This window comes from Impatiens glandulifera, chromosome 1 (genome assembly GCF_907164915.1).
Source record: "Impatiens glandulifera chromosome 1, dImpGla2.1, whole genome shotgun sequence".
Lineage (NCBI taxonomy): Eukaryota > Viridiplantae > Streptophyta > Magnoliopsida > Ericales > Balsaminaceae > Impatiens > Impatiens glandulifera.
Window position 1 is genome coordinate 104,657,174 of NC_061862.1, and position 144,179 is coordinate 104,801,352.

Below are 144,179 nucleotides of genomic sequence, written 5' to 3' on the forward strand. Positions count from 1 at the left end.
CAGCATTAACCTCTACCAGAGCCCTGGTGACCTCTTTGGAACCGGTAGCCCCTGTACCTTTCAAATCGGATGAACAGTTCAGTGAAGATGCTATGGCCAAGCTAGCTAGGAAATTCGGAAAGTTCATTAAGAAGAACCAACCGACCAACTCATACAACTACAACTACCTAACGGTAATAAGGCTAATGTTCGTTGTTATAATTGTAATGCTTTAGGTCATTATAGGTCGGAGTTCCGAAAGCCACTAAGAGACAACAGAAAATCGAATGATTAGAATCAAAGGGAAGGACACTAGTCAAACGTTCAAGGCAAAGAGACCCAAAAGGCCTTGGTAGCCGATGACGATGGAAGTTAGTGGGCACATACCGATTCGGACAACGATGATGAAGGAATCAACTGTCTTATGGCAAATGAAGAAGACGTATTTGACTTTGCCTCTGAGGAATTCACTAGAGAAGATCTGGTCACTGCACTCAATGAGATGGTCATTGAGTATAAGAACCTGTCAAATCTCGTACCAACCTGGTTAAATTTCCAGATCGGTGAATCGAGTGAAATTCAGACCGGTGGACCGATTGCACTATCCTTTGAGAATGAGAAGCTCAAGAGACAGTCCAATCGTTGACAGAAGAGAATGAACGAACTAAATACGTGATGGCTGCTTGGAAGAGATCAGGAGATGTTGTGAGTAAGATGACTAATCATCAAAGACCATATAAATGTAAATTCGGTCTAGACTATGACAACAACAATCCAGATAAGTATAAGTCTTCCAACCTCCAAGAGTTGAAAGTCATTAAAGAAAAGTTGCCCTTTGTAAACTTTGTCAAGAGTACATCAACCGATAGCGAAGTAATTCACGATTCAAAACTGGAAAAAGAAATAACGTTTGTAGGACCAACTGATGCATCAAGATGGCTTCATCTTTAGAGAAGGAAAGTCATTCGGCCGGTTAGACAGGAATATGATAGACAGTCAAATATGATTCATCAAAGATCACCACCACGACATAATGAGGTAGTCAAAGGACGATAGAGAGATGTCAAGCCTGACACAAGTAGATCTATTAGGACTATCACAGGGAAATTCATTCGATTAATTCGAGTATGAATTCTCAAGGGACTAATTAACCGTGAACCCAATTAAATGTGGGTACCAAAAAGGTGTAAATAGCTATACTTTTTCAGTTTAAACAGATTAAGCGGCTGAAAAACTCAGAATGGTACTTGGACAGCGGTTTCTCTAGGCACATGATAGGAAATAGAAAGTTGTTCACTGAAATTGTGCAGGAATCCGGCTCAATGATAATATTCGGTGATAATCCAAAGGTAAAGCTATGGGAAAGGGTAAGATTGTCCATGGCAACCTAACTATAAACAACATATTACTTGTTGAAAACCTTCATTTCAATTTGCTAAGTATTAGTCAAATGTGTGATATAGGATATATGGTCGAATTTCATAAACAAGCATGCTTAGTTAAGAATCAACAAGACAATATTTTACTAACCGGAAATAGGTTAGGAAACATTTACAAGGTAGACGGGAAAACTAAATGTGATAACCATGTTTGCATGATAGCTAAAAATGATCAAAATTGGTTGTGGCACAAAAGACTAAATCACTTGAACTTTAAAACAATTAATTATATTTGCACTAAGGAACTAGTTTAGGGAATTCCTAGCATGATGTTTTCAAAAGATAAAGTATGTTTTGCTTTCCAAATGGGAAAACAAATTAAATCAACTTTTAAAAGTAAAGGGAATACCCAATCTAACCGATGCTTAGAATTACTTCACATGGATCTTTTTGGACCAATTAGAGTGACAAGTCTAGGAGGAATGCATTATACTATTGTAATTATTGATGACTACTCTAGATATACTTGGGTTATATTTTTGGTTTCTAAAAATCAAGCTACTCCAAATTTGATCAAAATGCTTAGAATAGTACAAAATGAGAAATTTGCACGTGTTAATAAAATTAGAAGTGATAGAGGTACCGAATTTACTAATAGCACTTTAACTGCATTTCTTGAGGAATTCGGTATTAGACACGAGTTGTCTAATACTACAACCCCTTAATAAAATAGACTGGTTGAGAGAAGAAACCGAACCCTCAAGGAAGCTGCAAGATCCATGATAGTCGATTCGGGTGCTGCTCAAAAGTTTTGGGCAGAGGCTATCAACACTACATGTTACACTCAAAATAGGTCTATAATTAATAAACGTCTTAACAAAACACCTTTTGAAGTATATCATGACAAAGTTTCTAATATCCGGTATTTTAGGATCTTTGGCTGTAAGTGTTACATCCATAACAATGACAAAAATTATTTGAATGCTTTTGACGCTAAATCCGATGTTGGTATCATGTTAGGATATTCTGAAGTTAGTAAAGCATATAGGGTGTACAATAATAGAACTCTTACTGTTGAAGAATCATTACACGTTATTTTTGATGAATCTGTTGAAAGTAATACTACTTCATCCATTGATCTACACAACATATTGGAAAATTTAAATATTCAATATGATGGTGAAGATAAGATTCAAGTCTACAAAAGATTTGTTAATGACCAAACGGTTAACGCTGAGACTCAGCAGGATCAAGCTGCTTTACAGCAAGAAGTTGACACCTCAAAAATTGTTGAGGAAATCGGTTGGCCTGACACTGTTCAGCCTACGGGTCTGTTTAACCTTGATCAAATAACCGGTCATATAGAAGACATCTTTGGACCGATTCTTAAATAGAACAAAGATCATCCTCATGAACTTATTATAGGTAACCCCTCCTTACCCATTCGAACTAGGCATCAACTGTTAAAAGAATATATGAAAATTCAGCATTCATATCACAGATTGAACCGAAAAAAGAGGATGAGGCATTGTTGGATCCCGATTGGATTTTAGCAATGCAAGAAGAATTGAACCAGTTTAAGAGGAATAAAGTCTGGCACCTAGTCCCAAGACCGAAAAATTAATCAGTCATTGGAACAAGATGGTGTTTAGAAATAAACTCAATGAGAATGGTTTGGTTACGGGGAACAAGGCTAGACTAGTGACCCAAGGATACAAACAGGAAGAAGGCATTGATTTTGAAGAATCATTTACTCCTATTGCTAGACTATAGGACATTGGAATCTTTCTTGCATTTACTGCTTTCAAAAATTTTAAAGTGTTTCAAATGGATGTTAAAAGTGTTTTTCTCAATGGTGAATTAAGTGAAGAAGTATATGTTGAGCAGCCGCCCGGTTTCAAAAATCCTGATTTAATTAGTCATGTGTATAGACTAGATAAAGAACTCTATGGTTTAAAACAAGCTCCTAGAGCATGGTATGATACACTGACAAAGTTTTTGTTCAATCATTATTTCACCATAGGATCGGCAGATAAGACCCTATTCAAATTTGAGAAAAATGAACACATTTTACTTGTTCAGATCTATGTGGATAACATCATTTTCGATTCAACAAATCCAAAATTATGTGATAAATTTTCTTAAATGATGACTGACAAGTTCAAAATGAGCATGATGGGAGAATTAGTTTCTTCTTAGGTCTTCAGGTTCGGCGGATCGAAGGATGAACGTTCATAAATCCCCTTCCAAGTAAACAAAAGAGCTATTAAAGAAATTTGGGATGGAAAGTTGTTCTGCTGCCTCTACTTAATGAGATCCTCAATAAAATTAGACAATGATGAAGACGGTCAGACTGTTGATATTACAGCTTACCGTGGAATAATCGGCTCACTCCTATACCTAACAACAAGTCGACCAGACATTCTATTTGTAGTCGGAGTTTGAGGGAGATTCCAAGCCAATCCGAAACAATCTCATTATATTGCTTCTAAACGAATATTGAAATATCTTAAAGAAACTCAAGATGTGGGACTGTAGTATCTAAAAGATTCCAGTTTCAATTTAACAAGTTACTCTTATGAAGATTATGTAGGATGTAAGATAGACCGAAACAGTACCAGCGGAACATGCCAGTTCCTAAGTGATTGGCTTGTCTCCTGGTATAGCAAGAAACATACATCAGTTGCAACCTCAATTGCAGAGTCGGAGTATCTTGTGGCTGGAAGTTGTTGTGCTCAATTCCTCTAGATTCAATAGCATGTAAGGGATTTCGGTATTATAGCTGAGAAATCACCGATCTTCTTTGACAACACAAGTACTATTGCTATCACATATAATATGGTATTGCATTCAAGAACAAAGTACATTGATATAAGACACCACTTCATTAGAGAACACGTGCAGTAGAAACATATCCGGCTAGAATATGTTTCCACCGAGCAACAAGTGGCCGACATTTTCACTAAGCCACTACAGGAAGCTAAGTTTTATTACTTCAGAACTATTTTGGGTCTTTCTGATAGTAGTCAAGTTATTCCTTAGAATACCGGCACGCATTTAGGGATAAATCCACTCACAAAGACTACTAACCTTTGCATTCATAAAAATTGGGCATGGTCTTAGGGAGAATCCTTCGCTTCTCAAACATAACATATTTTCGACATTGCATTTAAAACTGGTCGACTTCTTCAAATTTAAGTATTTTCCGAAAACGAATCGAATGCGTATTTTTATATCGTATGTGCATAAGTCTATAAGGAACAAGGCATCAGACAGAAAAAACTAGATGGTTGGTCCATCATGAAATCGGTAAATCATTCTACCGGAAAGAAATGTGCAAAACCAACCTACTTAAATAAATTGGTAAAACCGATCAGTTGTTTCTGAATGAATAACTACCGCCCAACAAAATTTCCGGCTATATGCGGAAGCGGTTTTTCTTCGGAAATAAATAATCGATCTCACTAAAACCGATATTATGGACAGTCGATCGGTTCACTACATAGAAATTTTGGTAGTCTCATTTCTCTTTCAAAATGGAACAGCTGGTCAATGTTTAATTAGTATTTGTCTAAACATTTTCCTTATGAAAAGCAAAAAGTCATTTCTCAAACAACGTGAAGACCTATGTCTATCATTGTTTAAAGAGGGGGACTGACATTTCACTAAAATATCATATTCTTGGAAATGAAACAGATACTTAACTTCTTTGACTATCCTAAATCTTACTCTTATTTACTTAAACGTTTCCCAAGACACCTCAATGGGACAAACCCTTATCTTTTCTATATAATACCGACAATGTTAGAACCAAACCACTAAGAATACTTTCATTTCAAACAAAAGATGTATCCCACTGTCTCAAACAATACTCTTCTGGTGGACTTCGAATCTGCTCTAGTGATCCGTGAGGATCTTATCCTTATCACTCTTCGAGGTCAGAAGTTTATCTTCAGTCAGATAGATCTAGCACGAAACTGCGAGCTTCCCACTGAAGGGTTCTCTGACCTCTCCTTCTCTAATGAAATCATAAATGAAATGCGTCATCATTTTTTCAAACTCTCTAAGTCCGGTAAAAACTTATGGAGCAAAAGAATTCCCTTCAGACTGAATTTCAAATATTGAGTGAAATCCTCGGCAAAAATGTCCTTGGGAAGTAGTCCACTCAATATTATTCCAAGAGAACCTTCTAATTGATGGTTTCCATCATTGAAGGAACTCCGGTAAACTGGTCGAGGATCATCTTTGACATTCTGAAGAAGATGATCTCTTCGGAAAAATTGATGACCGAATACGCTCCCCAGCTATGCGGTCTATTCTTTGATATCGACATCTTCCTTGGTCAAGGGGCTACTCTTCTTCCAACCCAACTCCTCATAAGGGAACACCTACATGCGTATATCGACTGGGTGGAGAAAGCTAGAGTAAAAAAAGATTCAACTTCTAGATCCTCAAACTAGTAGGTTTAGGATCAATTTTTTTTTTATTTTTTTTTATTTTTTTTTAAAACAAACGATCATTTTGCATCATGTATCGGTTATGTAATGTTCTAATCTTCGTAATGAAATATCGGATTTAGTAAAACTTCGGTTTTTAAAATAATCAACTTCATAAATTTCAAAGTATCACATAAATCGGGCACACTCTCAGGGAGAAGAAGCCGCTTCTCACATCGGTCATCTCAAATTTCGGTTCAATTTAAAAAGAGTTAATAAATGAATAACTTGGCGTTTCGAATCTAGTCAATTAGTTTTGACTAGTCAGTTACGCTTGATCGGTGAGTTACATCAACTTTATCTTGATATTCTCTGCAAAAGTTAAGCACATTTCAAATGCTTAAAAGCACCCTTTCGGGAAATGTAAAAAGGCATATCATAACGGATAGTTGTATTCATTCAATGTGATCTTAAATGCTCTTCAACCAGATCCCTATATAATAAGTAACTCATCCAAGAGCAAACCATAAAAAACTCAAATCTTATCTCTATCTCAATATTTGAAGTTCTTTTTCTTAGTAATCCACTTCACAAAAATGAGTCTATCATCCACTCGCACATCCTTCATCGTCGACTTCGATTCTGTCCTAACCAGTTTTTACAATGAAGCTAGGGAGCTTGTTTTTAAAAATCTTGAAAGCTCATGTTTGCACAAATTTCTTGAAGGATCCAGAGTGATTCTTAAATAAGAGATTATAGAGTTCTTCTCTAATGTTGAAAACATAAACGACTCAATCGTGACTCGGGTGAAAGGTGAATCCATCACGATTAACATAGAACTATTCTCTTAGTTCTTCGAGTTGCACTTTGAAGGTTTTACCGATTTCCCTCCATCATCAAATAATTTCAATCAAGAGATGGTTTTCTTCTTCTCTAACTCAATGACTCCGGTCGAAACTCACGGGGTCAAGTCCAGGCTAGTCTGTCACATCCAAATTCTTAACGACATAGTTGGCAGTTTCATTCTGGCTAAGGAATCGACTCACTTCTACACTAGGAAAATTTTCGACATGTTGACCGCTATAAGTTGTGGACATTCAATCAACTGGTCTTCGATCGTTTTTGATAACCTGAAACACATGATTTCTCATGGGAGGATCGATTATGCTCCCCAAATCAACAACTTCCTTCGTTCTCTCAATCTCAATTTTGGACTGGGACACCCTATAAGCCAATCCAACATTCTGAACAAGGAAAAGGTGGAAAGGTGGATGAATATGGTAGATGCTGGGAATTAAATTCTCTTTTCTATGTACTAATCATCGGTGATGAAAAACCGGTTATTTTGTTCCACAATCGGTTCTTGCATCTTTATATGTTTGCAATAATATTATTATAACTTAGTCGTATTTATTAAATTTCTCTTCATACCTAATTTAATTCGGCTTTATTAAAAACTGTCACATTAATCATCACACACATTAATTATCGACTTTATTTATTTTTACCACCAAGTTTTACCTCGAAATGCAATTTTTACCGCCAAATCTATTTTTGAGGGAAAACTCTTGAAAATAGTGCCTTTTTAGAAACGTGGGACCATGCGGTTACTTGTGACAATTCGGTGATCTAACTGTCACATCTACCCTATATAAATGCACACTTGTAGAAATCTAAAATCACAAACCATCATTCCTTCCAAATATAATCTGATTGCACTCTCTCTAAAAGTTCTTTTCATCTTCAAACTATCATCATGGGAAGAGATAACGCATTATTTACTCACATTGTCCAGGTTGATTTCGACTGCATCAAGAATGCTGGTTTAATCGAAATACAGAGCATTATGGAAGCTATCAAGGAATCTGGTCTGCAACATTTTCTCGATGGGCCGATGATATACTATCAAGAGGCGGTTCGGGAGTTCTTCAACACTTCCATAATAAAGAAGAAGGTTATTCATGTAGAGGTAAACAGGTTGAAATTCTCTATCTCTGAAAAGGTGTTTGCCGATGCTCTACAACTTCCAACAGAGTGGAGAGACTTTTCCACTGACCTCTCAGAAACTACAACTCTCAACCTTCAAATGATTCTCTCGAATATCGGTGAGCCGGTGCAGTTCACTGGAAAGAAGAACTCTATGGGTTTCGAATATCGGATTTTATGTGATATCGTTTCAAAGGCGCTTCAAGCAAGAGTAGGTCATTTTGACAGTATTATTCGGTCGAAATTCGATATGATGGGCGGTATTCTATAATGTGACCGAATCAACCGGGGAAGCGTGTTATTCGTTATTGTGTGTGAGATGGTATCTCCTAAGTCCAACTGGTGTTTGGGCTATGCTATGTAGATCGACAAGATTCTAGGCCATCTAAATATTCCCACCAATCCATGTATTCTTCTTTCAAGCAGCAAAATTTTAAACTCTAGCAATATTGAAAAATGTTGTGCTAGAGCTAGCAAGGTCAAAGAACCCAAGGGGAAACAACCCAAGGGTAAAGAACCCAAGGATAAAGAACCGGTGCCCGAGGTACCTATGATAACACCGGTTATTGAAGAAACCAATAGTGAAGAAACTAAATTCGGCCCCAATCTTCACTCTCCAGAAAAACGCGTGGCATCGCTGATCAACCTACAGGCTCATGTCGAGTCTACTATCAGCGTTGTAAGTCAATCTAAAAAAAGGAGACTACCCTTCCTGAACAAACCGATTCTCCTAAGGTAAATATACCAAATCCATCTCTTATTTCTGCTCTCAAGGATACCTCATTACTATTGGTTGCGCTTGCGGTTTTAGAAGCTCAACCGATAGTATCTGATATTATAAACAATGTTGTGATTGGAGTCAATCGGATGGCTAAAACCGATTTGACAAATGATGATGGTGAGACCGGTCAAATTCATGAAACCGACCGGACTGATCTTGTGAATGATGAAGATCGGTTGACCGACAATGATCAAGAAAATGCCAAGACTAGGGAGCCAACTAAATTTGACACCGGTCATCCGGAGTTAATGTTCTTCTTCAATCTAATGAAGAAGATCAGGAAAAGGTCCAGACCGAAACTGGTGCCATTCCAAGTCCTCGTGAGGAGGAAATCAATGCAATTATTCAAGATTCTGACGAATCACGGGATCTCAACAGAGAGGAAAACAAGTAAAGATTATTGTGACCGACATTCTCAAAGATGTTGATGTAAAGGCATTGGAGACCTCCAACATATTCTATGCATGGGTGAATGCAAGAATGGAAATAAGTTTTAAAGATGTTCATCTTGTAGTGTCGGAGGAAGAGAAATGGTCAGCTTATTGTCTCTAGAAGAGGTGACTCTCGGTTTAGCAAGAACTACCTCTATTCATGAAGCTATAACAAGATATCACATTTCTGAAGCAAATGTTAAGGGGAGAGCATTGATGACGATTATTGCAAAGAGGGAAGAGGATATTCTCTCAAATGGTATTACCACAGGAGTAGATGTAATTGTGCTCACAACACTCAAAACCGTTATGACAGATCTTATGACGACTGTATACAAGGATGAGGAAAAACCGGTTGAAGAAGAGCATATCCACCGACATGAAAGACAACAAGATGAGAAGTCCTGCTTTGAAATCGATCAATCTTCCAAACCGACTTGGACCCCATCGGTAGAGAAAGAGATATTGGACGGAATCGAAACCAATGAAAAACGTCAAGTTGAGTCAGAAGAAAAGCACTTTTCCAGTCAACCGAACTCTCCCATCAAAATGTCAAAAAAAGAAGAAGAGAATGACAAGGAAAATCCAACCCATTTCTCGCTGTAACGGCCAAATCTCCCTCGGGTTAGTCTTCTGACCGAAATAAATCAAGAGAAAATAGTGTTGATAGACTGGATGGAACAGTGATATCTCTTCATGCGAACTCTTATGGGGCGCCTCCTGTGCACACCACTCTATCGGTTCACCGTTACCCTTTTCTGAAGAACTTCTAAGAGTGCTCATTAAGCAATTGATCCAAAAATCTATGGCCCCATGGCAGGCATCCATGGAGTCTCAAGTGACCGAAGTTCTCAAAGAACGTGCATCATCATCATCTCAATCCCACGATATTAAATTGGTGCAAGTACAGAAAGAAGTCAGCTGGATACAACCGATAGTCTCTCATACTCTAACTTCGGTTTAGCTTATGTCACTACTGCTCCTTGAGCTGGTAAAGAATCAAGGTGTTGCCGACGCTGAAAAACTAAGGGTGCGTGAAGAGGTTGCACAGCGGTTCCAAGAATAAAAAGATGATAAGGCTAAGACAGTTGAGCTAGCCAATGAGAAAGCGGCACGACAGATTCAGGAGGAAATTAATAAGGAAAAAGATTATTCTCCTCCGATTGCCAAGAAAACTAGAGCGGCTAAAAAGAAAAGAACTCAATAGTCTGAAGTAGTGAATGTGGGACCGAAAACAGCAACACTAGAGAACACTACTTTAGGCATTGATCGACCGAACTGTGAAGAAGATGAAGAGGATGATCAACCCTTAACTTGCAGACCAAGAACACTATCTCAGCCCATCCCGGCAGTACCGCTTAGAGTCGTTCCCCATAGTGCCTGGTCAAACTGGAGAATCCATAGAGGTAGTGGAAGCTTTGCTGATAATATCATTCAAAATGAAAGAAATCCTGAGTTCGATGTTCTTGTACAATCGGCAAGGAGTTCTGAGCACAACATTCCTAGACAACCAGCCGTCGGTTTCATGCGCGGTTTCTTTATCGAAATACTAAACAAACCAAATGAAGGGAGACACTAATTCCTACCTATATGCTTATCTTTATGTTACAATGTTTCTCTTACAATTATTATTTTGGGAATTTATGACTATTTTGGGAACTTAAAGATCCGGTTTTATTTTCGAAATGCTGATTTTGATGATTTTTAATTAAAAATATCAAAAGGGAGAAATTGCTAAAAATATTAACATACAATTTTTTTCTCAAAATTTTTAATCAAATCTCAAATAAAATCAAATTTAAGCGACCAACTATTACAAGTTTTGAATATTTAACTTAAATAATCAAAAAAGGATAAATTGTTAGATAAAATAGATAATTTATTATTAGGTAATTAACTATCTAAAGAACCTAACCAAATCCACCGTTTGTGCAGGAGATGCATGGATCAATCATATCCTCAAAACAACTTTATCACTCTAGTCCGGTCGACCGATATCACAGAAGCAGCGCAAACCGGGATTCTCTAATCAAACTATCTATTCGGCTATCTTTATAACGGAATCAATAGAGGATCGGCTCGACAATGAAAAACGGTTTTACCGTTGAGCTGTAGGATCGGTAAACCTATCATCTACACCTCGTAGAGAAATCGACTCTTATTCTTCCTTAGTGTGACCGGTCGATCGATATTCAAAAGACGGCGCAACCGGTAATCTGTTCGGTAAAATACTTGAAACAATCTTAAGCTACTATACAAGACATAAACTGACCGGCAGATCAAAGATGTAGAACCAGTCCTATGCTAAGACAGATTTAAACTGAGAACGGCTGGAAGTTTCCATTTTGGTGCAATCAGAATACTTTGGGAATATGTAGAAGGAAGCTTTAAATATATAGACTGTATTATTGTCATTTTGATACAAGTCTGATGATAGATTTTTGGAAGTAAAACACTGCCAAAACTGATTAGATATCTATTTTGGTATAAGTCCAACAATAGTCCACGAGGAGCAGATAATTGTCAAACCGCTCCAGATGATCAAATCAATAGAAGACAAAATGCATGCTGACCTGTCCCTTGGAAAGAAGTAAATGCATTAAATTCCCTGCAGTTCTATATTGACCAACCAAACAGAATCAATGATCAAAGGATTACCATACAAATATCCGTTGAAGGTGTGAAATATGACCGTTGTCATATTTCACTATTTAAAGGAGCTTGAAGAACAGCAGCACATATATATGAATATAGACATACAGACACATATATACAACACAGTAAGAGAATAGAATCTAACAAGCTTCATACTTACTGTCAAAAGCATTGTAAGAGTTTGTTGAGTGTATTACAAGTTCATTTATTCTGTGTGAGTAGTGAGCGTTGTTAGTCGATAACGAGCAGTAAATAAGCCTCGGTTATTCGACGTATTGTAAAGTGTGTTGAATATTCTAAGTGAATATCCTTCTCAAAGTTTGAGAAGAAGGGGTGACGTATGAGATTTATCTCCGAACATTCATAAATCTTGAGTTCTGTTCATCTTCTACTTCATTCCTCCTTATTGTTTTCCAAAACCGTGTGTGTATTGCTTCAAGTTGAAACGAACTATTTCACACTTGAACTCGGTTCAAGAGTTTGTGACAACTTGTGTAGTATTGAGACCGATATTAACCTCTAACAGTGTTAGTATTAACCGGCGTTTTGTGTAAGTGTTTGTCCTAGCGAGACCCTAGTCTCCTTCAACGATCCCAATCCTAACAACTTATAAGTTCAGTACTTTTTTATTTAAGAGATCAAGATTTTTTTAAGAATCTTACTAATACGTCGTTCACTCTAATGACTTCAGTAAGTTTTACGATATTCGGATGTTTCATTTTTGTAGTGACTACAAATATTAAGAGAACATTAGATTCAAACATCAATATAAATCAGAAGTAGGAAAAATCGGTGAATTACATACCTTAACTTCCCTCAAATAAAGACATTCTTCTTAGGAGTAATAATTTTTCATCATATTATTGATAGAAACCTACACAAACATACACAATGTAAATAAGAATAAAAATAAATTTATGCGTCTAAAGAGATTTATGTTTCAACACTAGAATTTCACACCAATTTTACTTATAGCTCATAAGACATTACAAAATGTTCAATCACCAAATACTTTTATTAAATTGTATATGTACACCGAAAATAAGCGTACTAAAAAATTGAAAGTGAACTAAGATCCGGAGAAAATAGATAAAACAATCTCACCTCTTCATTATTTAGCTCACGTAGAATATATGTTAAAAGAGCATATGTACCTCCACTTATAGAATGTTCTACAATATGTGAGAAACCATGAGAAGAAAAAAAAGCTTTAATATCCATAAAAAACAAGCCTAAAACTTTAGCATAACAAATTTTTAATGATGACTAAAAGAAAGTCATTGCCTGATTCTGCATCAACATTAGGCCCCATTTGGAAACACTTTTTTGTTATATGTTCTGTATTTGAATTAGATATATAAATGTTTGAAAATATAATTTATTTTTGTTTCCGTGTCAGATTCAGTTCCCAAATGGAGGCAAGGAAGAAAAGGATCATTATTCTTTGAAGGGTAAGGCAAAATAAATAAATAACAACTAATTTACTACCTTAAACTTATAGTTTTTTTTTTGGAAAAACTTTAAACTTATAGTTGGGATATTCGTAAAGTGCTTTGATAGGAAGAGGAATTGCAAGCTTTGTATTCTATCGTGCAGCTGCAACCATTCAACAATGTGCACACAACGGAGTTGACTCCTCCATGTACAACACTGTCATGGAATGGAAAAACTGCCCCCAGTTGCAGCAAAGGTTTCAGAATTAGCAACCTATAGAACATATGTAATAAGTCCAAAATAACATAGATTTGGAAGTAAGTCCAAATTAATAAAAAAAAATAGGGAAAGGATAAAAAACATTTAGAATTGACAAAAACTACTTACACCAGCTTTTGGTTCCTCAAGAACAACATTTTCCCTAGAATAGTTAGTCATCTCCAAAAATACAGCTTCTTTGAGAAATGCCAATAAAGCGTCAAAAATTCAAGAAACATTTAAGCTCTGAAATTATTTCATTTCTCATGCACGAGTCAGCCCATCCCATCATTAGCAACCTCATTTAGGGCAATGACAGATATAACAATGGATAATACAAACAGAACAAAATATAATTTCTTGTTTGGATCACATAACAACAACAATTCATTTTTTTAATTCTAAAGTTTGTATTAATGGAATTGCAACTGATGTTGGACTGAATGTTGACGACAGTTCAGTTGTTTCAGAGAGTGAAAAGAAAGAATGGATAGACTGGATGCTTAAGGAATATAAGATCCTGCCTAAGAGAGATATGTTTAAGGAGATCCTTAACTACACATGTAATGACGATGTAGCTCTTAATCGAATCGAGAAATCTCTTGACATTAAATCGAAACAGTAGAGAGAAACTCAAAAACTCGACAAAAGAGTCAAAGATGGATCTTAGCAGCAAGAGGGTTAAGATTAACATCAACATCAACTCTTACAACTTTTATTGACCTCTTTACTGTTGTTTTTTTCTTTGTATATTCATCTTGTCTTAACTTGTGACTAATTTGGTCACAACTTGGATTGTTTTGGTTCTGGATTTTGCCCAAGGTATTAGTGATCTTTCATGTATAAATGAAAAAGAGTCATTTTTCAAAAAATGTTAAAGTTTGTATTACAAAAATGAGCTTGATTTCATTAACTTATTTGCTGAGTAAAGCCCAAACATCTTATTTACTACTTCAATAGAAACTTTCTTAAACATAAACTTCAACCTAAATTATGAGTAAAATCGGAGAGCGATAAGTAAATTAGGAAGAATGTAAGCTGCCTTGAATATATTCAAAGCCACTTACCTACTTTTTGAGAAGGAATTAATCCCAAATTCCAAATCTCCAATGGACCACTTCCCTAATGTTTAAGAGTAAGTAAATCTAAGAATCTTTGACAAAGTTGAGATAGTCTCAATCCATATAGCGGTGCTTGAATAAGTCATTTTGAAATTCAATCAAATCCGAGATGAGCATAATTTAGTTCTATGTCTCTTCCATCTTTATCTTCAGAATCTCTATTCGTTAGCAATTTTCGGTTTAAAGTATAATGCAAAAGAGCAGTTGCACCAGCTGTAGTGGCCATTGTTGCAGTTGCCATGAGTTTGTTATTCCAAAACCTGTAAATTAATAAGAAGCTATTATAATAGAATATAATAGAATTTCAAACCAACCATACAATGTATAGATGAAAGAATCCAATTTGTTCTTCAGTATAGATGAATGCTTTTAAGAAACATAAGTAACACGCAATAACAATCATCCAGCTTTGATTGCTGCGGACAAACAGAAATGGGATCGAACATATGCTTAGTTCAAATTCAGGATATCCAAATAATCATCACGAGAAAAAAAATAAAAAACACAAATCATCATCATTGTTTCTTGACAAAATGGTTGAATCCAATCATAAGATTGAGCATGAATGAAATTAGTAGAAGGAAATTGGAATAAAGTGGCGGGAATTTAGCCACATTGATAGATGAAAAATGAAAATGACCTTAACATGATGAATTATAATGAAGCCAAAATCCTAAGATACAAAAGAGGAAACGTCGAATACGCGAAACATTCAGCACGAAACCATAAAAATAGAGTATCTGAATAGAGAATAGAGAATACGTAGTAAAAACTCCAAAAGGGAATATGCCAAACCTACACCCGATTTTCGCAAACAGCCGATAATTACTTGGAGTTTTTTGGTAAAGAATTTAACTAATACAATCCAAGTGAAGAAAACATTATGTATCAAATCATAATTTAATGTTTTTGATACTTTTATCTTTCTTCTTCTTCGTTTATTTTTTACACCACCGTCCTCTCTCTCGTCTAATGCCCCTATTGCGTAACGCAGCTGGGTGAATGGTGAAAAGTCCACAATGCTCTTGCTATATAATTAAAAAAGTTTTATTTCTTCCCATTTTCTTTTGATTTCTTTTTTCCCTCTTCTCTCTCTTCACGTCCCCTTCTCCTTCTTCTCTCTAAAAAGAAGATGGACCTCCGACGACGTCGGAATCACAACGAAGGACGTCGGAATCCCAGCGAAGGCAGGCAACCATGATGTCTGCTGCTATTGGTATGCCTCCTTTATCCTTCACTTGTTATTTATTTCTTTGAACGCATTGTTTATTAGGTTTATGGTTTAAGGATTGATTAGTATAAATGCCTCTGTTGCAGCGGATTCTGGGTGCGTCTCGCGGATGCATCTCGCAAATGCGGTTGCATCTCGCAGGTGCGTCTTGCAAAAATGCGGTAATTGCATTTCATTGTTTAATCAATTATTTAAGTGAAATGCAGCACCTCATTCTGCAACTATGCATCTGCACAGAAAGCTACCAAAGAAGGCAAAAATCCAGTCTGATAATGCCTGAGACGTGTTAATCAATCCTAAGTGATTGCTACCTCTATAAAGGTGGACATACTTGGTGTGAATATTGATAAGTTTGATGATAAGTACTTTGCAAAGAAAACTGTGAAGAGGAAGAAAAAGGTTGAAGGAGAATTCTTTGAGGAAGAGAAAAATGTTTTATTTTTATCAATCATTTGTTTCTAACACTTGTTGCCAAATGCAGGAGAATAATGTCTTCCTACAGGAAATGAAGGATGATCAGAAAACTATGGATGCAGTTTTTCTACAATCTATCGAAGGTGTTTCAGATTTGAAGGCTTATCTTGGTGCCAGATTCTCGCTTAAGGCTGGCATGAAACCTCATGAGCTCGTATTTTAGAGTGGAAATGATATGCTTTGGTCATTTATCCTTTGTTTTTCTTTCTTATCTTGTTAGCTTTTATTTGATTGATAATGGATTTCATGTGAAATTTTGTGGTCTGAGATTATAACATGGAAATAAGTTTCCTTCAGGATCTTAAGCTTATTTCTAAGGTATAATATTGAGAGGATTTTGTTAGTTGATGATTTATTGAATGGATTTTAGTTTCTTGAATGTAGCTTGCCATCTTTTTAGAGAGTTTTGTTTGCATTTCAAAAGTTAGCTACTAAAATCATAAATTTTGTGTTTTATGGGCTAATTATAGAATTTAAATTTTGGTTTCTGATTTTATTAGTGGTAACTATTATTTTCAAAGTTAAATTTAAGGTATTTTGAAGCAAAAGTTTGTTAATCTCTCCTTGTAAGCAGTTATTTCAATAAATATGCAGCAAGCAAATTTCAAATATGTATGTATATAAGTCAAAGTTGTAAACAAAATACCCTAATGAATGTAGTATTTATTGAATCAGATACTAAATGGGTGAGCATTCCAATCTAAGTTTGTCCCATGAGAGTCATATTATTTCTTTGATCTATAACACCTTTAAATTTGTTATTTTGTGATTACTTTTCACTGTCATAATAATATTTTGGAATACTTTTGTCTAAACACTTATTTTTTTTAAAATGTTTAACCTTGAACATCCCTAAGTTTATAAAATTTTACATAATCCTATTTTGAGTGACTTGTCGTCAATTACATCAATTTAGTGCTAGGGTTAAACCTGATCTTTGCTCAGCTTTAGAAGACACCATTCTTCCTGACCTACGTACCTTGTTCAGCTTGGTTTAAAAATATAATTTCAAATAAACTTACCATCTTTTCATCCATTTGTAAATTTTGACAAGAAATAATGTTTATCAGCATATGGGATAACAAAGATAAATAAGTTTTCTTGTGCTTATGTAAAGCCTTCCTTTCTTAATACAAATGAGGGAAGAAATAAAGTATAAGTCATTTGATTAATAAACATCTCTTGGTATTTAGTCTTAAGAGTAATCATTCCTAACGAAAAAAAAAACAAAATTTTTGTTTTCTAACAAACAATAAAGCACAAGAAATGCCATTATAGTGAATGGTATCTCTCCTTCCTCTATTTCATCACCTTGGCTTGGTCTTGTAACTCCAGAATCAATGACATAGTTGTGGTTCATAACGACTCTATCAATCTGCACACTATAAAACTTAACAGTATCAATCGGATCATCTAAACCAACAAGGTAAGGATACAAATCTATCAACCCTTGGTCCAAACCGAAATCCAAGTCAGTTAGAACCAGCTCATCCAATGTATCATTATCTAGTGTTTGAATAGGAACAACTGGAGATTCTTCCTCTTGTATTTCTTCCTCCTTAAATGTTACACCTTTTGGGCTTCTAGGCATATCACTACTTTTTTCAACAGGGACCTCCGATTTTGGCTTACTATAAGGCTTGTCCTTTATAACCTCGAATTCGAAGGTGGTGATAGAAGGGAGATAAACCTGTATCATGGGGTACTTCAGAATTACTAAATCTTCAAATTGGTTTAGTAAGAAACCATTAAGGAAACATCCAGAAAGTTTAACATGCATTGAAAATCAGTTGGTAAAACTCACCTGTGGTCAATCAGTACAACATCTGTTGATTGAAACCTCCATTTTATTGTCCATTTTATTAGTTTTAACCTGATATTAATCAAAATTCAGAACATTAACAGTTGATAGAATAGATACACAATGACATTTTGTAAGTTAAATGAGTATCTGAGCTTACTTGTAATTAAAGGAAGACCTATTTTCTTTCCTTCTTGACATTCCATTTGGAAGAAAGAGGAGTTTAGTTCACCGACTTAGAGTAGCTTTCTGAATATCTCCATGTAAAAATGTGCGTTCAAGGTGGGAATTACCCCACAACTTCAACCTCAAACTTCGAGAATCAACCGAATGACGCAACCACGTGACGCAACCGCGTGACTCAACCATCAACACCTGCATTCAACGAATCAAGGCGAATCAAAAAATCAATGTAGTTCTATAAACGAAATAAATACAAGCATTCATCTATAAACGAAATAAACACAAAACATGGATCTATAAACGAAAATAGTGGAAATTTTATCTTTTGCCGTCGTTGTTCGTCGTTGGAGCTTCGCAGTTCGCCGTTGGAAGTTCTTCGTCGTTCTTCACCGTTGAATATAGTGGAATGGTGTTCTTCGACGTTGTGTTCTTCGCTGATGAAAAGAAGAGAAAGTCTTCTCCGCCATTAGGGTTTAGAGCGGAGAAGACCGAGAAGAGAGAGAAAATGAAGCAACAAATGGAATAAAGGATTTTATAGGGTTTCGGTTGCGAGACGTAATTAGAGTTGCGTCTCGCGGAAGGATAAAATTGTCCAAAAAATTAAAAGGTGTCACCAGCGCTTTTTATTTTAAGCGCTGGTCAAAAAGTCAAATAATCCAATCTTTAGGGTCATTTCATCAAATTGGGTGGGCAAAACCTTTCTCTCATAATACTTTTACCAATGCTTAAGATACGTTGCCAATTATAGGTAAATAAAGGTATGTTTTGTTGTAGTGATCACTAACTTTCCTGTTACATGGAACGAAATAATAGAGCTTTTAAAGAAAAAGGTTAAGGGCGATATATTCTACGCGAATATTTTTAAATACATTTTTGAAGCCCTGTTCTGTAATATCTAGAGAAAGAAATATAAGAATTCATAGCACGAATAAGAAAACATAAGGAAAAGTTTGAATGATATTGTTTCAGATTGCAACGTTCTCATACATACATTCAGGGGAAATCTGATTAATGAAGACAACTAGAAGCTCAGTCAAAGGTGGAATATCTCCTATAAAATCATTACAAGGAAATGAAGGTTCAAATACTTATTGTTTGATACCTGGATTGTAATTCAATTATTTGGTGTTTTGTATTCAGTTGTTTGAAACTTAGTTGTTGTTTTTAACAAAGATAAAGTCTATCTAGTTTTGTTTCTTGAAACTCATTTTCCTTTTTGAGTGTTAGAACGGAACGCGTGAGAATGACGTAAACAATAAAAGGGACAGAGATTTAACGTGGTTCACCAAGATAGAACTTGGCTACGTCCACCCAGAAGAGAGAGATTATTATTGAGAAGATTGTTTACAGAGATGATATGACAAACTAGGGTTATAACACGAGTTTATATAACACTTGGTCCCTTGAAACCCTAATATAGAAACCCTAACCGGTTTCGGATGGCCCTAGATGCACTCGTCTGTGCCAGATTGCCCAGATTTATTAGTCAATACTAGATGGCCCAGATACATACGTCAATACCAGATGGCCTAGATGCATTAGTCATTGCTCAGATATATTAGTCAATGCCTAGATGACCCAGATGCATTAGTCAATGCCCAGATGGCCTAAATGCATTAGTTAATGCCCAGATGTTCAATCTTCTTTATCTCTCTCTTCTAAAGTTTCCCCTAGGGCAACTAACAGTTTCTGACATTAAGCAAGTCCAAACAATGTTGGAACTTGCTATGAGGAACTAGCTTGGTGAACATATCAACAGGATTGTCAGCAGTTCCTACCTTTTTAACCTTTATCCTCTTCTCGGTCCTTAGGAAATGATATCACACGTCAATATGCTTAGTCCGTTCATGATGAACTTGATCTTTGGCTAAACATATAGCACTAAGACTGTCACAGAAGACAATTGTTTGATCCTGATGTAGGCCTAGATCACTAATTAGTCCTTTTAGCCATATTCCCTCTTTAAAAGCTTCTGTTAATGTCATGTACTCTGTTTTTCTTGTAGACAGAGTCATAGTAGGTTGTAGAGTCGCTTTCCAACTAACAACTGAGCCCCCAAGAGTAAATACATAACCAGTCATAGATATTCTACTATCAACGTCTCTAGCATAATCAAAATATGAATACATAGTAATTAGACATTGTGTATCACCTACATATATGAGACCAACATCAAAAGTTCCCCGTAGATACCTGAATATCCTCTTCATAGCTTGTCAATGCTCATTCCCTAGTTGTACTATAAATCTGCTCACAACACTCACTGCCTGTGCCAGATCTGGTCTTGTACAAACCATAACATACATCAAATTCCCTACTGTACTAGAATAAGGAACTCGAGTCATGTACTTTTTTTCTTCATCTATCTAAGGAGCAAACAATGTAGTAAGATGAATATTAATAGCACAAGGTGTATCTATAGGTTTAGCTGATGACATCCCAAACCTTGATAGCACCTTCTCAATGTAACCTTTTTGTGATAAGAAAAGTTTCTTCTAGCCTCTATCTCTAAGAATCTCCATTCCTAGAATTTTCCGAGCTGCTCTTAGATCTTTCATCTCAAACTCAGCATTTAGAAGATCTTTTAACTTCTGAACATCTGTTTTTCTCTTTACTGCTACCAACATGTCATCTACATACAAGACTAGGTAGATGAATGAGTCATCCTTCAACTTGTTATAGTACACACAATACTCATATGCACTCCTCTTGTAGTTAAGATACATCATAAAGTTGTCAAACCTCTTATACCACTGCCTTGGAGACTATTTAAGTCCGTATAAAGACTTTTTCAACTTGCAAACATATTTTTCCTTTCCTGGAACTTGGAAACCTTCTGGTTGATTCATGTATATTTCTTCCTCTAGCTCTCCATGTAGAAAAGTTGTTTTCACATCAAGTTGTTTGAGCTCTAAATCATGATGTGTCACTATTTCTAGTAACACCCTGATAGAAGTATGTTTGACTACTGGTGAGAAAATGTCGTTATAGTCTACTCCCTCCTTCTAATTGAAACCCCTGGCAACAACTCGAGCCTTAAACTTGACTCCTTTAACAACTGTTATACCTTCCTTTTTTTCTTGAAAATCCATTTTCATGTAATAACCTTTCTCCATGTAGGCAAATAGACTAACTCCCAAGTATGATTTTTGTGAAGTGATTCCATCTCATCTCCCATTTCTGTGAACCACTGCGCAACTTCAAACCCGGATACATCTTCTTTTTAAGTGGATGGTACAAACGTATTCACTTCATCCTCAGTAACCTGTAGTGCATAACCAACCATATCTTCATAATTGTATCTCTAAGGTGGTCTAACTCTAATCCTCCTTAACCGACCTTCAGCTACACTCTCATGAATAACTTCAGACGGTTTAGAATCTAATTATTCAGACTCTGACAGCTGACCCGAAACGTGGGGTTCTTTTTCCTTTTGTAAAGTAGTTTCTAATTCCACCTGTTTGTTAGCACTACTATTTTCTGCTACAGATTACTCAATAGAGTTAAGTATAAAGTTCTCATCAAAGATGACGTTTCTACTCAGAATAACTCTTTTTTCAGATGGAGACCATATTTTGTATCCTTTTACACCATCTCCATAGCCCACAAATACTCCTTTCTTCGCTCTTGGCTCTAGTTTACCGTCACTGCCATGATAATAAATTGTGTAACCAAAGACTTTTAGACCCGAGTAATTAGTAGATTTTCCAGACCATACCTCGTAAGGTGTTTTGCATTTAATCCCGGTGTGAGACCCACGATTTATGAAATAACATGATGTAGTCACCGTCGCTGCCCAAAAACTTTTATCAAGCTTTGCATTAGAGAGCATGCACCTTGCTCTCTCCAGTAATGTTTGATTCATTCTTTCAGCTATACCATTCTATTGTGGCGTATGCCTTACCGTGTGATGTCGAGCAATCCTTCCATCCTTGTAGAACTGATTGAAATCAAATGAACAAAACTCCAGACCATTATCAGTTCGCAACCTTTTGATTTTCTTTCTAGTTTGATTTTCCACCAACGTTTTCCATTCTTTGAAGTATCTAAAGGCTTCTCCTTTATTTCTCATGACAAACAACCAAGTCATCCTTGAGAAATCATCAATAATTGTCAAGAAGTATCTCTGACCTCCAATAGATTCAACGCTAGCTGGACCCAACAATCTGAATGGATATAATCAAGTGTGTCTTTTTTCGTGTGAATAGCCTTTGGAAACTTGTTGCGATGTAGTTTCCCAAAAACACAATGCTCACAGAAGTCAAGACTCGTGATCTTGTGACCTCCAAGAAGATCCTCCTTTCCTAGAATCTGCATCCCCCTTTCACTCATATGACCAAGCCTCATATGCCAAAGTTTAGTCATATCATCCTTGTAAATCTCTGAGGATGCAACAGAAACATAACCTGAGACAGTAGAACCTTGCAAAAAAATATAAACTGTCATTCTTGACACCTTTCAGAATAACATCAGAACCCTTGCACACATTCAGAACTCCACTTTCACCGTTGAACCAAAATCCTTTACTATCTAACATACTTAGAGATATCAAGTTCTTAGTGATAAGTGGAACATGTCTAACCTCATTTAGTGTACAAAATCAACCATTGTGTGTCCTGATCTTGATTGAGCCAATCTCAACTGCCTTACAAACAGAACTATTAGCCATAGAAACACTGTCACCATCTACCTGTTTGTAGGATTCAAACCACTCCCTTCGAGGGCAAATATGATACGAAGCTCCAGAATCAAGAACTCATTCATCAGTTTGATGGGTATGACCATCTACCACTAGAGCAATGTCATCGTTAGATAATATATTATCTTCTGCCACAGCTGCATAACCAAAATCAAATTTCTGTGAATTTTTCTTCAAAAGTCATTCATTCTTTCAATGTCCTTTCTCTTTGCAGTAATTGCAGATATCAGTCGGCTTAGGACCCTTTGAAAAGTTAACGACTTGTCCCGTTTCTTCTCTTTCCCTCGCCCATTACTTCCGTTGGTAAACATCCCTGAAGCTTGACTATCTATAATTGTACCAGACGCCATATGACGTAGATCCCTTGAATGAAGGGCACACCTGACATCTTCCAGACTTATTGTATCTTTCCCAACAATGAAAGACTGGACAAAATTTTCATATGATAAAGGCAAAGATACTAACAAGATTAATGCAGCATCTTCATCATCAACCTTAACATCAATATTTCTTAATTCTAACATAATAGAATTTAATTGATCTAGGTGTTCTCTGATTTGCATACCTTCCTGCATTCGTAGAGTGAACAAACGTTGCATCAGAAGCAACTTGTTGGTGATTGACTTCGTCATATAGAGACTCTCCAATTTCAACCATAACACAGTGGTCTTCTCCTCCTCTAAGACCTCGATGATAACATCGTATGCAAGACACAACATTATTGTTGAATGCGCCTTCTCCTCTAGAATGGCCATCTCAGCGGTTATATCTGCTCCTGATGACACTTTTAGTGCCCCCCATAGGCCTAGTTGTTTTAGCAAAGCCCGCATCTTGATCTGCCACATGCTAAAACTGTTTCTCCCCGTGAACTTGTCGATTTTAATGTTCACTGATGCCATCTCAGTTGAAGAACAAACAATCGAATAGCCTGAAGCTCGGATACCAATTTGTTAGAACGAAACGCGTGAGAATGACGTAAACAAGAAAAGGGACAGAGATTTAACGTGGTTCACCAAGATAGAACTTGGCTACGTCCATCCAGAAGAGACAGATTATTATTTAGAAGATTTTTTACAAAGATGATATGACAAACTAGGTTATAACACGAGTTTATATAATATTTGGTTCCCTGAAACCTTAATACAAAAATCCTAACAAATAGAGAATTTGGTCGACCCATTAAGAAGGCCCAACTATTCAAGTCTATTCAATATTGAGGTTTTATTAATGAAATGATAATAAATCGTTTTAAAAAAATGTTTTAAAATTTTTTTTAATTTTAAATATTTTTTAAATATGAAGTAAAGTCTAATATTTCCTCAATTTCACTTTATTTATCATATTATTTATTTTATCTATGAAATAATAAATATTCTTTATTTAATATTTTCTCTAATCTTTCTATCTCATATATTTAAATAGTGAAATGATTAATAATCTTTAAAAATAATTTAGCTAAAAATAAAAATATTTTTCTTCTTAAATTTCACCCATTTATTTAATCATGAAAGTAGAAAGCTCTTTTTCTCTCTCTCAAATCCAGAAGCTTAAGCCCCACAGCCCATACAACAGCCATAAGTCGGTCCGGTTCGGTCTCTGGGTGGTAAATATTTGTGGCTTAAATTTATATAATAAATGTGATGTTAAAACATAAATAAAAGCGGTAGGGACGTGAATAAATCATTTAAAAGAATAGACTTCCCTTTTTTCACAAACAAACCGACACTTTTCAAAATATTTAAATTAAATTGGGGTATTTTTTATTTAAGCATATTTATTCAATTTTGTTTTGACAAAAATTTGGAAATAATTTAGGATAAATTCAAATTATCAAATCTGGCGTTCAACTGTCTCTAGACGCACTATGGGTGATAACATGCTTTGGCGGTCTACATGGGTGCGTTTGGTGATCCGGTTCGGCGCTTGGGCCTGGGCCTACCAAGGTTCGTGCTTGGGTCTAGGCCATGCTTATTTGACTTAGACTTTTTGGAAATTGATGGGCCCTTTCATTGATGGCGGTGGTCTAGTGGTCTGGTGGTCGTACACCACAATCGTCGACCAACTTATGAGTATCTAAATTTATATTAGTTGTTTTAGTCGGTAGTGTGATAAAATATTTAAATCACACCATAGTTCGATGGGAAATTTGATAATATGACCCTAAAAAGAAGGGTATTTTGATTTTTAACCTCACTAATAAAGTTTTTGTTTTTTAACCTTTTTTTTTAAAAATTTCCAATTTTACCCTTAATAACCTTTTTATTTTATTTTTATTTTTTTTTCTTCCTTTTCCTTTCCCCTTCTCCTTCCCGTTTTCCCTTTTCTCCCCGTCTCTTCCTCTTCCTCTTCCTCTTCCTGGCGACACGGCGACACAGCCCCACACTCTTCCCCGGCGACACAGCCCCGCGCCACCGTCCCTCTCTCTTTCTCGGCGACACAGCCCCACGCTCAACCCCTCTTTTTCCTTTGCTCAACCCTTCTCTCACTATGACCGCATTCTTCAAAACATGGTACTTTTTGCGTTTTTCTAGTTGATAGTTTGTTTAAAGTGAAAGTTGTTGATATACTTTGGTTGTTCCTCTAATTCTTGTTTTTCATAAGTTATTAAGTAGTATTTAGTTAGAGTTGAAATGCTTAGTTTAGGGTTTGGGCTTTGGGCGTGGCCCTTGAGCGTGGGGCGTGGCCCTTGGGCGTGGGTCGTGGCCCTTGGGCGTGGGGCGTGGCCCTTGGGCGTGGGTCGTGGCCCTTGGGCGTGGGGCGTGGCCCTTGGGCCTTACTTCCCTACCCTGTTTCTGTTTTCATTATCTTCCTTCACTACTAGCTAGCTACCAGTGCTAATATCTGATTTATTCTGTAAAAATAGGGAAATACCCAGAAAGTTATCGGGAAAGATGTCACCTTTTTCTTCTGTAAAGACTCTCCTCCTCCCTGGTTCGATGTCATGTATCCACATTTACTCTTTAATCTCTATTAATCTTGATCATAATACTGTCTGATATTCTCAATAATAAAAAAAACTTGTATTTATTCTTCTACACATACTGCATCACTAAATTCTTGTCATTTTTTGTTCTCGTAGTATTCTAGGAGATTTTGGATTCGACCCACTTGGATTAGGTAAGCGTGCATTTTTTGATAGATTGAAGAAAACCAATGATATGTTAAATGGATGGTTTGATCTCAGGATCTGATCCGGAACTACTGAAATGGTTTGCACAAGCTGAGCTAATACACAGCAGATGGGCAATGCTTGCTGTGTCTGGAATTCTGATTCCAGAATGGCTAGAAAGTCTGGGGTTTATTGAGAAGTTCTCTTGGTACGATGCAGGAGCACAAGAATACTTCGCAGATTCCACACCTTTATATATATTCTGAAAATGGAAAACCCCATATCATTTCATGTGTGAAAGATATGCGTGTGAAACGATAGGGAGGATGATCAAATTAAGTCCACCTTTCTCTCTACACTAATAATCTATTATGCTATAATTACTGTCAGTCATTCAGATTTTGTCAATTCTTTATGTAGATTCAATGTTGTGTGATATTTTGTACTTGCAATGCCTTAGTTCAGGGGTTACATAATACATAGTATCTTTTTATTTATTATAATTTTGTCTCATCTTTGATTTAGTGGTTTGAATTCTGTCAAATAGAAATCCTTTTTTTGAGGAACCTAACTCATGTCAAGTTTCTATGCAGTTGCATCTAATTCACTTGACTTAGGTAGGAATTTCAGGCATGTTATTTGAGCTCAATTCTGAAGTTGGATCATGGTTTTCACTTTCACCATGTTTAAGCTTAACTTTCACCATGTTTAAACTTATAGAAATATAGCATGAATTTCGTATCTTTTCATTAAGAGCACATCGAGATTTGACCAACAAATAATCTGAATGGTCATTTTCAAATAATATTTACATTTGCAAATGGACAAAATCAAGAAGACAAGAAGAAACACAGCATCGTTGGCATGTAAATTCTTGGCGCTCCTTCCTTACTGCAGAACAAGCACTAGTGCGATGTGAAAGCCTGTAAACCAAATGTTTTCAAAATTAGTACAAAATTTGATGTTTCAATCTGGAAAATTAAGAATATGATCGAAGCATGAAAGTTGCAGTACCGAGAAGACATTATAGTGTCCTGGATCAACAATATGAGCTGAAAGGTTCTCTAAAGGGCCTTGTCTTGTATAAATTGCCTGAAAAACAAACCCAATGAATACAAGCATGGCAAGCCGACCATTCTTGATCTCTTTAGTCCTAAGAACCATCACTGGCTCCGGTGATCCTCTACCCCACATCAAAGGGTCGAACCAAAGCCCGCCTGGATAGCCAACATCGATCTCTGGCTTCTTCTTATGTGGAAAACTCGGTTCTATATCCACGCACCCTGGTTTTATTATGTCTGCCCAACTCCGTCCTTCAACCCAACCCATTAGCCCCAATTGCACCACAAACAGAGTTGTGGAATCTGCGAAGTATTCTTGTGCTCCTGCATCGTACCAAGAGAACTTCTCAATAAACCCTAGACTTTCTAGCCATTCTGGAATCAGAATTCCAGACACAGCAAGCATTGCCCATCTGCTGTGTATTAGCTTAGCTTGTGCAAACCATTTCAGCAGTTCCGGATCAGATCTTGAGATCAAACCATCCATTTAACATATCATTGGTTTTCTTCAATCTATCAAACAAATGCACGCTTACCAAATCCAAGTGGGTTGAAACAAAATCACCTAGAATACTAGGAGAACAAAAAATGACAAGGAATTTAGTGATGCAGTATGTGTAGAAGAATAAATACAAGTTTTTTTATTATTGAGAATATCAGACAGTATTATGATCAAGATTAATAGAGATTAAAGAGTGAATGTGGATACCTGCCATCGAACTAGGGAGGAGGAGAGTCTTTACAAAAGAAAAAGGTGACATCTTTCCTGATAACTTTCTGGGTATTTCCCTATTTTTACAGACCAAATCAGATATTAGCAATGGTAGCTAGCTAGTAGTGAAGGAAGATAATGAAAACAGAAACAGGATAGGGAAGTAAGGCTCAAGGGCCACGCCCCACGCCCAAGGGCCACGCCCCACGCCCAAGGGCCACGACCCACGCCCAAGGGCCACGCCCCACGCCCAAGGGCCACGCCCCACGCCCAAGGGCCACGACCCACGCCCAAGGGCCACGACCCACGCCCAAGGGCCACGCCCAAAGCCCAAACCCTAAACTAAGCATTTCAACTCTAACTAAATACTACTTAATAACTTATGAAAAGCAAGAATTAGAGAAACAACCAAAGTATATCAAGAACTTTCACTTTAAACAAACTATCAATTAGAAAAACGCAAAAAATACCATGTTTCGAAGAATGCGGTCATAGTGATAGAAGGGTTGAGCAAAGGAAAGAGAGGGGTTGAGCGCGGGGCTGTGTCGTCGGGGAAGAGTGTGGGGCTGTGTCGTCGGGGAAGAGTGTGGGGCTGTGTCGCCGTGTCGCCAAGAAGAGGAAGAGGAAGAGACGGGGAGAAAAGGGAAAACGGGAAGGAGAAGGGGAAAGGAAAAGGAAGAAAAAAAAAGAAAAAAAAGAAAAAAGAAAAAAAAGTAAAAAGGTTATTAAGGGTAAAATTGGAAATTTTTTTAAAAAAAGGTTAAAAAACAAAAACTTTATTAGTGAGGTTAAAAATCAAAATACCCTTCTTTTTAGGGTTATATTATCAAATTCCCCTAGTTCGATTCGCTACGTATTATTTTTTCATTCATTTTCGTCAACCTCACTTCAATTTCTTTTGCAAATCCACTCTAGATTTCATTTCTTGAACCGTTCCTACTTTTGATTATTACTGATTTTCATTGTGTTATGTCTGGAATCATTGTAATTGCGTGTTGGAAAATAAAGATTGCGAATTTAAAACAATTTGACTATATCATTATTATTTTAAGTGAATAATTTGATTAGGGAAAAAATATAGAACATTTAGTAACCTCAATCTCCCTTTGAGAATTCTTGAAATTGTTATCACATTGACATTAAACGAGGTCTATATATGAAACTCATCAATTTGGTCTAGGATTTCATTATCATTTTTGAAAATCTTAACATAAATTAATTTTTATTTACTTATTTAATTTCTATCTACCGATGTTATATTTTATTGTCGTGTTTAAATGATTAATTTTTATAATATTATTAATTATTATTATTATTATTAGTTGATGGTAAATATTACTATCAAATTAATAGTAAATTTTTTTTAAAAGATTAATAATTATAACTTTAAAATATAAACTAATTTTTGTAATATTAATTTTAGGAATATTTGATTGATAGTTTGTGGTGATAAAATATAACAATTTATGGTTAAAATTATCCTAATTAGATCATAATTTAAATTGTGAAAAATGGAAATCTGATTGTGGCAGAAGCATATCTTAATTAGAATAATGAATCTTTTGTTTCTTTACAATGAAAATGGTCTTTAATCTCCTCTTTCATTAGACTTTCTTTAGATGGAATGATTCTTTCAATTTGATGAGTACGTAAATAATTTTTTCTATATGTTAATAGGACGTAAAGGAGAATTGTCCGTACGTCCATTGGAGATCATTACTGTCATAAAATAACCAACATTAAGTTAGTTATTATAGGTCGGTCATTTCTAGTTTAGCCCTTTATAAAATTATAAATGTCACTTAAGTATCCCCATTTATATTCATGACAAATACACCAATAAGCCATAAACTTAATTTTACATTAGATCACATTATTTTGTCTTATATTAAATATGACATTTGCACAATTATTTATTATACTAGTGACCTTATAAATTCCAACAATCTCCCACTAGAGCATGCATTTACTAAAATAAGTGTATCAACCATAATGCACCGGGAGTTTTATGTCATTTCAGTCATATGTTGTATAAATTTTTATCAATTAATAATATCAATATAGGACCAAAGTGCTCGTCGTTGTATTTGAGCACAACTAGTCCCAACAATGATCACATAAATCAAAATAATTAATTGACAAATCATATCATAAATGTGAAGAATGAAAATTTCATGCAAGGTGATCTTTGATGTCAATTTTCACTGGCTCTACTTGACTTTATTGAGATCATACTTTAAACAGAATTATCCAAAGTGTAATGTAGTGAATAATACTTAATTTCTGATCAGAATAAAACCACATAATTATTTATAAAATAATTAAACTGAAAGACAACCAAACTACAAAATCCAACTAAAGTTAGAAATTGTCAATCTCTATGACACTCATACGAGCAATATTCTCATGAAAGACACTAGATGATAAACCCGATTGTCAAGGGGTTCATAACCATTGAGTTTGTACATAAATATTTTATAGAAATCTATCAACTTTGTATTATTTCTTTCGCAACAAGAAACTTGATGTCAATATCACCTAATTTGATGCCAATAACATGTGATAAATTTCGCTGTAATAGTGGATGACCTCGTAAGTGTTTGTTTGACACTTATTCAACAAACAACAAAACCAACTAGAAAAAAATATAACTTGAATTAGATTTCATATTTTTTTGGCATACCGTAAAATTGGAGTCAGAATACTCAATGATCTCAAGACTATCCGACTTCATATATATTATCATTTAATTCATAATTCTTTTTAAATATTTCATAACTTTTGGGCTAATTAATGTCAAATTAAATTTATGACAAACAAAATATCATCCATACATAAAACCATAAATAAATGTTTACTATCATTGAACTTGTGATACACAAATAATTAATTAAATTCACCTCAACACCAAAATAGAGAATGGTTATATTGTGAGATTTATGGTACCACTAACGAGATGTTTCTTTAAGTCTATAGATGAATTTCTTTAATTTGCAAACCATATTAATTTGGTCTCTCGACACAAGGTTTTCTCGTTGCACCAAATTATTTTTCAATGCCTCTATTGAAAAACTCATTAATATCTATTTTGGTGAAGCTTCATATCAAAATATGCAACGAGTACCATTATTTTTTCTTAATGAGTAATTTAATTAAACTGGATTGTCACAAAGACACTTAATTTTGAGGTTGTTGAGTTTGTACTTAATGAACTTGATCAATACTTTCTTGTTACTCTTGATTTTTGAACATTATCATTAATAGGAATAAAATTCTTATCAACGTCAAAAAAAATTGAGATATAAATCAAATCTTTCTTAATATATATTATTGATAAATTATTTTCAAAGACAAAATCATTTCTCCCCTCAAACTCAATATCCTCAAAAAAACAATATTCCAGTCTCTTCTACAAATATTATCTTTAACTTGACATAATAAAAATTATAGCCCTTAAACACTTAGAATATTAAATAAAATAGTTTCTCACATTTATAAACTTAAGTAATAACTAAATTCAAATAATAACTTGTCTCATCTCAAAATACTTAATGCAACATTAATATTAAGTCTTTGGACATTAATATTAGTTGATAATAGTATTTTGGTGTAATGATCAAGCATTAATAATAAGACATGTCAAGTAGGAAAATTTGATGAAATGACCCTAATAATTTACTTAAATGCGTAGATGACCAGCACCTAATAAAAATTGCGCATATGACCAATTTCAATTTTTCGGACAAAATACCCCGTCGCGTTATGCGACGGAACCCTAATTCGTTGAGTGTGCCTTCTTGTGACTAGCGTGCCTTCGCAAGACTTGTCTGTACCGTCGCGTCATGCGACGCTGCATTGCGTTACGCGGTGAAAATCTAATTCGTCGAGTGTGCCATCGCGTGACGAACGTGCCGTCGTGAGACGCGACGAGGGCATTTTTTTGCAACAAATAGGAAGTGGTCATTGGCGCAATTTTTATTAGGCGTAGGTCATCTCCGTATTTAAGTCAATTATTAGGGTCATTTCATCAAATTTCCCGTCAAATAATCAATCTATCTTTGAATGGATTAATTATTCACATAAATAAGACATTATAATTATTACATATGTACCGTCACAAGTATTTATACAATTCTTCCAATTAATTATCAGCTTCTGAATTAAATAATATAATCACATGAATTACACAATACTACCATTCAAAATTTTCATGAATAAATTTCAACAAACATTGTCACTTTAGTGATTTTTTGTATAAATTAATACAATTTAAATAATGAACAATAATATCATTAATTTGAATTTAAATATCATATTATTATATACAACCCAAATAAATAATATATAATTTATCAAAGCAATATGTAATTTATTTTATTATAAAAAATAAAATTATACTATAGACCAAATCTTAATTCTTGGATTTTAAATTTATAATATCCCACATTAATAAATAGTTAAATTTCAAGATTTATTTGACCAACTTTCAAAAAATCCTTATAACCCAATACAATAGAGAATCTAAATATCCATAATTATCTTAATAATTACTTAATCACGGAAATAATTTATTTATCAATTAACATCATAAATCTGTGTATTATCATACTCAATTATTTGATAATATGATTTAAAATAATCTATATGTATATATATATATATATGAAATTAATGATATTATTTATTCACATCTTCTTTTTGTTTGTTTTTATTGTTGATTTATCACTCACTTCAATTTTTTGCCTACAAAGTGTTCGAGAGAATGTCCACAAGGAATTTGATCTAACACCATTAGATATTAGGTAACAATACCATACATAATACCATACATAGGTTCTTCTTCCTTTTTCATATATTTATTCTACTATCATAGATCTCTCTTGTTCACAGCTTGTAGTCTATATAATTTGTTTACTGGATTCTACCACAAAGCACCAACTTGTTTTTTCTACCTAATGAACATTCATTTCATATTAAATATTTAAGTTTGTGTATCAAGTGTTTGATGAAATTTTATCTGACTAAAGAGATTAGGTTTATAATTACCATGAAATTCTATTTATTATTATATGATATCTATTATACATATGAAATTCTTTAATTTTAGTTAATGTTAATATGATGGACAATATTACTAGTAGTATAGGTGATGATATATATTATATATATATAAATATATATATATATATATATATATATATATATATATATATATATATATATGATATATATATATATATTTATATATATATATATATATTACTTTAATTTAATTATATGTATTTCATTGCTTTCTTGTTCTTTCGATCAATTCAAAATTTTATATATTTGATTTAAATGAACAACCCTTCATAATTTTGGATAGAAAATTAATTGATGGAGACTATACCATTGGAGATACTCATGGTGTAAGTCTTATATTTGCATCTTTTATTATTATTATTATTATTATTTCTCATTACAAATAACTCCAAACGAGATCAATTCAATAATCTGAATCTGATAGAGAAATCAAGTTGTTCATTAAGTTATTTAAGGATATATATTCTTGTTTATTAATTTTCTTGATCCCATGAACAATTGACATGTATTAATACTAAAAAACTTTGAAACTTTTCAAATGTTTATACTAATAATTTTTAATTTCCCAGTCATGGTTGTGGATGTCAATGTATACTTATATGACTTAAATGATTCTCATAAGGCCGAGATAGAAATTATGATTGCTGAACCTAAAATGTGACTTTTGCTTATTTTTTTAAAAATCTAATGTTTAATTAACTTTTTTAAGAATATGATTGTGCTTGATTTTCAAAAAAAGTTGATGTTTATATTTGATTGGCATAAAATAGGTGTGGCAAGAGGCTAGGAAAGGAAGTTGTTGTCATGATGACGAATATGGAGATACATGTCTTTAGCACTAAAATTGAGGATTTAAATTAAATTTCTCTTCATATGTTTCAAAACTGGTATGAAATAATTTCAAATTGTATATCATTTCATTTAATTAGGTTAAGTTATATAACTTATTGGGTTGCTTTCAATATAGGGATTCAAAAAAGTTTCCCACGGTCATGTCTTTAAAGAGGTAAGCTCCTCTTTTTGATATATTTGAAGACTAATATTACTTGAATATAGTATTCCTATAAATATGAATTGAATGGTGAGATAGTGTGCACTATATTCTTATAGATTGTATACCAATATTAATTTTAATATTTTGTACTGTCATAGCTTCACTAACTACAAGTAAATATTCGGTTTATTTTATTGGTAGTATATACTTTGTTAAATTTTACACATTCTTTTTTAAAACTTTTTTCTACATTGATTCCGAAAATAATATTATTATGTTTTTTCACGACTTCTAATTTTCCAGTTCAATGATTAGCATATAATTTGTACATAGACTATGAAGTTATGTTGCTTGTAATACATCTTTTCATTTATTTCAAACTAAAATCCAAGTATTACATCTACAATAGATTTGGTAATTTTACTTTCTAATAGAATGTGATAACATTCAGCAATGACACTTTCAACTGAATGTGTATAACATTCAACAAGGAAAGTAGGTTGGACCATGTCTCAAAATATACCCTGTCATATAAGAAAATAAATTAGATCATGTCTCAAACAATTATTAGTTTATTATTCATAATTACATGCATATTTCCTAATTTTTAAATAATAATTTTGAATCATGTCTTGGAAGCCTAAGAACTGATGTATTCATAAATGTTAAAATGGAGGTTGAAGCCTTAAGCTCACTTCAATCGGATATGGCTTAGTATAGGAGGAAGATGAGAAATCCATATTGTAAGCTTTGTCTAAATAATACAACTTATTTATTAATCTTTCTGTAATTTGTGTAGACAACAAGATCTTTTTGGTTTTACATATATGATTATAATGGAAAGATATCAATTTCTGTTTCAGTATATGTTTAAATATGTTTTTTTAGGAATCTCTACTGTCATCAAATCATATTACGTCGACAAAAGGATTTTTGGATGCCCTGTGGTGAAGATGGTGAGTTTAGGCTGTAGGAAAAATAAACTTGGTTTAGTAATGATAGCATTTTTGCTGTAAACAAAGACGAGCATGATGTTGTTTGAATTTGGCTAGAGAAAGAAAAGACACACAAATGTCCTGACTTCTCACAATATATTGAGGTGAGTCTTTTATTATTCTCCAAATCATTATTTACTGTATAAAGTAATGATCATAGTGATGAATATGATGGGGTAATCTTTTCCCAACTTATATTCTAAAAGTCTTTTCTGGTCTTGGTATATAATTCATGTGAACACAAAATTAGATTTCAATATGCATTAATTAGACTCGAGGGTGTTTTCACTTCATTTTATTTGTGTTTTAAATGAGATTGAATTGTTTTGAATTTGACTTAGTTGTGATTCAAATGTGATTTAATTGTGATTCAAATGATTGAACATTATTATGATTATATTAAGTAAAGTGCAGTATTCTTCGATGATAGGTTGATGATGATATCTTCTTATTCATTGCTTAATATTTGACAGGGCAAATCTTTGGAAATCTAACTATTTTGAAGACTATGCATTAAGATTGTTGAGAAACAAATGGAGAATAACGGATCAAACTTATATTTGATATATTTTATTTTATTTTATTTCTATTTAATATAATATGTAAATTTGTTTTAGTAAGTAATATGATGAATGTTCTAATTTTATTAATAAGAAATTTTATTTTTAGATATTTGAATATTTTTTATTAATGTTAAATTTAATAAACTGTAAAAATAATAAATTAGTAATGGTTTTTAATTAGTTTAGCTCTCCTTTTAGTGACGGTAATTTATTACTGTAGCAACGAAATAGTGACGGCAATTGCTCCTGCAACAACATTTTAGTTACGAAACCAATAGAAAAGGTTGGCGGTAGGCACAATTACCGTGGCTATTAATATTTAGCGAAGGTATATTGATTAATGGCGACAACATTTACTGTCGCTATTGCACTGTTTTTTACTAGTGATTGTTGTAACTCATAAGATTGTGGATTATCTTAACAAATTTATCTTCATGTTGATTTAGTATGTTCGAGAAGTTTTATGTTTGTGTTGTTGAATAAAAAACTTGATTAATTCTGAAAAAAGTCCCGAACATGTTCATTTTTGGGGCACATGAGTCCCGAATATGTCCATTTTTGGGACACATTGGTCCCGAATATGTCCATTTTTGGGACATTTTAGTCCTAACCATTGTAATATTCGGAACATATTGGTCGTGAACATGGTCATGTTCAAAACATTTTATGATTAAATTATCCATTTACAATGTAATTTCAATATAAACAAATGGTATTAATATCCAATTCATTTCATATATAATGTAGCAACCAAACAATGTAATTTCCAATTCATTTCATATATAATGTTACAATTTGTGTTCATCTATTTATATTTTCTCTAAATTTTAGGTGTATAAAATGTAAATTTTCAAGCACTTTATTTCCAACAGTGTTGACCTCTAACATTAGTATCGTCGCACCGTATTTTAATCTAAATACCACAATTACTCCCTTGAACTTCAAAAAAACAAGTTTCAGTATGTTTGAACAGAGAATTCTCAAACAATCAAAATGTTAAACAATCAACATGTTAAACTGTATAATTTATAATTTCTTTGTTTAGAGAATAATTCAATCTTATTTCATCTCTTGTATATGTCTCAAGTTGCCATATATAGCAAATTCCATAATCGGTTTACTTATTCAAGTCTTGTCAAGGGAATTTGAAAACGTTGAACGTGAATTCATCTATTGAAGCATTGATATCTTAGTCAACACTTTTAATGAACTCCATAAAAGCACGTTTCTATTTTACCAAGGTAAGAAAAAATATAAACATAAATGTGAAATATAAACACTTTTAGATAGAGAAGTTCAACAAAATACAAAGACCTTAGATGTGCTATATTTTTCCTCCCACTATAAATCTTCTAGCAATGAAAGGCTATAAATTATTTAGATTTCTTTTTTAGCCATGTTGATGCAGAAAAACGAAAATGCGAATGTTCTAAAATGGGAATGTAGATTTGTAAAAATGACCATTTTATTTAAGATGTCATATGGTTAGGTAGCCGAAAATGAGAATGTTCTAAAATATTAGAGAGGTTAATTATAAGGTCAGTCATATTTAAGTCTTCAGATTATGCAATATATTCATTTCGTCTTTAATTGAAATGGGAAAAAAATCTTCAAAATGATCTATAAATGAACATCACATTAAAAACAAAGATAATAATTAGATTAAAAAAAACTTACATATGTTAATTTAGATAACAAGTTTTCTTGATACTGATGGGATGTCTCATACTCATGAAATTGATCATTTCGGCCTAGACATCAATTATTCCACAGTCCACATAGCTTTCACTTTTCATTGAAAGCATATGTCCTTTGGTCAACGTGACATGGTCGCTTTGGAATAAACTTCACTACAAAGACAAATGAAAAAAATACATTCTAATAAGAGTTAAGAAAGCATTATAATGCCATTAGACTAGAAGAAGCATTATAATGATTATAAAGGGTTCTAAAGATGTTACCTTAAGTCATAATCTGCAAAAATTAACTCCACTCAGTAACTTTGACATATTGGAAGAATTTGGCATATTTATTCTAAATTGTTGCCATGTATGGAGAGCAAAAAGATGACGCAAGTTTTTTTAATCCTATTAGACTGTCTTCTGATTTAGGCTTCTTTTTCTATTCCAACCTCTACTAGTTAAGGTTCTATGGCAACAATCGCCACTAATTAGGGTGGTATTTCAACTCCAACCTCTACGGGTTGAGGATCAAACCGTCACCCAATTTCTGATCTTCAACTTTCTCTTAGGCTGTGTTTTAAGCGAGAGTGGTGCTTCTTTTTCTACTCCAACCTCTACGGGGTGAGGTTTTATGGAAACGGCTGCCACCACTTCGGTTGGTGTTTCAACTATAAACTTCCTCTTAGACTTTATTCAGACTGAGGCATATTTTACAACCCAACCACCACTTCATCTTCAACTCAAATTTTTGTGGGTTGAGAACGTATGACAACCACCATGTTAAGATCAGGATCGCCAAAGGAGACTGGGGTTTCGTTAGGGTGAACGCTTACAGACACGCTAGTTGATACTAACCCTATTAGAGGTTAATATCGGTCTTTATACTTCGCAATTTGTCACAAACTCTTGAACCGAGTTCAAGTGCTGAAATGTTCGTTTGAACTTGAAGCAACGAATGCACTGTTTAAACAGCAATGAAAGGACACAAAGTAATAAGAAGACACAACACAATATTTATGGATGTTCGGAGATAAAACTGCTACGTCAACCCTTCTTCTCAAACTTTTAAGAAGGATATTCACTAGAATATTCAGATCATTTACAATGCTTACGTCGAACACCCGAGGCTTATTTACTACTCGTTTTCGACCTCTCAATAAGCTCACTCTATTGAACAGAAACAGATTCTGTCAACTTACAATACTCACCACTCACATAGAATAGTTGAAATTGTAATACACTTGAGTTCTTAACACACACACTGGTTTGAAAGCTTGAGCAACACGTTATCACAGGTTTTCAAGGTACTTAGTTCAAAGTAGGTTGGGTGAGCTCAAGTAAGATTGGTAGAAAAACTTTCGTGCTTACAATGGTTGAGATTTGTTCTATTAAATATAAATATGACAGCGGCCATATTCTTCTTCTTGAACGGATATATTTGTTCGATAGTACTTCGTTTCTTGAATTTGATTGGCCGAGGATCGGGGTAGTACAACTTTTGGGATATCCTTTGATCTTGTTTAATAATAAGTCAACATGGAATTAAGTTGATTAATAATTTCCAAGAAGAAGATCAGCATGCAGATTTGTATTCTATTGATTTGGCTCTTTTGGGATAATGTGATAGACAACTACTCCAAATGGACTATATGGACTTATACTAAAATGGTAGTCTGAGTTAATTTGGCAGACTTCTACTCCCAAGAAGGTTTCATCAGATTTGTATTAAAATAGAAATATTATAGTCTAGACATGTGAAGACTCCCCTCTGTAATTACCGAAATTGTTCTACATAACACTAAATAGGAAACTGCTGATTGCGCTTAGTATAAAGTTGTCTTACCATAAAACTTATTCCACTTCTTGGATTTAACTAGACAAACTACTGAGCAGTCTACCGATTTCGCCTTTTGTGAGTAACTGGTCAAATTACCGTTGAGTGGATACTACCGATTCTGCATATAATAATACCAAAGTGAAGATACTACCAATTCTGTTTCATGGAGTGAAAGTTGGTCATTCTACCGGTTGCGTTTCATGAATAAAAGTCGAAGATACTACCAGTCAGACTACCGGTTGCACCGTTTTTTATAAACCGAAGATACTACCAGTCATATTATCGGTCGGTCTACAGGTTCCGCTTCATAACATATAAACGATAAGTCTACATATAAACGATAAGTCTACCGGTTCCTCTTCATAACATATTATCTGATTTCCACTACCGAACCGATCCACTACCGGTTCCGCTTCTTATGAAGGACCGAACATATAAACCGATTTCCGACTAAAGGTTGTGCCTCTTTAATAGATATCCGAAAAGATAATTTGTTGCACCGTGTTTATAAAGCCGAAGAGATAATACTAGTTGTGGTTATTTAAGTAAATAACCGAACATAAAGCCGATCATACTACCAATTTGCGTCGTCTTATAAATTAAAGGGATAATACTGGTTGCGGTTTTGCTGAATTTTGCATTTATCTTTTAAGGAAAAAACTGAACTGTTTTAGTTATCGATTTTCTTTATACTACATAAAAATTAACTTAGTTAAGTTCTTTTAGATAATTAATTACTTACTAATTAATTATCTAATTTATCTAACAATTTCTCCCTTTTTGATTATTTAATCTAAATATTCAAAACCTTGTAATCGTTTGTCACTCAAGTTAATTTAGATTCTAAAAATTTCTCCCTCTTTGATGGTTTAGAATAAATTATCAAAGCCAGTTTGTTTTTATGAAAAACGGTGATCAGATTTCTTGCAATTTCTCCCTTTTTGATTGTTTTAACTTTTAAAATTATCAAAACCATCATTTTAAAAATAGAGTTATTATGAGGCATTCATGTTTAATAAACATAATAAATAGAGTTAGTAAACGTAAACTAGATGTTTCAATCCATAAAATACAGAAAGTAAAGACATAGTAAAAAATAGATAGGAGGGTAGGATTTAGTGTCTCCCTCTTTTTATTTTTGAAATCGGTTGTGAGAGATCTTCTTCTATCCATTTGTTCATGAAGTCCTGATTTGTTTGACCGGCAGTGTTGGTTTCATTAACGGAACTCCGGCCACCTCTTCGTAATCTTTAGTTTAACCGAACACTGCGTGGAACTTCTAGTGGAGATACTTCTGATTGAGGCTGATGGATTGCAATTCTACGTCTTTGAATCAACGATATTTCATCATCATCTTCCGGTATTTCATCATCTTCTAGATTTTAATCATTCGGTTTTTCATTCTCCGTTGCTTCAAACTTCTTGGACTTATTCCGTTTAACCGCTTTAGACTTTTTGGCGGTAGGAGTTGGCACAGATATATAATTTTCATTGAGTTCCTCCTGATGACGACGTGCAGTCTCTTCATCAGCCTTTTCAGCGGCCATAGTTTTAGCGTCTTTTTCTTCTTCAATACGAAGGACATCCTCTTCATGCTCCCTTAGTTTCTCAGTATCGGCAGCACTTTGAGATTTAACCAGTTCATAGAGTTGTGATAATACGACTTCGACGGCTGAGAGTATTTTGGTTATGATGGAAGTTATTTGCCCAATTCCTGCCTTACCTTTACCAATTCCTGGTTGTGAGACATTGACGCGGATGCTCGCTCTCTGTCTGATTCAGCCAATTTGGCTTCAATAGAAGCTTTCCATGGAGCTAGGATGTTTCATAGCATCTGCTTAGTGTTCAACTTCGGTATTTCTTTAGAAGTGGATCGAGTTGAACCAAAGGCGCGGGATTGAATAGGTAGTACCCTATGAGAACTAATTTGAAGAGACCGTTCTATATTGGCAGGTCTTTTAACAATATCATCCCTCATTTTATTATTATGATTAGAAGACTTACCCGATAAAGATTTGACAAGATTTTCAGTGTCTTTTCCGGTAAGTAGTGGGTTGGAGTTGGCGATATCTTGCCCATCCTCATTTTCTTCTTCATTAGAAGTTAACTTCAGCAAACGGAGTTTAACTTGTCAGTTGAAGTGACTTTCTATTTTTCGGTAACCTCCTCTTAAGCCTGTTTAGAGAAGCCATGGTATTGTTCTTTGACACATCGTCCTTTGACATCATACCCATCAAACAGCTCTCGTTCCTTGGATGGAGTCCAGGTAGGCTTAGACGTTTGACCCTTTTAAATTAACGGCTGCTCGGTTCCTCGGATGGAGTCTATATTAAAATCTTCTTCCCGGTTTTCAATGATCAGAAACAACTCCTTTCTTCTAGCATCTGCCTCAACAAGTTTGCTTCTTAGTAAGGCCTCGGACATTGATGAGGTGTTTGTTATGGAAAAGATTACTTGTTCCAAGGATATGAGTGCATACCACTTCTTCTCTTCTGGAACATCAGGAAATACCTCACTGAAACTTGTTTTCAGCCTTGCGTTTGCCATGCATAGAAGAGATCGATAGTTTCACTTGCTTTCTCATCAACCTCCTTGAGGATAAGTTTAAAATTTTCTCAGCCTCTTCATCATCTTGGTAAAGAGCCGAAATATGTACTTCGAGCGGTTTGGCAGTAGTAGGAGTGGATTTTGTAATGATTGGAGTATTTGGAATTGGTATCTTCGCAATGTCGGTTGGTATTTCCTCTCGATTCACTTGATTTGCATTTGTTTGACCGATAGTAGCCTTCTATAGCTGACTGGTTTCTAGCATGGGGGACCGATCGGTTTTAGGTGGAGATGACCGACCCATTTTATCAACGTTTTCTTGATCGATTTCAACCATCTGACCAACTTTATCAATAATATATGCCCGGTCGGTTTCAGTTATCCGACCAGTTTCATAAACAACATTTATCCGATCGGTTTCAGTCATCCGATCAGTTTCATTAACAACTTAATTTATAATATCGGATACTACCGGTTGAGCCTCTAAAACCGCAAGCTCAATCGGAGTATTAGAAAGTACCGAAGTATCCTTCTGAACAATAGTTGTGGCATCAAAAAGAGGTAGAGTTGGAATATTTACCTCAGGTTAATGTATTTGTTGATCTGAGGAGATTTCATCAGTTTTCTTCTGTCTTGTCTTAGATAGGCTACCAGCGGTAGACTCAGCGGTAGTTTGAAGTCTTTGCATAGATTCCGATCAGTTTTCCGGGTTGGGAAGCTTAGAATTGGTATTGGTCTTTTTACTAGCGGCTTCTTCGTCAACTGGATGTTTTCTAGGTCCTTCGGACATGAATCCTTTAACCTTGCATTCTCGAATGAAATATCTCCCTGTGCTAATAGAGGTTAGGATTATGTTGGGGGGAAGAGGAGTACCTGGACAGGTGGGGACATTCAGATTATTTAGAATCTAGCCGATCTGCATTGCATAGCCAAGACTTTTGGTGGACTTAGGAGTGATCATTTTTCATAGAATATCAAAGAGAATACGCTCCTAGTTTATTCGGTCGCCTCTTACAATAGCGCCCATCATGTCAAACTTGGATCGAGTTAGACTATCAAAATTTCCCCATTTTTCTTGAAGCGCTTTAGAAGTTATATCGCATAAGACCAGGTATTCGCACTTTAGGGACTTTTTCTTCTCGTTGAACTGTACTAGCATGTCAGTATCGGAAAATATCATTTGAAGTTTGGATGTCGAGGTGTGAGAAAGTTCTTTCGAGAAATCCCGACCCCTTGTTGGAAGTTTTAGAACTTCGACGAATAGGCTTTCGGAGATAGTGAACTCTACCTCGTTAACTTTGGCCTTGATAGAACCGTCCACTAACTTTGTTGTGTTGAAGAACTCGCGAACCGCCTACGGATAATAGAACGTCGGTCCGTCTAGAATGTTTCTCAAACTGGATTCCTCGATATATTGGATTAGCTTCTGCATCTTAACCGATCCTACATGATTGATGAATTCGAAGTTTACCTGAACAATGTGATTAAACAAGGCATTATCTCTTCCCATTTTGCAGTTGAATGAAGAAGATGAAGGAGTATAGTTCAAGAGAGAAGTTAGAGTTTTAGAGATTTTCTAGGGTTTAGCAAATAAGATATGATCCTAAAATCTGGCATGTCTTCCTTATATATGATATATTGTGTCGGTTGAATAATTTATTTCCAAAATAGGTAATGAACCGTCACTTTTTGACGTGTGACCCCACGCCCTTCTAAAATCGGAAAAAATGACGCCTTATTTGAAAATGGGTCTTTTCCCGAGGTAAAAATAAAAAATAACCGTTTAAACATTAATCAATGTTCTTAGAGACAAGTATTATCTGCATCTTAATAAATAATTATTTCAAGCATGCCGATTCAAGGACATTTAATGATTTAACCTTTAATTAATATTTTTCTTCTAAACACGTATTAAATGCAACTTATTAAATAATTTTATTAATAGCATGCCGATTCAAAGAAGATAACTGGTTTTTAGGGAAAAATGACCGGTTTACATTCACTTAGGCTAAAATAACTTTAAAACTTGAAAATCCTAGATTCCATCCCTTCTAATTTATATTGCTTCTATCGTATGAATTCAACTTTCGACCTTTTGCTTGGTCATAATATTGGATGGTCTCACGTATGTTTCCGGTCCGAGATTGATATTGAGGGTGAGGAGGATGCTGCTAATTTGAGAAATATAACCGATCATTGTTCATGGTGAAGAAACCATTTTCTTTAGATTTTCGAAAATTTCATGAGACTAGTTGATTAGAATGCCACAAACTATGGCAATCATTATCTCGAATATTTTCTTTGTGTAGAAGTGAGTGGATTCCTTTGCTAGGATGGATTTACCAACTATGTCACTAAGGATCTGGATGTGAGGGCATAACATGGATTTGACTCCATGAGTTTGTACCAGAATTATAGAGTTCGAGAAGAGGAAGGACATCTCTTGGATGACGTTATCGAGGATGGAGGGAATTCGGAGAATCCTTCAGTGGGGAGATCAAAAAATAGATTAAGGTCTTCCTCTCCAACCATGATGGATTCTCCTCTCACTCTTGATACGATATAACAGTTTTAACACGATTTTGCACAATTTACATAATTTTGACATGTTTAACATGTTTTTGCTAAATTTACATATTTTTGTTATGTTTAACATGTTTTTTTATACATTAACACGTTTTGACAAGTTTTAACACGTTTTTAGCACATTCAACATGTTTTTGGCATGTTTAACACGTTTTTCATATTACAGCATGTTAAACGTGTGAAAACACATTAAATGTGTTAAAAATGTGAGAAACGTATCAAAAACGTGTTATACGTGTCAAAAACATATTAAACGTGTCAAAACGTGCCAAAAACATGAAAAACATGTTAAACATGTCAAAACGTGTTAAACATGTTAAATGTGTCAAAATGTGAAAAACGTGTTTTAATCGTGAAAACGTGTTAAATGTGTTAAAAACATGAAAAAATGTGTTCAACGTGTTAAACATACCAAAAACGTAAAAATGTGTTAAAAATGTATTAAACGTGTCAAAAACATTAGAAACGTGTTAAACGGATAAAAATGTGTTAAATGAGTCAAATACATATTAAATGAAAAAAATGGGTATGGGTTGGGTAAATTTAATTTGGGTTGGATATGGGTTGGGTAATACAGGTTGGGTTTACCTGTTTGCTCACCCGTACAAATCATAACAGTCCATCTAAACATTCACTATCTCTAAGACTAGAATTTACTCAAGAAGGATGAATATGAAGCGATAGTAAAATGGTCTATTGCAACAATGAGAGAGTTAATGAAGACTCCTAAATTGAAGACCTATACTATCAGAAGTAATTCTACATGTAAAATCAATGAAATCTAGAAAAACAAATCGGGAAAAATGTTGAAGATCATGCATACAAAGGAAAAATCTATTTGGGTAATGTACAGACAAAAGTGGAGGTACTTAATTCTCCTTTTGAATCCAACTGCATTAAATTGGATAGTTGGTATAAAGATATAAACCTATTAAAAAAACCTAAAGAAACAACTCAGATATGGATCAAATATTAGAATATCCCTACACAAATGTATAATGTAGAAGTTCTTAGTCATTTTGCAGATTTATTGGGGAGACCATTATATATAGACTCAATTACTAAAGGAGGAGAACATCTTTCCTTTTCTAGAATTAGCATTGAGGTGCATCCTCGAAGCACATTGCAAGATAAAATGATAGTGGTTAACATGAAAGGAAAATCTACTATCATGGGAATCACTTATGAGTGGAGGCCATACAGGTGTTCATTCTATAATACTTTCCAATACGTTAGTATAAAATGTTCTAAAGCTGATGAAGAAAAGTAGGGAATACTGAAAGACCAGGAAGGAAAATACAGGAAAATAAAACAAAGGAGTCTAACAACAAAGAGAAAAATATGGAGGAGTAGGAAGTTGAAGTCAATGAGGACTTTGAAAAAGAAGAAAGCAATGTGATTGAAGAAAAGAGGGTAAAAGGGACTTTGATTAAGAAAAGGATAAATGTTGTAATGAAACATAGGTTGAGGAAGAAGAATGAAGTTGATTCTCAAATAAGTCAAGTTGTAGTGGAGGAACCTTAAGAGGAAGATATTCAGACTAATCAAGTTGAAGTCGAGGATACCAAGGCTGATGCTTAGGATACCGAAGTTGATGCTAATGAAAACAAATGCATGAATCCTGAAATTCAAGTAGATGGCAACAAAGATAAGAACTTGAAGTCCTGCAAAAGAACTCTTTCTATTAGATTAGCACAGGTTTGTTCAAAGAAATATCACACAATGGGAATAAGCAAGCCTCATCATCTTCTTCAATTCAATCTCCTTGCATCGCAAGAGGAAAGGGAAGGGGAAGAAGGTCTTATGATGCAATAGGTTTATATGAAAATAAACATCCTGATTGGGGTAGTTAGGATCTGTTTTTGATTGTATTCTTTTCATTTGTAATCTCTTCTGTTTATTTTTGTGAAATCTATTAATCAGTTTCTTTAGGGTCTTTTGATTGTCATCCTTTAATCATATATAGGGTTTGTCTAGCTTTGATTTTTGACCTTCCCATTTTTGATATTTTTAATAAACTAGTATTAAACGTTTTCCCAAAAAAAGATTAGTTTCAGTAGTCCATCGACTATGGTTTTTTTAATGAATACAAATCCAGAAACATAAATAATAATAAAAAGTTTCCAAACAGTAAATCAAGTTCCCAAACATGGAAATATTCGGGATAAACCTAACTACAGGAAGATCATGTTCGAAACTTACCTTCTTAGTATTTTTGACAAACTTGATTGTAGTTGAAGGAAATTAATTCTCCTGAAAAATAGAAGTAAAACGATGTTACTCAAATCATCATTATAGGGTTAATACAATATTGTTTTTTCCATTTAATACCATTTTTGAATTTGCTGAAGAAGTTACGCGAAAAAGGAAGAATGAAGATTTCGCCGAAGTCCGAAGTCGCGGAAAAAGGATGAAGAAAGTCGAAGTCGCCAAAGAGGGAAACGTCGAAATCGAAAATGAAGATAATGAAGAAGAAACTGAAAAGAGTGGGAAGAAACTTAAGAGACGGGGAGAAAAAAATTAAAAATACAATATGGATTAAAAATAATTAAATATTATTATTTTTTATTTATTTTTTAAAATTTTCTCTCCAGCATATGTGGTAGGACACATTGGATTCGTGATTTGTTTTTGTTATAAATTCGTTGCACAAATCATTTTCTTTTAAAAAATTATCACACTAGCTGGTAGAAAAATATTCGTATTATTATTATTTTAAAATGTTAGAATATGTCTCGCGTTACCATGATAATTATAATTTTAAAAAATCGTTATTTTGAAAATGTTGTTTGAGCATAAAATAAATAAACACACAATTTAAGACATAAAAAATGCTCCTAAATTATATAAACACTTAAAAATAAATATATCAAATAAATTCTAAAAAATAACTATGAATCAAATAATCATAATTGTGAACACATTAGGAGCTTTTTTGATATTAGTTTTTTTTTTTTTTTGTGTGTATGAAAAACCTAATATATTTTTTTTCATTTCTTTTCATCTACCACCTAATTAATTTTATAAATAAAATAACAAATTATCATTTATATAATATCTACATTCTCATCTTTCTATCTCATATATTTTAGATTTAAACGTGGTGTTAAAAACGGGTATAAAAGTAGTAGGTATGTGAATAAATCACTGGATTAACCAGACTTCCCTTTGAGCACAAACAGAGAAAGAGAGATGGAAGGAGCTGAAGAACATGACATTGTGATCGTTGGCGGCGGGATTTCTGGCCTTGCCACCGCCCTAGCCCTGCACCGGTTCTCTCTCTCTCTCTCTCTATCTCTCTCTTCTGTAAATTCATCCTTTTAAAATTGGGTATATGTAATTAAATAAACAGGAAAGGTATAAAAAGTGTGGTTCTTGAAAGAGCAGATAGTTTAAGAATTGAAGGTGGAGCTATTGGAATCTTAGCCAATGGTTGGAGAGCTCTTGATCAACTTGGCCTTTCTGTCTCCAACCACCTTCGACAAAAAGCAGCTCTTAATCAAAGGTAACATTGATCACATTCAAATCTCTTAATAATTAATCGAAGATTTCTACATCTGGTCACTTTGATCTTATCTACAGGTCTTTTGTGATATCCCTAGACAATGGTACCCAAAAAGAAGTCCCACTCGGGTAATCTCTTCTATATTAAAGGCAATTATTTTTTAAACAGTGGATGTAATTAGCGACAGTAGTTTTATCGTAGCTAGTCACTATTAGAAAAATAAATGTAATTAAGATACAATAGTATTTTTATTATTAAACTTAACCATAATTAATTAATTAAATTTAAATATTATATATTAAAATAAAATTTATAATTTTGTATATATATCTTTGTATTAAAAATGAAAAACACAAAGGAATTAAAATATTAGAATCTATATATATATATACATATATTTAGTTTTTTTTATATCATTTATGGTATATATATAAATTTATTAAGATAATTTTTTTTCTATAATTGAGGTAATAGATATAATTTGATATTTAACTTTTCTAACTTTTTAAAATAATTTATTCATTTTCCCAATTGAAAGGGAAACCTTCCAACCAAGCATCTCGTCAACCAAGTCTTTGGTTGTTGTCATCGTTAATTTATTTTTCTGTAAATTCCTTCGCTCAATAATTCTCCAGCCCTAGGGCTAGGGCAGCCCACTCTACAGGGCAATCCATTTGTTAAAAATATTAAAATATTTAGATATATTTATTAAAATTTTAAACATAATTGGTAGTAGCCTTTTTCTACCGAGGCTAGGGCAGTCCAAATCTCGTGGCCGGCTCTGTTTATACATGATTAAAAGAAAAAGAAAAACCTTTTTAGGGTTGGTGAAGGTCGATGCGTGAAGCGTGGTGATCTGATCAATGCACTTGCGGATGCTTTGCCGTTTGGAACTATACACTTTGGTTGTAGTGTTATCTCTGTTGAATTGGATTCCTCCGTTAATTCTTTCCCTATTCTTCATCTTCTTGGCGGAAAAACCATCATAGCCAAGATAGTAATAGGTTGCGATGGAGGTCGTTCAGAGATTGGAAAGTTTGTGGGTTTGAAGCCTACTAGACAATTTTCACATTCTGCTGTAAGAGGTTTGACAAGTTATCCGAAAGGTCATACCTTTAAGCATGAATTCATAAGATGGAAGAAAAATGATTCTTCCGTTCTTACTGGAAGAATACCAATTGATGAAAAATATGTTTATTGGTTTGTAGCTTTCAAATCATCCTCTTCTCAAGGTACTTAAAAGAATCCTTACTTCACCTTCATTTTTTTTAAGACTAAAATTTAAAATCACTAAGACAGCACAAGTTAAAAAAAATTATTGCCTAACAGAAAATTTCATTTTATAATTGAAGCTGAAGAAACATGGAAAGACGATCAAGAACTTGTAAGAGAGAAAACTACTGAATTATTATCGGTTAACAAATTCCCTAAAGAGGTGATAGAAATGATCAATAAGAGTGAAGTTGAGTCCATTTCATTCACTCATCGCCTCAAATACAGGGCGCCGTGGGATTTGGTTTTCGGAAGCTTTCGAAAAGGAACCATTACCGTTGCGGGTGATGCTTTGCATGTGATGGGTCCTTTTCTTGGACAAGGAGGATCAGCCGGTTTGGAAGATGCAATCGTATTGGCTAGGCGATTGAGTAAGGCAGGTTTAGGAGGTGAAATGGATGATGAGATGATGAAGAAGAGAGTAGGAGAAGCGATGGATGATTATATTAAAGAAAGAAGGATACGGTTGGTGGGATTGTCTACTCAGACCTATCTTACCGGTATGTTGATTCAAGGTCCACAATTATTTGTTAAGATATTCATCATACTTGTTATGAATGTCCTTTTCCGCGATGCAAGGGGTCACTCTAAATATGATTGTGGTCAATTGTAAGCTTTTATTTTCAATTTATCTTGTTTATTAAAGAAAACTATCATAATTAAGCTTGTATAATCATATAATAACCTAATTGATTTGCTTCCTTTAAGTATTTGTTGTTAGAAGAATCTGCGAATCAAATTTGGATATTATGGATCTTATAAATCCAGGAGTTTGTTCATGAAAAATATGTAAATAGAGTTTACATCTAATTTAAAAATACTCCAATTATAAATATTTTTTTATACGAAAAAAATAACGCTTTAATATATATATATAATATATTTAAAATTAAAATTTCAACCCATTTACTTTATTATTAATGTAATAATAATAATTAATTTTTCTTTTTTTATTATTATTTTTTCTCTAATTATATATATATATATATATATATATATATATATATATATAATACTAATTTTGTATCCGTCTTAAATATTTTTATTTATTTTATCTCTCGTCATATATATTATATATTTATTTCATTATTAAATTTTTTTATATAAATATATATATTTTATCTCTTCTTTTATTTATATATATATATATATATATATATATATATATATATATATATATATATATATATAATCTTTGATAATGAATTGTATATTGTTCGTACCTTCAATCGTGTTCGTGATTATTTCTCAAATTCGTATTCATATATTTCTTTGTAGTAAAAGAGATTATGATGTCAGATCTAGTGTTCATTTTCTTTTTTCTTATACGGAGTTTTTGAAATTTATCTTTTACAAAAATTTCCTTTTATAAGTATTTTTTAATTGTGACTGAGCTTATGACAACTACCTATGTATTCTCATAAAAAGATAAATAAAGTCTGAACTTAGTTCCGAAATTATATCACGGATAGATTGTGATTTCGCATTTCATTTTTAAGTTTCTACTGGAATGGCAATTGACTTCAGCTGTGGGGATTTCTTAAATGTCTTTGGAGTGACAATTGACTTAAGCTGTATACATTTCTTAAGTGTATGCTAAAGTGGCAATTGACTTAAGGCCAGGGATGTGATGATTTATTTTCATCTTTTCAAAAATGCCCATAATATTAAGATAATGTTTCCGTTATTTTAGATTTATTAGAGTCAAGATCATGATAAGCTGCCTAAGTATTCTCATAAAAGGAGAAATCAGATTCGAACAGAGTTCCGAAATTGTATTACGGATGGATCGTAATTTTGCATTTTGTTGGGGATCAACAAGTGTATTTGTTGGGGGATTACTAGATGTTAAGTCTTTTGTGTGAATCGATGTGATTGTTTTTATCACTCAAGTCCGTTGAGGATTTGTTTTTTATTTTATTTTACTTTATACGGACCGAACCCATGTCAGACTGTCTACGTATTGTCATAAAATAAGAAATCAGGTTCGAACGTAGTTTATTTCTTATGAAGTTAAGAACTACTTGGGGATGATAATTAGTTTTTGTTTTTGATCATTTTTATTTTAATAAAAATGCCTCTAGTATTGACATAAGGTTTTTGGTTTTTTTAGAAATTATTGGGATCGCACACATGACATGCTACATACGTACTCTCATAACAAGGAAATATTAGGTCCGAACGTAGTTCACAACTTGTGAAGTTATGAACCTTGGTTGTATGGATTGAGTTTTTTTTTGGATTTTTCAAATTTTAATTGTAATCGCTATTGTGACCGCACTCATGATAAGTTGTCTTGAGTTCTCTCATAACAATGAGAGATAGGTCCGAATGTAGTTCGTAATTTGTGAATTTACGATGTTTAGGTTTTTGTGAATGAATTCCTTTAGATATGCTTTAGATGAATTATCTTTTGAGCATGTTGACATTGAAGGGTGTTAAAAGTTCTTCTCCGTTTAAGGTGGTCAATCGCGTGGTGCCACGTGAAAATACCTTCTTGACAAGGTAGGGTTCTTCCCATGGTGTTTGGAAGTTCCCTCTAGGGTCTTGTATCCTTAAGTTATTCTTTAGGATTAGATCCCCTTCTTGAATGTTCATAGGTTTCACCGTCTTGTTGAAATCTTTCGTCATTCGTCTCTAATACAAAAGGGTTTTCTAATTGTACTGTTACATACACCAATCTATTTCCATTACTTGTGTCTCTAGTAGAACTCTTGAAGTAAGGACTTCGATTTTGCACTACAGCCCTTCTATAGACATTTGTGAACTACATTTATCTTGTTGACGTTTGAATGGTTATTTTATATCCCTAGAGGGCGTATGACAGGTTCTCGAGTCAATCCTTGCAAATTTGAGTCATCTTCTTAATGACTGTGATGAATTTCTTGTTTTCTTCTTCAACTGCACCTTCGTCTCGCTTGAGGGTGGTACCTAACATAGTTAAAAAAACCAAGTCTCAAAGATGCCCGTACTGTGGGATGCCCAGTCTTAAGGGATTTTTTTTTAATTAAAAATGAACAAGTCCTTCCATAACAGTTAATTCTTAGACGTTCCTGAAAATCTTAAAGTACACAAGCTTTTCCCTCTTTTGCCCCCAACGGTTTTTCCAAAATCCTACAAAACCATTGAAAAACAAAAACAAAGTATTACTAAACTTAATCAATTAACTAATAAAAGATAATACAAAGGAAAACAAGAGGAGTATTATTTTTTAAAGAAAATAATCATATTTAATCATAACCTAAAGTATTAAAAAAAACTAGTTTACTTAATTAAATTAATCTAACTTAATCTAATTAAATAAAAACAAACAACTAAATTAATTATTTAAATCAACTAATCTAATTAATAAAAACAAAATAATAAATATATATATATATATATATATATTTTTTTTTTTAAACTTTATAAAAATGTTAATATATATATTTTATATATGTTGTATTTTTTTATTTTATAAATATCTAGGTAATTAATTAAATAAAACCTTGAATATTCTATGTATAATAGTTTTTTTAAGTGTTATAACTTAGCTAAATTATTAGCTTAACATATTAAAATCTAAAATCAAATTTTCTTGAAAATTCAATTCTTTTAGAGATAGTTTTTTATAATCTATAAAAATTGAGGGAGAAAATAAGTGTCTGGTCAAATCATGAGAAACCCTATGGCCCAAGGTTCCTCATGCCTTTGTCAATTTTTTTTTTTGTTTATTTTAATTAAAAGACCAAGACTTAAGTATGATTCCCAAGTCTTTTGTTATCATCCTTTTCTCGCAGTTGGAAGGGCCCTTCTAAGTCCTTCCACCAACTTTTAGGCCTTATTTTTGAAATTTAAAATGATCAAGTCATAGATTCCACCGCCTAGACCTTTCTTGCTTATTATTGAGAATGGTCTAGATCAAGGCTGTCAAAATCTCGAGTTGACTCTTAAAATCTTACGATTTTACGATTTCACGTTAGGCTAACGAGTCTGATTTTAAGTAAACTCTTAAATAGGTAAACTCTTACGATTTTAAATTTACGATAATAAGATTTTACAATTTTACGAGTTTATAAATAATTTCGATTTTACGATTCTATACGATTTTACTATAAAAAAAATAAATTTATATTTAAAAATTTAAAAATAAAATTATTATTTATTTAAATAAATTAATTAATATAATTATTTTGTAAGTATAAATATTTATAGTGTTATTTATTTATTATTAATTTTTAATTAATCTTATATTAAAATATATAATTTTTTAAAATTGGTTAAGTATAAAATACTTAATTATAAATATAAATAATAATAATATATAACTATTATTTTTTTAAATGAAACTCTTACGATTGAATGTAAACTCTAGATTTTACGAGTTTATAATTAGATAACGATTCTACGTAAACTCTCGATTTTGACAACCTTGGTCTAGATCCTTCCACCATCTCCTTGGGTTGGATCCTTCCACCATCTATTGAGAATTGTCTAGATTCACCCATTTGCCACAAAATTGTTCAAAAAATATAAAAAGGGAAAATATTTTATTTATTTATATTATAAAGGAATGAATCTTATTAACCATTAAAATAAACATTTTATTAAAGGGAAAGGACTAAATTAAAAAGCGATAGACTAAGTTGGGGGTATAGACTTAATCTTATACCTAAATAGATTCTATTAATTGGAAAATAAAAAAACTAATTAGTTTAAATTAGAAAACTAATCTAACTTAATTAATAAACTAAATAAAAATTTAACAAAAATAAATTGAAAATTTTGTTAATATGAATAAAAACTTTATTAATTTTATTTTATTCTATGACTAAGGTGATTCAATTAATTAAAATATTTTTACATAATAACTTATTTAATCAAAAGTTAATTAAAACAAAAGTAATTAATCAAAATTTTCCAAAATCTCATTATTACCACAAGTAAATATGGGGGTTTTACCGAAAGATTTTCCCGACAGATATATAAATCTTTTGGTATAAATACCGAAAAGAAGAAACTTGTCATCAATAAGAAAATACACCGATAGGCTCTATAAATCTTTCGGTATTCCGTGAAAATACCGAAAGATACAGTATATTTATGTCGAATTTGAATCCTTCTAGAAAATGACAATTTTTAAAGGGTAAATACCGAAAGATTTTAATATATCTTTTTGTTGGGATCGGTGTTACCAATAGAGACTAAGGTATGACTATTGTTAACATCTTACAATAAACTCTTCAATAATAATAACAATATCGCAAATCCTCCAAACTCTTGAAACATATTCAAGTGCGGAAGTGTTCGTCGGATTTGAAGCTTTTGACAAATGAATGTAGAATGGCAGAAAGTAAAGAACACCATGATTTTATGGATGTTCGGAGATAAAACTTCTACGTCACCCCTTTTTCCACAACCGAAAAGATATCCACTAAATACTTTGAAATAAATACATCTCACTAATCTAGCTAACTTTATGTTGAATAGAATAACCTCTTTTCAACTTACAATGCCGAAGTTTCTCATAGAATGGACAATATGTAATTACAGTGTGATCACAACTAGATAGTAGGGGAGATGTTTTATTTCATAAACTTTCTTGAATTTAATAATATAGGCCATTCGACCGTTGTCCTTGAGCCTCCATATATAGTTGAAGTATACCAATGATCGAATATTCTTTGAGGACACGTCGCCCGTGTCCGTTGGACGGCCGCATATAGTACAAGAGTATAGTAGGCTTTGAATAATTGGATCGTGGTCGTACTAAATGAGTAGTGCGACGAATTTCCTTTGATTTTGTCTCGTACTAGAAATGTCTAATTGAGAGATATCCATGTACATGGCATTAATTCATTGAATATAATTAGATGGCTTGTCAGACTACACAGAAGAAAGTGGAGCAGACAGTAGAGAGATTGTTATTAGACAAGTGCTTTCTTAAGACGGCTGCTAAAGCAAGCCATTAAACATTCTTCTTTAGACCACATCCAAATGAGTTAAACATCCTCGTCTAACTACGCATTACTTTAGACCGCGTTTAAAGGAGTTAGAAGTCCTCGTCTAACTACGCATCCCTTTAGACCGTTTCTAAAGGAGTTAGACGTCTTCGTCTAACTACACATCCCTTTAGACTGCATCTCATGGCGTTAGACGTCTTCGTCTAACTACGCTTCACTTTAGACCGCGTCTAAAGGAGTTAGACAACCTCATCTAACTATGTTTCCCTTTATACAACGTCTAAAGGAGTTAGACGTCCTCGTCTAACTACCTTTCCCTTTAGACAATGTCTAAAGGAGTTAAATATCCTCGTCTAACTACGTTTCCCTTTAGACCACGTCTAAAGGAGTTAGATGTCCTTGTCTAACTACACTTCCCTTTAGACCACGTCTAAAGGAGTTAGATGTCATTGTCTAACTACACTTCCCTTTAGACCACGTCTAAAGAAGTTAGACGACCTCGTCTAACTACGTTTCCCTTTAGACCGCGTCTAAAGGAGTTAGACATTCTCGTCTAACTACGTTTCCCTTTAGACAGCGTCTAAAGGAGTTGGATGTCCTCGTCTAACTACGTTTCTCTTTAGACTGCGTCTAAAGGAGTTAGATATCCTCGTCTAACTATGTTTCCCTTTAGACAACGTCTAAAGGAGTTAGATATTCTCCTTGAACTTCGTTTCCATTTAGACCGCGTCTAAAGAAGTTAGATGTCCTTGTCTAACTACGTTTCCCTTTAAACCGCGTCTAAAGAAGTTAGACGACCTTGTCTTACTACGTATCCCTTTAAACCGCGTCTAAAGGAGTTAGACATCCTCGTCTAACTATGTTAGGCGTCTAAGACAACCTACTTTAGACAACATCTAAGTTAGCACTGTCTTTAGATTTGTTCCTACACAAAACAAATAGACCACTCAGCTTTATTCACAACTAAGTTTAACATATATTATCAAATAATGTTAGCATTAAATAAACTTATTCTCTAGTTTATTTTAGTCAAAATAATTTGACCCAACAATTTCCCCCTTTTTGATGATGTTAGAACTTAGTTAAAAGATTAGAAAAAGGAATATAATCAATAAACATCAAAAGTTTATATATATATTATCAAAATCTCAGAGGAAGATAAACAATTTAAAAGAGATTGCCCATGAACTATAAAAGTTGGGTCTTTTCCTATCCCTTTCTACCCTTGATTCCCCTTGGGCCTCAGGCCACTTCTTTCCCTCTTTTCAACATCATCGGAAAGGACGGATTTCTAATTAGCTCCTTAAAGCGCCCAATTTCTTCTCTTTAGCTTCAGTCTTTCTACCTAAGAACATTGTCAAGGACTCTTTCGTAATCCAAGACTCCGGAAGACTTAATGAGGACACCATGTCCAACATTAGTGAGGAGAGAAAAGAGTGGCATACTGAGCGGGGCAGCATACCCAAATGGCCTCCTCTAATAAGAGATCATCTCTACTATGTTTTTAAAATGATTTTCGACCAGTTGATAGTTGTTCCCTTGGTGATAGCAATCATTATCTCGAAAATCTTTTTCGAGTAAAAGTTGGAGCCCCCTTAGCCAAGAGGGACTTGAAGATGATATCGTTGAGGATGGAAAACTCAATTTTTAGAATAGATTTCGGTCCGTGAGAACCGACAGGAACGATCTGCCCTTCAACAGATGTATCTAAGAAGACAAGCTTCATCTGAGATAATACTTCATTAGACGAAGTGAGAAACTAAGATAATCTCTCTGAAGGGATATTGAAGAATTGAGCAAAAGATTCTTCATAGAAGCAAGTATGTTCTTAAAAATGTTTTGCTACTACAAGCCTATTGTCATAAAACGTTCCGAAATTAAAGAATTCAAGAACTTTAGGTTCGTGCATTATGACAGGAGCTCTAAGGAATTTCTTCAAGACCGAAGCTTTTAGAGATTCAAACATTGTGATCATTTCAGGGAAGATCGAGGTGGAGACATAATCGAAGTTTACTTGAAGAGTGGATGGAGCAAGGGAACCCATTTCTTGAGTATTACGATTTTTAAGGGTTTAGACGCCTAAGATTCACAAGATATTTTCTTAGTTAGAGAAATCAGGAATAAAAAATCACGAAGAGGATAGATGGTTTGTTCGGATGACCTAGTTGCTTTTTATAACGTATGAATAACACACACCACAGAAAGTCATCATTAGAAGTGTACCGTCATTTAATTTGAAAATTGTGTTCCCAATAAAATCATAATTGAAAGACGTCAATTAAAAACCTTCATAAAATTAGGATTTAGACGCATAAGATTCACAAGAGATTTTCTTAGTTAGAGAAATCTGAAATTCAAAATCATGAAGAGGATAGATGGTCTATTCGGATGAGATAGTTGTTTTTTATAACGTATGAATGACACACACCACATAAAGTCATCATTATAATTGAACCGTCATTTAATTTAAAAAACGTGTTCCTAATAAAATCATAATTGAAAGACATCAATTAAAAACATTCTTAAAATCTATCGTAAATTTAGAAGGTGAAGAGAGGCAACTCTTCAGATTTATTAATCATATTTTTAACATTGAAAGACACGTGTCTTCAAGTTATTTGAGATATGACTTTTCACTTACTAGGCAGGAAAAGTACATAGACAACCAATGAAATGATGGACAACTGATCTACTTGGTTGATGATGAATCATCCGAGGACACACGTAATTAAACGTCTAACAAGCTATCCACATTTCTTGCATCTAAGTTAGGTAGACGTATGTTCAGAGGGCGTCTAACTACGCGCGTCTATATATAGGCGCTATAGACGTATAACCAGACTTAATTTGTAAGTTGCTTAAGAAGTTAATCGTCCAAGTACATAGCTTCTTTAGATGAGCGATCTAATCAGACCAGTTAGGACCTCCATCCATTCATGTCTTTCCAGTTGCTTAACAAAAAATTCCCCCTCAATTTATACATGATCATTTCAAACAATTTAATTAAGATCTACAAGCCCTAGAATATTTATAAAGTGAGAAAACATAGTCTCGGGGAGTGGTTCGTCTTCCACTTGTTGTTTGGTTGGGACATATTCAAGGAGAATATGCTTCTGATTGACATGTTCCTGGATGAAATGATGTATGATTTCGATATGCTTAGTTCGAGAGTGCAAAACCAGGTTGTATATTATCGCAATAACATTGGTGTTGTCGCAGAAAATGGGAGATTCTTCTGCCTCAATGTCGTAGTCCCTTAGCTATTGTTGAACCCACAAAAGCTAAGAGCATCAGATTTCTGCAACAAGATATTCGGCTTCAGCTGTAGACGTTGCGATAGACGTATGTTTCTTGTTGAACCAAGAAATTAGACGATCACCACATAACTGGCAAGTTCTACTGGTGATTTTCCGATTAATCTTGCACCCTGCATAATCTGCATCTGAATAACTAGTTAGATTGAAACTAAAATCCTTCAGATACCACAGTCCCACATTTTTAGTTCCCTTTAAATGCTTCAAAATTCGCTTAGCAGCAACATAATGAGATTGTATAGGATTTACCTAGATTCTTTCGTAGACACCGACAACAAACATGATGTCTGATCGACGGGTAGTAAGATATAGCAAATAACTGATTATCCATCTATATGCAGTGATGTCCACGCTTTGGCCATCTTCATCATTGTCAAGCTTAATGGAGGAGCTCATTGGAGTAGCTGTAGACGAGCAGATTCCATTCCAAACTTCATTAACAGTTCCCTGGTATATTTGGCTTGGTTGATGAAAGTTCTTTCTTCAGGTTGACGAACTTGAAGTCCATGCATAATCTTACATTTACCATGGTCTTACCCTTGATGTTGTCCCCAAATGTGATCTTAGGCCCTGCGCAATCCGTAATTTCAGTTAGAAGCCGTCTATAACTAGTCATGTGTCTGGAACATCCATTTTCCATATACCATACATATTCCTCCAAGTAGTTTATCTATTGTACAAACACAAATACATATTTACAATCTTTTAGTACCCACATTCACTTGGGTACTCGATCAATTAGTCCCTTAGGAATCCATATTTGAGTTATCTTGATGGATTTTACATGTTTTGTTATGATTAATGCGTATGATTTAGGCTTAGCAGACGTCTTCCTGCAAGCAGTTGAACTATTAACCTTAGAAGATGATTTTTGTCTAAAACTTCTTGACTTCCTGTTAGGTTTTGATTTGCCATACTTGTTGGCTACTTCCTTTCTAGATTTTCAGCCAGCTTACAGTTGGCGGAACATAAGTAATCTCATCCTTTAAGGTTAAGTCCTTACATCTTGGATTAGTCCATTTATTAGTTAAAATCCCTCTAAAAAAGTTTATTTGCTTAAACTTATCTGTTACTGAATTTAACTTTTCACAAGACTTTTCTGGACTGACATTATCAAATCCTAAACGGATTTGTATCCAGCAGGCCTTATCACACTTATTTGTTGTCTGACTACACCTCTAGACCTTGTCCAAGAACTGACCACATATGTCAACCGTTGGTTTTTAGAAAACAATGTTTGAACCATTCCCTTGAGCTTCTAATTCTCAGATGAGAACTTGAACACATTGTTTTCATGATCTTTTGATTCAGAAGTTTGAGATGAAAAAAGTTTATCAGTTTCATATTTCGATCTCATTTCATTACAAGAGTCTGACAACTTCTTGTACTCACTGACCATGTCATTTAGTGCAATAGTTAGTTCATCTCTTGTAAATTTTTCAAAGGAGAAGTCAAATACCTCAGAGTCTTCTTCTTCTTTTGCTATGAAGCAAGTGACGTCTTCATCATCACTATCACTGGATGATAAGTTATTTGAATCGCTTTGGTCCCTCTTGGCTTTTTTGTTAGTCGTCATTAGAGCCTTCGATTCTTTTTTGTCCTTCTTATTCTTATCTAGATTTGGCTTCTTGCACTCTGACTTGAAGTGTCCTAGTTTGTCACGGTTAAAACACTTTAAGTTAGCCTTATAGTTGTTCTTATCATTACTGTTATTGTTTAAAGATCATGAGTTATAATTGCTCTTCTTCATGAATTGCCGAATTTCTTCACAAGAAGAACCATGGTGTTGCTACTAATCTTCTCGGCAGCAGACTTCACATTGGTGGCAACATGTGACTCATGAGCAGTCATCAGCGCTTTGGTTGCAATAGCAGAGGTGGAAAGAACCTATTCATTCCTAGAGTTTATATCAAACTCATAGGCCTTTAGATCGGCTAGCAAGTCAAAGATCTCCATCTTGTTGAAATATTTAGACTCCCTCGACTCCATTGTCTTGATATCCCACTCTCTGGGCAGAGCACGCATGAATTTAATTGCAACCTCTCTATTACTGTAAGTCTTGCCCAAGGTGGAGAGAGTGGTGAAAATCTTGTTGAACCTCCCATCGAATTCAGTCATCGTCTCTCCATGACGCATCTTGATGTTATCAAATTGTTGTGTTGCCTTCACAGAGTTGAGTCAACCTCACCCAGATCTCCTTGGCAGAGTTGCATAATATGATGTAGTTAAACATGTTGTCATATAGAGTTTTGTACAGAATATCCATGGCCAGGTTATTGAGGTTGTTCTTCCTCTTGTCTTCACTACACTACTTAGATCTGTCTTTCTCAATTTTTATCAGCCCTTCAGTAATGACAAGCCACATGTCATCATCAATTGTAGATAGATGAGCATGGACTCTCTTCTTGCACACGACATAGTTCTCTTTCGAGAACATGGGAACCTTGGTTGTAGCGGCCATAGACATGATTCATATTATGTTGTTGCTTGAGAATAGAAAACGAGGCTTTCATACCACTTGTTGGGATCGGTGTTACCGATAGACACTAGGGTTTGACAATTGTTAATAGCTTACGATAAACTCTTCGATAATAATCTTGTGAGGGATTAGTATTTGTTTCTATTCTTCGCAAATCCTTCAAAATCTTTTAACAGATTCAAGTGCGGAAGTGTACGTCGGATTTAAAGTTATAGACAATTGTATGTAGAATGGCAGAAAGTAAAGAACACTAGGAGTTTTATGGATGTTTAGAGATTAAAATCCTACGTCATCCCTTCTTGCACAACCGGAAGGATATCCACTAAATAATTTGAAATAAATACAGCTCACTGATCTAGCTAACTCTTTGTTGAATAGAACAACCTCTATTCAACTTACAATACTGAAGTTTCTCATAAAATGGACAGTATGCAATTACAGTGTGATCACATCTAGACAGTAGGAGAGATGTTTTATTTCAGAAACTTTCTTGAATTCAATAACAGAGGTCGTTCGACCGTTATCCTTGAGACTCCATATATAGTTGAAGTATACCAACGGTCGAATATTTTTTGAGGACACGTGGCCCATGCCCGTTGGACGGCCGCCTATAGTACGAGAGTACGGTAGGCTCTGAATAATTGGATTGTGGTCGTACTGAATGAGTAGTGCTCCGAATATCCTCTAATCTTGTCTTGTACTGGAAATGTATATTTGTGAGATATCCGCGTACATGGCATTAATTAATTAGATAGAATTAGATGGCTTGTGAGACTGCATAAAAGAAAGTGGAGCAGACAGCAAAGAGATCGTGGTTAGACAAATACTTTCTTCAGACAGCTACTAAAGCAAAGCATTAGACATTCTTCTTTAGACCGTGTCTAAAGGAGTTAGACGTCTTCGTCTAACTATGCATTCCTTTAGACCGCGTCTAAAGGATTTAAACGTCCTCGTGTAACTACGCATCCCTTTAAACCGCATCTAAAGGAGTTAGACGTCCTCATTTAACTACGCATCTGTTTCGACCACGTCTAAGAGAGTTAGATGTCCTCGTCTAAGGGAGTTAGACATCCTCGTCTAACTACGCTTCCCTTTAGACCACGTCTAAAGTAGTTAACGACCTCATCTAACTACGTTTCCCTTTAGACATTGACTAAAGGAGTTAGACATCCTTGTCTAACTACGTTTCCCTTTAGACCGCGTCTAATGGAGTTAGAAATCCTCATTTAACTACGCTTCCTTTTAGAACATGTCTAAAGGAGTTAGAAAACATCGTCTAACTACGTTTTCCTTTAGACTGTGTCTAAAGAAGTTAGTCGCCCTCGTCTTAGTACGTTTCCCTTTAGACAACATCTAAAGGAGTTAGACATCCTCGTCGAACTACGTTTCCCTTTAGACCGCGTTTAAAGGAGTTAGACATTCTCGTCTAACTATGTTTCCCTTTAGACCGCGTCTAAAGTTGTTAGACGACCTTGTCTAACTACATTTCCCTTTAGACCGCATCTAAAGGAGTTGACGTCCTCGTCTAACTACGTTAGACGTCCTCGTCTAACTACGTTAGACGTTTAAGACATCCTGCTTTAGACAACATCTAAGTTAGCACTATCTTTAGATTTGTTCCCGCACAAAACAAATAGACCATTTAGCTTTATTCACAACACTTTCGACTTTGACCATAGATCATCAAAATAATGTCACCATTAAATAAAATTATTCCCTTGTTTATTTTAGTCAAGATAATTTGACCCAACACTTTCGACTTTGACCCCTTAAAAAACAAAAAATTCTAATTGTTGAGGTTTTTATGGAGGGGATATACCGAAAGATTGAGACTATATCTTTTGACTTTGAACTTTCCAAAAAACAAGGAAAAAATTTCAAAGTTTTTGGATTTTCTAAAGGGGAGATGCCGAAAGATTTAGTCTATATCTTTCGGCTTTGGTCCCTTCCAAGAAACATGCAATATTTCTAAGTATTGGTGTTTCCTGGAGTGGATATGCCGAAAGATTTAGTATATATCTGTCGGTTTTCCCCCAAAATACTGAAAGATTTTATTCAAATCTTTCGGTAATGGCATTATTTACTAACTTCTTTTCCTTTTCCTTTTCCTTTTCCAAATGGTGTTTTGGTTTCTAAATATATGGCTCTCGTTTAATTATCTAAGCATTTCAACTGTGTGTCAATTTTCAAGTATAAGAATTGTGATTGAATTTAAAAAATATAGGTTTGTGTTTGATTATAATAGGATGTATAAAAGTTTTGTGTTTAATTATATTAATTAGAATATGAGTGTATGAATTGTGTTTGTATGTGTGCGTAGGTGTTGTGTTTCATTTTTAAGTGTAGGATTGTGTAATTAATTTTTTAAGGATAAAATATATTAATGCTTAAATCTGTTTAATTATTAAATTTAAAGGGGTCAAATACTAGAAGATTTAGATCATATCTGTCAGTATTTAAGTGTAAAGAGAAAATATGATCAAATCTTTTGGTATTGGACACTTTCTAGAACTTTGAGAATTTTTGGGTAATTAAGATCAAAGCCGAAAGACATGGGAAAATCTTTCGGTTTTACTTGTAAATACCGAAAGATTTGATAAAAATCATTCGATAATGACCTTATTCTCTAATTTATTTCTCCTTTTTAAAGTGATGTTTTAGTTTCTAAGTATATAGATTTTGTTTAATTATCCAAGCATATAAGTGGTGTGTCAATATTCCAAGTAGAGGGATTGTAATTGAATTTACAAGTATATGTATGTGTTTAATTATTTAACTATACATAAAGGGTTGTGTTTAATTATAATTAGAATGTGTGTGTATTGTTTTTGTTTGTGTAGGTGTTGTTTTTCAGTTCTAAATATAGTATTGTGTTTAGTTTCTTTAAGGATAAAATATAATCATGCTTAAATTTTCTTAATTATTTAATTTGAAGGGGTCAAATACCAAAAAATTTAAATCATATCTTTCGGTATTTAAGGGTAAAGACGAAAGATATGATCAAATCTTTCGGTATTGGCCATTTTCCAGCACTTTGAGATTTTTTGGGTAATTAAGACCAAACCCGAAAGAAATGGGTAAATCTTTCGGCTTTACTAGTAAATACTGAAAGATTTGATAAAAATCTTTCGGTAGTGGACCATATTCTCTAATTTCTCATTTTCTAAGTGGTGTTTTAGTTTCTAAGTTTATGGATCTTATTTAATTATTCAAGCATATCAATGGTGTGTCAATACTCCAAGTATAGGGATTGTAATTGAATTATAAGTATATGTTTGTGTTTGATTATATAAAGATGTATAAAGGTTTGTGTTTGATTATAATTAGAATGTGTGTGTATTGTATTTGTATGTGTAGGTGTTGTATTTTTCATTTTTAATTATAGGATTGTGTTTAGTTTCTTAAGAATAAATATAATTAGGATTGAATCTTATTAATTATTAAATTTGAAATGGTCAAATACCTAAAGATTTAGATCATATCTTTCAGTATTTAAGGGTAAAGCCGAAAGATATGATCAGATCTTTCGGTATTGGCCATTTTCCAATACTTTGAGAATTTTTGGGTAATTAAGATCAAAGCCGAAATAAATGGGTAAATATTTCATCTTTAATAGTACCAAAAGATTTGTATCAAATCTTTCGGTAATGATCTTATTCTATAATTTATTTCTACTCCTCTAAGTGGTGTTTTGGTTTCTAAGTATATGTATCTTGTTTAATTTAAGCATATTAATGGTGTGTCAATATTCCAAGTATAAGGATTATAATTGAATTTACAAATATAAGTTTGTGTTTTATTATATATAGATGTATAAAATTTTGTGTTTGATTATAATTAGAATATGTGTATGTATTGATTTTGTATGTGTAGGTGTTGTGTTTCATTTCTAATTATAGGATTGTGTTAAATTTTTAATGATAAAATATAATCATGCTTATATATGATTGATTATTAAATTTTAATGTGTTAAATATCAAAAGATTTAGATCATATCTTTCGGTACTTATGGGTAAAACCGAAAGATAGGATCAAATCTTTCGGTATTGGTCACTTTTCAGCACTTTAAGAATTTCTAGGTAATTAAGACCAAGGATGAAAGAAATGGGCATTTTTTTTGGCTATACTAGTAAATTCTGAAAGATTTGATACAAATCTTTCGCTAATGACCCTATTCTCTAATTTATTTATCCTTTTCTAAGTGGTGTTTTGGTTTATAAGTATATGGATCTTGTTTAATTATTCAAACATATTAATGGTTTGTCAATATTCCAAGTATAGGGATTGTAATTGAATTTATAAGTATATGTTTTTATTTGATTATATAAAGATGTATAAATGTTTATGTTTGATAATAATTAGAATGTTTGTGCATGGTTTGTGTTTAATTTATAAGTATAGGATTGTGTTTAGTTTCTTAAGAATAAAATATAATCAGACAATAATCTGATTAATTATTAAATTTGAAGGGTTAAATACTGAAAGATTTAAATAATATCTTTCGGTATTTAGAGGTAAAGCTGAAAGATTTAGTTAAAATATTTTGGTGTTGGACCATTCCAAGCAGTTTGAGAATATCTGGGTAATTAGGGTCAAAGCCAAAAAATATGGATAAAACTATCAGCCATTAATTAAGAGGTAATACCGAAAGATTTATCATATCTTTCGGTATTGAAATCTTATATCGTGATTTTAGAAGAAACCCCTCCCTGTGCTCTCTCTCTCCCGGTAGAAAATCAAAACAGGTTTTACCAAAAGATTTCAATAAATCTCTCTGTACATGTATGCCGATATATTTCACCAAATCTTTCAGTATTTACCCTAAATAAAGATTAAATATCATATTCAGTTGTTACATATCCATACTGTTATCAGCCAAATTATAAATAATACATTCGATTCTAAAATGTCATTTAATAGTTTATGCCAAAAGATCTAATTATATCTTTTGGAGAAGTCTTTACCGAAAGAATTAAACATATCTTTTGGTAAAGCCCTATACCGAAAGTTTATGAATTTGTCTGTTAAGGCTCCAACATCTTTACCGACAAGACCTATACCGAGAGATGCCGACATATTTATATATGCCGATAAAGGTTCATTACCAACAGATTTATGACATTTACCGATACAATAAACTTTTGGTAAAAGCCCCATTTTTACTAGTGTACATAAGGTGATATTAAATGTTAAAACATCTTAAATATATCAAGTATGATAAAGTCCTTGTGTTTACATAACTTATGTAAATTATCACCTTAACTTTATTGAAATCCAAAATTAAGTTTTTTTAAATTCAATTATTTCAAAAATAGTTGTTCATAAACTCTAAACATTAAGGGGTGTAAAATGAGTGTCTATAGAATGCATTTTAGACAAAATTTTGTAGAAAATACAAGGTTTAGAAAAATGCATGTCCAAGCTTGAATATAGGCACTACGTTTTAAAATTTCCAAATTTTAATATCTGGGTAATTAGGGTCAAAGCCAAAAATATGGATAAAACTATCAGCCATTAATTAAGAGGTAAAACCTTTCGGTATTGAAATCTTATATCGTGATTTTGGAAGAAACCCCTCACCTGTGCTCTCTCTCTCCCGGTAGAAAATCAAAACAGGTTTTACCAAAAGATTTCAATAAATCTCTCAGTACATGTATGCCGATATATTTCACCAAATCTTTCAGTATTTACCCTAAATAAAGATTAAATATCATATTCAGTTGTTACATATCCATACTGTTATCAGCCAAATTATAAATAATACATTCGATTCTAAAATGTCATTTAATAGTTTATGCCAAAAGATCTAATTATATCTTTTGGAGAAGTCTTTACCGAAAGAATTAAACATATCTTTTGGTAAAGCCCTATACCGAAATTTTATGAATTTGTCTCCTAAGGCTCCAACATCTTTACCGACAAGACGTATACCGACAGATGCCGACATATTTATATATGCCGATAAAGGTTCATTACCGACAGATTTATGACATTTACCGATACAATAAACTTTTGGTAAAAGCCCCATTTTTACTAGTGTACATAAGGTGATATTAAATGTTAAAACATCTTAAATATATCAAGTATGATAAAGTCCTTGTGTTTCCATAACTTATGTAAATTATCACCTTAACTTTATTGAAATCCAAAATTAAGTTTTTTTAAATTCAATTATTTCAAAAATAGTTGTTCATAAACTCTAAACATTAAGGGGTGTAAAATGAGTGTCTATAGAATGCATTTTAGACAAAATTTTGTAGAAAACACACGGTTTAGAAAAATGCATGTCCAAGCTTGAATATAGGCACTACGTTTTAAAAATTCCAAATTTTATACTTTATTTTGGATTCTTTGAATGAAAATAGTACAAACCTGATGAGTCTATTGGGAGACTCGTGTAATTACTCGCTATTCTTTAAAGTCGGTGTATCATCTACTCATTGCCGATTTATCTATATTTGGAATATACATCGCTCCTGGTTTATCGACTTTATAGATCGAGCCAGGGTTATTTCGACTATATTTATAGACACCATGCCTGACATTTAGATTGTACGTGAGTACACATCTTGACTTAATTTTTTATTGTGTTTACTTGGTTTTGATACATCGCTCCTAATCTTAGTGTGTTGATTGTATACATCACTCTATAATCTTAGTGTGTTGATTGTATACATCACTCCATAATCTCATTGTGTTGATTGTATATATCTCTCTTGATCTCATTGTGTTGATGGTATATATCGCTCCTGATCTTAGTGTGTTGAGTTATATACACTACTCCATAATCTTAGTGTGTTGAGTTATATACACTACTCCATAATCTTAGTGTGCTGACTATTTTCGTTTGGAATTGATAGATCACTTATAATCTTTGTGTGCTGATTGTATATGTCACTCCTCATCTCAGTGTGCCAACTGTTTACATCGCTCTTAATCCCACTATGTTGATGATGCTTATTTAGAATATACATCGCTCTTAGTTTATCGATCGTTTGGATTGAGCCTGGTTTTTTTGACTATATTTTTACACGCCACTCATAATCTTAGTGTACTAATTGTATATATTTGTTTGATCACAGTGTGTTGATTGCATACATTGCTCCTAAGATATTAAGACCAAAAGTTTTAAGACACAAAAAAGAGATAGAGAGACACAAAATGAAATATGTGTAGCTAAAAAATTACATTATGGAAAGTAGTTAAGATGAAATAAGAAATATAACTTTAGAAATTATTGAAAGAAATACACCATCAATATTTTCAACAAAGCAATAGAGAGTTCTTCCTTCTTAGTCCTTTCGTCCTAAACGTCGAAAGCAATGAGATTTAACCGGGAACATGTGGACTAACTAGAGGAGAAACACGTGAGAGTCTCATCTCTAACAATACCTTCAGGCCTACCTTAGTTCACGCGTAAACTTGTATTTTTCTACGAACCAAGTAGTTTCAATCTTATCATCCTATGCATTGAAATCCTAAGACTAAGTGTTAGATTTAGATCTAAAATTCGCTTAAACACCTTTTAATTCCAACACTAATTAAAGTAGCAAAACGTTCGAATCTCATGTTCATCGATACCATCAACTCTGATTCAGTTCATGCGTAAAGAGGTATTTCTCTATGAACCAAGTAGTTTCAATCTTACCAACTTATGAATAGAACTCATGGGACTAGGTGTTTAAATTTGATCTGAAATTCCTCTTAAAAAAACCTTATATTTCCAACAATTAGTAACAAAGCCATTTTGCATAAATTAATTAGATCGACAAATTAATTGTTAATTTAAAGGGGATCTTTATTTATAATTTATAATATTTATATGTATGATCCTCACTTTTGAATGCACAGCCGAAAATTAAAAAATTTAAATCTACCAACATATAAATACTTCACTGAAGTGTAAAAGAAACATGAGGTTCCTTCATTGTTTTTAAATATTTTATTCTACTATTCTTAAAGATATTTAAGGTACAGATTGCATAAACAAATAAGATGTACCACTAGACGTTTTAAGTTATGTTGTTCATGAATTGGTAAATAATTTATTCTATACTTTTCTTTCTTGGACAGATTTATAGAAGAGCATGAATTGCTTACTTCTCTATCTCTCAAATAGATTAGGAGACCAATTTTTTTTCTGTGAAAACATGTAACTAAACTTGCCACAGGGAGTGCACATTTAAGTTTATTTGAATTGTTTATTGAATTGATAAGGATTTTTTCGGGAAGATCTCGATTAAATTTATGCATGAGAAATGATGTATGAACTTTTGTTATAATGCCAATGGGTTAGAAACCATTCTAACATTTAGATATTGTGATTTGTGATTTCAAAGCAAATCGTAATGTCCGCATTTGTAACCAGAAAGTTATATCATAATGGGAAATGATATATGAACTTCTTTTATTAGCCAAAGAACTTGGTGCAATCTTCATTGGTTCTTCATGTTTTATCTGTGGGATTTTGCTCTAACCTATAATCTGGCTCTTAATTTTGGTAAGATTATTTAACTAAGAGGATTTTTTTACTTAAAGTTATATTTGATGGATCTTAGATGTCTATCCTCAATGGAGTTATTGGATCCTTGTTTATCAATGTTGGTGATGAATTTACAACATGTTATCAATAATATCTAAAATGTTGAAAAATAGGGGTAGTCTAGTTTTGATTATTGAACTCTCACTTTTGAGCGTCTTCATTAAATGGTGTTAAACCGTTTTTTCAAAATAAGTAAAAAAAATCGTTGAAAAATCATCTTTAACAATTATTTTTCTATGCAAAATTTTCAAATTATTTTAGTAAAATAATTCGTCAAACTATCTTATCCAAATTGTTGGAAATCATGTGGTCAATAATATGTTTATATAATTGGTGGGTCTATGTTGTTTGTCCTTCAATAAATTGAAGACGACCCACATCTTCATTTCATTGTATGGTAGTTGCCGACATTTGAAGTGCTTTTAGAGGAAGGATAGATCTATCATTCAATAATAGCTATATTAGCTGTTAGTTCCCTTATGCACTACAACAAATGAGACATTCGCTGACGCTTAAAAAGACTTTTGCCGACGTTTAAAAGCGTCGCAAAAGATTTTACCGACGCTTAAACTTGTGTCGCCAAAAGCAGGGTCGTTGTAGGTTCCAGCGACGCTTAAATAAGCGTTGGTAAAATTAAAATAAGCGTCGCCAATACCATATATTTTGAATTAATTTTTAGCCCATTATTTTTTCCGTTTTTTTTTTTGATTTTTTTTATTCGGTTTATAGTTTTTTGTCCAGATTTTCTTTACTGCTTTCATGCAATTATATTATATTTTTTTACAGTAATTATTTATATATTTTAATAATTATTTTTAAATTTAAACAAAAATTCTAAATAAATAAAAAATACTAATACAAAGTTTTTAATCAAAAATATAAAAACCATTAAATACATTCTAAAGTTGTGTCTATTCATTCATTGCATATACACAATCTATAATTTAATAGATTAAGCTTTAGACCTTTTCAATATCCCACAAGTTCAAAATATTGTCTTCTAATGAACTGCCAAAAACAGATGACATGTCTGAAGACCACTGAAAAAAACAATAATAATAAATCATTGAAACAATTGTCAGAAGCTATTGTAAAAATCAACCTACAATTAATTTATTATCAGAAGCTATTGTTCAACCGATAAATCAAAAAAAAATAATAACTGATCATATATTGCAAACCTGTACACAAAGAACAACAGCATCATGACCTTCAAATACATGAACAGGTGATCCAACCCCTCCAAACTTAAGATTTCGACGGTCAAACATGCGTATAGAATAATCAACCGATCTGTTGAATACCATGCAAATTAAATAAAACTCGGAATCAAAAACTATAGAAAATACCCAGCAACACATCAATGAAGTTACACCCTCATGTACAGAAAGTAGAAATGTGTATATGAATTCGCGTTAACTTAACTTCTAATAAATTCACTGAAAAATCACATAATGGCAAGGAAATTACATACCTGTCCGAATAAAATTAACATTGTGTGGATTCCAACCAACACAATGAAGGTCAGTATCGTGAGCTTTCTCAACCTGCAGAAGAGACAAGTGAATGCCATTGATAGATCAGGACTGTAGGCAAAAGTTGAACTGGTAATAATGTTGCATGTAAGGATTTAGGGATCTTAAACCCGCATCTTCCTTTTTAGCAAGGCAAGAAACAAAATGAAATTACTGTAGACTATAAAATAGGGTTCCAAATAAGTCATCCTCTTTGAGCAAAGAGGGGATTTTTTCCAACAAAAATGGTACGCGGTCACATTAAGTAGAAAACAGGAATTCGGATGGTTATTTTTAACTTGAATAGCTTTATAGGGGGTCATTCTTTTTTCCTCAGTGATTCGTATAATTGACTAGCAGCATCCATGACAATTCATTTAATACAAACATGAACTCTTATATATTATTTATAATCTAACATGTTATTACACTTATATATTAGATGTTATCAATAGTTATAATCATCAAAATAAATATTGTATATATCATGTATTGATGGATAATTTTGCAAAAGGTTGGGTAATCTTTGTGTTTGCACCTTGCAAGATGATAAGAATAAAATATCATTTATATTTTGTTCTTTTCATATTTGAGTATATGCGTATTTTATAATAAATGCTTATGGTTTTGCTCCTTTATTACCATAATATGAAATGAGTAAATAATGTGATGAAGAAAAAGATAAACTTTTGATATCTTCGCTTTCAACTGAAATCTACAATTAGATTTAATTCACAAAAGAAGATCCTAAAAAATAGTTGCCTCAGTTTTCAGAAGTACTAAGTCTGGATCCAAAGCATAATATACTTTATTGAGGCAGTACCTAGTAGATTTTATTGTCCCAATCATGTAGTAATAATCATAATCACTTCTAAGAAAAACTTGAAATTATTAAGTTCGTGAAGTGAATTACAACAAAATATACCTTTATAGAAGGACTAGAACCAGACCTTGCATCCCATAATATCAGACAGGAATCTTCACCAACGCTACAGAATTCCTGCCCACTTTAGTACAAAAGAGAGTCAGACAAAACAATATTAATAGCTATATATACGACAGAAGAAAAAGGCAAACAACCAGGATGATAAAATTTACTCAGTGCTACACGGGAATATCCTGACAAATATATAATAATATAGATGATCCATAATAACAATTTTATGACTAGAAACAAAAAAAATGCATAACAATAGTGCTCTACATTTGCTAAATTTCTAGATTTCACTAGGCTAGACTTTCATTATGAACTGGAGTTTGGGAAGGCAGTTCCTATTGCAGAAAGCGTGATCTATACTTTTGTGAGAGTAATGATCTTGATAACAAGTGTAGGAACTATAAAACAAGATTTTGATAATTCTCCAGTTCACAACCTTTTTCTGCTGACATTTTTAAAGTAGTGGACTTAATGTTCATAGATATTGTAACACAAGTTCACATGTAAAGTTACTGATCTCTATAAAACGAGCAAGAATATTTAGAGAGAAATGTAAAAAATCAGAAAGAATAAACATGTATAGTCCTTGTATGTTCAAGAACAACAAAAAAACCCTAGATCAATGGTCTTGATAGTAGATACTACTCTTCCTACCTTGATGGGCAAAACTGCACATCTTCCACAGTATCATCATGCCCTTGGTATGTACCTCGAGGACCAAGATTAGGGCCATCGACAAATCTCTCAGCAACCTTTGAGTTGCTTTTGGAGCTAGCACCAACAGATCCTTGAAACTTAGAAGATGCCCTTGGTAAATAGAGAATACACATGCCCCATAACTAAACGACATTTATCTGAATTTAAAAGAACAAAACAGAGTACTATTGGAGCATGGATGGGTGAGAACAAATTCTCCTCTAAACATAAGCCCCATAACTTTCCAATCCAAGAACAAATTATCTTATGATTAAAAGGGTCTGTCATCATAAAATTTGGATTCATTTCTTGTCGCAAATATTCACTTGGGGGTTCGCTACAACTAAAAAGGGATAACTGAATGATATTTATCTGCATTTAAAAGAACAAAACAGAGTACTATTAGAGCATGGATGGGTGAGAACAAATTCTACATAAGCCCCATAACTTTCCAATCCAAGAACAAATTATCTTATGATTAAAAGGGTTAGTCATCATAAAATTTGGATTCATTTTTTGTCGCAAATATTCACTTGGGGGTTCGCTACAACTAAAAAGGTATAAAGCCTAAAGGAAAAAGGCCTCTTATTCCTTGTAAAAATTCAAAAAAGTTAAAGAAAAAAGTATCAACATTTCTAGCTGATATACCAAAAACTGTTTAATGAATAAACAATTGCATAACCACATCTCCTCACATTTAACTTCCACCAAATTTTGTTTCATTTATAAGGGTAGACAATAAATTCTTAAAAGAAAAGCACAATTCATGATTCTGAAGAATGTAAGAAAAAATAAATACCTCATAATAATGAAATCCCTCTTGACAAGAACTGTGTGGTTGTTCTCCCATAAACAGTGCATATATGCAACAAATGTTGACTTAGAGCAAGAATAAATTAGACATGGGATTAAGAAGATGATAAAAAAATGCATTTGACAGACCAAATAAATACTTGAAGGTAATGGAAAGACTCGGAGAGTGATCAACACTTCATCCATCAGCAACAATTCACACTAAATTCCTACCAACTTCAACTAAACTTAGTCAGAAACCACTTTCAACTCCCTGTCCCATCACCTGGATTGTTTAAAAATAAATAACGGTGAAATCGTGCATTAGGATGAATGTATAGGCGATTTTATTAAAATCTCTAAACCAGCTGAGCAAGGAAAGTTCAAACACGAAATCTCATTGATTGAAGTATTTTATCAAACATGTGGATGGAACAACAGAAAGTAACAACTAATCAAACTGATAGTCGTCCAAATTGAAAGAAACATAAATCAATCTCGACTTAAAACCAAAACGTTAAAGCTAGATCGAATTGCTCTAAAACAACAGTTATAATCGACCAACCAAATTTCTCAATAAACTCGCTATGATTCATTACACGTTTATAGCTATTTTTTACAACTTAACAAGAAATATGACGAAATGCAGGGTAAACCCCTTATGCCTCTCTTCAAATCGATCTTCAACCAGTAGCGGAGAAGAGGACTAGTAGCATACGAAGAGTCAGCTTCGGTCTGTCCTTTTCCGCCCATCGCCAAATTAGGAGTCAACTATTTCTCTTGTTCTTGGTGTTGGATTTCGTCGCTGCTCAAGATATTCATCTTCTTCGCAAGAGCCTCCGCCAAGCATCTTCTTCGCAAGAGCCTCCGCCAAGCATCTTCTTCGCAAACCTCCGCCGCCAAGCATTTCTAAAGAGAGAGAAACAAACCAAAATAGTTGAATTAGGTTATATTCAAGTATCTATATATTTAGTTTCATAAAAAATCTAAAATATTAATTTAATATAAAATATAATATAATATCTTATTTATATTTAGTTATATATATTTTTTATTTTAATTAAATTTAAATTATAATTAATTAAAAGACATAAAATTGGCTATATTATAAAATATTAATAATTAAATTTTAATATTAATAAAGTTTAAAATAAAATTTATTTATAAAAAAATAAAATAATAAAATAAAATATTTATAAAGTTAAAAATATTAAAATTTTAAGTGACTAAATTATAAGGTTGTCAACCAATATATATAAAAAAAACAAAATAAAATAAAATAAAATAATTGAATTAGGTTAATTCAAATATCTATATATTTAGTTTCATAAAAAATCTAAAATATTAATTTAATATAATATAATATAATATCTAATTTATATTTAGTTTATATGTTTTTTTATTTAATTTAATTAAATTTAAATAATAATTAATTAAAAGACATAAGGTTAGTTATGTTATAAAAAATTAATAATTAAATTTTAATATAAATAAAGTTTTAAATAAAATTTATTTATAAAAAATTAAAATAATGAAATAAAATATTTATAAAGTTAAAAATATTAAGATTTTAAGTGAATAAATTATAAGGTCGTAATATATAAAAAAATAATAATAATAATAAAGGTTGTTAGTATATATTTTAAAGGTTAGCAAAACCTTTTTATTCTCTTGACTTTTACCCACGCTTAATATGATGGGCATATAAGCGTTGCGTTGTCGAAACTATATTTTGTTGTAATGATGGACTAGTGTGACAAATTTGATAAAGTACACCCTAGTTTAATTTGTCATATATTTTTTCTTTTATTTTTTTCAAGTTTTTTCCATTTTTATCAAGCTTATTCTAACTATAATTTTTAGATCTGTTCCTACTTTAGAGTATTAATCATATCCATTATGTTATGTTGAGAACCATTGGTACATGTTGGGAAATATAGATTGAGACGGGTTAGATTGACAGATTTAAGACAATGAGACTATATCTCTATTATTTTTTTGTGAATAATTTGGTTGTAGAGAAATTATTAAATTGTCAACAATCTCAATCCCATCTCAATCCCGCTACAGATCTTTCAGAAGTCTGGATATTGACATTAAATCAGATTCAATTTATAAACTAACATATTGGGTCGTAATCTAATTATTTTAAAAATCTTCGCAGACATTAATTTTTATTTATTCATTTGATTTCTCTCTGCCTTATATTTTAAAAAAAAAATTATGAAGTAAAAATAATTTTGATCAAAATAGTTAAAAAGTTAATTTTTTTTATCAAACATTCTTTTTTTTATTATATTATTATTATTTTGACTAAAAACAAATGTAAAAATATGTTTCCAAACTAGTCCACTTATCCAAATTGTTGCAAATGTGGACAATAATTTCTTAATATATTATTATTAGTTGATAATAAATATTAGTATCCAATTAATTATCAAATTTTATACTTTTTACTATTACTAATAAACCCAACAAGACAATTCATCGGTAAATAGTCTTACTTTAAAAAAATTATGATTAATTCTCATAATGGTTGGAGAGCCCTTAATCAACTAATTAGCCTTTATTTTTTCTCCAATCACCTTTGAAAAACAGCTGTTCTTATTCAAAGGTAAAAACGATCAAATCAGGTTTTCTAATTCTCAGTCACTTTGATCTTAACTACAGGTCTCTTATGATATCCCTGGACAACGGTACCCAAAAAGAAGTTCCACTAAGCAGTGTAGTGTTTGGTATGGGTTAATTGAAAATTTAACACTATTAGTATATTATAACAATAATGTTTTAATATGGTGTTTGTTAAGATTTTACTATTGGTATACATTTATACGAGTGCATAAGTCTTGAGAGGCGAGTACTACACGAGTTCGTAAGTCAAGAACGGAACGAGCGAGCCTGGTCGGAGAAGTAGAGCGCCCTCGTCTTGCTTATACTGGAAAGCTTCTAGCACTAGCTAATTTTTTTTTGGCAGGAATACCATTTTTTAGTCGACTAATAATTCTATATAATTTGTATCTAATATTTGGTATAAAATTGTAAATAGTGCCCTAATTTTAATTTTTAATTTATATTATACCCTTTATTAATATTATATATAACTTATTATTATATAAATATTTTAACTACATTTTATTTTATTTAATATTATTATTATATATAATTACTTTTAATATATATTTTTTTAAATAATTCAACATTTTAATTAAAAAAATATTTATTTAATTTAAAACGATAACTTTATAACTATTATTGTATATATTTACTTATTATAAATAATATTGTTTATTTTATACATTAATTTTATTTTAAGATTATTTTATTACAATTATTAATAATATTTAAATTAAATAAATATAATTTACAGTTTATATTATAATTTTTTTATAATTTAATTATAATTATATTAATTATTAAATAATAAAAGTACACTAATTTATAATAATAAACAATGTTATTTCTTATACAAGTAAATATCGAAAATAATAATAATAATAATTATAAATTTATATTTATACAACTTATACTAAATTCTTATATTATTTATATACCAAACATAAAATTATAAACCATATACAACTTATATTACTAAATTCTTATATTATTTATATACCAAACATAAAATTATAAACCATATACAACTTATATTATTTATTATAATTCATATCAAACATCAATAACATATTCAACTTATACTACCCTATACAATTTATATACTATTACAATTTATACTTATATACAATTTATACCTTATATAATTTGTACCACGTACAAAATGTTATTCTAAGATAATCTCTATATATTAAGCCAACAATTATTTTATTTTTTAAAAAGTGACATAATTAGAGACGGTTTAATTAACGTTGCGTTGATATTGACCCAAAATATATTATATTAATGGCTAAATAGCGACAGAGTAAAGCGTCACTATACCTCATATAATCGCCGCTAAATATCAATAACGACAGTAATCAGACCTGTTGTCATTGCTTAATTTATTATTTAGAAACTAATATTTTGACCGAATCAGTTTTGAAAATCGTAAAAAATAGTTAAAGTTATTTTTTTTTCTGATATAAAATATGTGATTGAAATAAAAAAAAAATGTGAAAAGTGGATAAATTGTAATATAATAATAAAAAAACTAATGTGGATAACAATTAGGTCTTTTTATTTTCTCTATTTTTTTTTCGTCGTCAAATGTTATCATTTTCAATTTTCTTCTATGTAAATTCATTCGCTCTCATTTTTCAATTTTTCGTTTATACATACGGTTGGTGAAGCTCGATGCTTGAAGCGTGCACTAGTAAAAAAACACCAATGATATGTACTTACCACCTCACCAATCGGTATAGACCAATAACAATTGGATGTAGACCAATTTCTTTTAATCGGCATAAGCTCTCTTGGTGGTACCTTATTAGGTTACGCCGATTTGTTGATGACCAATTAGTGAAGGGAAGTAGCGATTGGTTTATTAACCAATCGTTAAAGCCTTGTGGGGGAAGTAGTGATTGGTTTATTAACCAATTATTAAATGTTTTGGGGAAATAGCGATTGATTTATTAAGCAATCGTTAAAGCCTTGTGGGGGAAGTAGCGATTGGTGAATAAACCAATCACTAAAGGCTTGTGACAAAGATTGGTTAATAAACCAATTAGTAATACCTATATAAAAAATATTTAATTTAGTAATATTAAAATACCTAATAAAAAATCAAAAATTAAACCATAACCATAATTAAACCATAAACCAAACCCTGAATTGAACCAAAATCCTAACCAATGTTATTAAACAAACACACAATCAAAGTATTACACCAACTTGAACTAAAATTATAACAAAAGAAGTTCTTAACACAAACACATAATCAAAGTACTACACCAACATTTGAAATTGAACCAAAATCATAAGAAAGTTCTTAATTCACGTCTTCCTTAGAATCATCGTCGCCTTGTTGTTGGGGCTGCACAGGTGGAATTGCTGTGGATGACCCTTGACCCGATGATTGACCGCAAATATTAGTAAATTGTGCAAAGAATCTAGGATCTATTGATCCACCGCTAACATAAACTATGTCATAAGATGTATCATCTCGACTCTCTCCATCCTTATCCTCCCTTCCATTTCAGCCTTCTACATCCTTATCCTCTCTTCCATTTCAGTCTTCAACCTATTTTCCATATCGGCCATCTCTACGTCCTTATGGGCCCTCATCATCTCTTTGCATTGTCATAGTGTCTCGACATAGTTTTTTTGGACAATGTTGGTTCTCGAACTTTTAAGTTTATTTGAATTGTTTATTGAATTGATAAGGATTTTTTCGGGAAGATCTCGATTAAATTTATGCATGAGAAATGATGTATGAACTTTTGTTATAATGCCAATGGGTTAGAAACCATTCTAACATTTAGATATTGTGATTTGTGATTTCAAAGCAAATCGTAATGTCCGCATTTGTAACCAGAAAGTTATATCATAATGGGAAATGATATATGAACTTCTTTTATTATCCAAAGAACTTGGTGCAATCTTCATTGGTTCTTCATGTTTTATCTGTGGGATTTTGCTCTAACCTATAATCTGGCTCTTAATTTTGGTAAGATTATTTAACTAAGAGGATTTTTTTACTTAAAGTTATATTTGATGGATCTTAGATGTCTATCCTCAATGGAGTTATTGGATCCTTGTTTATCAATGTTGGTGATGAATTTACAACATGTTATCAATAATATCTAAAATGTTGAAAAATAGGGGTAGTCTAGTTTTGATTATTGAACTCTCACTTTTGAGCGTCTTCATTAAATGGTGTTAAACCGTTTTTTTCAAAATAAGTAAAAAAAAATCGTTGAAAAATCATCTTTAACAATTATTTTTCTATGCAAAATTTTCAAATTATTTTAGTAAAATAATTCGTCAAACTATCTTATCCAAATTGTTGGAAATCATGTGGTCAATAATATGTTTATATAATTGGTGGGTCTATGTTGTTTGTCCTTCAATAAATTGAAGACGACCCACATCTTCATTTCATTGTATGGTAGTTGCCGACATTTGAAGTGCTTTTAGGGGAAGGATAGATCTATCATTCAATAATAGCTATATTAGCTGTTAGTTCCCTTATGCACTACAACAAATGAGACATTCGCTGACGCTTAAAAAGACTTTTGCCGACGTTTAAAAGCGTCGCAAAAGATTTTACCGACGCTTAAACTTGTGTCGCCAAAAGCAGGGTCGTTGTAGGTTCCAGCGACGCTTAAATAAGCGTTGGTAAAATTAAAATAAGCGTCGCCAATACCATATATTTTGAATTAATTTTTAGCCCATTATTTTTTCCGTTTTTTTTTTGATTTTTTTTATTCGGTTTATAGTTTTTTGTCCAGATTTTCTTTACTGCTTTCATGCAATTATATTATATTTTTTTACAGTAATTATTTATATATTTTAATAATTATTTTTAAATTTAAACAAAAATTCTAAATAAATAAAAAATACTAATACAAAGTTTTTAATCAAAAATATAAAAACCATTAAATACATTCTAAAGTTGTGTCTATTCATTCATTGCATATACACAATCTATAATTTGATAGATTAAGCTTTAGACCTTTTCAATATCCCACAAGTTCAGAATATTGTCTTCTAATGAACTGCCAAAAACAGATGACATGTCTGAAGACCACTGAAAAAAACAATAATAATAAATCATTGAAACAATTGTCAGAAGCTATTGTAAAAATCAACCTACAATTAATTTATTATCAGAAGCTATTGTTCAACCGATAAATCAAAAAAAAATAATAACTGATCATATATTGCAAACCTGTACACAAAGAACAACAGCATCATGACCTTCAAATACATGAACAGGTGATCCAACCCCTCCAAACTTAAGATTTCGACGGTCAAACATGCGTATAGAATAATCAACCGATCTGTTGAATACCATGCAAATTAAATAAAACTCGGAATCAAAAACTATAGAAAATACCCAGCAACACATCAATGAAGTTACACCCTCATGTACAGAAAGTAGAAATGTGTATATGAATTCGCGTTAACTTAACTTCTAATAGATTCACTGAAAAATCACATAATGGCAAGGAAATTACATACCTGTCAGAATAAAATTAACATTGTGTGGATTCCAACCAACACAATGAAGGTCAGTATCGTGAGCTTTCTCAACCTGCAGAAGGGACAAGTGAATGCCATTGATAGATCAGGACTGTAGGCAAAAGTTGAACTGGTAATAATGTTGCATGTAAGGATTTAGGGATCTTAAACCCGCATCTTCCTTTTTAGCAAGGCAAGAAACAAAATGAAATTACTGTAGACTATAAAATAGGGTTCCAAATAAGTCATCCTCTTTGAGCAAAGAGGGGATTTTTTCCAACAAAAATGGTACGCGGTCACATTAAGTAGAAAACAGGAATTCGGATGGTTATTTTTAACTTGAATAGCTTTATAGGGGGTCATTCTTTTTTCCTCAGTGATTCGTATAATTGACTAGCAGCATCCATGACAATTCATTTAATACAAACATGAACTCTTATATATTATTTATAATCTAACATGTTATTACACTTATATATTAGATGTTATCAATAGTTATAATCATCAAAATAAATATTGTATATATCATGTATTGATGGATAATTTTGCAAAAGGTTGGGTAATCTTTGTGTTTGCACCTTGCAAGATGATAAGAATAAAATATCATTTATATTTTTTTCTTTTCATATTTGAGTATATGCGTATTTTATAATAAATGCTTATGGTTTTGCTCCTTTATTACCATAATATGAAATGAGTAAATAATGTGATGAAGAAAAAGATAAACTTTTGATATCTTCGCTTTCAACTGAAATCTACAATTAGATTTAATTCACAAAAGAAGATCCTAAAAAATAGTTGCCTCAGTTTTCAGAAGTACTAAGTCTGGATCCAAAGCATAATATACTTTATTGAGGCAGTACCTAGTAGATTTTATTGTCCCAATCATGTAGTAATAATCATAATCACTTCTAAGAAAAACTTGAAATTATTAAGTTCGTGAAGTGAATTACAACAAAATATACCTTTATAGAAGGACTAGAACCAGACCTTGCATCCCATAATATCAGACAGGAATCTTCACCAACGCTACAGAATTCCTGCCCACTTTAGTACAAAAGAGAGTCAGACAAAACAATATTAATAGCTATATATACGACAGAAGAAAAAGGCAAGCAACCAGGATGATAAAATTTACTCAGTGCTACACGGGAATATCCTGACAAATATATAATAATATAGATGATCCATAATAACAATTTTATGACTAGAAACAAAAAAAAAAATGCATAACAATAGTGCTCTACATTTGCTAAATTTCTAGATTTCACTAGGCTAGACTTTCATTATGAACTGGAGTTTGGGAAGGCAGTTCCTATTGCAGAAAGCGTGATCTATACTTTTGTGAGAGTAATGATCTTGATAACAAGTGTAGGAACTATAAAACAAGATTTTGATAATTCTCCAGTTCACAACCTTTTTCTGCTGACATTTTTAAAGTAGTGGACTTAATGTTCATAGATATTGTAACACAAGTTCACATGTAAAGTTACTGATCTCTATAAAACGAGCAAGAATATTTAGAGAGAAATGTAAAAAATCAGAAAGAATAAACATGTATAGTCCTTGTATGTTCAAGAACAACAAAAAAACCCTAGATCAATGGTCTTGATAGTAGATACTACTCTTCCTACCTTGATGGGCAAAACTGCACATCTTCCACAGTATCATCATGCCCTTGGTATGTACCTCGAGGACCAAGATTAGGGCCATCGACAAATCTCTCAGCAACCTTTGAGTTGCTTTTGGAGCTAGAACCAACAGATCCTTGAAACTTAGAAGATGCCCTTGGTAAATAGAGAATACACATGCCCCATAACTAAACGACATTTATCTGAATTTAAAAGAACAAAACAGAGTACTATTGGAGCATGGATGGGTGAGAACAAATTCTCCTCTAAACATAAGCCCCATAACTTTCCAATCCAAGAACAAATTATCTTATGATTAAAAGGGTCTGTCATCATAAAATTTGGATTCATTTCTTGTCGCAAATATTCACTTGGGGGTTCGCTACAACTAAAAAGGGATAACTGAATGATATTTATCTGCATTTAAAAGAACAAAACAGAGTACTATTAGAGCATGGATGGGTGAGAACAAATTCTACATAAGTCCCATAACTTTCCAATCCAAGAACAAATTATCTTATGATTAAAAGGGTTAGTCATCATAAAATTTGGATTCATTTTTTGTCGCAAATATTCACTTGGGGGTTCGCTACAACTAAAAAGGTATAAAGCCTAAAGGAAAAAGGCCTCTTATTCCTTGTAAAAAATTCAAAAAAGTTAAAGAAAAAAGTATCAACATTTCTAGCTGATATACCAAAAACTGTTTAATGAATAAACAATTGCATAACCACATCTCCTCACATTTAACTTCCACCAAATTTTGTTTCATTTATAAGGGTAGACAATAAATTCTTAAAAGAAAAGCACAATTCATGATTCTGAAGATTGTAAGAAAAAATAAATACCTCATAATAATGAAATCCCTCTTGACAAGAACTGTGTGGTTGTTCTCCCATAAACAGTGCATATATGCAACAAATGTTGACTTAGAGCAAGAATAAATTAGACATGGGATTAAGAAGATGATAAAAAAATGCATTTTACAGACCAAATAAATACTTGAAGGTAATGGAAAGACTCGGAGAGTGATCAACACTTCATCCATCAGCAACAATTCACACTAAATTCCTACCAACTTCAACTAAACTTAGTCAGAAACCACTTTCAACTCCCTGTCCCATCACCTGGATTGTTTAAAAATAAATAACGGTGAAATCGTGCATTAGGATGAATGTATAGGCGATTTTATTAAAATCTCTAAACCAGCTGAGCAAGGAAAGTTCAAACACGAAATCTCATTGATTGAAGTATTTTATCAAACATGTGGATGGAACAACAGAAAGTAACAACTAATCAAACTGATAGTCGTCCAAATTGAAAGAAACATAAATCAATCTCGACTTAAAACCAAAACGTTAAAGCTAGATCGAATTGCTCTAAAACAACAGTTATAATCGACCCACCAAATTTCTCAATAAACTCGCTATGATTCATTACACGTTTATAGCTATTTTTTACAACTTAACAAGAAATATGACGAAATGCAGGGTAAACCCCTTATGCCTCTCTTCAAATCGATCTTCAACCAGTAGCGGAGAAGAGGACTAGTAGCATACGAAGAGTCAGCTTCGGTCTGTCCTTTTCCGCCCATCGCCAAATTAGGAGTCAACTATTTCTCTTGTTCTTGGTGTTGGATTTCGTCGCTGCTCAAGATATTCATCTTCTTCGCAAGAGCCTCCGCCAAGCATCTTCTTCGCAAGAGCCTCCGCCAAGCATCTTCTTCGCAAACCTCCGCCGCCAAGCATTTCTAAAGAGAGAGAAACAAACCAAAATAGTTGAATTAGGTTATATTCAAGTATCTATATATTTAGTTTCATAAAAAATCTAAAATATTAATTTAATATAAAATATAATATAATATCTTATTTATATTTAGTTATATATATTTTTTATTTTAATTAAATTTAAATTATAATTAATTAAAAGACATAAAATTGGCTATATTATAAAATATTAATAATTAAATTTTAATATTAATAAAGTTTAAAATAAAATTTATTTATAAAAAAATAAAATAATAAAATAAAATATTTATAAAGTTAAAAATATTAAAATTTTAAGTGACTAAATTATAAGGTTGTCAACCAATATATATAAAAAAAAACAAAATTAAATAAAATAAAATAATTGAATTAGGTTAATTCAAATATCTATATATTTAGTTTCATAAAAAATCTAAAATATTAATTTAATATAATATAATATAATATCTAATTTATATTTAGTTTATATGTTTTTTATTTAATTTAATTAAATTTAAATAATAATTAATTAAAAGACATAAGGTTAGTTATGTTATAAAAAATTAATAATTAAATTTTAATATAAATAAAGTTTTAAATAAAATTTATTTATAAAAAATTAAAATAATGAAATAAAATATTTATAAAGTTAAAAATATTAAGATTTTAAGTGAATAAATTATAAGGTCGTAATATATAAAAAAATAATAATAATAATAAAGGTTGTTAGTATATATTTTAAAGGTTAGCAAAACCTTTTTATTCTCTTGACTTTTACCCACGCTTAATATGCTGGGCATATAAGCGTTGCGTTGTCGAAACTATATTTTGTTGTAATGATGGACTAGTGTGACAAATTTGATAAAGTACACCCTAGTTTAATTTGTCATATATTTTTTCTTTTATTTTTTTCAAGTTTTTTCCATTTTTATCAAGCTTATTCTAACTATAATTTTTAGATCTGTTCCTACTTTAGAGTATTAATCATATCCATTATGTTATGTTGAGAACCATTGTTACATGTTGGGAAATATAGATTGAGACGGGTTAGATTGACAGATTTAAGACAATGAGACTATATCTCTATTATTTTTTTGTGAATAATTTGGTTGTAGAGAAATTATTAAATTGTCAACAATCTCAATCCCATCTCAATCCCGCTACAGATCTTTCAGAAGTCTGGATATTGACATTAAATCAGATTCAATTTATAAACTAACATATTGGGTCGTAATCTAATTATTTTAAAAATCTTCGCAGACATTAATTTTTATTTATTCATTTGATTTCTCTCTGCCTTATATTTAAAAAAAAAAATTATGAAGTAAAAATAATTTTGATCAAAATAGTTAAAAAGTTAATTTTTTTTATCAAACATTCTTTTTTTTATTATATTATTATTATTTTGACTAAAAACAAATGTAAAAATATGTTTCCAAACTAGTCCACTTATCCAAATTGTTGCAAATGTGGACAATAATTTCTTAATATATTATTATTAGTTGATAATAAATATTAGTATCCAATTAATTATCAAATTTTATACTTTTTACTATTACTAATAAACCCAACAAGACAATTCATCGGTAAATAGTCTTACTTTAAAAAAATTATGATTAATTCTCGTAATGGTTGGAGAGCCCTTAATCAACTAATTAGCCTTTATTTTTTCTCCAATCACCTTTGAAAAACAGCTGTTCTTATTCAAAGGTAAAAACGATCAAATCAGGTTTTCTAATTCTCAGTCACTTTGATCTTAACTACAGGTCTCTTATGATATCCCTGGACAACGGTACCCAAAAAGAAGTTCCACTAAGCAGTGTAGTGTTTGGTATGGGTTAATTGAAAATTTAACACTATTAGTATATTATAACAATAATGTTTTAATATGGTGTTTGTTAAGATTTTACTATTGGTATACATTTATACGAGTGCATAAGTCTTGAGAGGCGAGTACTACACGAGTTCGTAAGTCAAGAACGGAACGAGCGAGCCTGGTCGGAGAAGTAGAGCGCCCTCGTCTTGCTTATACTGGAAAGCTTCTAGCACTAGCTAATTTTTTTTTGGCAGGAATACCATTTTTTAGTCGACTAATAATTCTATATAATTTGTATCTAATATTTGGTATAAAATTGTAAATAGTGCCCTAATTTTAATTTTTAATTTATATTATACCCTTTATTAATATTATATATAACTTATTATTATATAAATATTTTAACTACATTTTATTTTATTTAATATTATTATTATATATAATTACTTTTAATATATATTTTTTTAAATAATTCAACATTTTAATTAAAAAAATATTTATTTAATTTAAAACGATAACTTTATAACTATTATTGTATATATTTACTTATTATAAATAATATTGTTTATTTTATACATTAATTTTATTTTAAGATTATTTTATTACAATTATTAATAATATTTAAATTAAATAAATATAATTTACAGTTTATATTATAATTTTTTTATAATTTAATTATAATTATATTAATTATTAAATAATAAAAGTACACTAATTTATAATAATAAACAATGTTATTTCTTATATAAGTAAATATAAAAAATAATAATAATAATAATTATAAATTTATATTTATACAACTTATACTAAATTCTTATATTATTTATATACCAAACATAAAATTATAAACCATATACAACTTATATTACTAAATTCTTATATTATTTATATACCAAACATAAAATTATAAACCATATACAACTTATATTATTTATTATAATTCATATCAAACATCAATAACATATTCAACTTATACTACCCTATACAATTTATATACTATTACAATTTATACTTATATACAATTTATACCTTATATATTTGTACCACGTACAAAATGTTATTCTAAGATAATCTCTATATATTAAGCCAACAATTATTTTTTTTTTTAAAAAGTGACATAATTAGAGACGGTTTAATTAACGTTGCGTTGATATTGACTCAAAATATATTATATTAATGGCTAAATAGCGACAGAGTAAAGCGTCACTATACCTCATATAATCGCCGCTAAATATCAATAACGACAGTAATCAGACCTGTTGTCATTGCTTAATTTATTATTTAGAAACTAATATTTTGACCGAATCAGTTTTGAAAATCGTAAAAAATAGTTAAAGTTATTTTTTTTTCTGATATAAAATATGTGATTGAAATAAAAAAAAAATGTGAAAAGTGGATAAATTGTAATATAATAATAAAAAAACTAATGTGGATAACAATTAGGTCTTTTTATTTTCTCTATTTTTTTTTCGTCGTCAAATGTTATCATTTTCAATTTTCTTCTATGTAAATTCATTCGCTCTCATTTTTCAATTCTTCGTTTATACATACGGTTGGTGAAGCTCGATGCTTGAAGCGTGCACTAGTAAAAAAACACCAATGATATGTACTTACCACCTCACCAATCGGTATAGACCAATAACAATTGGATGTAGACCAATTTCTTTTAATCGGCATAAGCTCTCTTGGTGGTACCTTATTAGGTTACGCCGATTTGTTGATGACCAATTAGTGAAGGGAAGTAGCGATTGGTTTATTAACCAATCGTTAAAGCCTTGTGGGGGAAGTAGTGATTGGTTTATTAACCAATTATTAAATGTTTTGGGGAAATAGCGATTGATTTATTAAGCAATCGTTAAAGCCTTGTGGGGGAAGTAGCGATTGGTGAATAAACCAATCACTAAAGGCTTGTGACAAAGATTGGTTAATAAACCAATTAGTAATACCTATATAAAAAATATTTAATTTAGTAATATTAAAATACCTAATAAAAAATCAAAAATTAAACCATAACCATAATTAAACCATAAACCAAACCCTGAATTGAACCAAAATCCTAACCAATGTTATTAAACAAACACACAATCAAAGTATTACACCAACTTGAACTAAAATTATAACAAAAGAAGTTCTTAACACAAACACATAATCAAAGTACTACACCAACATTTGAAATTGAACCAAAATCATAAGAAAGTTCTTAATTCACGTCTTCCCTAGAATCATCGTCGCCTTGTTGTTGGGGCTGCACAAGTGGAATTGCTGTGGATGACCCTTGACCCGATGATTGACCGCAAATATTAGTAAATTGTGCAAAGAATCTAGGATCTATTAATCCACCGCTAACATAAACTATGTCATAAGATGTATCATCTCGACTCTCTCCATCCTTATCCTCCCTTCCATTTCAGCCTTCTACATCCTTATCCTCTCTTCCATTTCAGTCTTCAACCTATTTTCCATATCGGCCATCTCTACGTCCTTATGGGCCCTCATCATCTCTTTGCATTGTCATAGTGTCTCGACATAGTTTTTTTGGACAATGTTGGTTCTCGAACTTGGGAAGCTAAAAGATGATTCATATTGACCTCGTCTATCACTTTTTAACACCTTGATCTTTTTATCAAGATTGTTTTCAACTTTATTTTTTATAGAGAGTGAATTACTCTATAGCTTCATATTTACTTTTAAGAATATACACATAACAATATTTTGTGTTATCATCAATAAAATTAATGAAATATTTGCCTCCACTACATGTTGTTGTTCCATTTAAATCACACATATCAGTATGAATTAAATCAATTGGTCTATTATTTCTTTCAATGTTTCAAAAGAATGATCTCGTTAATTTTGGTTCAACATAAATTTTACACATGTGTTTCTTCTTTATTTCGAATGTAGGTATACTCTTCAGTTTTATTAATCGATGCATCGAATAATAATTAATATAACCTAGACTACTATGCCATAAAATGAAATACTCCAACAAGTAAATAGAAGAATTATTCTTTTCATTCATATTTGGCTTAATTGTCATTACATTGAGCTTAAATAGCCCATCAACAATATAACCTCTACCCACAAACATTCCACATTTGGATAAAATAATTTTATCCGACTCAATCACAATTCTAAAACCATGCTTACTTAATAGAGAACCGGATAATATTTTTCTCTAGATCTCCAAAACATACAACATTATTCAAAATTAAGTTTTTTTCCTTAAGACAACCTTAACACCACTTTTCCATCTCCTTATATGTCAGAAGTGGTAGAATTCTCCATGAATAACTTTCCACAATTCTTCTTTTCTTTAAGTTTTGCAAATACTTCTTTGTTGGAGAAAACATGTCTTGTAGCTCTTGTGTCAATCAACCATTCTGTTGGGTCAAATTATTTTGACTAAGGGTCAAATTATGTTGACTAACGGTATTTTGATGATGAACATATATAAAACTTAAATAAGAATGAAACTAAGTCGTCTAATTGTTTTTGTGCATGTGCATCAAAACGTGCTAAGTTAGACTTAGTTTGAATCAGGTTCATTAGACGTGTTGGTTATTAGACATACGTAGTTATACGTGCAGTCTAATAGGTACGTAGTTAGACGTACAGTCAAATAGACATAGTTAGACGTGCAGTCTAACATATACGTAGTTAGACGTGCAGTCTAACAAAGACGTAGTTAGATGTACAGTCTAACAAACGTAGTTAAACGTGCAGTCTAACAGACGTAGTTAGACGTGCAGTCTAACAGACGTAGTTAGACGTGTAGTTTAATAGATACGTAATTATACGTGCAGTCTAACATATACGTAGTTAGACGTGCAGTCTAACAGATGTAGTTAGACGTGTAGTCTAACAGATACGTAGTTAGACGTGCAGTCTAACAGATACGTAGTTAGATGTGCAGTCTAACAGATACGTAATTAAACGTACAGTCAAACAGATACTAAGTTAGACGTACAGTCTAACAAACGTCGTTAAACATGTGGTCTAACAGATACGTAGTTAGACGTGCAGTCTAACAGATACGTAGTTAGATGTGCAGTCTAACAGATACGTAGTTAGACGTGTAGTCTAACAGACGTACTTAGACGTACAGTCTAACAGATACGTAGTTAGACGTGTAGTCTAACAAATACGTAGTTAAACGTGCAGTTTAACAGACGTAGTTAGACATGCAGTCTAACATATGAAAGTTAGACGCAGGGAGTCTAACTCCTTTAGACTAGCCTGAAGGGAAATGTAGTTAGACGTGTCGTCTAACTCTATTAGACTTGGTGGTCTAATGGATCCTGATATTAGACGAGGGCATCTAACTTCATTAGACTTGGTAGTCTAATGGAGCACGTCTAATGCCTCGCTTCAGTATTTGCTTGAAGTTAGCATCCGTCTACCCACGATCAACTAGTTGTACTCTACTTCTGCTCCACTAATCCGTGTAGATCATTACGACATCTAGTTGCATACAATGAATGAATGTCACGTAAGCAAATATTCTTATCACTACTTGTTTTTACAAGACAATTCTAGAAGAATATTCGGCGCACTACCAGATTGGTACAGCCACGATCTTTGTGCATAGTGTATATTGTACCTGTGTACTATGGAGGTTGTCTAATGGGTACTTATTATGTGTCAATGCAGGAGATTCGACTGTTGATACCTATTCTCTATTTAAAGATCTTCAAGGACAACGGACAAAAAATATAATCAATCGATCAATCTGCTGGACTTACAATCAATCTCTCGAATTGCACACTTGTTTACTTACTGAGTTTGTACATTAAGAGAGAGAGAATCAAAATCATGTCTAGCTGAGTTATATTCTTAAACCTTTTGTAAGTTGAACAGAGTTTGTTCTGTTCAACAGTTAGCTAGCACTAAAACTGTATTTGATTCAAAGAAAAGTATAGTGAATCCTTCCGGTGTTTGGAAGAAGGGGTGACGTAGGAGAGTTTTTCTCCGATCATCCATAAACAACTCTTTGTGTCTTTTTCATTCAGTCCTTCATTCTTTCAGTCGTTCTTAGCGTTAAACCCATGCAAACGTTTCCGCACTTGAATCGCTTCAAGAGTTTGCAAAGGTTTGTGAAGAATAGAAAGTGATATTAATCCCTAACAGGATTTTTATCAAACTGTTTTCCAGAAGTTGTCATCAATAGTTAGACCCTTATCTCTATTGGTGCCACCAATCCTTTCAATTGGTATCAGAGCCCTGTTTTCTATTCTCAAGCTTCAAGAACCTGAATTAATCGATCAACATGAACATATTCTACGAGATCAAATCCTGATCCTTTCCTAAAGATATTTAGGAGAAGTTGATTCAGATCTATGGTTGTAACATTCAAACTAAGAAGAACCAGAAAGATTAGAAAGTTTTCATGTGTGCTGAAAATAAGTCTAAATGGGCCGATAGTGACTTAGAGGACTCTCCTATTAAAAAGGATACATAAGTCGTCACATGCTTGATGGCAGATGATCAATCCAAGGTAAATGATCGTTCCCCACAATAATTTACCAACAATGAGTTAACTATTGCACTCAATGACATGGCCATTGAGTACAAGAAGTTATCAGATTCCTTTTATGAAATGAAAGAAAAGTATGAGACCAATATTTCTTCTTCACACAAAAATTCTAAATCAAATGTTTTTGAAAAGAAAGTGGTTGAGATCTCATCTGAGAATGAGATGCTCAGGGAATAAATTCAAACTCTTTCTTCTGAAAACAAAAGGTTAAACTATGTTGTTAGTGCTTGGACAAGGTCTGGAGAAGCTATCAAATATCAAATTAGTCTGTTGAAACCTGCTGGATCCAAATCCGGTTTAGAATTTGATAACAATGACCCAAACCATCCCAGCAAAAAGTTAAAATAAGCAACTGACAAGCTTAAGACAATATGTTTTGTCAAAGGGAGTTTAACTGACATTGAACCTGATTCAATTCATGAAGAGTTATATTTGAAGAATGAAATAACTTATGTTTTACCGACTGTTAGCTGGCTGAAAAATAAGTTAGATGCATCCAGCAAGTCTGGCAATCTAAAACCTGACTCAAAGTCAAGGAGTTTTAAAAGAAAATCATCTACAAAAGCTAAGGGATCAGATGCTAGCAGGAAGACATCTGCTATGTCAAAATCATACGCATTAACACAACACAAAATGGGAAATCCATCAAAATAACTCAAATATGGATTCCTAAGGGACTGATTGATCGAGGACCCATGTGAATGTGGGTACCAAAGTTTGTAAATATTTTCTTGTGTAGGTGATACAGGGAAGCTGTAGGAAGAAAGCATGGAGCATACTCTTCTGAGTGTACATTTTAGAAGATCAACAATAGCCCTTGCCATTCCTAAGGACTAAGTGTTTTATGTTTTAAGAACATCTTTGGTCCTAAGGACCTCAAAACATTTATCTATTCATTTTGTACATACATAAATTGAGAAGGAAAATTTATTGCGAAAATAAAGATGCACGCAGACAAAATTCTTTAATCGGTCTATTAGACGAGGGTCGTCTAAGAAGAAAAAGCATGTACTTAGACTTATTTTTACTTACACACTCTATACATCTAAGTCAATGTGTCTTGGTTAATAACCTGTGCGGTTAGACGCTAACATCTAATAGACGCTTAGACGTTTATAAGACAAGAGCAATTGGATGCTCACGTCTAACCAAACACATTTCTAATACGTGTTGTTCATGCGTAATTAGACGTCGACGTCTAATAGACGTGAGACATCTATAAGGCACGTAATTAGACGTCTGCGTCAAATAGACTCATGCGTCTAATAGACGTTTAGATCTCATAGATTGTAAAAGTAAGAAAAATGTCTAACTACGTGTATATTAGACTGATCAAGGACAACTGTCCCACATGCCGTGTCATCTAATTTTCCCGCTCAAACATAAAAATAGTCATCTTCAAATAACATGAAGACACATGTCTTTCAAGTTAAGATAGAATGACTTATATACCCCCAAAATTAATTATGACTCTATGGGAAAAGACGTCTAATATTAATTAATGGGTCCTACTCTTAGAAAAAGTGACAGTTAAGCCATGCGACTCTTGGAAATCTATTTAAGGACATCTTGCATGTGATGGAAAAGTTTTTCACTCTCAAATCTCTCAAGAACCATAGATTTCTCCAAATTTCTCTCTAAAAACCCTTGTTCATCTTGTGTCTGTTCATCTTCTCTCAAAATGGGCAACAAAAGGATTACCCTCGAACATTGTACTTTGCAGGTAGACTTTCCCTCTGTGTATTTTGTCGATCAACAAGAGGTGGTCGATACGTTCAGATATCTAGAGTATTCTGGCCTCGGGAAGTATCTCGGTGGACCATTCATATTCTACGAGAAGGAAGTCCGGGAGTTCTTTGAATCGGCAACTATGTTTGGCGATTCTATCACGGCAATGGTGAATAATACGGTTATTTCTTTCAATGAGGTGTCATATGCGGAGTTCTTCGAACATCTATCGGAGGGTCACACGTTCAATCTGAAACATTCATCAAAAATCATTGTGGAAATGAAGACTGTTTTCTCAACCGATGGTTTAGAAATCAGATTAAATGGGAGTAAGAAGGTTCTCAAACTCCATTTCAATCTATTGAACGATGTTGTTGCAAAGGCTCTTCAAGGAAGGGCAGGATCCTTTTATATCTACAGTCAGGATCGTTTTGACTATATGACGGTCATTTCCAAGGGTATTCAGGTTAACTGGGCCTCTACGATCTTCTTGAACCTGTGTGCGAAGATTGATCCCAAAAACAAAGAGAGTGTGAGCTTTGTTGCTCAATTCAGCCGATTGCTAGAACACTTAGGGGTTCCTATGGGGGATTCTGAGCCTATTAATTATAGTCGAGTGTTCAACGTCTTCACCATCGCCTACACTCTCGTTCGAATGAAGAACTCCAAGGAGTCTCTATCTGGCGCGTCGAGCCAACAGACAGGTGGAAGATCTGTCACTCGTTCTAAGCAACCGACTGATTCTATTCTTTCGACGGGAGCCAGAAGAAAAAGAACCGTGAACAAATCAAAGGTTAGTTCTACTAGTTAGAAAAGCTCTTCAAAGAAAGACTTTGGGGTAGTTGATTCCAGTGTAAAGCAAGATCTTTCCGTATTTGCTGCTATCCCGATGTCTCCCCTGTCTCCCTGTAAGACAGTTGAGAAAACTAGCAAACTCCTCCGTTTTAAGATGAGAAATGTCTAAGGCGCTCAGGGCGTCTACGTCTTGAAGGCTTCGTCCAAGGTAACCCCTACTCCATCTCAAGCCGAAGTGCCTAAGTTTAATGTTCCTGTGTTGGAACAAGATGTGTCTGTTTCTGTTCCGTTAGTGGAACATGCTGCCGGGCCAACTATTGAGCGAGTTGGTCCAAATATTTAAAATATTGACAGGATTCCATCTCCTGTTCGTCAACCTGATCCAGTAGCTGCTGAAGCTACCATTATTACCGAAACAGAGCAGGGTGTTGTTCATACCCCTACTACTGTTGTTATGTCTGAACAAGCTCTTTATTTGCCAAATGAAGAGCCTTTAGTACCCAAACAAGTTCAAGTAGAGTCCGTAGTGACAGGAAAGTTAGTCTACTCTAACGCTTTGTCTAGGCTCTTTGCAAAACCCCTTACTCCTCATGAGACAATGAGAGCCACCAGACGAGCTTCTAGTATAACCATCGGAGAACCGAGGCCTACTCCAAAACCTGTTGAGGTTATTGGAAAAGGCAAGACAATTGCAACCAATTCTAATGAGGAGGTCTCAGAGGCAACATGTATCGTAAACTTAATGATGGATCAAGCCAACGTGAAAGATGCTGCGAAGATCAATATCTTCGATACCCGGGTTATGAAAAGAATGTCCAACAAGTATGATCAGTTCATCAAAGGAAGAGGAATAAGCGTGAAATTGTTGAAGCTGGTCAACATTGAAAAGAGAGTCCTAAAATGGGCTAAAACTTATGAGGTTTATGAAGCTCTAAAGAGAAAGGAGCTGGTTGAAGTCAATCTTAGAGGTCGGGCTCTTTTTCCAATACTCGAAGCAAGAAAAGCCAACTTCAATCCTTTGGAAAAGAATGCTAAAGTAGAGGAGAAGACTTTAAAGAAACTTGGTGACATTATGCAGGATTATACCTCAATCGTTCTTAGGTATGTTCATGAATAGACTGCTCAGGAGTAAATCCATTCTGAAATTCTTCAGATGAAGATGATTCGATACAACTTTCTGATGATTTTGATCTAATTCTTCCGGAAGATGAGCAAATCGCTGTTCATCTCATTCAACTAGGAAGCTTGTCTGTTGAAGAAAACGCCTTATGGCTCAACCCAAAATTGAACAGACTGAGGAACCAGTTCAACCTGATCCGATCATTGAAGAAGAAGAAATCAATATTGAACCAGTTCAACCAATTGCAACACAAGAAGAAGAAGCACTGAAATCCCATGTTCTCGAATCGGAGGCATCTCTAGTGAAGGAGGTTGAAGCAAGTCAGTCTATTGAAGCACATTCTGAGGGGGAACCCTCAAAAGAAAAGGAATCTGTGAAGAGTTCTTCCGCTGAGGGGGAACAAGACAACAATGATTCGTCATCTGAAATTTCTGAAGATATTCCTCGACCAACTCTGGTAATTACAGCTGCGAACATTCATGAGAATGTTGTTAACCTTTCTCTTCACTCCGACGGCCCGTCTGATCAGATTGACAAGGTGTGTGAAGATATTTCAGGTGATGAAGAAAAGCCTAAAGATGCTTCTAAGGAGGATGAACCAGAGAAGTCCTTGCAGGTTCACACTCATGTCAGTCCTATTCGGACCGCTCCCGCCGACTCTCAAGAAGTTTCATCAAACGAGGACATCCGTTGGAGGAGCAAAGCTATTAAAGTCTATGGAAAAAATGATGAGTACCCTTCAGAAGACTATTTTGGACTTGCAGTCCAAAATAATGAAAATCGAAAAGAATCAATGATCAAATAAGAAGGAATTTGCTTCTCTCGTTGAAACTCATAAAGAAATGGAGAAGACTATGCAGAGGAACACGTATGAGATCAATATCCTCAACAAAGCCTACTCCAAATGGAACAAGCTGATTCCTTTGCAAGACAGATTCAAGTCGTTGAAGATGCTGAAGTTGTTGCTAATAAAGAGAAGAACCTCATTTCTTGTGACGATGATAATGTTAAAAAGGGGGAAGGAAGTTCTAGAGGCGGTGGTAGCAATAGTGGAGGTGCTTTGACCGACACCAGATCCAAGAGAAAACCAACTGATGAAGGAAGTTACATACCAACCAAAAGAGGTGGAGGTCGCAGCGGTGATCGTGGTGGTGGAAGCGGTGGAAGAGGTGGTCGTGGTGGTCGTTCTCTCCCTCCATTTCGAAACCTTCTAAGCAGTGAAGGATTCAATTATCCAATCGTGAAAAGGGAAGATAAATAATCTCTCTTCTTCTAAACTATCTTCTGTTGGTTTTTTAAACTTGGTTTTTGGAACCTATTTCTGTAGTTTGCGAACAAGTATCATTCTTTCTTTAATTTGATGAGTGTTTGTCTTATCTAATCTTTTATTTAAGTTTTAACATCATTTGAAAGGGAGAAATTGTTGGGTCAAATTATTTTGACTAAGGGTCAAATTATGTTGACTACAAGTATTTTGATGATGAACTTGTGTAAAACGTAAATGAAAATGAAACTAACTCGTATAATTGTTTTTGTGCAGATGCATCAAAACGTGCTAAGTTAGACTTAGATTGAATTAGGTTCATTAGACGTGTTGGTTATTAGACATACGTAGTTAGACGTGCAGTCTAACAGACGTAGTTAAACATGCCATCTAACATATATGTAGTTAGACGTGCAGTCTAACAGATACGTAGTTAGAAGTTTAGTCTAACAGACGTAGTTAGACATGTAGTCTAACAGAGACGTAGTTAGACATGCAGTCTAACAGATACATAGTTAGACGTGCAGTCTAAAAGATATGTAGTTAAACGTGTAATCTAAAAGATACGTAGTTAGACGTGCAGTTTAACAGATACGTAGTTAGACATGTTGTCTAACAGATACATAGTTAGTCGTGTAGTCTAACAGACGTAGTTAGACGTGCAGTCTAACAGACATAGTTAGAGGTGCAGTCTAACAGATACGTAGTTAGACGTGCAGTCTAATAAATACGTAGTTAGACGTGCAGTCTAACAGATACGTAGTTAGACGTTCAATCAAACAGATACGTAGTTTGACGTGCAGTCAAACAGATATGTAGTTAGATGTGCAGTCTAACAGATACTTAGTTAGACGTGCACTTTAACAGATACGTAGTTAGACGTACAGTCTAACAGATACGTAGTTAGACGTGTAGTCTAACAGATACGTAGTTAGACGTGTAGTCTAACAGACGTAGTTAGACGTGCAGTCTAACAGATACGTAGTTAGACGTGCAGTCTAACAGATACGTAGTTAGACGTGCAGTCTAACAGACGTTGTTAGACGTGCAGTCTAACAGACGTTGTTAGAAGTGCAGTCTAACAGATGAAAGTTAGACGTAGGGAGTCTAACTCCTTCAGACTAGTCTGAAGGGACACGTAGACACTCCATTAGACTTGGTGGTCTAATGGATCCTGATATTAGACGGGAGCGTCTAACTTCATTAGACTTGGTAGTCTAATGGAACACGTCTAATGCCTCGCTTCAGCAGATGCTTGAAGTTAGCATCTGTTAGCCACGATCAACTAGTTGTACGCTACTCCTCCTCCACTAATCCGTACAGATCAGTACGACAGCCAGTTGCATCCAATGAATGAATTCCACGTAAGTAAATATTCTTCTCACTACTTGTTTCTTGCAGGACAATTCTAGAAGAATATTCGGCGCACTATCAGATTGGTACGGCCATGATCTTTGTGCATAGTGTCTGTTGTACCTGTGTACTTTGGAGGTTGTCCAATGGGTGCTTGCTACGTGTCAATGTAGAAGATTCAACCGTTGGTACCTATTCTCTATTTAAAGATCTTCAAGGACAACGGAGGAAAAATATAATCAATCGATCGATCTGCCGGACTTACAATCAATCTTTCGAATTGCTCACTTGTTTACATATTGAGTTTATACATCAAGAGAGAGATAGATTCAAAACCCTGTCTAGTTGAGTTGTATTCTTAAACCTTCTATTAGTTGAACAGAGTCTTTTCTGTTCAACAGTTAGTTAGCACTGAAATTGTATTTGATTTAAAGAAAAGTATAGTGAATCCTTCCGGTGGTTGGTAGAATGGGTGACGTATGAGAGTTTTTCTCTGAACATCCATAAACAACTCTTTGTGTCTTTTTCATTCTGTTCTTCATTCTTTTATTCGTTCTTAGCTTCAAACCCAAGCAAACGTTTCCGCACTATAATCACTTCAAGAGTTTGCAAAGGTTTGTGAAGAATAGAAAGTGATATTAATCCCCTAACAGGATTTTTATCAAACCATTTTCCAGAAGTTGTCATTAATAGTTAGACCCCTGTCTCTATTGGTGTCACTGATCCTTTCACATTCTCGTGGATTAGACCCCACAACGTTAACCTCAAATATTACCGCACATAAATCCATTTTCGACTCTTTGAGTTAAGTTAGCCACTCAAACTTTATATGGCTTCTTGCTATTGGAAGATTTATGGCTTATGTCATTGCAATTGAACCATTTTCCTTTGAACTTCTTAGAAATTCCGTCTTTAGGATTAAGGTTTCAGTTTTTAAAAAAGAATTGTGTTTTTCTTATCTTTACCATATTCCACCATATTTGCTTTAGCCATATGTTGACTAAAGTATTTCTTTGAGGCGCTTTTATTTTCCTCTTAAATGCATAGACGAATCACCAATTCTTCTACGTTCATCTTTTTCACTTGTGCTTAAGGTAGTTCTTGAAATTTTTCCAAGACATTGGCAACTACTCAATAATAGTTGCCACTTGAAAAGTTTCTCTTAAACTCATGTCCTCAACATGAATTTCATGCAAAATAACTTGGATCTCTTAAACGTGTTTAATGAACGGTCTTGAATCTACCATTTTGTAATATAAAAATCAACCGACCATAAACATTTTTGCACATACATCTTCGGTTTTGTATATATGTTAAAGATATTGCCAAAGGTTTTGGTCATATTCTTTTCACTGTAAACATTGTATAATGAATCTAACAAACCATTCAATACGTAATTTATATACAAGAAATCTAGATGGTGTTAAGCATCAATGGCTGAAGCCGCTTGTACATCAACTTTCGGATGCACGTTTGCATCTGTTGATGCAGCCACATTTTGCTCATCAATCTTAGGAGTGGGAGGATCCTCCATGAGTAATCGTGCGAGACTTAAGGTTGTGAGGTAGAAGTATATGTTTTGGTGTCATCTCTTAAAGTTTGAACCATCAAAGTTTTCTCGTGTAACTAGATGTCAGCGGGAATCAGAATATTTCGGTAGTCATTTCTGAAACAAAACTAGAAACGTGTAAAAAATTGAGACCAGTAATATTTTAACTATTTTAAGATGGTTAGTAATCTTATCTCATAACAATTACACGTAAATATTATATGAATACAACACAATGATAATAGAAAAAATACAATAGATTATTTAATGAAATGAAGAAAAGTCTTCTCGTTTGCTCTAAGGCCTGTGAAATTACAGTTCCTTAAAACAGTTTCATCGTCTTCTGTTTGTGCCGGAGAGTTTCGTCGGTGGCTGCTTCCCAAGGTACAACAGATCCTGCAATGGTTTAGAATATAAAACCACTAAAACAACAAACTAGACAAAAGTATTAAATCACAATAATTGGGTTTCACACAGAAATGGTCGAGTCAAGAAACTCGAACAACACTCACAAAGATAAAAAATACTTTTAGAAATTTAGAGTGAGAAATGATAAGATTATGTGTCGAAAGGAACACAAGGTGAAGGGATATATATAGCTGAAAATTAAAACCCAAACCATTAATCAATTCTTTAATCCAATGACAACTAATCCATCATCCATTCATCAAATGGTTATATTTGTTTGCCTTTTTATTATCCTTACAAGTTACATCCATCAATAATTGTTTTTTAGTTACAATAGCAATTAACAACATTTATTAATTGTCTCATTCAAGACATTAATATTAATTGTAACAATTAAAAAAATTCAATTTTATTTGGATTAAATTTTACCTTAATTCACATTAAATTTAGTACAAATTTAGTTTGGATTTAATGTCACTTTAATTCACATTTAAATTTGGTGTGATTTTCATTTTAATTAAATTTCACTAATAATTCAAATTAATTTGGTGTGAATTTCATTTCCATTTAATTAATAAAATTAATTTAATTCCATCAATTATTTGGACCAAATTATGAACATCCTTAATCAAAGGTTGGTCAAAGTTTCAGTTGAATGTAATAATAGACTAAACGAGTCTTAGCCCAATTCGAGCATATGGGTCATCCCAGCCCCCCAATCTAAAGCCACCTACTAACAACACCTCTTTCTCTCCCTAACCACCATAGGACTGCCAGAACTGAACGCAAACTTCCTTGCTTCCTCCTCTCAATGCGCACTCACACACACTACTCTCAGTTTAACATAACTCAACTTAACCACCATCGGACGTCCTCCATTGTTTGAAGCTCCCTAAACATGTCGAAGGCACCACAGTTCATTTCATTTTAGGTCTTACGGAACTTTTTGAGGAAATTAATATCTACAAATCCATCATTTTCTTCCAGTTCATTTCACTATTCGAGAACTCTAGTCCCACCCTCAATCTCTCACGACCCATCGTGGTTACTCGCTAATGGAACTAGGATCCAACCATTACCACGACGGAAAGCCGAGAGGATCGTTTTGGAAGGGAAAGAAGATGATTGTAAAAGAATCTCTCTATGCAATCTTAGGATTGAAGATATTTTAAAGACGATGATGTGAAAGTTGAAACTTTCATTAAAACCCACGTCCTCAGGCTCCTGAAGATGAACATAATTGTTGTACTAGGAGATCTCGAACACTGGGACAAAGTTAATGTGGATCTATGGTTTTTCACATTTTTTCCATTGTAAAGTAGTCGCTAAAATTTGAATTTTTTTAGGGAGAAACGAATCTCCCTAAAAATATTTGAGGAAGGATAGGGACAGCAAAAGCAAGACCACGAATCGACGTGGTCTGTCACATGTATAAGAGAGATAAATTAATAATAATAAAAAAGTTATTTTTGGTATAATTTCATTCCCAAATCCAAAACCCATCATAATCCTTAAATTATTTCTATCTCTACTTGTTCGGCAAAAATTTTCTTCCAACCCAAAGATCATGGTATGTTTTTAGATCAGATCTAGTTATACAAAACCTTAATTTTTTTTATTTGAATGATAACGAATTTATTCATGTTTAATGTTTAGAAAACTAACAAAGTCAACATGCCAGTTTATGAAGCATTGAACAAATAGCACGTTGAGACCGGAAGGTACAAATTTCTTAGTCAAAATATTTTCAAGATTTCATTTCGAGAAGTTGATGCAAGTCCGGTAACGCTTTAATGGAATCTGATGTTTGGAGAGATTTTTGGTTGGAGCTGGTGATAATGTGCATATTTTGGAGAAAATGTGCATAAACGTTCCGAAATTTGATAGTTCTAGAGAAAAATGTCCCGGAATTGACACTTTTGAGACGTTTTTTCCCGAAAAAAATATTTTTTGGACACTTTTGTTGCAAAAATGTGCATTTTTGTTCCAAGAATATACAGGTCTGTCCCAAAAATGTACATTTCTACCCCAAAATGTACAATTCTATCCCGAAAATGTATATTTCGCGACGTTTATATCCCGAACTCTATTGTTGTTGTCTCAGCTTCACAAGCTCTCGCATCAACACATTCTTGTCCCATTTTAGCCTATGCCATCGACGACGACTTTAAGCTCCGACTTCTCTGGTACTATATTGACGAATGACTTCCACATTCTCTATCCATCCATTCATCAATCTAACCTAATTCCTGTTTTCTGATTATTTTTTTCCACATGATCCTTACGGAATCCAAGGGAAACGGTGCAAGCAAAATATTCCACTGCCGACGGTGGCAAGTCATCCCGTGGTTACAATGCCGTCCAAACAATCTCCTCCAATCCATTACAATCACTGTCCTCCAAATGGAAAAGTAATTGTTGTTAAATAGCTTATAGCTGGAAGTGGATAGGGTGAAAGAGAATTTCACGATGAGGTTCAAACTATTAACCGTGTTCATCATAAACATGTCATCTCTTTAGTTTGATATTGTATCACTGGATCTAGAAGATTGCTCATTTATGAGTTTGTTCCTAATAATACTATGGAGTTCTATTTACATGGCATTTAACTGTTTATCATTTGCAATACTCATATCAGAGTTTTATTTTAAATGACCTTCTTGCAGAAAAGGAAATACCTCCCATGGAATGGCACACAAGAATGGAAATGGCTCTTAGAGATGCAAAAGGACTTGCATATCTTCATGAAGACTGTAAGTTACTGTTAAACTTTTTTTTTTGTTAAACTATAATTTAGGGTAGGAGTTGGATCATGTTTCATAATGAAAATGAACTTGAAAGGTTTGAATGCATAGATGTTGAGGTATAAACTCTAGTCTTGATAAAAAAGAAAAATACATGTCTCTTATATTATCATTTGTTATTCTTTTCACAGACGATTGTAATTATGTAATGAGTGCTAATAAGTTTGTCGTATTAGATTTAAGCATTTTGGAAGCGATCAAATTCATATCCTACATCTGCTGCGCAATCCAAGATTATATAACTAGTAGGATTTCATCATTTAATTTCCATTGTAGGTTTGTATAATTATAATATTTATATCTTAAAAGAATGACCTATTGCAAGTTACAACTTAAGTTAAACTCTTGATTATTTTAAGTGGCCCTTTTAACTAGAAGAATTAGGAAACTTCATCAATGGACCATACCACCTTTCCTAAAAGTAATTAGATCAACACTTGGCTGAGCACTTGATTTCCCTTTCCTAAAAGTTTCAGATGTTCTAAGGAGATGGAGCTTCTTAACTCCAACACAGGTTAGAGACGACAATCGTGGGTAGCTAAGGAATGATTACCAAATACTTATTCTATAGTTGTTTCACTAATATTGTAGTCTTTGTGAGCCGATAATATTCTTATGGGCTGTTTTGGTATTCATATTTTTTTATCATAATTAGAATAAAATCTACATTTATCTTTACTATGGCTCTTCTTGAAATGTTAATGTCATAATTGTAACTCTAAAAAAACTTTAGTTTCATGTTTTGCGGAAAAGCTCAAGATTTGAGAAATTTCAACATCGGTTTGTGTGTTATGATTTTTTTTCAAAATAAAACATTATTTGAAAGATTTTTAGTATTCCTGACAGCCTTTTGAAATTAGTCAAAAATAATTAATTTCGAGGTTCAACTTTAAATAATATGGGGATTCGTGGTAATCAAATCACAATTTGCTTTTTAGAAATCTGTTAGTTTAAATTAATTAAACATAATTAATTTAGAAGATTATTTATTTTGAAATAGAGTCTCCAATTGATTTTATAAAAATCAATAAAAGTTGGTATACATGTATAAATGTATTGGCCATAGTTTATTTTAGTTCGTGGTTTGGTGATATTTAGGAAAGACTTTCGCGCTTCATCCTCTGTACCCGTTTTAAAAACGGTCTCTACTAATAAATTTAGCTTTTGAAAATCGGTTGTATCATGTTTTATTTTTACCGATTATTCTTCTGGTCCTATACATGCATAAGGTTTGTGTGTTATTTAGGGGAAATAACAATATTTCAATGCTAGCACATGTTGTTGATGTTATTGACTTAGGGAAAATACCTGAAGAACATTAGTCATTTTTAAAGACATTAGGGTTTAAACATAAATCTCAAACAAGCCTTTATCAAAATATTTTTGTGAATATATCCCAAAAATATTTTAAAAGCATTTTCTAATTTTCTGGAATTTTTAGAAATTGATTTGAAGTCCCAAAATTAAAAACAGTTTTGATAGCTTTCAGTCTCTATAAATATGATGAAATATTTTTGGATTTTGAAAAATTGAACAAAACAGGCATTAGGACCGGAGTCGTGGGCCTTGTTTTTTTTAAGTGTCGGATCTAAAAACCCTCGGTCCAAGTCGAGGTTCTGTATATTCAGTCGGAGTGTCGAGGTCCCTCGGTTTAGGTGTTTAGTAATCTTGGACCTTAGCTAAGATCCTCGGTTTGGGTGTACAAACCCACCCGTCTTGGGTTAGCTCTAGGCTAAGTTCATCGGTCATAGATTCATGAAGACTCGGCCAGGGTCGAGATTACTCGATCCTAGGTTTAAACTCTCAGTCTTAGGTGGAGATTGTCGGTCCTAGGTTCGGGAGTCCTCAATCCTAGGTTATATCTCTCGGTCATAGGTGGGACATCTCGGTCTTGGATGTGAAATCCTCAGTCCTAGATCAAGAACATCGTCAGACCTCTCGGTCCTGTTAATTTTTCGGTCATAGATTTCAGCTCTAGGTCCCATTCCAAACCAATGAAATTCGGTCGGATCTCTCAGTCAAAGGTTAGACATCTCATCCTTCAAGAACACCAAAGTATATTTTTTTTTAATTCTTTCTTTTAGCTTGGATTCTTTGATCCAAGGGCTTGAGTAGCTTCACAAAGCTCCCAGGAATATGTTGATCATTATCTCAAGGTATCAATCAACTTGAATGATGATCAAATCATTCAAAATAGTTATGCTCAAATTTTTTATTTTTATAAGCCTTAAATCGAAGCTTAGATTGCCAGAACGATTTCTTCAAAAAGACTATCGCTAGAGTTCTTTGAAATTCTTCAAGTAGGCTATAATATTTGGATTATGCTCGATAGATTGGAAGAAGAACACTTAGGGACTATTTATACTAAGCTAGGTCGGTTATTGAAGTCGAATTCATCTTCGATTTTTCTTAAGAAATCCTTCTTCTTTGTTTATGTTTTGTTCTTAGCAACTTAGTTCTAGGGTATCTTTTGAATTCAAACAATAGGGTAATGATGGCGAGCTAGAATTTTTGGAAGGATCGCCGACGTCAATCGCGAGCCTCCGGCGTTCATCCTGTCAATCGATGAAGACGAACAAACTGACGTCGTTTCATTTAATATGAAACGTGGTGGTGCATTCTATTGGCGATTGTGTGTTTGGGCTAATGGGTTTAGCGAACCGTTAGTTGATTTGGTGTGGACTTGAGCGCGTACTACTTTGGGTACAACCGACTACGCGACGTGTTTCTAGGTTGATCATAAATTTGGGTATGTCAAATTTTCATGTTTACAGTATCAAAAATATTATAATATTTAAATAAGTTGAGCTTTACGAGATCTTACAACATAAAACTCATCTATAACAGAATCTACATTTATATCTTTAACTAAATCTTTTTAAATATAAAGTGTCAAGCAGCCGGCAAGAAAATCATCTTCAATTTTATTGTGAAGTAGTAGCGGTAGAAACAGGTAATGTTAAAACAAGATGAATCAATCTAGTCAACATAACATAAAATTTTGAACTCTCACTCCCGGTACTCTATTAAATGTGTTGAGTTATAGAGCCTACACTTATAATAAACTCTACAATTGTTAATTAGAGTTTATTGGGTTTGTATGTACTTTTGGGCTTGAGTCTGACCAGGAGTTATTTAGGTTTATTACCGGAATGTTTACCCTATAAATATGAGGTTATTAAAGGTTTACATGGTCAAGATAGAATTCTAGATAGATAAAGTGTGAGGTAAAAACTCTGTATTCCTTCTTCTTCTTCAAAGTGAAATCTTGTGGCGGCTGAAGTGAACGTAGCTCAATTTGAGTGAACCACTATAAATTTGTGTCTTCTTGTATTCTTCTTTCTTGAGTTTTTTACAAATCGTTTCAAGCAGGTCGGATTTGGTAGATATAAATCCTAACAAAATGGGGAAATTTGAAAACTTTCACTAGATTGATTTTGAATTGTAGAGACCGCAGATGGAGAACTTTCACTAGTTTGACGATCTCTTTTCAAGCTCCATACAAATTTACAATGGAAAACTCCTGTTTTTTCTTCTCTTGTCAAACTAATGGCAATCATCATACATGTATCAATGTCTTTCCATTCTTTATAATATATTCATGTACCATTTTTTTATACATCTATAAACAATTTTCAAAGATGAAATATTTTATCAAATAATTGATATGTAAAGTCGAAAAAATATTAAATAAATTCAAGTAAATATTTAATCGAACAATTAAAACTATTGAAGAATTATGATATATAAAAGAATTGAAATATAGCTGTAAAAGGATATGGATTTTTAATTTTATTTTATTTTTTATATATAATATATAATATTATATTATATATTTTAAATTTTAAAAAAAATATATTTTTTTTATTTTTTATATATATTTTATTATTTTTATTTTTTTAATGGGTGGACTTAACCCTACTCAACCCCTTGTTAAATTTGTTCTTAGTAGAGATCATTCGTACTTGTTGGGAAATATAGATTAGGGCATCAAAATTGGCGAATTTAAGACAATGAGTCTATATCCCTATTATTTTCTAGTGGATAATTTGATTATAAAGAAATTATAGAACTTTCAACAAATCCATTCGTGTTACAAAATTTTCATAATACTATCATATTTAAGATGAGGTTCAATATATATATGAAACTCACAAATTTGGGTCCGGAATCTCATCATTTAAGATTTTCGCACACATTAATTTTTCATTATTTATTTAATTTTTGTTTATCGTATATTCACACGAAAATTTATATTGAAAGTATGAAATGAAAAAATTTTCCCTCTCTATTATTTTTTATTTTCCATTATTTTTTAAGTGCCTTAGGTTTGATCCGGTAGAATCGGACTCATTTTCTCATTGAGCGAAAGGTACGGAATAAATCATATTTGGGGACTTTAATATTATTTTGTATCCCAACAAAAGGGTGCTCATCTAATCTCAATTAAATCGACCTGAACCCTCTAGTCGAGCTCAATTACATCGACCCTCATGGAGAGATTTCTCGAGATTTATTAGATTGCGTGTTGTGTTATGTGCGACTCCACATTGAAATGTGATAAATTTTCAAAATTGTTTTTATTATACATTATTTTATTATTATTATTATTATTTTGACTAAAATCAACTGCAGAAGCTTGTTTCCAAACTTGTCCAAATATCCAAATTATTGATGTAAATCAAGTGGACTAATTTCTTAATATATTATTATTAGTTATCCAATTAATTAACATATTATATACTCTCTAAATATTAATACTAAAATCAACTACTAGGTAAGAGTTGACTTAAGAGAACAATAAGTCATGATTCGAATACATCTAAAAGCGCTTTGAGTCAAAGCGGGAGCATGACTGTAAGATGTGTAAGATGTTATGATAGTTCTTGTTAGAATTGGGATCGTCGATAGGGGACTGGGGTCCTTCTAAAGGTAATCACTTAGAACAATACACGCACTATTGGCACTAATCCGATTAAAGATTAGAATCATTCTTAATACTACGAAGATTGTCACAAACTCTTGAACCGAGTTCAAGGACGGAAGTGTCTGTTTCAACTTGAAGCAAATGCACACGATTCGGTTAATGGAAGGGAGTATGAGGAGATCGGTTTAGGTGAAGTGAATTCGGTTCGGTTGAGATGGGAAAAAATCGGTTCGGTTAGCTTAGTGACAGAAAGTATATGAAGAACACAGAACACAGATTTTTATAGATGTTCAAAGCAAACTCTCCTACGTCACACCTTCTTCTCAAACAGTGAGAAGGATATTCACTAATGGAATATTCATCAACACAATACGATCGAGTCTTATTTATTGCTCGATATACACTTTACAATACTCACACAGTATTGAAATACACATTTACAATGTAATATTTAATGTTTACAATTGTTTCACTTTGATCAAAAGAATTGTATGAATTCAGATGCTTTTCAAGTTTGATTAGGTGAAAGGTTGATAGTGCGCGTCATGTGCCAATGCTTTGGCTTCCTCTTATATAGGAAATATAACAACGGTCATATTTCTCACTCTTGAGTTGATTGGTCAGAGGTAGCCGAGCTGGTTAGAGTAGGTAGCTTTGCTTTTTGTACACGTGGCAGCCATGCATGGGGCGGTCGCCTGCACCGTGAAGGTTGCTTGTGAACTTGGATAAAATCTGCAATCATTAGATTGCTAAATGCCTTATCTTAGAAACTTCTTTTGCATATATCCAAGATATATTCATTACGTCATCTTCAGATTATTGATCAATTTGAATAATCTTCCTGTTGGCCTTGGGATCTTCAATGTGTTGAGTCAGCCAAACATTTTCGGTTAGCACCTCTAGCCGAGCCTGAATTTGAACCGATCCGGATTAACTTCGAATATGTTTGAGCTGATTCTGTTTAACCGAGAGGATAGATTAGGTTGAGTAATTCGGTTTGGCCGATCTTGTTGATGGATTAGCCGATTCGGTTGAAGTTGTTCCTGCACATATGGTTAAGGATTGATTAAGTTCTTTTAGATGGTTAAATAAATTAACTATCTTGATTTTTCTAACAATTTCTCCCTTTTTGATTATTTAGAATAAATATTCAAAATTTGTGATTGTTGGCCGGGATTTTTAAAGAACTTAAGTTTACTTGGCCGTTTTTTAGAAAAGTTTATTTTTAGAAATTTCTCATCAATTTCTCCCTTTTTGATGCTTTTAGCCGAAAAGTATCAAAACTAGTGTAATGACCAGAGAGTTATATTATATATATTTTAAAAATAGAGTCATAAGCCGGGATTTCAAGAGCATAATACTTAGTAGATTAAAATAAAAATAAACAAAAATTAAAACTTAAAATCAAGAGTTTGGATTTCCCCCTGTTCTTTTGCCTTTGCCTTCTACTCCTCATTCCACTCTCTCTCCCTCCTATCCGCATCGAAACTCCAACCGGTTATGAAAGTTGGTCTTGAAGCGGTTCGATCAAAGTTGAAGAAGCCACATTCCGATCTGGTTGGTCGAGTTTGAGTTCCGGAGGGTGGAGTTCTCCCACCCCGAATGAAGTTGGCAATGATTTTGTCATTTGTGCCCTGAGTTGACTAAGTGATTGAGGGGACGGAAGGAGTTGGAACGGTTTTGCGTCTCCTTGTGTTTAGAGGGGTATCATCCCCTTCGTCGTCGACAAGTGGAACGACAGGATTTGCAGCCGTTTGAGGATTACTCGGTTCCACCCGAGATAGCAGTTCGTTTATTTCCTTTCTATTTCTTTTATTTGACTGTGCCTTTGTCGTCATATCAGTCGGTTGCTCGGTTGTTTGTGGATTTTGAGTCGTTTCGGCATCTCCTATTTTGGCTGCTTTCTGTTTCTCCATTTTTGCATCATTAATCTCTTGGGCTAAGCGTGCATTAGTTGTTTCAAGTTCCTTTCTTTGTCGTTCCTGTTCTTCTTCATCGGTCTGGATTTTAAGAGCCGTTTCTGCATCGGCTCGGATCTGCTCTTCGTTGGTCACATCCTTAACTCTTGCAAACTCCTCAATTTGAGTGGACATAACTTGCATCATTTGAAGGAGTTGAGAGGTGGTCGATTCAACCGTTGACTTAACTGTTTCAATCTTTGAATCGGTTGTGGAGGCTCTAGCTTCCAAGGATGCCTGCCACTTGGCCATTGATTTGTCGACAACATCAAGAATAAGTCCCTTCATGTCGTATGAAAGATAGGCAGCCTCGTGACTTTGCACCGGATGAGGAGAGTGGACCGATAAAGCAATTTTCGGTTCGCCTTGGTTAGCCGGACTTGTTTCTGCAGAGTTAACACTAATAATGGACTTACTTGCAGATTTGGCGGATGGGGAAGCGGTTCGACCGTCTTTGTCCTCAAGGGATTTAGGGTGACTTTCTTCCTGCTAGTCCCTAGTCGGTCTGGAAGACTGTCCGACATAAAAAATCGACTTAACCGGGTAATCTGTGTGATTGTCTGAATCTTCGTTATCCGGATAATAGCCATGAACGTCTTTCGCCGATTTTTCCTCCAACCTTGTGATTTCAGATTTCAGATCATTTATAATTTTGAAAGCGTTTTCTCTTAGCCTCTTTTCCACCTCGGTTGGTTCCCCTTGAACATCTTCCAATGTTTCGGTCAGCACTTTTAATCTTGCGTGTGCGTCAAATAATTTCCCTTTAGCCATGACCAACAGAATGGATTTTGTTTTCGCAAGGCAAAAGACTTTGTCTTCCAAAGCCACCAGTTTCGTCTAGTGCTTATTTTCGGTGTAGTTGGGGAGCATATGCTTGAAGTGAACTTCATTTCTGATTTTATACCAATGGTAGAATGGGAGGAATATTTCTTCGGCCAGATCCTCAGACATTCTGAGAAGCCGATTGTACATGTCGTCGACCTCTTGTTGAGAAACCGGAACTTCAGGATCCGTTGTAGAGTCATGTTTATCCATCTCCTCATGAGGCGGATTTTGATCGTGTTTGGTTAAAGGAATTTCTTCAATAGCTGGACCGGTTGTATCTTTCACAGATTGATTACCTCCTTGCACCGGAGGATCTTCCATCACCATTTCTTCATCATTTTCGGTCGTTTCCTTGGCTTTATCAACATCAATTATCCGGTCATCTTCAACTGTCTAACCGGTTTCAATGAGTTTGCTCGTCACCTCGGTTTCCATGGCCCGATTGACAGCAACTACAACATTATTGATTTGATCTGAAGTCCTCTGATGGACTTCTTCATCCGCACCCCAGCAGGCTGGATGGGGGAGTTTCTAGGTTCAGGATTATGAGATGGAGTAGGGGTACTTACCTCATGTACCGAAGCCCCTTTAGATGTAGACTTGTCGGATTTTCTTGCCGATGATTCTACCGGATTTGATGGAGGGACCTGTTCGGTTGCATTTTGCTCAACACCCAAAATAGTCATAGGAAACTCCACATTGATCGGAATAGGAGCAGGAGAAACCACACGGTTGCCCGAGTCGACTGGTTTTGTAGAATGAGTTCTTTCGGAGGAGTCTAGCTGACTCTCCGATCATTTAACCACCGGCTTTTTGCTCTTCTTAGCCGCTTTCTTGACTGAAGACAGTTTAGCCTTTGGTTCGGCTAAAGTTGCTTTCGGCTTCTTTGTTTTCGGTTGGATTTCCCTTGGAGCTTTTTCTCGTGGAGGCTTTTATGTTCTTTGCAGACTTTTCTCGATGTTTTCGGAGTTTATAATTTTGGACGAATGGAGAGGAGCACCCGGTCCGGTTGGGATCTCAAGATATTGTTAGATCTTGCCGACCTGCATGGCATATCCCAGAGACCGGTTCTTCGTTCTGGCCACCATATCACATAAGTTTCCAAACAGCACGCCGGCTCAGTCCACTTTATCTCCTCGGATGATACTAGCCATCATCTCAAACTTAGGCCGAGTCAGATTATCAAAGTTACCTCCTTTTCCTTGAAAAGACTTGGAGATATTATCAAGAAGCCACCAGAATTGGAAATCTAACGTGCTATTCTTTCCGGTGTGTTCAACCAGTTTATCCGAATTTGATACAGTCATTTTCACCTCCACCGCTTCGGCTTCAGTGAGGTTGGTCGAGAAATCGCGCCCTTCCGAGGGCAGGTGAAGAGCCGCCGCAAAAGTTTCCTCCAAAAGATTGAAGGTCTTTCTGCCCACCGTTGAAGAGATCACCATCTTCTTCATATTGGCATTCTCGAAGAAGGCTGTAACTTCCTCTTGATAGAGGGTGAACGGACCGCCTAGGAAGGTTTCCAGCCCAAAATCCTTTAAGGATTCTATCATGCTCTTGAAGTCGGCAGTTCTGTTTTCTCGAATATCCTCGAAGTCGACCTGCAAGATGAGGACGAATAGTGCATTATCAGGTCCCATTTTGATTTGGAAAAGTTTGAATATTGAGAGGTTTGGAGGTTTTTAATAACACAGGCAGTTTTAGAGAGAGAGAGAATAAGTGTGAGTTTGTGAATAATCTTGTATCTTTATATTAGGAGTTGGCTGTGACGGTTATGTAACCGAACTGTCACGTCGTCTTAGATAGTGGCGCCAAAATTTCCCTCCAAAAGTTACTGCGGTAACTGTTTGGCGGTAAATAGTGGGCGGTAAAACAGTGCGGTAAACCAGGGGCGGTAAACTCTGGGCGGTTAAGTTTGAATTTAGCCGAATTGGTTTTGCCGAAATTTGATGTAAAGCCGAGTTTTTCGGTTTAACCAAAACTGAGAAGTATTAAAGACCAAAATTTGGATTTTACCAAAATTTTGATCTTAAGACGGAATCATTTAAGGTCAACAAATAACTTAAGTTAAAAGCATGCAGTTTAAATTTTATTTTAGAACAATCGATTGTATAGAAAAAGAACCTATTAATTCATAGATGGATGAAAGCCTAGTCTAGATTGTTCAATATCAATTATTGTTGTGTCATCCCTTCTTCGATCATTTGAACCCATCTTTCTAGAGACTCATCTATAAGAATGTTAATTGGTCTTATCGGGGTTCATGGTTCGAAACTCGGAAGGACACAGCGAAGATATCGGCTGATCTGAGGGACAAAGTCGATCCTTCTTATGTCAGCTGAGATGCAAGCCTTCAGATGACTTAAGATATGAGAGACCCAGTTGATGGGCATGCGTCGATGTATTTCTATCATAATTTCGAACACTTGCCGAGTGTAGTGTTGGTTCGGCATGTGTCATAGGATAGATCACTGAATGATATCCTGGAGAATTTGAATGAGGGGATCTAGATTGTCTTTTAGGCCGTGATAATCGACCGAATAGGAGGGGGGCAAGAAAATTTGTAGCTTAAATGCTCAATTATCTGGGGGGAGAGAAGTGGAATGTCCGAAAATCCTTCGGATGGAAGATCGAAGAACTCTGCGAATGAGTCTTCAGTGATCCAATAGAAGTCGGAATCAATGTAAGTTGTGATGCTTCCATTATTTCTTACTTCTGCATTATTGAAGAATTCGGTGACCTCCTCTTCGAGGATGCAATGTGTTCTCTTAAGGAATTTTCTTAACCCGGTCTCAATCAGTGGGTTAAGATCATGCCCCTTGCTCTTAAGTCTCAGGTCGATTCAAAGTTGATGACAAGGGAGTTTATGAATTGAGCATTCATCTTTGAAGATTTGAGAGAAACACTATTCTTGGTTTTTAGAGAGAGAGGGACAGATAGTTGTGATTTGATTTGTAAGAGGGTAAGTTCCTTATATAGGGAAGCGGTTATAAAGAATTTAATGAGAATGTTTCAAAATATCTAACCGTTACGTGTTGTCAATATTCTAACATTAAATGTTTGTTACCTTTTCAAGGGAATATTTTTGAGAAGGTACGATGTAGGCTGGCCAGCCTACCCGGACTAGTCACGTCTTTTGGGGAATGAGCACATCTTTTCCCAATATTGATTTTGAAAATATTCGGTTTTTGAATGATTTTTCATCTTGAATATGTGAGAAGCAGCGGCTTCTCCCTGAGAAGATGTCGGTTTAGCCAAAATAGTTTTTAAAGTTTTTAAAGTTGAGCCGAAATAAAAGTTGATTTCATTAATTGAGATCCATAACCGATATTACAGCAAAATTATCGGTTTGAGATTGAAAACAGATAGATCCTAGTTTTAATGGTGGGATGGACCGATCGTTGGAACCTTCTTGGCCTTGGCTTTGTTTCATCGATCGATTATTTCTTGTATCCTCTCCTTTGTCAGCAGCTGGTTCGGGTGAAGAGTGATACCCGAGCCGCGATGGGTGTTTAGATCATTGAACAAACCGCTTAGCTGTGGAGCATAACCAGTTTTCTTGGAGATGATAATCTTCTTCAGGTTGTCAAAGATAATACGGGATCAGTTTACCAGAGTTCCTTCGGTGATGGCGACCATTATCTCGAAGATTTGTTAGGTGTAAGATTGAATCTTATACCTGGCCAGAACGGATTTACCCAGAATCTCGCTGAGAATCTGGTATTCATGTGCAAGGAGGCTCCTGGGTCCTTAGGTGTTGATCGGGATCATAGAGTCAAAGAAGTGGTGGCGCATCTCGTCGATGACCACTAGAGAGTAGGTGAGATCAGTGAAGCCTTCAGTAGGCAGCGCGCAAGCTAATGCGAAGTCTGTCTCATTGAAAAGAAAAGATTTTCCGTGAACTTGAGCAAAGATGATATATCGGTGTATCACCCTTACAGTTTCAAAGAATTAATTGACTACATTGTAGTCAATAGCATAGCGGTTTTCAAGGAATCTCCTAAGGCCGGAGCTTTCGAGAGCTCGAAAAATGCATTAGACTTCATTGTCCTCAGATTGGGAAACTGATTCAAAATCGGCTAGTAGGACTTTCTTAGAGAGAGAGCAAGACATTTTGCTTGATGATTTTTCTTAAGTGTGTTTTTGTGATAAATAGTGTTTTTGTGATAGGTATAGATGTGTTGCTTAAATAGCCAAGGGATGGTTAGCATGTTTAGTGATGTCATCTTTTGTAATTATGGTAGAGTTAACGTGTTTAGGTATATAATGGTTATTTCCAATGAGAAAGTAATGATGAGAAAAGATTTTCATTATGGCTTAAAGATATTTGGAAGGAATGTTAGTCTTTTTCTTTCAGTGATAGACACGTGTCTTCACTTTGATTGAGGTTTGATTGAGGTTTGGACTGTTTTATATACCCAGGGTAATCATCAAAGCATGCATGACAACATTGGTCAGCCGTCCCAAGTTTATCCGAAAATTCACTTACCGAAATTATAATGTAATTTATCGGTTGGTTTTCCGTGACTGGTTTATTGAGATAGCTTATTCCGGTGTGAAGAAATATCGAGTTTAGGTGACATTTATTCAGATTTGGGGAATAAATCATATGTTTTACCCAAGTCATTTGAACCACTCGATCTGTGTACAGATAATTTGGTAGAGTGATTTTACCGGGCTTAACCGGAGACATCTGTGCAGTTAGAATTATTGATCGTTTAATTTCCCATTGGAGTGTCCGAGCTGACTTTCAAAAAGGAAATTCACCGAGCATGATTTGAGAAGCATGAGCTTCTCCCTGAACTCATGCCCCGTTTATTTTTAGTGTGTTTTTGAAAACATGCAAATGCATTTAAGGCAGAATTTGCTTGTTGTCAGCAAGTCCTAATATGTTTCGAAAGAAATAAAACTTAGCTTCTTGTAATCGCTTCGTGAAGATGTCGTCCACTTATTGTTCGGTTGAGACATATTCCAGTTGGATGTGTTTTTGCTGAACATGTTCCCGAATGAAGTGATGTCTTATGTCGATGTGTTTTGTTCTTGAGTGCAACACCAGATTGTATGTGATAGATATTGCGCTGGTGTTGTCACAGAAGTTCGGAGATTCCTCAGCAGTTACTCTTAAATCTTTTAGTTGTTGTTGGATCCAGAGGAGTTGAGCACAGCAGCCTCCGGCTGCTAGGTACTCTGCTTCTGCGGTTGAATTGGCATGTACCGTTGGTACTTTTTCGGTCTATCTTGCAACCTGCATGGTCTGCATCATAATAGCTTATTAGATTGAAACTAGAATCCTTCGGATACCATAGTCCCACATCTTGAGTGCCTTTTAAGTATTTTAAAATTCTTTTGGCACCGGTGAAATGAGACAGTTTCGGATTTCTTTGGAATCTTCCGCATACGCCAACTGCGAACAGAATGTCCGGTCGGCTAGCTATTAGATATAGAAGTTATTCGATGATTCATCGGTAGATTGTGATGTCTACTCCTTGGCCATCTTCGTCTTTATCCAGCTTGACGGATGAGCTCATTAGAGTAGACGCTTCGGCACATTTATCCATTCCAAATTTCTTTAAAAGTTCGATTGTGTATTTGGATTTGTTGATGAAGGTTCTTGTTTCGATCTGCCGAACCTAGAGACCTAGAAAGAAACTCCATTCTCCCATCATACTCATTTCAAATCTATCGGTCATCATTTTTTAGAATTTATTACACAATTTTGGATCGGTTGAACCGAAAATTATGTCATCCACATAAATTTGAACATGTAAGATGCGTTCCTTTCTCTCAAATTTAAATAAGGTTTTTTCTACCGAGCCTATTGTAAAGTTATGATCAAATAAGAATTTTGTCAAGGTATCATACCAAGCTCTAGGAGCTTGTTTTAAACCGTAAAGGGCCTTATCCAGTCGGTATACGTGACTTATTAATAATGGCTTCTTAAAACTGGGTGGTTGTTCAACATAAACTTCATCACTTAGTTCGCCATTTAAGAAGGCATTTTTAACATCCATTTGAAAAACTTTGAAATTTTTAAAAGCAGCAAAAGCAAGAAATATTCTATTAGCTTCAAGTCTAGCCATAGGGGCAAATGATTCTTCAAAATCAATGCCTTCTTCCTGTTTATATCCTTGGGCCACTAACTTGGCCTTGTTCCTCATAACCAAACCGTTTTCATTGAGTTTATTTCTGAACATCAATCTTGTTCCTATAACCGATTGGTGTTTCGGTCTTAGAACTATATGTCAGATTTTATTTCTCTCAAACTGGTTTAATTCCTCTTACATTTCTAAGATCTAATCGGGATCTAACAATGCTTCATCCACCTTTTTCGGCTCAATTTGTGATATGAAAGCCGAGTTTTCATATTCTTCCAAAAGTTGATGCCTAGTTCGGATGGATGATGAGGGGTTACCTAATATAAGCTCTGGAGGATGACCTCTATTCCTTTTAAAGTTCGGCTCGGTTATATCTCCCAAGTGATCGGTTGTCTTATCAAGGTTAGACAGATCGGTAGGCTGAACAGAGTCAGGCTGACCGATTTCCTCAGTGGATACTGAGGTGTCAACTTCTTGTTGTAAAGCAGCTTGATCAGGCTGAATTTCAGCAATGACCACTTGATCATTGACAAATCTTCTGTAAATCGGAACTTCATCTTCTTCATCAGAATGAATATTCAAATTTTCCATTCTGTTGTGTAGATCAAAAGGTGATGCAGTATTACGTTCAATAGATTCATCAAAAACAACATGCGATGATTCTTAAACAGTTAGGGTCCTAGTATTATATACTCTATATGTCTTATTAATGGCTGAATAGCCCAACATTATTCATTCATCTGATTTGGCATCAAAAGCAGATAAATACTTTTTGTCGTTGATGTGAATGTAACACTTACAGTCAAAGATCCTAAGATACTGGATATTAGGAACTTTGCCATGGTATATTTCAAATGGTGTTTTAGTTAACCGTTTTATAATTAAAGAACGATTTTGTGTATAACATGTAGTGTTGATAGATCGGCCCAAAATTTTTGAGCAACACCCGAATCGGCTATCATGGACCTTACAGCTTCTTTGAGAGTTCGGTTTCTTCCCTCAGCCAGTTCGTTTTGTTGAGGTATTCTAGCACTAGACAACTCGTGTCTAATCCCGGAATCCTCAAGAAAAATAGTTAAAATACTGTTTGTGAACTCGGTTCCTCCACTTCTAATTTTATTTATTCGAATTGATTTCTCATTTTGCAGTCTTATAAGTAGTTTAATCAAATTCGGTGTGGTTTGATTTTTAGATGCCAAAAATATTACCCAAGTAAATCTAGAATAGTCATCAATAACTACCATAGTGTATTGCATACCACCTAGGCTTGTGACTCTAACCGGTCCAAATAAATCCATGTGAAGTAGTTCTAAACATCGGTTAGATTGATAATTTTCGTTGCTCTTAAATGATGATTTTATTTGTTTTCCCATTTTACAAGCAGCGCAAACTTTATTATTCGCAAATTTTATATTTGGAAACCCATGAACTAATTCTTTAGAACATATAAAATTTATCGTTTTGAAGTTCAAATGGTTTAGCCGTTTGTGCCAAAGCCAATTCAGATCATTCCTAGCCATCATGCAAACTGGGTTTTCAATTTTGGTTTTCCAGTCTACTTTGTAGATATTTCCTAGTCGGTTTCCTGTTCATAGGACGTTACCCTGAGAGTTTTTAACTAAACATGCATGCTTATGAAACTCAACCGTATATCCTATATCGCACATTTGACTGATGCTTAGCAGATTAAAGTGCAAATTTTCAACTAAAAGCACATTGTTTATGGATAGGTTGCCATGGACAATCTTACCCTTCCCCAAGACTCTACTTTTAGAGTTGTCTCCGAAAGTGATCATTGCACTGGTTTCGTATATAATGGCGGTCAATAGTCCACTATTTTCGGTCATTTGTTTGGAACACCCACTGTCTAGATACCATTCTGAATTTCCTAACCGCTTGCTCCTCCTAACTTGCAAAAAATAAATATTTACACTAATTTGGTACCCACATTTACTTGGGTCCGTAATTGATTAGTCCCTTAGGGATCCATACTTTAATAAGTCGAATGACTTCCCCAGTGTTAGTTCTAATTAATTTACCGGTACTCGGCTTGACATCTCTTTGTCTGCCTGTAAATACCTCATTGTTTCGTGGTGGTGATTGTTGGTTAGTTCTATATGAGCGTGTATCAGTTTGCTTTCTTACTGACCGGTTGGATTTCCTTCTCTCAGGATGAAGCCATTTGGCCAAGTCAGTTGGGCTTACATATTTTATTTATTTGTCCGATTTTGAATCATGGTCTGCCTCATTGTCGGTTGAAGTACTCTTGACAAATCTTACAAATGGAAGATTGCCTTTGTTGTGTTTCATCCCGTTTGAAGATTTCTGGTTAGTCGATTTTCTGCCCCTATAGCCGAGCCCAAACATGCATTAAGGATGTCTTTGGTATGTAGACATATGGCTCACCGCTTCACTGGATTTCTTCCAGGCATCCATGACATATTTTGTTCTTTCGTTTTCTTCAATTAGCGATTGAACTTTCTCCTTGAGCTTTTCATTCTCACAGGATAGTTCAATCGGTTCGTAGGTCTTGGTTCCACTCGGCTTGCCGATGGTTCCACTTGACTCTCCGGTTTCAATGTTTGACCGGATCGGTAATATTGTGGATAAGTTTTTGAACTCAGCAACCATGTCGTTGAGTGCACTAACCATATCCTCTTTAGTGAATTCTTCACTTGAGAAATCGAATTCCTCTTAAAAGTTGGGTACCTCTTCTTCTTTAGCCATGAAGCAAGTGACTCCTTCTTCATCGATGTCGGAGTAGGCCCACTCACTTCCACCATCAGAGGCTATGAGTGCTTTTTGAGTCTCTTTTCCCTCACCGTTTTGTTGGTTGTCACCTCTCTGATAGTTGTTTGCAGGTTTTCGGTCATCTCGTCTCGGTCTTCTACATTCCGACCTGAAATGACCCATAACGTTACAGCTATAGCATCTTACATTATATTTGTCACCGTAATCATAGTTGTAGTTTTGGTTGTTCGATGGTTGATTCTTCTTCATGAATCTTCCGAATTTCTTTGCAAGCATGGCCATCACATCATCATAGATCTGATCAGGGTTTTTGACTAGTGCCGCTGATATAGGAACAATTTGTTCCACCGATGTCACTAGGGCTCTAGTTGCGGTTGAGGTTGAAGCTTCATCTTCGATTCGAGACTTCATCTCAAACTCGTATGCTTTCAGATCCTCAAATACATCATGCAATTTCATCTGCCCGAGATTGCTTGATTCTCGTATTACCATTGTCTTTATGTCCCATGCACTTGGTAAAGATCTCAACGCCTTAACGATTGTTTCCCTGTTATCGTATCTTTTTCCAAGTGTATATACGTTTACCACACTAGTGGACCGATCACTAAATTCCTTCATATTTTCTCATGACTTCATTCTGATGTTCTCATACTTCTGAGTTGCCACCAGAATCTTATTTTCCTTTGTCCTTTCGTTTCCCTCATGGAGTTGAATGATAGTTTCTCAGGCTTCCTTTGCACTTTGACAATCTCTGACTTTACCGAAAGTGTTATTGTCTAGAGATTTGAAAATGTGTCTCTTGCAATGGTTGTCCAGGTAGTTTCTACTCCTGTCTACAGCCGTCCATACACCAATCTATTTCTCAATCTTTATCGGACCTTCTTTCAGAATGGAACTCATTTCATCATCCATAGTGATCAGATGTAGGTACAACTAAATGTTCCAGTCGACAAACGCCTCACTGTTTAACATCGGAGGTCTTTCATTGTGAGTCATGTTTGCCAGCGTTTCCGGTTGCTTGAGTGTTAAGATCTTCGCTCTAATACCACTTGTTAGGATCGGGAACGCCGATAGGGGACTGGGGTCCTTCTAAAGGTAATCACTTAGAACAACACACACACACCAATTGGCACTAATCCAATTAAAGATTAAAGCCGTTCTTAACACTACGCAGGTTATCACAAACACTTGAAGCGAGTTCAAGGGAGGAAGTGTCTGTTTCAACCTGAAGCAACTACACACGATTCGGTTAATGGAAAGGAGTATGAGGAGATCGGTTTAGGTGACGTGAATTCGGTTTGTTTGAGATGGGGAAAAATCGGTTCGGTTAGCTTAGTGACAGAAAGTAAATGAAGAACACAGAACATAGATTTTTATGGATGTTCAGAGCAAACTCTCTTACGTCAACTATTCTTCTCAAATAGTGAGAAGGATATTCACTAATGGAATATTCAACAACACAATATGATCGAGTCTTATTTACTGCTCGATGTACACATTACAATACGCATACAGTATTGTAATACACTTTTACAACGGAATGTTTAATGTTTACAACTGTTTCACTTTGATCAAAAGAATTGTATAAATTCAGAGGCTTTTCAGGTTTGATCAGGTGAAAGGTTGATAGCGCGCGTCATGTGTCAATGCTTTGGCTTCCTTTTATATAGAAAATATGACAATGGTCATATTTCTCACTCTTGATTTGATTGGTCATAGGTAGCCGGAGCCGGTCAGAGTATGTAGTTTTGCTTTTTGTACACGTGGCAGCCATGCATGGGGTGGCCGCCTGCACCGTGAAGGTTGCTTATGAATTTGGATAAAATCTGCAATTATTAGATTGTTGCTTGCCTTATCTCAGAAACTTCTTTTGCATATTCCCAAGATATATTCATTACATCATCTTCAGATTATTCATCACTTTGAATAATCTTCCCGTTGGACTTAGGATCTTCAATGCGTTGAGCCAGCCGAACATTTTCGGTTAGCACCTCTAGCCGGGCCTGAATTTGAACCGATCCGGCTTAAATTCGAATATGTTTGAGCCGATTCTGTTTAACCGAGAGGATAGATCAGGTCGAGTATTTCGGTTTGGCCTTGTTGATGGATTAGTCGATTTGGGTGAAACTGTTCCTGCACATATGGTTAAGGATTGATTAAGTTTTTTAGATGGTTAAATAAATTAACAATTTTGATTTTTCTAACAGTTCTCCTTAATTCAAAAAGATAGTCTTATTTATAAAAAAACATTCACTAGTAGAAAATGTATATACCTAGGAAAGTCACCGAGAGCAATGAAATACACTCGGAAATATTATTTTAACAGAGAGCATTAATGCTTCCTCACGTATATATGTAAAGCCCACCAAGGGCATCAGTTATCCCTCGCAGATAAAGTCTATTTTCGAGGGCTTCTAAAGTTAGCTTTCGGTGAAAACTTGTTTCTGATGGCCCTTGATACGCCCTCGGTGAAATCCTTTTAATTACTCTAGTACACTTCTTTTCTTTCTTTCTTCTTCCGCAATCCCTTTCTTTCTCCGTCACGGAGCGGCCCAGATCCGCCTCCGCTCCATCCTCAATTCTATTCTCCCTCAACTGTGCTGTCCTCCCTCCACCGCTCCTTCCTCCACCGATCCGTTCTCCACTGCGCCGTCCTCCTCCGGCCAAGATCCCCTTTGCCGATTTTCGCCCTCCTCCGGCCAAAGATCTCCCTTCTCAATTTTCCGCCCTCCGACCACATATCTCCCTTCTCGATTCTCCGACCAGTCGATTCCAGGTAATAATTTTACACTTCATAGGTTGATGCCAGTTCTTTTTTCATTAATTTGTTGTTTAGGTAAATACGTTTATATGTTGTTTCATGGAAATATGATGAAATGTATCTCTACCTATATGATGAAATATAGTTATATGGCAATGGCAAATACGTTTATATGAAATTTATCCACTTTGTTGACGGAAATGGCAAATACAAGGTCTAGTATATATTTTGTATTGTTTAATTTTCTTATTGTCTTTGATCATGCTGATTACCTAAATAATATTTAGTCCCATTATGCAATGATGTTGCTGTTTTGAATTCTATTTAATTAAGCAATGAGGTTGTTGATGTTTTGTCCTAAAAGAGGTTCATTAATAAAGCTTATGAATCAGCTAAATGGTGTTTCTGGTTTTCTTTCACATTACATATTATTTATATAGTAGCAATTTCTTTCAAAGATTAACAAGATTAAATCATCATCCTACACAATTGCTTTTAATAGAATTATGAACCCTCTTTTATAGAAGTTCTCGTGAGGGTAGATTGATTAATAAATTCAGCTCTATGATGAAATTTATCTTTAGCTATATGATTGAAATTTGATGTTTGACTCAATTTTGGTGGATAGAAACAGACTATTTCTCAAGTTTACATTATGTGAGTGCATGAAATTAGGGAATAATGCTCTTCAATTGTTATTGAAATGAGTTCATATATGATGTTTTCTTATGGCAATATACACTTGAGCATTAAAGTTACAAATCCAAGATCAAATTATTCATCTCTTGCTCATTGATCTTGAATATCATTAGATATTAACCTGTGTTGGGTATTAACTTTGCTAGAGACAAACACTTGGGTCTATCTTTGCTACTGAATTTTTATGATGCATTCTTTGATCCGATTTCATCAGCTAATCACCTTTTGCTCTTCTTCTTTCCAATTTCAGGTTCTATTCTTTCTATTCCTTTAATCACTTTTTACTATGAACATTGATGTTTGCCTGCCTTCATTAGATATATGTTTGTCTACCTACTGGATTTACATTGATTTAGAGATTTATATTAGATATGTTTGCATGCCTTCATTAGATATTAATAAATCTGATATGATGATATTTATTTGAGTGTTACATGGACTATATAAGATGTAGATTTTCTAGTAACACGATATTGACATTATTGATGCGTTAAATGATGTTTATTTTATTCTCTATAAATACTTTATTTAGTTTATAAATTGTGTTACTTTTTTAATAATTTTTAATATCTAAACATTTAAAATGATTAAGATTAATTAATTTCTAATACTCTTTTCAATATAACCCTAGTTTGGTGTGAAGAAATCTGATCGACGTTGGAAACTAGAAATTCCGGACAAAAGTTGGATGCTCCTAAGTCGAGATCATCCATAATATATGAAAGGCATTGAGCAATTCCTAGACTTTGCTCAATACTCTACTGGAAGGGAAAATATTGCTTGCCCTTGCTTTAAATGTGCAAATCGAAACTATGAGAGTGTTAATATTTTGAAGACACATCTAATTATACACGGTATAAGAATGAACTACGATTTTTGGTGTTTTCTTGATGAAAGGAGCTCCATAAATAATATTGTTGATGATGGCATTGATGATGTTGATGACGAATCAAATAACGAAACGATGTTAACGAAAATATCATAGAAGAAGATAATACAGTTAATGATATTGATAATGATGTTGATGACCAGTATATGGAAGATATTCTCAATAATTTGTATCCCAACATTCAACACTCTAGTTTTGAAGATCCGATTTACGATGATAAAACATTCTACAAATTGTTGGATGATTCAAATCAGTCTTTGTATAAAGGTTCTCAAATTTCAAAGATTTTCACATTATTGAAGTTGCTTCATATTAAGAATGTTGGTTAATGGACAAATACATCATTCGACCTATTGCTAAATCTGCTTAAAGATGAGATTTTACCAGTAAATTCTCATTTACCTAATTCTTATTATGGGTATAAAAAAATTATTACAGATATCAGTCTTACATATGAAAAGATCGACGTCTATAATAATAATTGTATGCTTTATCGTAAGCAGGATAATAATCTACAATGTTGTAAGGTGTGTGGCACCTCGAGATGGAAGATTGATAAGTTAAGTGGTACAGTTCGGAAAAAAGAATGGAAAACACATTTCAACTATGGTGCTACGTTATTTTCCATTGAAACCAAGGCTGCAAAGGTTATACATGTCTTAAAAAACGGCTCCACTAATGAGATGGCACAAAGATAGTTGAGTAAACGATGAATTTTTGAGGCATCCCGCAGATTCTATGACCTGGAAGTCGTTTGATGAACACTACACTGATTTCTCTTCAGAGCCCCAAAACGTAAGACTTTATTTGGCTAGTGATGGGTTTCAGCCATTTATTAATAGAAAACAATCGTACAACATTTGGTCGGTCGTACAACAATCGTACTACCGACGATATGCATGAACTCAAGTAATATCATGTTATCCATGTTGATTCCCGGTCCTAAGAGTCCTGGTGATGATGTTGATATTTTTCTACAACCATTAATTGAGGAATTGTAGGCCTTATGGCATACAGGTGCTCGAACTTTTGATGCATCCACTTCAGAGTATTTTAACATGCATGTTGCATTGTTATGGACTATTAACGACTTCCCTGCATATGCAAATCTATCCGGTTGGAGTACTAAGGGAAAATTTGTGTGTCCGTGTTGTAATATTGGTATCGCTTCAATGAGATTGACCAATTATCAAAAAGAGTATTATATGTGTCATAGGAGTTTCCTCCCCCCTAACCACAGATTCCAGAAAGAACGTGAAGCCTTTGACAGTAATATAGAATATTGAATGGCCCCTTCACTATTATCATGCAAGCTTAGAGTTTAAAAGACGTTGTTTTAAGTTCAAGAAAATTGAAAATCCATCATGATGTGCAAGAAGATAATTGGAACAAATTATAAATATTCTTTACTCTACCATATTGGAAAAGTCTATTATTGAGACATAATCTAGATTTCATGCATATTGAGAAAAATATTTGTGATAGCATTGTCGGAACAATGATGGATGTGAAAGAGAAGACGAAAGATGGACTGAAAGCTTGGAAAAGTTTACAATTGATGGGCATAAAATAATCGTTATATCCCGTTGAGGTCGATGGAGTTCTCCAATGTCCCGCTGCCCCATACGAATTTTCTCTTAGTCAAAAGAAAAAATTCTGTGTATTTTTGAAAAAATTAAAGATGTCGGAAGAATTATGTTCTAACATTGGAGGGTGTGTTGACTTGGATGAAAAGAAGATTCGGGGTTTAAAAAGTTACGATTGTCATATCATATTAGAATATCTTCTTCCTCTAGCAACACGTGGCTTACTTCCGAAAGATGTTTATGATGTAGTTGTGAATCTATCGAAGTTTTTTCGGTTATTATGTTGTAAGTCGTTGAATACACATGACTTGAACCAACTTCAATTTGATATTGTTATAACGTTATGCAAGCTTGAAAAAATATTTCTGCCATCTTTTTTCGACATAATGGTTCATTTTCCCGTACATCTGGCATTCGAGGCTTTTCTTGGAGGACCCATACACTATTGACCGATGTATCCTATTGAGCAGTATATGGATACATTGAAAAATTATCTTAAAAATAAAAAAAAATTCCCGAGGGTTCAATTAGTGAGAGTTATCTAGTGAATGAAAGTATTAGCTTATGTGCGAGATAATTGGAAGATCAAGATCCTTCGCGTACTTCAATGCGAGATTCAACTATATTTGTATTTATATATTTGGAAGAGTTGTTAAAGAGAATTAGTTACATGTATGAATCGGGTGATCATGAGAGAGCTCATTCATACATATTAAAGAACTGTCCGGAGGAAAAATCTATTTACAAGTAAATTCTCAAATATTACTTGTACATTTATCTTTCAATTTACATGCATGGACTCAAACTTTTCATTCAAATTGATATGCAATGATTTCAACCGAGAATATGATAATCATTTCATACCAATTGATTAACATGATAGACATTACATAACCTATTTCAAGACAAAAGTGAGTTACAATGTTATATATATAATTTTATTGTATTACATTATAATTAGACTAATCTCATTATCTCTTATTATGTTTCTCAACTTGGGGAAAATATTTCTGATGATCTAGGAATATTAGAAAGTGGTCCTACTTGTTATGCGAAAAGATTTGTTTCGTGTTGAATTAGTGGATACAAATTCAACATTGAGAGACACGATGAAGGTTTAACAACTCAAAATAGTGGTGTTGCTATATTAGGTAACAATGATACTGAAACATTGTCCTACTACGGAGTGTTGACGGACATTATAGAAGTCAAATACTTTAGTGGAAGACGAGTGATTCTTTTTAAATGTAAATGGTTTGATGTCCATTCTTTTTAAATGCAAAATAGACAAATATGGTTTTATAAGTATTAATGTGAACCGCACTTTGAATAATCAGAATCATGAACTATTTATCTCAGCAAGTCAAGCGAAACAAGTGTTCTACGTTCCAGATATGGAATCAGGGCCTGGTTGGAAAATTGTGACAACAATAAACCCACGTTATTCGAACATCTAATTAAGGTTTCATTGTATTTTATTTGAATTTAATTAGTTAAAATTATGTAACATCATTTTTTTAACAGAGATGACACTAAAGTATAAATATAAAGGGGGCATGTCTAGGTATCTCGACGATCTCTAGAGGAGAACCGATCTCTAGAGGAGCACCGATCTCCTCGAGGCGTGTGGTTCTAATAAGCTAGATGCCACACCCGACCATATAGATCCTACATTACCGGAGGTTGAGATGATGACGACATCATCCTCCCAACCTGAAGGTATAAGTTATAATCTTTGATTACATAAAAATTCATTTACTAATATTGTATAATACTTTTGTAGGATCTACATCTAAGAGAAAGGGTCGGGGCAAAAATAAAACACGTCTCTCTCGAAGTTGACCCTAGGTGAGAAAATAACAATAGAATTCTCGCCAAATGGGAGAGTGTGTTGCGACAACGGCACGACATGGTCCAGACATATTGGGATCGTGGTTCGGGACCCGACTGTGATATCACATCGTCTGACTTGAGGTCCACCGACATAGAACATCTTTGGAAGTCGATAACGGTAAGTGTTAATATCTTATTGTATTAAATTTCATTCTCTAATACATAATAATAATTAATTTCGTGTCTTTGCAGAATCGTTTTGAGGTAGTGCCGGAACATATTGAGTATTATTAGAAACATATAATGGAACAAGTTAAGGTAGTTTGGGATAGGTATAGATGTGATATCAACTGGAATCATGTTAAAGCTCATAATGGGGATCTATCAGCTATTAGAGCACACAAACCAAATGAATATACGGAAGATGATTGGAATTTCATTTTGGATCGTCACTTTCTCCGAGATGATTTCCGGGTGAATCTTTAAATTATAAACTTTATACATCCTTGTTTATAATTTAATTAAGTATTAATTGAAGTTATCAAAAAATAGGTAAGAAGTGAGAGGAATTCACAAAATATGAAGAATCTTTGAATGACACATCATGCGGGGAGTGTGTCATTCTCTCAGGTGGCAGCAAAAATGGTAAGTATATTTATTCAAGAGTCATTATAATATGTTAACTATATTTTGATAATTAACAATATTAACATTTAATCTTAATAGGAGAGGACTACGGGTATAGCACCATCACACATTGAGCTTTTCTACGAGATACACAGTAAAAAAGGAACAAGTGACGACTATACGTGTGTGGTGGATCCCCATATACAAGAGAAACTTGTAAGTGTATACTTCATATTTCACTTATTTATTGATTTATAATTAACTAATCAATTATTGTTTCTTTTTGTAGGATGCGATGCGTCAGACGCTCGAAAGAAATCCCGATATGTCCGATTATGAGCTGAGCAAGAACATTTTTGGATGACAAGCGCACAGGAGGGTCATTGGAATGGGATTTGGCGTGAGGCCTACCCAGTTTAGAGGAGATTTGTGTGGTGGAAGTCAATCTCAGCGGAGGGAGCAAGAGGTTGAGAAGGTGCGTACTGAATTATAAGAGGAGGCTTTGAAAAGAGAACAACTGGAGGTTGTAGTTCTTGAGTCACAAAGAGAAGCACAAGAGGAAAAAAGACAAACTCTTGAGGCACAAAGACAAATGCAAATTGAAATTGAAAGACAAGTTCTTAAGTCACAAAGACAAATGGAAGAATTTCATAACCAGTTGGCGGGAGAAGCACAAGAGGAAAAAAGACAAACTCTTGAGGCACAAAGACAAATGCAAATTGAAATTGAAAGACAAGTTCTTAAGTCACAAAGACAAATGGAAGAATTTCATAACCAGTTGGCGGCGTTTATGGCGAGTTATCCTCCACTTCCACCTCTGGATCAATCTGGTATATGATGTTTTTTATATCTTTAAATACTTTGACTATGGGTTAATTGAGATTTTGGTTTATTATATATTGTAATGTTGAATGAATTGAGATTTAAGTTTATTGGATAATTGTATTTTTGGATTATTGGGATTTTGGTATATGAAATTTGGTAATTCTAATTTGTGTATGTAGGTCTGAAATTGTTTGGTTTAAAATAGGTAATATTCGGTTTATAAATATTTTATTTAAAAAAAATTATAGCCAAAAGCATTTCAAATGCTTTTGTTAATAATTAAAAGAATTCTCCGAGAGCATTTCAAATGCTTTCGTTAATAATGAAAAGAATTCTCCGAGAGCATTAGAAACGCTTTCATTAATTATTAAAAGAATTATTCGAGAGTTTTAGCGCTGCTCTCGGAATTAAAAAACAGTCATTTCCGAGAATTTTCACTGCCCTCGGTTTTAATATATCTCTGAGGACTTTAGATGCCCTCACAAACGCTTTTTTTTCTTTCTCCGACAGCTTTATCACCGATATGCGTCGAGGGCGTTTATCACTCTCGGTGAGTTGTTTCACTAAAGGCGTAGTGCCTTCCTCCGAGAGTTTATGCCATCCTTAATAACTACTTTTTTTACTTATGATTACGTTTAATTCTCATTAAACAAAATATTTTAATTTAATAACTAAATCTAGGTTTAAAAAAATATACATTTTATAATTATTTATTCTTTTTCATATCAACTATAAATTGATACAATTATTGATTGTCTAAAAGGGCTTGATTGGAATCTAATTTTGATCAATTCTATAAAGAATCATCTCTATCCCTTTGTCGAAACTTCCTTAATTTCACTCCAAACAATGTCTTATTTAATTAAATGGGTGGTTAGTGGTTCAAATATAAATAATTAGATTATTCGCGAGCACTATGTGTTTCTAAATTGGAGCAGCACTATTTTTACTTAATATTACTTAAGTATGTGTAGGTATATCATCAAATTAAATATATTATGTAAAAAATGTGTGTGTATATAATATAATAGAGAAGATAAAAACAAACTAGACTTAGTCGATTCGTCAAAAGCATAGGTGGGAACTGAGGGAATCATAATGAAACAACATAGATAGTTCCTAAGAGGTGTGTAAAGAATTGTCTACTTGATCAATTATTAATTATATATGATATTAATTTAAATTGGTCCTTCAACTTATAGTATCCTCCTATACTTATCTCAAACTTTATTTTTACTAATTTGCATATATTTGCCTTTTTAACTCATTTGAGTTTTTATGTGAATCTTATATTTGATCACTCTGAAGGAGATAATGATAAACTATTTTTAAATTAAAATTACTCATTCCTTAAAAAAAATATGGATTAACTCATCCGCTTCAATAATTTTACATAACATGAAAATGTTATTGACAATCAAACTCATTCAATTTAATAATTAATGATAAAATGCATTCCATTACATTTTAACTTATCAAAAGTAGTAGTATGACCACGTTGACATAAGATAGATGCATTAACGAGATTAGTCATAGTAAGACAACCTATACAGTTAGAAAGAACCCAATTTTTTTTAATATTTTATAGTATTATTAATTATATATTATATTATTAATCTTATTTTTTCTTTTTTTATCTTTTAATATTAAATATATATAATATAATATATATATATATATATAACTTTTTTTTTTTCCTTTTTAATCTCTTATTTCTATATTATAATATATTAACCATTTATATCTCATTTTATATTATTAAAATTTAAATATATATATATATATATATATATATATTTACTATTTTAGGGCTCAAAAATTTTAATTTGCATTAAGATCCAAATTTTCATGGCCGATCTTACATACAAATACAAAATAGTATCAGAATTAGAATTAGAGTTAGAGACTTAAATATAATGTAAGAAATATTTTAGAGGTTAATAAAAAAAATAATGGATATTGAACTTATTTAAGAATTTTAAAAAAATGCACTTTAGAAGAATCAAACATAGGGCAAAATACTATATCCTACTATTATAAATTTTAAAAGATTTGAATATTTAATGTTTAATAAATACTCTTTTCTTTAACAGAGTTTAAGTCCAATAAAACTCTGATATAGATTATTCTAATATATTTAAATTTATTTATATTTTAGGAATAATTAAAATTCGATTCAACTAGTGGTTTAACCGATTGGACCGGTTGAACCGAAGTTCGCTAAAAAAACGGATTGATGATTGAAACAGTTTTCAAAATCATGATCATAGGTATGTTTGATGGTGATAGATGAATGTTTAGTTCCAAAATTATCAAATATTAGAAATTAAGGTTTAAATTCAATCATGTGTTCAAACTATTGGGGGCTAAGTTAAAAGTTATGAAGTGAGGTAGCCATGATAGTGTTATTATGCTGGAGAACATTTTCTCTCCGTGAGACCCATTTCACCATTGAAATGGTCCTGCAGAAGGTGGAAAATTTGTGTTAAAACATGTTAAGTTAGGTTTACTTAAATAACTCTAATCTAACCAATATTTTTTTACTCTACTCTTTCCTTACTTTATTACTTTATTTAACATTATTACTTTTTATTTATCCTTTATACATTAATATCTTCTAAATTTTTTTATCAAAAATATATTTTATACATTTTTAAAATTATTACCGATTACTATTTTTAAAGGGAATAGTAAAAATGTGAAAAAAAGATAAAAAAATAGTAAAATTTATTTATTTATTTTTTTAATCAATCAGCATGTTGTGTTATTCCTTATTCCAAAATATCTTTTCATCATTTCTCTAATATTTAAAAGCGTTAGGTATGAGAATAAATCACTTTGAGCACAAACTGAGAAAGAGAGATGGAAGGAGCTGAAGAACATCAAATAGTGATCGTTGGCGGCGGGATTTCTGGCCTCGCCACCGCCCTTGCCCTGCACCGGTTATCTATCTATCTCTATCTTTCTTTCTCTTCTGTAAATTCATCATATTAAAATCGGGTGTATGTAACTAAATAAACAGAAAAGGTATAAAAAGTGTGGTTCTTGAAAGAGGAGATAGTTTGAGAGATGAAGGTGGAGCTATTGGAATCTTAGCCAATGGTTGGAGAGCCCTTGATCAACTTGGCCTTTCTGTCTCCGACCACCTTCGACAAACCGCGGTTCTTATTCAAAGGTAACATAGATCAACTTCAAATCTCTTAATTAACAGACGTTTTCTAATTCAGGTCACTTTGATCTTATCTACAGGTCTCTTATGATATCCCTTGACGATGGTATCCAAAAAGAATTCCCACTCGGGTAATCTCTTCTATATTAAAGGCATTCATTCATTATTTCTAAGGAAATTTATGAACGTTTTTTTTATTAACCAATGATTAGAATTTATTTATTAAATAAATTGGTGTTTTCTATTTAAAAAGACAAATAGATAACCCAATTATGGTAGTTCTAAGTTCCAATTTCATTTAAAGCACCATGATCATATTAGATTTGTTATCTTATTATTAATGAATCAATTTAACTTAAGTTTGAATTATGTTAACATGATTATCTCTTTATTTATATAAAGTTGAATTATAGTATAATTAAAAAAACTAACGTGAATATCGATTAACTCTTTTTATTTTCTCTAAATATTATATACGGATTCTTTGTTGGCACCATTTTTTTATATAAATTATTTCGCTCTCATTCACAATTATTCATTTATGAGGAGCTATAGGGGAGAGAATGAGGAATGAATGATGTGTCACTACACTAGTTGAAAAAATGATAAAAGGTTAGGAGAGAGAGAATAGAGAGAAATTTTGTTATTTTTTTGGCTAATCAAATTGCGCCAAATCATTCTATCCCCATTCCTCCCTCAAATTTTCTCCCCCAATTATTTCTCTTCATTTATACATTGATTAAAAGAAAAAGAACAACTTTATCAGGGTTGGTGAAACTCGATGCGTGAAGCGTGGTTATCTAATAAATGCACTTGCGGACGCATTGCCCTTTGGAACTATACGGTTCGGTTGTAGTGTTATCTCTATTGAATTGGATTCCTCCACTAGTTATTTCCCTATTCTTCATCTTCTTGGCGGAAAAACCATCATAGCCAAGATAGTAATAGGTTGCGATGGAGGTCGATCAGTGATTGGAAAATTCGTCGGTTTGAAGCCTATTAAACAATTTTCACATTCTTCTGTAAGAGGTTTGACGAATTATCCGAAAGGTCATACCTTTAAGCATGAATTCATAAGATGGAGGAAAAACGATTCTTCCACTCTTATTGGAAGAATACCAATTGATGAACAATATGTTTATTGGTTTGTAGCTTTCAAATCATCCTCTCCTCAAGGTATTTAAAAAAAATCATACTTTACTTTATTTAATTTTAAACATAAAATTTAAAATCCCTCAGATAGAAAAAGTTAAAAAAGTATTGCCTAACAGAAAGTTTTATTTTATAATTGCAGTTGAAGAAACATGGAAAGACAATCAAGAGCTTGTAAGAGAGAAAATTTCTGAATTAGTATCGGTTAACAAATTCCCTGAAGAGGTGATAGAAATGATCAAGACGAGTGAAGTTGAGTCGATTTCTTTCACTCATAGCCTCAAATACAGGGCGCCGTGGGATTTGGTTTTCGGAAGCTTTCGAAAAGGAACCATTACCGTTGCGGGTGATGCTTTGCATGTGATGGGTCCTTTTCTTGGACAAGGAGGATCGGCCGGTTTGGAAGATGCAATCGTGTTGGCTAGGCGATTGAGTAAGGCAGGTTTAGGAGGTGAAATGGAAGATGAGATGATGAAGAAGAGAGTTGGAGAAGCTATGGATGATTATATTAAAGAAAGAAGGAGAAGGTTGGTGGGATTGTCTACTCAGACCTATGTTACCGGTATGTTGATTCAAGGTCTACCATTATTTGTTAAGATATTCCTCATACTTGTTATGAGGGTTCTTTTTCGCGATGTAAGCAGTCACTCTAAATATGATTGTGGTCGATTGTAAGCTTTTATTTTCAATTTATCTTGTTTATTAAAGAAAACTATCATAATTAAGGTTGTATAATCATATAATAACCTACTTGATTTGCTTCCTTCAAATATTTGTTGTTTGAAGATTCTGGTAACCAAATTTGGATATTATGGATCTTATAAATCCAGGAGTTTGTTCATGATAAAATATATAAAGTTGAGTTCACATCTAATTTAAAAAATATCCCAATTATAAATACTTTGTTAATCATGTAGGTATGATCTCTAATACCTATCAAAAGATAGGGTTTGGATACCTAGCAAGAGATATGATTTGAATACCTATCAAGGGATATAGTTTATGTATCTATCGAGGGATAGGGTTTGAAACCTATCGAGGGATAGGATTTAAATATCTATCAAGATATAGGGTTTTGATTGGATCATATACAAATGATCTCGATACTTGCTGACATACAAGGTTTGGATACCTATCAAATTTTTTTGGACAGAATCGTGTAAAAACGATGTCTCGTACCTATCGAGAGATAGAGTGTTTGGACAAAATCGTATCTAATGATGTCTCGCACCTATTGACAGATAGGTTTTGGCGGATCATGTACGAATGATCTCGATACTTATCAATAGATAAGGTTTTGATATCTATCGAAATATATGGTTTTTGGACGGAATCGTGTAAAAATAATGTCTTGTACCTATCGACATATAGGTTTGGGCGGATCTTGTACGAATGATATCAATACTTATCGACATATAAGGTTTTGATACCTATCAAAAAATATGTTTTTTTGAACAGAATCGTTTAAAAATGATGTCTCGTACCTATCAACATATAGGTTTTGGCGGATCATGTACGAATGATCTCGTTACTAATTGTTAGATAAGGTTTTAATACATATCAGAAGATAGGGTTTTTGAACGGAATCGTGTAAAAACGATGTCTTGTACCTATTCACAAATAAGTTTTGGCGGATCATGTATGAAAGATCTCGATACTTATCGATAAATAAGATTTTGATACTTATCGTAAGATAGGGTTTTTGGACAGAATTGTGTAACAACATTGTCTCGTACCTATCAACATATAGGTTTTGGTGGATCTTGTACGAATGATATCGGTGTTTATCGACATATAAGATTTTGATACCTATTGAAAGATACGGTTTTTGGACGGAATAGTGTAAAAACAATGTCTCGTACCCATAGACAAATAGGCTTTTAGTGAATCATGTACAAATGATTTCGGCACTTATTAACAGATAAGGTTTGGATACGTACTGAAATATAGGGATTTTGGAAAAAATCGTGTAAAATTGATGTCTCGTACTTATCGATAGATAGGTTTTAGAAGATCATATACGAATGGTCTAGGTACTTATCGACATATAAGGTTTAGATACCTATCGAGAGATGTGGTTTTTAGACTCGATTTACTTATTTATTTCTACAGTATCTGTCTTGGCTCTTGCCTTTTAAGGGAATATGTCAACATAATTCTTTTTCTCTTCTCTTTTTAAAATGACCTTCACAACTAGTTGAAATCCGTTAGTCGACGTTTTCAAATTTTGTTTATGAACAAGTGACTCATGTTTTTTAGATAATGGGACATTTTTTATTCCCCATTCCTATCATTATATCTCTTTTTTCGAGATTGGTATGGACCTTGATGCTTTTAACAAATCATGACGTTTTCGGATTTGAAATTTTTTGGGGTCGGGCTCTAAATAGTACCTCTTCATGTCCTTTGTGATGAATTTTCATTTATCAAGGAATTAGATTTCTTTTTCCCCATTTTTTGAGATATCAACTATAAATTCGATATTGTGTACAAATGATTATCCAAAATCACAACTCTCAAAGAATATGGTCAAAACTCTGTTGTTTTAACATAGGTGCAATTTTTTTTGGTTTCTTGACCTTGAACCACATTTTTTAAAGTCCACTTATCGTAAAATATCTTTTAGATTGATTTATCAACTTTCTTCTTTGAATTTTTATTTACCATTTTTCTTTTTTTTCTTTTGTTGACTTTAGTTATATCTAGTAGAATCAATACATTCTACTCTTGACGTAGTAATCAAGACTAGACTCTAAGTGAGCACGAATGGTGATTCAATACCTCAACCTCTTTGAGTCGTTTTTTAGTTTCCGAGGTGTATATGGTAGAATCAGAACATTCTACTCTTGCCGCAACAATTAAGACTAAAGTCTGAGTGAGCACGAATGGTGATTTTAATACCTCAACAAACACATAAACATTGTTTTGAGAGATTTTTAGTGTTTATTTCGGTTCTCTTTTTAACATTTTCAATGTTCTGGTTTTTGTTTTCCCAAGAATTGAGTTTCAAACCTCTATTTTCTTCAACAATGAGTGATGAGGTTTCCTTTCTCAATTTATGGCTCTTGGCCTTGTTTTTGTGAGGTTTATTCTGGTTCTTTTTATTCAAAAACCTTTTATGAAGAGTTACTCTTTGTATAATTGATTACAAACAAAAAAGAACTTATGACCAATATCCTTTCCATTGTAGTTATTATGAAATCATTGGTTTTATTTCTGAGAATATCACTCGGTTGTAAGCAATTCTCTTTGATTTTCCCTACTTGTTTCTTAAATTCCGTCACATTTATTTCAGGTTGGGATCAATGTTTTCTTCCTTTCTTAAAAGATTTTCATGGAAGGGACTATGAGCTTTTATTTATTTAAGACCAGGCCTATAGACTTACAGCTTGCCAAATATCTTCTCTCCTTTATTTTTATGCATTGAGCATAATTAGATCTATCGTAGCTCGGACATGAGTCCTCTGTCCATGGTGCAAGTTATACAAAATTTGGGATTGGATTATGTTAAAATAAGCTCCTTTCAAGGTCGAGCTTAGAACCGTTCTGCGCATAGCTTAATATTATACAAAATATCTTTTAAGCGCATCGAGATTTCTTACTGCAATAAATTATCCATCCTCTATAGTAGATAGGTAGACAACTCCTTTAGAGATGATTTTCTTGATTAGAATGGTCATTCCCATTAAGGACGAAATTTTTCCCTAGGATCTAGGAGTTTCGGGTTCGTTTAAGAACCAAATCACCTTCTTTAAGGTTTATGAGTTTTACCTTTCTAATCAAGGTGTCTGAAATTCATTTTTGGTAGACTTGTGTTTTACATAGAGCGTTAAACCTCTTATCCTCCATTAACTTTAGTTGATCATATCGATATTTAAGTCAGTCTTCTTCAATGACATGGCTTTTTAACAGTATTCTTAGAGTTGGAATCTAGATTTTAATGGGTTATACGGTGTCTATTCGTAAAGTAGTGATTAGGGAGTTTCATGCGTCGAGGTTCGAGCGGTTGTACGTTATCCCCATAAGGCATTTGACAGTTTCTCATGTTAGTCCTTATACATGTTGATCATCTTCTTGATGATCATAATCATGTTTTTATTTGCCACTTCGACCGCACCATTAGTTTAGGGGTCTATAGGGAAATGTCATATGATGCTCGATCTTGAACTCGTCTAGCAATTGCAACATTTTTCCTTTGAAGTAGTAATTATTGTCTGAAATTAGGACGTGAGAGACTCCATATCTAGCGTTGATGTTAGTGCAGAAGAACTTTTCCACTTGAGATGAATATTTTACGCATTTAAATTCGTTGTCTATCCCCGCGTACCCAAAGAATATGGTGTTTATTTGTTTTGTGAGATATTCTCTCCCTTTCTCATGAGAGTTTAATCCGCCTTAAATGGCCTTGTGAATCTATGTTGGTTATCTTCATTAACTCCAACAGCTATGGTCGGCATGGCCCTAGGTTGAAAAGTCGTCTCTAGGAACTGATGGGTCAAGAATAGGTTCTTCCCTCTATCCCTATCTCAAATGGGACCCATTTGATTGGTTAATATGGAAGACAAAGAAATTAAAGCTTATTTGAAGTAGAACTTGAAATTTGGGTTTGAATCTAGATCTTATTATATATATATATATATATATATATATATATATATATATATATATATATATGTTTGTCTTGGTTCTGGTTTTAACCTGTGAAGCCTCATGAATGATCTTAATTTGTAAAGCTTCAGCTTTTTGATCTTAACTCTGTGAAGCCTCATGAGTTTGTTCAGTATGGATTGGGTTGCCTAAAGAGGTTGGCTATTCTTGGGGATTCTATTACGAAGATTACTTGTAAGAAGTTGAGAATTGTGGTAAGATTCATGCCTATAAAATGTTTACAAAAATGTCTGTACATTATAAAAACTTTTGAAATTTGCAGGTTGCAGGAGGTGATGGCATAGTAGGTTGGGTTTTGGGATGTCTCTGTATAGGCAACGACCTTTCAAGAATTTTTGGTTGGGTAATGCCCTTTTCAAATCATCTATCTGTTTAAAGTTTTTAACATTCATACCATAATTTTATTGAACATTCTTTCAATTCGTCTTAACCAGGGTGGTTCAATCTCTATTAACAAAACATATGTAGTCAAGAAGACTCTCGACAATTATGCACATGCAAGTCTAAAGGCAGATGACTTGACTTCATCAGTATGTTTTCAATACTCACATGCCTTTTCCATTTGTAGTATTTTATTGTGAAGGATAAAAATGAATTTCTTTAGTGTCATTTTGAATATGGATAAGGTTTGGTAAATAGATGATAGGTATGAACTTATTACAATTAGCAACAAAGAGTAGTTTTCACCCAAGGAATTAATGTAGCATCATTTAAACTAAAATATACTTACAATTTCCTAATCATTTAAACATAGTAAAGAACAATTGATATGAATTTGGTTATAATTAGTTCTTCTTCAATGTATGTACAAAAAGTTTGTTATTATCATTGGATCAGGGTGTTATAATTAGTTCTTTTTCAATGTATGTACGAGAAGTTTTTTTCCTTTGAAAAAATGTCTATTCCGATTGGTTGAAATACCAATCTCCATAGCCATACTAAGTATCACCGATTGGTCACTCAACCAATCGTCATTGTCTTACTAAGCAATATTGATTGGTTGAGTAACCAATCTCTATAACCTCATTAAGCAGCACTGAATGGTTATGAACCAATTAGTGTTACCATAGAGGGTAACACCGAGAGAGCTTCTACCGATTGAGACCGATTGGAACAAAACCAATCGGTATAGGGTAATACCAATTGGTAACCATGGAAGTATCGATTGGTAAACCAATCGGTATATGACCTCTTTTACTAGTGTCATTATAAGCATCTTTAAGAGTTCACTTAACGTCTTGTATTTTTAGGGCAATAAGGATATAATTCTAAGATAGATTTATTCATTCAAATACTATGTCTTTAAAAGCGTTTTGTGCGATCCAAAGTTGGTCGTTTCCATGATTTAGTGCTCCTCCCATGTAGAGACACATCGAATCACTTAAATGGTAAACATAAACTGTGCACTTTTAGAAGAAAAAAATGTTTGTTCTACGAAAGTTATGCTATAGAGCCTCGTGGCTTACCTTTCTCTCGAATATCATAAAAATTATATAGGAGAACTATCCATATACGATGTTGTCCTATCTATTTGAGATGAGGAACCAAAGTAGAATTCTATATCATAGATCTTTCCATACTTGGCTCGTACATGTTCCAAATTAGTACGTGTTCAAAATGTAATAATCTGGTTGACTTTAAGAGTCTCCATTTTAGTTTACTTCACAAAGATAGTAAAGAAATAAAATAGAGTATTGACGGATTAAGGGTCTGGTACTTGGTTACGCATGAGGAAAGGGCTGCAACAATTATGTCATTTGCACCTATCTCGTAGGATAGTCTCTACTCCTATGTAGTTGGCCATTGTTTGTGAAGGTGCGTTACAAAATTGCATTATGAGTTAAGAATTCTTTAGCTTGTGAGTTCCTTAACCTTGTTTCAAATCCAAAATGAGTAATCCTAGTATTTGATTATATTCTAATGAAGGTTGGCACCAAGCCATTAGAATTCTTGATTGTCCATTTATCATGTCTTAAGTCTCTTAAATAGGATATCCTATGTTTAGTCCAAAGGTGATTGTGAACTCTCATTAGATATTTTTAGACTTAAAGAATATGAAATGGATCCTCAAATGTATTCATTAGACACACATGTGAACCACAATGTGAACTCTCGTATTTGTTGATTTTCTTGATTGTTTGCTTGTTGATAGACTATGAATCCTTGCACATGAAGGACTTCACTGGAAATGTGGATTAAAAGAAACAAAGAGGGGAATTAGCCCCAAAGTTTTCCACAATCGAAATCGAGAATTTTCCAAAAAGAACTGAAAATCCCGAGAGTTTTTGGGCATTTCAAACATATTTTTAAGAACACTTTGCTCTCAATTACGGGACTTTTCTGGGTTAATAGACACCCGATTTGACTCCGTTAAAACGAGATTTTTTCCGAAAGTATTTTGAAAATTCTAAAAATTTCCGAGGTCAAAAATATTTTTATGAACCTACTACGAAAATTTCATAATTTTCAGGTTAAGGAGCTCCCGAAATGAGCATTCCAAAATAAGTCGTTTTTCAAATGGGCCCCAAAAATTATGGAAAAATATTATTTTTGATGAAAATAATATTGTAAATGATCCCTGAATTTTTGGAATTTTATAAAATTGTTTAAAGGCTCCAATTGGAAGAACAATGTTGTTTGACATAAAAGAATTCAAATAAGCCTGAAGAAATTTCTCAAAAGTTAGAAATCGATACTTTATATCCAAAATTGGATTAATATAAACTTGGAGTACCGAATTAAACGTTGAAAAAAGTCTAGGGACCAAATGAATTTGAATTCTCATAATATAATTATATTCTGGAAGTTTATGTTAAAATTGAACACTACAATTTCAAGTGTTGAATTAATTCATAATTAAAATTAATTTTGAACTATAACTTCATAGGAAATTTTAAACAAAAGAAAAGACTAGGGATCTCTTTGAACATCCCCTGAAACTTCAAGAAATCAAACATTTCGAAAACCTAAGAAGATGAAACAATGTTCGTCGTTTTCCTTTGTCTGCAGTCGGTGTTCTCTCATTCTTGAAGACACTCAAAGAATCTCCGACAATTATAGCATCAGCCACATCGGAATCAACTTCTTCATCGTCTAGTTATTCGTCCAAGGTTCCTTGAAATCAGATGTCGGAGAACAAAAACGCACTCTGTTCTTCCCGATATGGAATGTAGTTCCTCTAGCGGAGCTTCGTCCTAACTTCGCCGATGTTTTAGAAGACTAAGATTCGACACAATAGAGGTTCCCTGAAATAATGGCGACCTCAAATAGAAGTTATGAACACGAGGAACAAAGGAGTAGAGGAAACAAAATGTTCCTCTGTCGATCAGGAAATAACAGACGGCGGTTACTGTCTGTAGTATTTTCTACAATACTACAATAACCTTACGAATAGAACAGAAGGAATACTCGTCGCCTGGAGCTCTTATTGCACTATCACCGCATCGATGAAACCTCCTGAAACATTGTAGAAGAACTGGTCGGAAGTTCTTCCTCCGACAAGCAAATGATGATGTTTATGGCGAAGAGAATTTTAAGAATCGAGGCTAGCCATGGCTTAACCTCTTCCTAGAACTAGACTATACTATCCTAGGACACTATCATCTAGGTTTAACCAACAATTAAACAACAATTCAAACAACTTTCACCAATTTAAATTCAAATATAAATTAAATCAAATGATTTGAGTTTCAATCTAACGTCGACATTGGTGTTTAAAACCGATGTCCAATAAGTATTACAATGTCATTAGAACAAGAGGACCCACCTGAAATAGAAAATAACAAAGAAGAACTAGAATTTTGATGACATTGCTAGAATCTTCAAGAATTCACCGGAATCACCTTCGATGTGTTCTTCGTTTGGTAGCTTTCTCTCCAAGTCTCTCTATATCCTCTCAAGTGTGAAATTAGACAAATGAATAACCATCCATCAATTAAATGAGGTGAATCGTTTATATACCCCTTAGACAGAGGGTAACTTAGGAATTAGGAATTTAGTAACTGACAACTTCTTCTTTGAGTTCAAATGAATTTAATTCCTCCACAACGGCGCATGGGCTTATTTTTTCCTTTTATGTAACCGGTCAAGACAAACATTTGGCTTTTGTTCTAGCCAAGTGGTTAAGTGTAGACCGAGTTACGAATTTTTGAAGTTAGGCCTTTTCTGGTTTTGATTTCATGTCATCTTGGATCAACTGAAACTTCAAACAACCATAATTTTTGACTCATACCACTATTTACGCTGAGCTAGAATGCGTTAGAAAGGTTAGCTTGTTGGATTCTACTTTGGCGTTGGAAGAAATCTTCAAGATTGAACACAAGTCCATGAAATCCTCAATGGAACGTGGGGGTCTCAAAATGGACAACTTGTCTTATGGGCTACCTCATGTGGGCTGTAGGTCGAACCACGAGCGCTACTTAGTATCAAATAAAATCTAACTTAAAGACCTCTCCAAAGCTATCTCGTTTTCTCAAAATTGTTGAGCCAAAAAAATGATAAGACTTTTTTAAGTTATCCCATGCTCCATTTCTCTCCTGTAATGAAGTGGGTAAACTTGCATCGAGTTGTCGGGATATATTGACCGCCTTAGCCATTGAATGGATACGCGAGAATAGTGTCATTCGAACATTATATTCCTTAGCTTTACAACCATAGTTCGCAATCTAAACATTAAGTCATGTAGCATTAATTATGAATTAAATACCGACGACATATCCAATTTGATTCTATCTAAGTCGCATCGTCTTCAACTGCCGATTTGGAGTGGTTAAGAGCATTGAATTTATTCCAGATATAAACAAATGTGCTAGAGGACTTTCCCAGATTTCCAAAATATCCATGAACGCCTAAATCCATTGATTATAGCATCATGGGAGATGTTTTGAAGTTGGAACTCCTCCCAAAATTCCTTCAGCGGAAAACAACTCAAAATCCTTGATTTTGGCCGGTTTTTAAATGAATTGCGCACCTGGTGTCAGCATGACGTCAGCACATATATTTTTTAATTCTTTTGGGAAATAAGCTTGGAGCGTTGCCCTCCATTGACTACCTCCTGACTCGCCCATTTCGACTCAATTTTGATGTCTTTGTGTTTTTTAAGGCCTTCTGCACAAAATGGATAACAACAATATAATATACTCAAAATTCAAGATGTTTTGAACCGGTCAAGATGAATGTTTCAAGTTTACCAAATTCCTACTCTTTTTGAAAATTGACATTTGCACACACAAATAAGCCTTAAAGTGGTAGTTCGACACATTTTTTCCAACAATAGTATTACACTCAAATTTCATGATTTTTCAAAACGGTCATTCTAAACGTATGAAAATATATGAAACTCGAGTATTTTTGGAAATTGGTGTTTGGAACGCTAATCAAGGGTCCCTCCAAGCCAATTTCTCAAAGTGAACTTTTGATTTTGTTCTTTTCGTTCGATAATCAAGTATGAGCATCATACTGAATCGGACAGACCCATTTTAATTTTGGGGTATAAAAATTGAGGGTCTACAATTTTAAGACTTTGTAGGAGGCTATTTCAACCCATTTGGTGAAGTAGTCTATAGTTACGAGTATGAACTCGTGTCCATTTGAAGTGTGGGGATAAATTTTTTGGATGACATCGATGCCCCATGTAGAAAAGGGCCAATGAGATGTCATATTATAGAGGAGCGAGGTCGGAGTATGTTTCAGGTTAACATAGATTTGGCACTGATGACAACTATTTACATAAATCACACATTCTTGCTCAAAGTTTTTTTTCAGTAATATCCTAAATAAAATATTTTCTTGGTTAAAGTCATTTCATTCATTAATGGATCTCATGTCCATGTATGTACTTCTTCCATGATCCACTTGGATTCAAGATTATCTATGTAGAGAATGTTTTGACCTTCGAAAGATCATCGGTAAAGTTTATTAGCAATGCAATCATAATTGTTGGAATATTGGCTCAAGACTCTCCGTTCCTCTACTTAAAAGTGTGATGAATACTCTCCAAATTCTATGTATTTTAGAGCATATCGTAGCAGGGTTTAACAACGTTCTCACGGGAAGTCACCATTCCCTTTTCAAAAACAGGTCGTTATTTTTGTTGGATTTTGAGGGGTTTGATTTTAACTTCATCGGGAATTTGATTTATTGCTGTCAAAGTAGCCAGGGCATTTGCGAAGCGGTTTTGGCTCCTTAGAGCATGGACAAATGATACTTGATAAAATTTGTTCATAAGTTTGGTCAAGTGGGCGTGATAGGATTTCAAGTTTTCCCTTTTTACTTGTCACATGTTATTGGCTTAGGATATAACTAAGTTAGATTCAGCATGGTTTCCCCTTTTTCATATGCCAATTTGAGACTCGCGAGGCAAGTCTCGTATTTGGCCTCTTTATTAGTGACGAGATATTCGAGTTTTATGAATATTGGGTTTTACGTCCCTTTTAGGTTAACTAACAAAATCTCAATTTCATAACCCTAATTTCCAAAATCTCTATCAAACATTAGTTTTCATGTGTCTAATATGATACTCATGATTCTGTAATCAAGGAACTCGAGTTCGTCTTCTGACTCAACAATGATGGGTTTGTCAGCTAAGAAGTATGCAATAACTCTTCATTTGATAGCCTTTTGTAATGTATAAGTTACGCCATATTCGTATATCATCATCATCTATATGTCTAACCTAGGTGATAAAAGAGTTTGTCATAATAGGAAATGAATCGGATCTAGTCTTGATACCAACTTAATGGGATGAGCTTGCATCTAGTGTCTCAACCTTTTGGTGACCCATGCTAATGCCCAACAAATTTTCTCGATTGGAGTGTAATGGAGTTCACATCCAATCATTCTTTTACTGATATAGTAAATATTTGTTTCAATTTATCCTCGTTTTCTTGAGCCAACAGGCTCCTCAGGACTATTTTTGTCACATTAAGGTATAAAATGAGAGGAATGTCAAGTCTGGGCAACATGAGTATGGGAGAGGATTTTAAATAATCCTTTATTCTATTAAATTTTTGTTAACATTTCTCATCCCATATGAATTTTTGGTCTTTCTTTAGAAGCTTAAATAGTGGATCACATGTCATAGTAAGCTTACTGAAGAATCGATTAATGTATTGGATTTTTCAAAGAAATCATCGGACCACTCTTTCATTTTAAGGTATTGGCATAGCCTTGATTTCTTTTATCTTAGAGGGATCGACATCAATTCCTATTTAATGATTAAGAAGCCTAGAATTTTACCAGCTATGACTCTGAAGGTACATTTCTTTGGATTGAGTCGTAGTTGATATTTCCTTATTCATTGTAGGAATTTCTCGAGGTTTTTGACATGTCCTTGTCGATCCTTTAATTTGATGATTATTTCATCGACATAGACTTCCACTTCCTTGTGGATCATGACATATAGGATCATGGTGGTCGCTCTTTGATAGGTTGCTCTCGCTTTCTTAAGAGGTAAAGGCATGACACGATAACAAAATGTACTTACTTCTCTTATGAACGTAGTCTTTTCCTTGTCTTGCGGGGCCATCAAGATTTAGTTGTATCCTGA

At 33.6% G+C, this 144,179-nt stretch overlaps 6 protein-coding genes across 6 annotated transcripts; 3 read left to right on the top strand and 3 right to left on the bottom strand.

The window, feature by feature from the left end:
• Nucleotides 1-15,657: 15,657 nt before the first annotated feature.
• On the top strand, nt 15,658-16,328 carry LOC124939241 (60S ribosomal protein L6-like). The gene is made up of 5 exons (XM_047479736.1): nt 15,658-15,676; nt 15,778-15,832; nt 15,898-15,955; nt 16,013-16,090; nt 16,173-16,328. The coding sequence occupies exons 1-5, from the start codon at nt 15,658-15,660 to the stop codon at nt 16,326-16,328; spliced, it is 366 nt and encodes a 121-aa protein (XP_047335692.1).
• A 10,595-nt stretch (nt 16,329-26,923) lies between these two features.
• LOC124939252 (photosystem I chlorophyll a/b-binding protein 6, chloroplastic-like) lies at nt 26,924-27,505 on the bottom strand. The gene has a single exon (XM_047479744.1). The coding sequence runs from the start codon at nt 27,503-27,505 to the stop codon at nt 26,924-26,926; it is 582 nt and encodes a 193-aa protein (XP_047335700.1).
• An 18,125-nt stretch (nt 27,506-45,630) lies between these two features.
• LOC124939260 (monooxygenase 1-like) lies at nt 45,631-49,497 on the top strand. Its single transcript, XM_047479752.1, has 7 exons — nt 45,631-45,814; nt 46,368-46,502; nt 47,177-47,288; nt 47,363-47,521; nt 47,599-47,649; nt 48,344-48,753; nt 48,874-49,497. The coding sequence occupies exons 1-7, from the start codon at nt 45,631-45,633 to the stop codon at nt 49,404-49,406; spliced, it is 1,584 nt and encodes a 527-aa protein (XP_047335708.1). The 3' UTR covers nt 49,407-49,497.
• Nucleotides 49,498-70,029: 20,532 nt separating this feature from the next.
• Nucleotides 70,030-70,721, bottom strand: LOC124939267 (WD-40 repeat-containing protein MSI5-like). Its single transcript, XM_047479757.1, has 4 exons — nt 70,716-70,721; nt 70,541-70,617; nt 70,252-70,363; nt 70,030-70,110 (listed from the first exon to the last, which is right to left on the bottom strand). The coding sequence occupies exons 1-4, from the start codon at nt 70,719-70,721 to the stop codon at nt 70,030-70,032; spliced, it is 276 nt and encodes a 91-aa protein (XP_047335713.1).
• Nucleotides 70,722-79,610: 8,889 nt separating this feature from the next.
• LOC124939277 (WD-40 repeat-containing protein MSI5-like) lies at nt 79,611-80,302 on the bottom strand. The gene is made up of 4 exons (XM_047479767.1): nt 80,297-80,302; nt 80,122-80,198; nt 79,833-79,944; nt 79,611-79,691 (listed from the first exon to the last, which is right to left on the bottom strand). Exons 1-4 carry the CDS (start codon nt 80,300-80,302, stop codon nt 79,611-79,613), a joined length of 276 nt encoding a protein of 91 aa, XP_047335723.1.
• Nucleotides 80,303-130,481: 50,179 nt separating this feature from the next.
• LOC124919484 (monooxygenase 1-like) lies at nt 130,482-132,726 on the top strand. The gene is made up of 5 exons (XM_047459730.1): nt 130,482-130,586; nt 130,667-130,819; nt 130,894-130,944; nt 131,580-131,989; nt 132,108-132,726. The coding sequence occupies exons 1-5, from the start codon at nt 130,507-130,509 to the stop codon at nt 132,638-132,640; spliced, it is 1,227 nt and encodes a 408-aa protein (XP_047315686.1). The 5' UTR covers nt 130,482-130,506; the 3' UTR covers nt 132,641-132,726.
• Nucleotides 132,727-144,179: the final 11,453 nt, after the last annotated feature.

Excerpts from the sequence above, each read along its gene's own strand:
- LOC124939241 (XM_047479736.1), top strand. Across the intron at positions 15,956-16,012 it reads CCAAAGAAGGCAAAAATCCA|GTGGACATACTTGGTGTGAA; the intron begins GTCTGATAATGC and ends ACCTCTATAAAG. Across the intron at positions 16,091-16,172 it reads CTGTGAAGAGGAAGAAAAAG|GAGAATAATGTCTTCCTACA; the intron begins GTTGAAGGAGAA and ends TGCCAAATGCAG.
- LOC124939252 (XM_047479744.1), bottom strand. The coding sequence starts at position 27,505 with ATGGATGGTTTGATCTCAAGATCTGATCCGGAACTGCTGAAATGGTTT.
- LOC124939260 (XM_047479752.1), top strand. The coding sequence starts at position 45,631 with ATGAATCCTGAAATTCAAGTAGATGGCAACAAAGATAAGAACTTGAAG. Across the intron at positions 46,503-47,176 it reads TGAAGAAGAAACTGAAAAGA|ACTTCCCTTTGAGCACAAAC; the intron begins GTGGGAAGAAAC and ends TGGATTAACCAG. Across the intron at positions 47,289-47,362 it reads ACCGCCCTAGCCCTGCACCG|AAACAGGAAAGGTATAAAAA; the intron begins GTTCTCTCTCTC and ends ATGTAATTAAAT.
- LOC124939267 (XM_047479757.1), bottom strand. Across the intron at positions 70,364-70,540 it reads AATTTTATTCGGACAGGTAT|ATCGGTTGATTATTCTATAC; the intron begins GTAATTTCCTTG and ends GGTATTCAACAG. Across the intron at positions 70,111-70,251 it reads CTGTTGTTCTTTGTGTACAG|TGGTCTTCAGACATGTCATC; the intron begins GTTTGCAATATA and ends TGTTTTTTTCAG.
- LOC124939277 (XM_047479767.1), bottom strand. Across the intron at positions 79,945-80,121 it reads AATTTTATTCTGACAGGTAT|ATCGGTTGATTATTCTATAC; the intron begins GTAATTTCCTTG and ends GGTATTCAACAG. Across the intron at positions 79,692-79,832 it reads CTGTTGTTCTTTGTGTACAG|TGGTCTTCAGACATGTCATC; the intron begins GTTTGCAATATA and ends TGTTTTTTTCAG.
- LOC124919484 (XM_047459730.1), top strand. The coding sequence starts at position 130,507 with ATGGAAGGAGCTGAAGAACATCAAATAGTGATCGTTGGCGGCGGGATT. Across the intron at positions 130,587-130,666 it reads ACCGCCCTTGCCCTGCACCG|AAAAGGTATAAAAAGTGTGG; the intron begins GTTATCTATCTA and ends CTAAATAAACAG. Across the intron at positions 130,820-130,893 it reads ACCGCGGTTCTTATTCAAAG|GTCTCTTATGATATCCCTTG; the intron begins GTAACATAGATC and ends TCTTATCTACAG.